General features: G+C 46.7%; 1 protein-coding gene across 1 annotated transcript; it reads left to right on the top strand.

Moving 5' to 3' along the window:
- The first annotated feature begins 5,178 nt into the window (after positions 1–5,178).
- Positions 5,179–103,196, top strand: LOC137417532 (uncharacterized). The gene is made up of 18 exons (XM_078786020.1): positions 5,179–5,271; positions 6,568–6,941; positions 11,548–11,652; positions 12,535–12,612; positions 20,627–20,707; positions 72,916–73,026; positions 73,244–73,412; positions 73,917–74,002; positions 76,257–76,358; positions 76,542–76,616; positions 77,931–78,095; positions 78,209–78,327; positions 90,416–90,478; positions 95,275–95,376; positions 97,973–98,108; positions 99,175–99,292; positions 101,553–101,633; positions 102,513–103,196. The coding sequence occupies exons 2-18, from the start codon at positions 6,597–6,599 to the stop codon at positions 102,527–102,529; spliced, it is 1,953 nt and encodes a 650-aa protein (XP_078642146.1). The 5' UTR covers positions 5,179–5,271; positions 6,568–6,596; the 3' UTR covers positions 102,530–103,196.
- Positions 103,197–124,539: the final 21,343 nt, after the last annotated feature.

Raw genomic sequence — 124,539 nt, 5'->3', positions numbered from 1 at the left:
CTCTCCTCCCCTCTCTCTCTCCTCCCTTCTATCTCTCTCTCCTCCCCTCTCTCTCTCTCTCCTCCCCTCTGTCTCTCTCCTCCCCTCTCTCTCTCTTCTCCCCTCTCTCTCTCTCTCCTCACCTCTCTCTCTCTCCTCCCCTCTGTCTCTCTCCTCCCCCCTCTCTCTCTATCCTCCCCTCTGTCTCTCTCCTCCCCTCTCTCTCTCTCCTCCCCCTCTGTCTCTCTCCTCCTCCCCTCTGTCTCTCTCCTCCCCCCCCTCTCTCTCTCTCCTCCCCTCTGTCTCTCTCCTCCCCTCTCTCTCTCCTCCCCTCTCTCTCTCCTCCCCTCTCTCTCTCTCCTCCCCTCTCTCTCTCTCCTCGCCTCTCTCTCTCTCCTCCCCTCTGTCTCTCTCCTCCTCCCCTCTGTCTCTCTCCTCCCCCCCTCTCTCTCTCTCTCTCTCCTCCCCTCTGTCTCTCTCCTCCCCTCTCTCTCTCTCCTCCCCTCTCTCTCCTCACCTCTCTCTCTCTCCTCCCCTCTGTCTCTCTCCTCCCCTCTGTCTCTCTCCTCCCCCCTCTCTCTCTATCCTCCCCTCTGTCTCTCTCCTCCCCTCTCTCTCTCTCCTCCCCTCTGTCTCTCTCCTCCTCCCCTCTGTCTCTCTCCTCCTCCCCTCTGTCTCTCTCCTCCCCCCTCTCTCTCTCTCTCTCCTCCCCTCTGTCTCTCTCCTCCCCTCTCTCTCTCCTCCCCTCTCTCTCTCCCCTCTCTCTCTATCCTCCCCTCTCTCTCTATCCTCCCCCTCTGTCTCTCTCCTCCCCTCTCTCTCTCTCCTCCCCTCTGTCTCTCTCCTCCTCCCCTCTGTCTCTCTCCTCCCCCCTCTCTCTCTCTCTCCTCCCCCTCTGTCTCTCTCCTCCCCTCTCTCTCTCCTCCCTCTCTCTCTCCCCTCTCTCTCTCTCCTCCCCTCTCTCTCTCTCCTCCCCTCTGTCTCTCTCCTCCCCTCTCTCTCTCCTCCCCTCTCTCTCTCCTCCCCTCTCTCTCTCTCCTCCCCTCTCTCTCCTCACCTCTCTCTCTCTCCTCCCCTCTGTCTCTCTCCTCCCCTCTCTCTCCTCCTCCCCTCTGTCTCTCTCCTCCCCTCTGTCTCTCTCCTCCCCCTCTCTCTCTCCTCCCCTCTCTCTCTCCCCTCTCTCTCTCTCCTCCCCTCTCTCTGTCTCTCCTCGCCTCTCTCTCTCCTCCTCCCCCTCTGTCTCTCTCCTCCCCCCTCTCTCTCTCTCTCCTCCCCCTCTGTCTCTCTCCTCCCCTCTCTCTCTCTCCTCGCCTCTCTCTCTCTCCTCCCCTCTGTCTCTCTCCTCCCCCCCCTCTCTCTCTCTCTCCTCCCCTCTGTCTCTCTCCTCCCCTCTCTCTCCTCCCCTCTCTCTCTCCCCTCTCTCTCTCTCCTCCCCTCTCTCTCTCTCCTCGCCTCTCTCTCTCTCCTCCCCCTCTGTCTCTCTCCTCCTCCCTGTCTCTCTCCTCCTCCCCTCTGTCTCTCTCCTCCCCCCTCTCTCTCTCTCTCTCCTCCCCTCTGTCTCTCTCCTCCCCTCTCTCTCTCCTCCCCTCTCTCTCTCCTCCCCTCTGTCTCTCTCCCCCTCTCTCTCTCTCCTCCCCTCTCTCTCTCTCCTCGCCTCTCTCTCTCTCCTCCCCTTCTGTTTCTCTCCTCCCCCCCTCTCTCTCTATCCTCCCCTCTGTCTCTCTCCTCCCCTCTCTCTCTCTCCTCCCCTCTGTCTCTCTCCTCCTCCCCCTCTGTCTCTCTCCTCCCTCCCCTCTGTCTCTCTCCTCCTCCCCTCTGTCTCTCTCCTCCCCTCTGTCTCTCTCCTCCCCTCTCTCTCTCCTCCCCTCTCTCTCTCCTCCCCTCTCTCTCCCCCCTCTCCCTCCCCCCTCTCTGTCTCTCTCCTCCCTCTCTCTCTCTCTTCTCCCCTCTGTCTCTCTCCTCCTCCCCTCTGTCTCTCTCCTCCTCCCCTCTGTCTCTCTCCTCCTCCCCTCTGTCTCTCTCCTCCCCTCTCTCTCCTCCCCTCTCTCTCTCTCCTCCCCTCTGTCTCTCTCCCCCCCCCTCTCTCTCTCTCTCTCTCTCGCCCCCCCTCTGTCTCTCTCCTCCCCTCTCTCTCTCTCTCCACCCCTCTGTCTCTCTCCTCCCCTCTCTCTCTCTCCTCCCCTCTCTCTCTCTCCTCCCCTCTCTCTCTCTCCTCCCCTCTGTCTCTCTCCTCCCCTCTGTCTCTCTCCTCCCCTCTGTCTCTCTCATCCCCTCTGTCTCTCTCCTCCCCTCTGTCTCTCTCCTCCCCTCTCTCTCTCTCCTCCCCTCTCTCTCTCCTCCCCTCTCTCTCTCCTCCACTCTCTCTCCTCCCCTCTGTCTCTCTCCTCCCCTCTCTCTCTCTCTTCTCCCCTCTGTCTCTCTCCTCCTCCCCTCTGTCTCTCTCCTCCTCCCCTCTGTCTCTCTCCTCCTCCCCTCTGTCTCTCTCCTCCTCCCCTCTGTCTCTCTCTCTCCTCCCCTCTCTCTCTCTCCTCCCCTCTCTCTCTCTCTCTCTCCTCCCCTCTCTCTCTCTCTCCTCCCCTCTCTCTCTCTCCTCCCCTCTCTCTCTCTCTCCTCCCCTCTGTCTCTCCTCCTCCCCCTCTCTCTCTCTCTCCACCCCTCTGTCTCTCTCCTCCCCTCTCTCTCTCTCTCCCCTCTGTCTCTCTCCTCCCCTCTGTCTCTCTCCTCCCCTCTGTCTCTCTCCTCCCCTCTGTCTCTCTCCTCCCCTCTGTCTCTCTCCTCCCCTCTGTCTCTCTCCTCCCCCCCTCTCTCTCTCCTCCCCTCTCTCTCTCTCTCTCTCTCTCTCTCTCTTGCACACATGCACACACACACGGTGGTGCACGTGATACTTGGAGAGAGATACTGTATTTCGCGTCAAGAAAGGCTTTTCTCGGGACTTTCTGATTAGTTTGCTCAGCCAACGTTTCTCATAAACCACTATTTTCCTTCGCCACCAAAGGTGGATGGAGGTTATGTTTTCACCCCTGTCTCTGTCCGTTTGTGAACAAAATATCTCAAAAAGTTGTGGACGGATTCGTACGAAATTTGGCAGAGATGTAGCGTTTGTGACACCAACAAAATGATTAGATTTTGGTGAAGATCCGGATTCGGATCCGGCTACTGGAATGTTTAAAGTGATTTTTCACCAGTGGGAGATCGGACCAAATACGATACATAACAGGATATCTGTGGACGGATTTGGACCAAACTTGGTGGACAGGTTGGGTGTCTGATGAGGATGATTTGATTCGATTTTGGTGAAGATCTGAATATGAATGTGAATATGAGTTATTTAATTTCTTAAGTGATTCTTCACTATTGGGATATTGGGCAAAAAACGATACAAAGCAGGATATCTCAAATAATTATGGATAAATTTGGACGAAACTTGTTGGACAGGTTGTGTGTGTGACTAGGAAGAATCGATTAAATTTTGGTGAAGATCCGGATCCGACTAGTATAATTTTTTAAAGTGATTCTTCACCATTGAGTGATATGGCCAACCAGGTGGAGGTATGAGTGGACCAACCGAGTGAGTCAATGAGTCAACCAGTGGAGGTGGATGTGTGAGTGAGTGCGTCAGTGGCTGTGGATTCTGGGAGTGGAGGTGGTTTTGTTGTTATGGTCTGTGTTCTCACTGGCTGGTGGGGATGGGGGTATGTTCGCATCCAGGTGTAGCTGCTGCATGTGGAGGCGTATGTGCCCTTGCTGGCCCATCTTGGCTGACCTGAGTTAGGGTAGGGTTAGTTGTTAGGGTTACTCTACTGAGTGCCGTTGTCGTGAGTTTTATGTAGTGAAGCTGTTTCAACATTTGGCTATGTCCTTCCGTCATAATGAAGAAGAAGAACCTTTCTACCCCACCGTGTTTAATTGTATGGAGTTCATAAGGGTAATTATACAGGGTTATAATGGGTAATTATAGAGGGTTATAATGGGTTGTAAAATGTAATTATAATGGGTTCTAACGGGTAATTCTAATGGGTTCTAAAGGTAAGCTAAATACCCCCAGTACGATAATGCATTGTTCAATGTTCAGTTTTATTTTATTCCCGACTGATTCTCGAAGATCTCGAAGACTGATCTGGATTCTCGAAGGGATTAACTTATAAAATGGGTCGTGATGTCTGTCCGTCCGTCCGTTAACTTTTTGCTATTTGTTCTGCTCCTCCCTTATCACCTGGCTGATTGTTCTGAAACTTGACATATGAATACAAGACAGTGTCCCGCACAATCGCTCTATTTCGGATCAGGGGGCCTCCACGTGGTTCAGGGAGGTTCCCCCAAATCAGCAGAGGTCTGAACCACAACCTCAAGATGACCGTCAGGCATCTGCCCACTCGGGCCTATTTTTACCTTCGCAAAAGCGGAAGGTTATGTTTTGATCGCTGTGTATTTATTTGTATGTCTGTGTGTGTGTGTGTATGTTATTCGCATAACTCAAAAAGTATTCAACCGAATTGCATGAAATTTGGTGGGATGATTGGTTATTATACGGGACACATTTGATTAGATTTTGGGAGCAATCGGGTCAAAGGTCAAGGTCAAGGTCACGAAAAGGTCAAAATCGTATTTTTGTTGTTCTGTTCCCTACACTCCCATGCCAAGTACAGAACAGTAGCTGCGGCGAAGGTATGCGCTCTACCGAGTGCCCGTTCTAGTTTTTCATGTAATGCTGTCATGTTGCCTGATTTACAAGCAGATGGAAGATGACCAATGGGAAATTATGGGGTGAAAAACGGCAGAGAGAGAGAAAGAGAGAGCAAGGGTGTGTTCAGTTCCCAAGCAGTTAGCTAGCCTGCCGTTCCTTATCAATGGTTTCGAATTGACTGCTTAAGCTGCTTGGCGAGCGCTGCACAAGAAACTTGGTGATGAACTTTTTGGGACTCGTGAGTTGATGCCGTCTGGTCCAGTTGCCGAATCAGAGTCGGTTATTGCTTCCCTACTTGACGCTCAGCATTTAAAAGGACAGAACACGAACACACCTTCACGACTTGGTAATATCGGATTATTAGCGCCGTCTTTGATGGCCCAAATTGCCTCGTCCTGCATTGAAGTTCCTCGAGACGGCTGAAGAGGGCGGAGCGTGGGCGTGGCCTGCGGGTGGGCGGGGCAGCGTCCGCGGTTGCCAAGCGCCGGGCGAAGTTATCACGAGAGGAACGCGTCTCGAAAGGCTCAGAACTGCATGTGTGTGCCCTCCCGTTCGGTCTTTCGCAGTAAAAGGCTCTCCAGTGGCCTGGTCTTCTCAACAGATAACAGGTCGGTCTTCTGATTGCTTCGGTCGCTCGACACGACGTACACTGCTGTGTCATGATGTACCAAACGCGAGTACTGTACACTGTTTTATTTTTAAGATACCATCCGATCGTACAGTACTGTTAATTCCTCTTATTAGTCATCATTTATCCATTGTCTTGATTACCCATCATCATGATCTTCATCATTTATGTCACCGTCATTATCATTAATCGGTGACATCAAATCATTTCCATTCATCACCACTCTGATTTTTCATTATTTTTTTCCTTATTCTGAATCATTGTTATTGTATTGTCTATTATAATTATAATCACCCTCTCCACTCCAAAAAACATCCACACAAACGTCCCTTTGAAACCCCTTTCTGCACCCCCAACTGAAACCTCCTTAAACGCCCTCTGAAACCACCCTATCCATTCCCTGTGAAACTCCTCTCTTCACCCCTATCCACCTCCTCAGAAAGAACCCTCTCCACCACCTCCTAAATCCACTTCTCCACTTCCTCCAAATCCTCCTCTTCACCTCTTCCAAATTCCACCTCTCCACCTCCAAAATCCTCCTCTCGATCCCCTCCAAAACTCCCATATCCTGTATCCGTCTCTTTCAAAACCACCCTCCCCATCCCCTGTGAAGTTCCCTCTCCATCTTCCCCCAAATCCCCCTATTCACTCTCATCCACCTCCTCCTAAACCCACCTCACCACCTCCTCCGAATCGTCCTCTCCACCTCTTGTGAATCCCCGCTCTCGACCTCCTCGAAATCCCACCTCTCTGCCTCCTCCAAATCCATCCTCTCTGCCTCCTCCAAATCCCTCCTCTCCATGTCCTCTGAATTGCCACTCTCCACTCCACTCTGAAACCACCATCACCTCCTCTGAATCTCCCCTCAACCTCCTCCAAAACTCCCCTCTCCACTTCCTCCAAAACTCCCCTCTCCACGATCCACCTCTGAATCCCCATCTGCACACCCTCCATATCCCCTCTCTCCACACCCTCTGAAACCACCATCTCGACCCCATCTGAAACCTCTTCTCTACCTTTTCTGAAATCCCTTTTCCACACCCTGTGAAACCTCCTTTTTCATCCCCTCTGAAACCTCCCTCTCCACCCCACTCAGAATCCTCCCTCCACCTCCTCTGAAACACTCTCTTCCATCCCCTCCGAATCCCCTTCATCCCCTCCAAAACCCTTCTGTCCACTCTCTCCGAACCCCCTTTTGCATGCACTCCAAATACCCTCCCAACCCACTTCAAAGCCTCCTCTATCCACTCTAAAGCCTCATCTGCACCTCCTCCAGTGCCCCCCTACAAAGCACCTGCTTCTGCAATGCCTCCGTCCATAAGCCTTGGCCAGTTAGCCGAGCTGGCCATCGGTTCTCCCGAGCCAGGTGTGGTGAATTTCGGGGCCCTGCGCTCTCTCCTGTTGGCTCTCATCGAGCACTCGGGCGCGGGGGCCGTAGTCGCAGAGGCTCCAGAACCGAGGACCTTGAATGTCCCAGACGTTGTGAAGCTCGAAGAGAGGGTCATCTCACTTGAGAGGTACTTCTCGGAGCTGGCGAGCAGTGCCGACTTGCTCCTGTGCGGACAAAGAGAACGACAACCGGTGCAACACATGTGGCAGATGATCCAGATGCAGAAGTGCGTGGAGGCGAACTCAAGCGGGGTGACGAAGGTGAGGCTTTCCTTCTCCAGAGAGGAAGAAGTAGATAATGACAGTGAGCCTCTCGCCATTATTAAGCTGCTTGGACAGAAAACTGATCTTTAACTATAAATGTCGATCCGTCTGTCTGTCTGTTGCCTAAATGCTCCTGCACCTTTGCACGGATTTGGACCAAATTTGTCACAGAGGTAAAAAGTTGTACCCGCCAGGTTTTAGCCTGGACAGCGGCTCCTTAAACCCCCCCCCCCCCCCTCTGGAAAAATGTTGGGATAAACCTCTTCATTGTTGCAGTTGGTTTAAATATCGCCACCTTTGGTGACTTAGTGGAACTACAAAAGTTCTGCCTCTTCCAATTTAGTAAATGTTTGAATTGTTGGTCATGAACTTGCAGGTATTTTTGATTCTACGTACACACAATGTTTGGGGAATTCTTAACAAATCTCAAGTCTCTCATCTTTTATTAATCTTACTACCATCACTTATCTGGAAGGTAATTAATTAATTAATTAATTAATCCTTAAACACAGGATTCTAAATTGGGTTTGGATTTGCATTGTTGGAGGCAACAATGCAAATGGTTCTTCTGTCATCGAGCTGGCAAGATGGGAGCAACAATTCACATTTATTGCCACATCTGATGCAACTTAATGCTCTAATGACTGCAAGGTGCTCCATTTAAAACTGTCTGTTCAATATAGGTAGCTTTTTTATCCCTTTTGGGTCCGTAATAAAAATTTGTATTGGTGTCAAAACCAATTGCAAATTAATATTAGGATCAATATGCATTTAAAATAATACAGTGGCCTCCAAAGTTTTCACATTTTGATGCCATCTGAACTTATTACCCTCGCCAGAAGAGAGGGTATTGCATTTGATTGGTTCGTTACTTGGCAAAAAATTTTTTTTTAACAAGTATGTTAATAACTCTGGTTTGTTTGTGTGTGTGATTGTGTGTTTGTCTGTCCGCGCACTTATCTTGCCTACAGGTCACAATTTTAAACCGATCTTCACGAAACTTCACCAAATGGTAGAGTTCGTGGTCCGACAAAATCCTATATATTTTTGAGGTCAAAAGGTCAAAAAGTTAACATAGGCCAAGGTCAACCACCTTAAAGTTTCTAAAATCCTCACTTTTCATCCGATTGATGTGAAATTTGAATATCATTTACATATCGGCTAAGTGAATTCAACCACCAACTATTTTTGAGATCAACCTAGGCCAAAAGGTCAACATAGGCCAAAAGGTCAACCACTTTCTTCAAATTCCTAAAATCCTCAATTTTCATCCGATTGACTTGAAATTGGAATAGGATTTACATATCAGTTAACTGAATTCAACCACAAACTATTTTTGAGATCAACATAGGCCAAAAGGTCAACATAGGCCAAAGGTCAACCACTTTTTTTCAAATTTCTAAAATCCTCAATTCTTATCCGATTGACTTGAGATTGGAATAGGATTTACATATCAGTTAACTGAATTCAACCACCAACTATTTTAGAGATCAACATAGGCCAAAAGGTCAACATAGGCCAAAGGTCAACCACTTTTTTTCAAATTTCTAAAATCCTCAATTTTTATCCGATTGACTTGAAATTGGAATAGGATTTACATATGTTAACTGAATTCAACCACCAACTATTTTTGAGATCAACATAGACCAAAAGGTCAACATAGGCTAAAAGGTCAAAATAGGCTGAATTTCTAAAATTGTCAATTTTCATCTGATTAACTTAAAATTTGAAGACTATTTGCATATCGGGTCACAGAATTCATCCACCAATTATTTGTGAGATCAAAAGGATGCTCTACCGAATTCCATTCTACTTTCTTCTCTTTTGCCAAGTGTCGCTCTGAGTGATTTTTCATTTGTCTGCTTGTCTGTCTGTTTGTTTGTCTGCACAGAATAAATATGATTTTCTCTGCAACCATTGGTCCGAAATTGACATTGACAATGACATTGACAATTGACGTTGACAGGAAATTTTCACCACAGGTTTGTGGTGCAACTCCACCTGTATAATTTTTTTAATGACAATTATGACGTCATAGTTCACGTGGTATGGGCAACATATTGGAAAAACTGCACCTCTATATCTCCGAAAGCGCTGCATAGAAAAAATTGAGACATGGCTCATTGTAAAGAACTCTCCATGGGAAATAAAATATGTTAATCATGATGTCATATTTCTATTATATGTCATATTTCTATGATGTCAGATGTCATATCTCTATTATGACGTCATAATTCGACAAGTGCAAAACTTCATCCGATCAAGATGAAATTTCTTGAGCGTCATCTAGGGATAAATTGGTGGAGAAAAAAAAAAGAATGACAACGTCATCGGTCACATTGTTCGGCCGTCATCTTGGAAAAACTGAAAAAATCTGCACGTCTATATCTCCGAAAGCGCTGCATAGAGAAAAATTGAGACATGGTTCATTGTAAAGAACTCTCCATGGGAAATAACATCTGTCAATGATGATGTCATTGGTGCCTTCATTATGACGTCATAATTCGACAAGTACAAAACTTCATCCGATCCAGATGAAATTTCTTGAGCATTATCTAGGGGCAAATTGGTGGAGAAAAAAATAATAATGATGAAGCCATCAGTCACGTGTTTCGGCCGCCATATTTGTTCACAAAATCCTTTAAAACCACTGAAAACACATCCTGGTGAGAGTCTGCAATCTCGAATTGCTCTTTCTAGTTTAATGATGCTTTCAAACTTAGTATACAGTTTTTATTATTTTATTTATTTATTTATTAGTTGCGATCAGAAGTGAAGTGTGTGGAATCCTGGAGGGTTGTGACATGCTCCTGATGAGGTGAGGGAAAGCTCGTGACGTCACAAAGCCAATTGACTAAAGTGAAACCTTGCATTTCGGCTGCAGGTCGCCACGGGTCTATCAGTCTGCGTGCCACTCCTTGCCAGTGGAATGGAAGCGAAAGGTTGCGGTTTTTAAAAATTGATAATACTCTCCGTCCAGTGTGGGTTTTTGACGATTTGACGAAAATGGGTTTGTGGGTTTACAGAAACAAAACCGACCAAACTCGTGAAATGCGGGTCATTTGCCATCCATGGTGTGTGATTGTATGCATCATGCATGTATCAAGACCCAATCGCGTCTCTCACTTTTAATTAGCAGGACCAACCATTCAGCTGTCACCAAATCAATATCCCTGATCAATTTTTTTTATTGGCCTGGCTTCATTCTACTGGTTGTAATTTTGACAGAATTTCTTGGTCACAGCTTGAATTCCTCATTAAAACAAGTACAAAAAGTTTTAATTAAAACAAAAGCCGCGTCGATGTTACACAATGCCTAGATGCAGCTGTGCCTATAACGTCGATGTTATAGGCACAGGACATTCCTATTGATTCGATTACTTGATGTTATTTTTGTGCAAAGTGAAAATATATCTCGGCAATTTCCCGTGTGTGGCGACGAATTTTTAATATATCTCGGCATTTTCCTGTCTGTTATTTCAGGCGGTGTATGACTGACCATGCCGCGATTTAAAAAAAATATATCTCGGCAATTTCCCGTGTGTGGCGACACGTGAACGAAGCTATGCTCCTCTCTCCGCATTTATTGTGACGACGTATAAATTAAATAATTCATCGTGACGATTGTCATTAAATGGACGAATTTTTAATATATCTAGGCAAATTCCCGTATGTGGCGACACGTGAACGAAGCTATGCTCCTCTCTCCGCATTTATTGTGACGACGTATAAATTAAATATTTCATCGTGACGATTGTCATCAAATGGACGAATTTTTAATATATCTTGGCATTTTCCCGTCTGTTATTTCAGGTGGTGTATGACTGACCATGCCGCGATTTAAAAAAAAAAAATCTCAATGGACTTGAAGTTACAGGCCTTTGAGAATTCATTTCGTTCTATAAAGGGCAACTTTCATCGGATTTTCTTCACGTTTTTTTTCAACCGAGTCTAAAACTATGTTAGCGACTATGAAAAATGAAATGATATATCGAATTTGATTTGAAAGAAAACTGTGTGAGAGAGCAAGACACCACGGGCCTACAAAACAGGCCTCAAAGCTATGCGAGTTAATAAAATGGTGGATATTTGTTTATATGAAGCCTCTCCCACAATGGGTGGAGCTATGGTTCCCAGAATGGGTGGAGCTTTGAGGTTTTGTCTTCTCTGCAAGAACAACAACAACAAGAAGAAGAAGAACAAGAAGAAGAACAACAACAACAGCAGAGGGCACTCTACGAGCAGCGTCTGCGACGCGGCTAAAAACAAAAAACGAGTAAAGCTTTCTTTTCAGCCCTCCTCTGAAATTTAAGAAAATAAACAAAGTTCTACATTTAGATGAATACAAAGCTTCTTAATAATGATTGTTACATAATTTACCATACAGTAAACCATTTAAAGGGACACGTTGTGAATGACGATTGGTGTTTTGAAGATCATGCAGGAGGACATGATCATGACATGATCGTTTTGAAGATCTCATCGATGAAACGGACGACAACTCATTTATGCCGACATAGTTGTGACATAGTAATCCTACACGGTAATCCTACCATCCATGCTCAATGTACTAGGACAAAAACCTTCCTGTTCTTTTCCTCAGACAATGTCTTTGTTGCAAGACATGATGCATGAAATAAACTGCCTCAAGTTATCACAAGATGTAGCAGTTCAGGATATCGAGAGGATTAAAGCAGGCATGGATGCGGTAAGATATTTTTCCGATTTTTTTTTTTCCGATAAGTGTTCCTGATATTTGTCACAAAAGTCTTGCACACTTTTAATAAAATGTTTTTAAAATTTAGCAATCGCCATTCTCAATATGTTTTTAAAGTACCGTAATAGTCAAAGCTTCATTGATATCCTGGGTTAACCATGCTGATGGGGTCATTCATTTTTAGCTCACCTGGAGTGAAGTTCAGGGGAGCTCATGTGATGGTGTGTCGTCCGTCCGTCAGTCCATCCGTAAACACTTGAAACTTCTTCTCTGAAACCGCTGATGGGATTGCGACAAAATTTGGCACAAATGAGAGTTGCTGTGTTGTGACTAAAGTTTGTTCACGGCATTAAAAAAAAATCGGCGTCTAAGGGGGTCAAAGTGGCTCCAGGTTTCACCCTCCAAAATAGGTATTTGCTTTCTTCTCAGAATCTACACACACAATTTTGATGAAGCATCACCACAACCTTCATCATCTGTGATGTACCAATGTTTCTTCAAGGCATTGGAAAAATTGGGGTCTGAGGAGGTACTCGGGGGGGGGTAGACAGAGGGGTTTTGGCCCCCAAAATAGGTATTTTTTTGTTTGTTTATTTAAAGTCTTATGATTATGTTAGTATGATTCCACATGCTGCCCTGTCTTCTAGCAACTATTGAAATAGGTTTAAAATACCTTTATTCAGTTCAGTATACTGTTTATTCTACCAGGTGCGCACCAGGGGTATTGCCCCTATGTTTTATTGTCATCTCCAGAGGGCCATGGAACCATAATAGCTTAAAAAAGACTACTGTATCATGTTTGGGATTATCAGGTATTTTCTATTTTCTGAATAATCGCTTTGTTCTATTTTTTTCTTCTTCTCCAAAAAACAGAAGATGCAAGAAGTATGGAAACATTTGGAGGAGATAAATAACATGAATGAAAAGATTACGGGGCACGACGAGGTCTTGGTTAGTTTATTCTTTATATTACCTTCGTCAGGTCTGTTTGTTCGTCCACACAGAACATGATTATGTCTATTAGTTACATACTATTGAAATGATAATGGTAATAATACATAATTATAATGATAATTACGATAGTTCATAATGATAATGATACATAATGTGAATGAGAATACGAATGAAAATGAAAAAAATAATGATAATGATAATTACAATGGTACATTATGATAATGATAATGGCACATAATGATAATGGTAATAATAATGATAATGAAATTTACAATGGTACATAACGCAAATAATAATAATAATGAAAATATTTAAAATGACAATACCAATTACAACGATAATGTTCATAATGTTAACGATGATATGATAATGAAAATAATAATTATAATGATACATAATGATAATGATACAGAATGATAATGATAATTACAATGGCACATAATGATAATTGTAATAATAATGATAATTGTTACAGATTCGTCACTTCCGTTGTGGTGGTTCTCATCCACTGCAAACATTTTTGGTTCCATGTACTATTATTGTTATCGTTTAAGTGAAATTGGAGATAGCTGTTTTCAAAAGGTAAAAAAGTTAGTGTTTTAAAAGAAACCGGAAACCGGATCGGGAACCGGACGACGAAAAGAAGAGGAAGAGAAAGAAGAGGAGGAAAAAGAGGCAGAGCGAGTGAGGTCGGAGAAGGAGCCGAGCTGCGTTGAGGTTTTGAGCAAACGCTGGCGAACGAGGGTCATGACTAAACTTTGGGGTTTCCTGGGAAAGGGATTCCTGCGACAGAGTTGTTATCGCTGTGACAGATAAACCTGCGTGACAGGTTTTGCGGTTGATTCCGAAGATAATCATTGGAATGCCGTTACATCTCGAGAATGGACCGTTGGCCATTTTACCTCGCGCCTGATTTTACATCGCTCCAGGTTTTTCACCTCGCTTCAACCATTTCACCGCATCCAGACGTAATCTGGTGTGTGTGTGTAACATGGATTTTGAGTGGGAATTTGCGGTTCGTCGATTGGGAGCCGTTGAACGTCCATACCCAAAGGTGTGTTTTCCCAGTCGCCTCTTGAAGACACTTTTGCCTATCTTTGGCAGTGTGACTGTCAACCGAGCGGGATTCTGGTCTCGATACAACATCGTTCTGACGATCACTAGAGCGTGGATCGACTTTGGTTTGAAGCTGGGACAGAGACATTGGGAATGTTATTTTCACTCACTTGGAGCACAGTGAGTTATATTGTACGAAACTGATGGTACCATCATAGGAATGATATATTGGTTGTACAATTGATTAATATTGTTATTGTGCTGTTATTCTTGTGTGATCTTAATACAATACTTGTTTGTTGGTAACAATTGGTGTGGTTTCACCTTTGATCTTTGACACACAGAATAACACATCTTTCTGCCGTGACTCCTCTCGGGGCTCGGCGGTACATCGTGACCGGGGTTTGGGAGGAGCACGTAACAGAAATTGGGGGCCCGTCCGGGATAGAATTCCCTAACATTCCCAAAATTCCCAAATTTGGAATTTTCTAACATTCCCAAATTTTTTCAAAAATTGGATTTTTTTTTTGTGTGTGAAGGTTAACAGGTGCTAACTGATAGTCACCATGGTGTTTGACGCAGAAAAGTTTGCGGCATCCCCTAATGAGGCACAGTTCCAGGCGTTAAAAAGATCGGAACTCATGATATTGGCCAAATATTTTAAGTTGGAGGTCCGAGTTAGTATGAAGAAAGCAGAGATTCAGACATTGGTGGTGGAATCTCTAGTGGGACAAGGAACATGGGAAGAGGTAGCCTTGGATTGGTTACCCGAGGAAAAAGGAAATGTGGAGCTATGGAAAATGGAGATGCAACTGCAGAGCCAGGAAAGGTTAAAAGAGTTGGAATGGAAAGCCGAGGAAAGAAGAGCAAAGGAAAGAGCAGCACAGGAACGAGAACTCGAGGAAAGAAGAGCAGAGGAAAGAGTAGAGGAAAGGAGAGCTGAACAGGAACTCGAGGAGAGAAGAGCAGAGGAAAGGAGAGCTGAAGAAGAAAGAAGAGCAGAGGAAAGAGCAGAGGAAAGGAGAGCTGAAAAGGAACACGAGGAGAGAAGAGCAGAGGAAAGAGCAGAGGAAAGGAGAGCCGAAAGGGAGTATCAGAAGGAACTTAAACTCAAGGAGCTGGAATTACTGGGAGAATGGAGAGAAGTAGTATCCATGCCGGCTAGTTCGACAACTATTGAGAACTCTTGGGATGTTGGTAGGCATGTGAGGCTGGTTCCACCCTTCAATGAAAAGGAGGTAGCCAAGTTATTTTACATTTTGAAAAAGTGGCTCAAATGCTAAAATGGCCTGTGGGGTCCTGGACTATGTTAGTGCAAAGTGTTCTGGTGGGTAAAGCTCAAGATATCTATTCGGCTTTACCGATTGACCAATGTGCAGATTATGAGATAGTGAAGAAAGCCATTCTCAAAGCCTATGAATTGGTTCCTGAAGCTTACCAGCAAAAATTCTGGAATGCCAGGAAGAGGGAGAGTGAGACCCATGTGGAGTTTGCCAGAATGAAGGAAACCATTTTTGATAGCTGGTGTGACTCGAAGGAGATTGGGAAAGACTTCAACCTGTTACGACAATTGATTTTGGTGGAGGAATTCAAACAGTGTCCACGTGGACATTAAAGTACATCTGGATGAAAAGAAAGTACCAGAGTTGTATGAGGCAGCAACCGTAGCAGATGACTATGCCTTGACGCACAGGATTGGGTTCCACAAACCTAACGTCCCGTGTAGAGTTAGCCAGGGGAGTTATGGTAAATCAGGTTCGGAGAACAGATTTTCATGGAGGCGGCCTAGAGAGGACTATGGGGACAAATCTGATACCGTGACTTTTAGGGGTCAGAAGACAACAGTTCCAAGACAGACTTATCTTCCGGGGGGCCCGAGGCAGACCACGAGTTTTTCCTACGGGCCTACTTGCGCTCTTTGCAAGAAACCTGGGCATTTGATGTCCCAATGTTACACCCTGAAAAGGAAAAATCAGGAGCGGAGTCAAACTAGTGCAACTCCGAATGCATTGGCCAATGCGAGAAATCGTCCTTGGAGGACAGTGCCTTGTGAAGGTTCCCATGCCAAAGTTACGGCATCACAGAACGACCTTGCCCAAAAGGGTTACAAACCTTTTATTTCAGAGGGGTTTGTGTCACTGGATGGAGACTTAACGAACCAGAGACCTGTTAGGGTATTGAGGGACACAGGAGCACATCAATCTTTGATGCTTGAGGGCATTTTGCCATTGTCAGAGAAGACGGCAACTGGTGTTAGTGTTCTTCTACAGGGGGTTGGTGGCTATGTTAAAGCTCCTCTTCATGTCATCCATTTAGAGTCTGAGTTGGTGTCAGGACCGGTCACTGTAGGTTTACAAGCCACTCTTCCTGTAGAGGGAATCTTTTATTATCGGGAATGATTTGACCGGTGGTCGAGTTTCTGGTAATCCGATGTTGGTTGAAAAGCCCAGTATGGAAAATAACACCGCACAGTTAGAGCAGGACATTCCGGGTATCTTACCATCCTGTGTAGTGACTCGTGCTATGGGTAGGAAGCGCTCTGAAGAGAAGGAGAAGGAAGGTGATGTGGATTTGGGTTCCTTAGCGATATTGGAGGAAAAGTCTGGAAGAGATAATAGGAAAGGGAGTGACATCAAGGAACCGAAGGAAAAGGTGGCATCTGGAACAAAAGAGGAAATGCAGTGTCCGTCGGAGACATCTGGGAACGAGGCTGAACAAATGGTGCTGGTCCGAAAGAGACTTGTTGAAGAACAACATGGAGATTCGGAGATCCGGAGTTTCATTGGTAAAGCTGTTACAGAGGAAGAGGCTATGAAGTTACCTGTTGGTTACTTCATGAAAGGGGAAATACTCATGAGAAAATGGAGACCACGGGAGGTGCCAGCAAACGATGAGTGGAAAGTTCATTACCAAATTGTGGTGCCACTGCCGTACCGGAAGGAGATATTGAGTTTGGCACATGAAACACCTTTGGATGGGCATCTTGGAGTGAACAAGACGTGTGACAGAATATTGGTACATTTTTTCTGGCCAGGTTTGCGACGTGTTGTGGCGGAGTTCTGTATATCTTGCCATTCTTGCCAGCTGGTGGGAAAACCTAATCAGAAAGTCCCATCCGCACCTTTAAAACCAATTCCAGCTTTTGAAGAGCCATTCAGCCGAGTCATTATTGACTGTGTCGGCCCTTTACCTAAAACTAAGGCTGGACATCAGTATTTGCTGACCATCACGTGCTCTTCCACAAGGTTCCCAGAGGCAGTGCCTCTTAGAAAAATTACTGCGGCAGTTATTGCGAAGACCTTGATTAAATTTTTCACTTTGGTTGGCCTACCTAAGGTCATCCAGTCTGATCAGGGTTCCAATTTCATGTCAACACTTTTTCAGCAAGTGGTACACCTGTTGGGAGTGGAGCAAGTAAGATCAAGTACTTACCATCCCGAGAGCCAAGGGGCCTTGGAAAGGTTTCACCAGACATTGAAGAATATGATCAGAACGTATTGTTTTGAATGTGACAAGGATTGGGATGAAGGAATACCCTTATTGTTGTTTGCTACGAGGGAATCTGTTCAGGAGTCATTGGGATTCAGTCCTTTTGAACTTGTGTTTGGACACGCAGTGCGAGGACCGTTGAAAATGGTGAAAGAACAGTCGCTACAGGAGGAGTCACAGTCAACAGTGGTAGTGTATGTGTCAACGGTTAGGCACAGATTGGCAAAGGCTTGTGAAGTTGCGAGAAGAAACTTGAAAGTGACACAGGATAAAATGAAAGTGAGACATGACAAGAAATCTCAGATAAGAAATTTCAGTCCTGAGGACCGAGTGTTAGTGTTGCTTCCTCTTCCAGGTCAGCCACTACAGGCTAGATATTTTGGTCCCTAGGCAATCGAAAGGAGGGTTAATGAAACAGATTACGTGGTGACAACTCCCGACCGACGGCAAAAGTGGCAGCTGTGTCATGTCAACCGACGGAAGAAATATTATGAGAGGAAGCGTGTGGAGAAAATGGTTCCTGTCTCACCTGTCTCACCTGTAGTCGGGGTGCAAGAGAATCCAGAGGTTGAGGCCAGTGTGAAGTTTGATAACTTTGATGACCAGGCTTGTCCCAGATTGACGAACACGGAAGTGTTGAGTCATTTAGATGAGAAATTAGATCATTTGACGAGGGAACAACAAGGACAACTATCCAGCCTAATTTTTGAGTTTGCACATTTGTTCACAGATGTACCTGGTCGTACTGACTTGGTATGTCATGATATTGAGGTGGGGGAAGCCACTCCTGTGAAGCAACACCCCTATCGGATGAACCCTGTGAAGATGGAGTTCGGAAGGAGGTTCAGTATATGTTGGAGAATGACATCATCGAACCAAGCAGCAGTAAATGGAGCTCACCATGTATGTTGGTTCCAAAACCCGATGGCAGTTTTCGCTGTTGTACGGATTTAAAACGGGTTAATGCAGTGACCAAGACCGACTCATATCCCATCCCGAGGATTGATGACTGTATTGATAGAATAGGCCCAGCTAAATTTGTAACTAAATTTGTCTTGCTGAAAGGGTATTGGCAGATTCCTCTTACTGATAGAGCCAAGGAAATCTCGGCTTTAGTCACACCAAATGGGTTGTATCAGTACAAGGTTCTTCCCTTTGGATTGAAACACGGGCCTGCTACATTTCAACGGCTGATTAATAAGCTTATTGCAGACCTTGAGGGGGTGGAGGCTTATCTGGATGATGTCATCATCCACACTATGACCATGGAAGATCATATTCAACAAATCCATGCATTTTTCAAGAAACTGACCGAGGCAGGGTTGACTATCAACTTATCTAAGAGTGAGTTTGTAAAGGCACAGGTGGTGTTCCTAGGCCATGTAGTAGGTCAGGGTCAGGTGCAACCGGTGACAGCCAATATAGAAGCCATTGATCGCTTCCAAGTTCAAAAAGGGAAGGAGGAGCTTATGAGATTCTTGGGTATGGCTGGTTGGTACAGGCGGTTTTGCAGGAATTTTTTCTGAAGTGGTAGCCCCTTTAACGAATTTGCTGAGGAAAGAGACCAAGTTTGTTTGGGATGACAAATGTCAGGCTGCCTTTGCCCACGTCAAAGGAATATTAATGAGCTCTCCTGTCCTAGCAGCCCCGGATTTTCAAGCACCTTTCAAGTTGGCCATTGATGCAAGTGATGTGGGGGCTGGGGCATTTCTATTACACGAAGATGAGGATGGAGTGGATCACCCGGTGTGCTACTATTCCAAAAAGTTTAACAAACACCAGGCAAATTATGCCACCGTGGAAAAAAGAGACCCTTGCTCTCCTGCTAGCACTTCAGCATTATGAGGTGTATCTGGGAACTACTACCTTTCCTATAAAAGTCTTCACTGATCACAACCCCTTAACCTTCATTCAAAAAATGAAAAATAAAAATCAGAGATTGATGAGATGGAGTTTGGCTTTGCAGGAGTTCAACTTGGAAATTGAGCATGTAAAGGGCAGGGACAATGTCTTTGCTGATGCTTTATCCAGAGTGAACTAACTTTGTTTGGAAGTTTTGTTGTTTTATTTTGGGGAATATTAATTATTGTTGCTCAGTCTCACGTGAATTGATCATTTGGGAGTGAGTTTTACTTTTGTTTGTTAAAAGAGTTTTTGCATGCAAAGAAAGTTTTCACTATGTTCCAACTTTCTTTCTTGAGGTGGGGAAGTGTTACGGATTCGTCACTTCCGTTGTTGTGGTTCTCATCCACTGTAAATATTTTTGGTTCCATGTACTATTATTGTTATTGTTTAAGTGAAATTGGAGATAGCTGTTTTCAAAAGGTAAAAAAAGTTAGTGTTTTAAAAGAAACCGGAAACCGGATCGGGAACCCGACGACGAAAAGAAGAGGAAGAGAAAGAAGAGGGAGGAAAAAGAGGTGGAGCAAGTGAGGTCGGAGAAGGAGCCGAGCTGCGTTGAGGTTTTGAGCAAACGCTGGCGAACGAGGGTCACGAGTGAACTTTGGGGTTTCCTGGGAAAGGGATTCCTGCGACAGAGTTGTTATCGCCGTGACAGATAAACCTGCGTGACAGGTTTTGCGGTTGATTCTGAAGAGAATCATTGGAATGCCATTACGTCTCGAGAACGGACCGTTGGCCATTTTACCTCGCGCCTGATTTCGCATCGCTCCAATTTTTCCCCTCGCTTCAACCATTTCACCGCATCCAGACGTAACCTGGTGTGTGTGTGTAACGTGGATTTTGAGTGGGAATTTGCGGTTTGTCGATTGGGAGCCGTTGAACGTCCATACCCGAAGGTGTGTTTTCCCAGTCGCCTCTTGAGGACACTTTTGCCTATCTTTGGCAGTGTGACTGTCAACCCAGCGGGATTCTGGTCTCGATACAACATCGTTCTGACGATCACTGGAGCATGGATCGACTTTGGTTTGAAGCTGGGACAGAGACATTGGGAATGTTATTTTCACTCACTTGGAGCACAGTGAGTTATATTGTACGAAACTGATGGTACCATCATCGGAATGATATATTGGTTGTACAATTGATTAATATTGTTGTTGTGTTGTTATTATTGTGTGATCTTAATACAATACTTGTTTGTTGGTAACTATTGGTGTGGTTTCACCATTGATCTTTGACACACAGAATAACACATCTTTCTGCCGTGACTCCTCTCGGGGCTCGGAGGTACACCGTGACCGGGGTTTGGGGAGGAGCACGTAACATAATGATACATAATGACAATGAAATTTACAATGGTACCTAATGCAAATGATAATAATAATGACAATATTGAAAATGATAGTGATAATAACAATGACAATGTTGATAATGATAACGATGATGATAATGATAATAATAATGATGATAATGATGATGGTACAAGGTACATGGTAATAATTGTTCGTGATTACGTCGATTAATTGCATATTCATGCGATGTGAGTTCAATTTCTTTCTTCAAAAAGCAAAAGATGCAAGAGATATGGAAGCATTTGGAAGAGATCAATACCATCCAAGAAAATATTACAGGGCAGGACGCAATCTCGGTCAGTATAGTATTTTTTATTTTTGGTCTGTTTTTTGGTTTAATGGCTGCTTATTTATGTGGATTGTCACTTGAAACAACAAAAATTGCAACTGATTATGAAACAAGGACCTGATACCCTCGGTTCCCCGCCTTTTGGGTGATATGCTGAACAGATCTGTGTAATATGAAAGCTAAATCTTAAACGCTTTTTGAAATATCGCGTGCACAAGACAAGTTACCAAGATGGTTGCCATTGCAATATAATTCAGCCAATCACAGCCGTGATCTAATCGGGTTGAGATAATATCATGAGGAATAGATATCAGCAAAATGAAAGCTCTATGTTCAACGGTTTTTTAAATATCGTGTACACAAAAGTGCATTGACGTGCAATTGACGTGCAAAGTGCAAAAGGATGATAGGTCATGGACAGATGATCGATCAGTCAGACGGAGCTCATGTTTATGCCCCTTCCCCGTCTCCGACCTTGTTGGAGGGGCAGGGACAAAAAATAAGACGAAAAAAAGTCAAATGACTAATAACGTAACTATACCATTAGGTATGTTATTGAGATTGTTTATGAAATGGTAGATACAATGGAAATATGGGATACTAGTCTTTGTGAAGACTCATGTCAGTCTGCGAAGGTGAACAAAATAATTGATTTTATCAAATAAAAAATGATCTTCATCACTGTAGGAAATCAGGTGCGGCTGACATTTCAAATGCTAGGTCTTCATCAGGGCAAAATTATGAAATGTATGTTGAGGGAAGATTATAAATTAAGAAACTGGATCAAATGGTAAGTTAAAGAAATTTTAATTATTTTTTATTTAAATTATAAATTAATTAATTATTTAAATTCAAATTAAAAATTTCGATGAAGCTAACACCGAGGGCCTTTCACCCACTCACCGCAGGCAGGTTGGTGGTCTTTCTGTCTTCTACCGACTTCTTTCCGGCCTTGCTCCCCCAGCTCTCTCTGTGCTCTGTCCCCCAAATATTCCTGCAGGTCACACAAGATCTGCCAGAAACCCTCTTATGGTTAAACTTCCAAAATCTAGGCTCTCTGCTCACCTTCACTCTTTCATTCCCCTTTTCTCACACCTCTGGAACAAACTCCCCCACTCCCTTCAATCCCACTCCTCCCTCCAGGTCTTTAAAACAGCTGTTCACCACGATCATCTTCCCCCATCCAAAACCGTGATCTTTTCTACCCTCGCTAATTCACCCCAGATACACTTTTTCGAAATTCCAACTTCTTTCCTGGAAGTCCTTGCAGTGGCCATATGTTTTATACCTCTCCCACCTCCCCCCAAGCCCTCTCCCTCCCACAGTTCTCTCGATCTTCCTGCTCTCAAATGTTGTGTTTGTGTCCTTCCCCCTCTCCCCATCTTGTCAACTGCTCCCCTTATTTTGTGTTTTATGTGTCGGTTGTATCGGTTTGACTTTTTGTGTGATTAATGTTAGCCGTTTCATGAGCCTCGATCTTGTATCCAAAAACAAACAAACAAAAAAAAACAGGGGTTAATTGTGGATGGAGGGCAGATTGACAGTCTTTGGCAAGGGTCAATGATTGAAGGGAACCTCTGAAACGTGAGGGGTGAAAGAGCAAAAAACCCCCCCCAAAAAAACATTTAAATACAGTAATACCTGCATTAAGCCTCGTGTTGGCCTGGTGTTCGCTTAACGGTTAGGGTGCTGGCTTGGGATTCTAGGGTCCTAAGTTCAAATCCCGGGTCAGTTGTTGAATTTACTCCAGGTGGGGTTGACTCAGCCTGTCATCCTTCTGAGGTCGGCAAAATGAGTACCAGCTTACCTTGATGAATGAGCCATTTGAGTATCCTGCGTAGGAGTGACGACCCGGCCAGCATTGTGCCCAATAGTCAAGTAACTGCTTTGGCAGCTATGTGTACATCATCAATACCTGTATTCAATATATATATATATATATATATATATATATATATTGTTGCGGATATGAGGATTATGTTTTTTTGATTGTGTTGTATTGTATTGTAAATTGTTGTGAAATATGCATTAGTCTGAGCCCTCCTTGCTCCAGTGTGTATAAAGGTCAAAGGGCGTTCCGGTAGTTAATTCCATAAAGCATACATTGAAGGACACTATAATATCCCTGTTCAGTAGTTTATTTCCTTATTATGTGTATCAGGGTAAGGCCTTGTCTTCCATTAAAATGACACTCCATTGCACCAAGTGAAATAGATAGATCCCCTTTCATTTCCATTCCCAAAAACCGCAATTGCCAACTGTTCCCTCCGCGACTCCATTCGCCACGAGGTAGGCTCGGAGAAGAAGGGCATGTCTCCACCTCGTCATAGAGGGGAGGAGTGAGCCAGCCCCGAACAACCAACCAAGCACGAGGGGTTTGGTTTGAGAGGGCAGAGGAAGAGCGATCGAGGAGGTTCGCGAAGTTTGAGGGGCGGGGCCTATATAACCCGCCGCGGGACGCTCCCCAAGGAGATGAGTTCTGAGTTCTGAAAAGAGACGAGCTTCAGAGAGAAGTGCGCAAGGAGGGAAGAGAAGCGAGAAGGAAGCCTTTAACACAAGTGTGCGAGAGAAGCGCGGGGAAGCCTTGAGAGAAGTGCACGACGTCACCCTGCTCGCTCCCAGCCTGACGAGGCCCGGTTTGCTGTGCGCCCTGCAAAGCCTTCCAGCTTGTGGTCCGAGCTGAACCTTCCTCCCGGTCCAGCCAATCGTTCCTGCCTCCATTCCCCATTCGTGTGAGTCCGTCTCTGTTTGTTCTGTCAAGGGTATAAGTTAAGCCTGTTTAGATAAGCTAGTAATTTTCACTGTGTCTCTAATATCTTCTGTATATTCTTTTCTTATCTTTCCTTCTCCTTGGTTATTTTGAGCCTGTACATAGTAAATAAATTTAGTAGTATTTTCAACCTTTTTTTGGTTGTCTGCTTCTTCTTCACATCCGTGTCGCTTTTGTCTTTTCCCTATTGAATATCTGTGGCGCGATCTGGCCAACGTTCGGGGATCGGGTGAATCGGGGAAACTGTACGACCGCGGGGCCTCCGCTCGGCAAACATAACATCTTATCCGCGGGCCGTAACAATTGGTGTCAGGAGTGGGATCGGACCCGAAGCGCGCTTCACGCGCTCAAAATTACAAGATACTGAAATTTGTTTTGTTTTACAAAACCCGAATTTTGAAATCGCGCCATGGCTGGTCAAGACGACGGGATGTCGGTGGGAGAGATAGATGGGGTAGAATCGACCCAGGACCCGGGGGAAATGTATGTGGAGGAAAGAGAGGAGGAGAACATTGGCAATGTGGTTGAGGGGGTATCAGGTGCACAAAATGTCGCTCTCGCGCACGAGGTTACGGGCGCGCAAAATGGCGCCTCGCACATGGCTACGGCGACCGCGCCCGCGACCGTAGCAGCGCCGCCGATGGATTGGGGGCTATTTATGGAACAAATAAAGGCCTTTATGGTTAAGTCGGGTGAAGAAATGGAAGACAGAAGGAGGGCTGATAGTGAGAAAATGGAAAGCAGAATGATGGGGGCAATGAGGGACGAAGCGAGGGGTACCAGCGAACAGTTGGGAAGCAAATTTGAGGGGTTAGACAATAAAATTGAGGGGTTAGACAATGGGATAAAAGAGGTGAAAAATGGGTTAACGGGGGTGGAAAATAGAATGGCTGCCCAGGAGAATCAGATAGAGGGGGTGAAAAATGGGTTAGAGGGGTTAGAAAACAAGATGGAAAACAAATTGCGGGAAATAGGGGAGCAATCCGCCCGAGAAATTAAACAAATGGGAGAGCAGATAGAGGAGGTGAAAATCGGGGTAGAAACCAAATTGGATGCTCAGAGGGATGAATTGGGACAGATGAGGGTGGCATCTACAAAAGAGAGGGAGGAGATGAAGGAGGAGATACGACGAGGTGTAAGTGAGGAGGTCTCGGGGGTACGCGAGGAGGTAAAGCGAGGTGAAAAGCGTATAGAGAAAGAGGTGAGGAATAATACGGCTAGGTTACAAGGGGGCATAGAGGGTCTGACGAAGGGAGTAGAACAGCTGACAATGGGACAAAAGGAACTAGTGGACCAAGTGGAAAAGAACACTGCAATAATCGGGGGGTTAAAAGCGACACAAAAAGACATTAAAAATGAATTAATAGCGACAAAGAAGGAATGTCAGATGGTACATGAGGGGTTGACGAAGAAGTTGGAAGAGGTGACAGAAGTAATGGAGACGAAGGACCGAGAGGTGAGGACGCACATAGAAACGGTTAAAGTGGCGTTAGAGGAAGAAATAGAGGGGGCGCACCGGGAGATGAAAGAGGTAAAGGAAAAATTAGAGGAGGTGGAAGAAGGGGTGAGTGAAATTAAGAAGAGACGGAGGGAAACTAAGAGGGAAATAAAGGAAGAGGTGATGGAATATGTACAAGGTCTGTGTTCAAATCATGATTATGTGCTCACTAACCAAATAAAGAGTTTGCAGGTGGCAGAGGAGGTGCGACGACGAGGTACCGAGGTGAGTGACGATATACGCGGAAATGTATATGGTGTGAGGGGAGATTTAGTCGGCTTGGGGGGTGGTGTAGACCCGGGTGTTCAGGAGAGGCCGTTGGTGAAGTGTGCGACAGGTACGGTGTGCGAAAGAGGAGGTGTGCGAGAATGTCCGACTCTGGGGTGTGTGAGGAAAAAGTGCGCGCCGAGGAGTGAGTGTGCCGTCGAGAGTGAGTTGGTTGTTGCGCGTGTGCGAGGGGGCACATGGAAGCGCGGAGTGGGGAGTGTTACAGAGGATGTAACGAGAGAGTGTACACCTGTGGTGAGTGTTACAGAGGGTGTAACAGGAGAGTGTGCGCAAGAGTGTGCACGAGAAAGGTGTGTAACGGACAGGTGCATGAGGAAAGAGTGCGGTGTCAAAAGTAAGGGAGAATGCACACCTGTGGTGAGTGTTACAGAGGGTGTAACGGGAGAGTGTGCGCAAGAGTGTGCGCGAGAAAGGTGTGTAATGGACGGGTGCATGAGGAAAGAGTGCGCTGTCAAAGGTAAGGGTGAGTGCGCGACCGAGTGTGGAGGTGAAAGTAGCAAGAGTGACACGGAGCGTGAGTTGGTTGTGGCAGGTGAGAGAGGATGTACACCTGGAATGGAGGGATGCACACCTGGAATGGTAGAGCGCGTATGGGAATGCACGCTGGAATTAGTAGTGAGGCACGTGGTTGGGTGTGCAAGTGAGAGCACACCTGTGGTTGTCACAAAGGAGGTGACCGAGGAGGGGGCGTGAAGAGGTGTGTTGGTGAGGTGTGCGAACGACGAGTGTGTGCAAAGGTGTGCGGTGGTCAGGTGTGTGACCAAGTCTGTGAGAGAAAGAACGAGTGCAATAGCGAAGGACGCGGGGTGTACGGGCGGCGTTGGAGCACCGAGCTCGGTGAGGGTGAAAGGGGTAGCGTATGCGTGTGAGCATGCAGGTGAAGCATCGACGGTAACCGGGTTAGCGGTTAGAACGACATTTAGCCGAATCGGGCCCTCGGTGCGCGCCGAGCAGCTTCGCGTGCCGCGAGGACCAGCGGGGATCCGAACCACGGCGGTTTCGAAAGAACCGCCGTACGCGATCCACGCCGGGCCGCGCTTAGAACGGCCGCGTCCGTGCTCCACTAGGCGGAGCGGGCAGCCCGATAGGAAGGGTCGTCATGGCGACCCCTTTTTGTTGAGGCGTTCCGGCAGGTCGAGATCGGGCCATTGGACGGCTCTGTGCCGAGATGGTGCGTGGGATCTTGGCCCGGGTAAGCCCCCGTCCCTGCACTGAATGCGGGACGTATCCAGCCGCCGGCACCAAGCAACCCGCATTCATTGCTCGGCTTTACGAAACCGGGCTGTAGAAGTGAATTGGCGCACCGAGAGGCTCTAGTGAGTAGACGTGATGATGAGAATAGTGTTTTGGCCCCGAAATTAGAAAAACAAAATTTGATGATTGGCAAAGGATTGGCAGAGTGATGATTGGTAATGAATGGTACAGTGATTGGCAGATGATTGGCAAATTTTTGATTTGTTGGATTTGGTGTGCACAATTGATAGTGGGAGATGCCCGATGTGGTGGGATGGCAACTCTGTCATCCCTCACAGCAGGGGCAAAGGAGCACTAGACTTATGGGGTTTATGGCAGTGAAAACTAGCCCGGGAGGGTTTGGATAATGTGTAGGGACCCAGAGAAGATGACATTAGGTAACGGTAAGATTAGGTAGTGACAATGATACCTGTAGTGGGGACGCAGGTAGATTAGAGTGGATGATAATGACGTGGTATGTGCTTAGTTTAAAGGGAAGACAGGGAGCACTAAGTTAGCAGGGCACCAGGTAGATTAGATGATGCCGTGTGTATGGTGAACAGGTGTGATTGCACAGGTGTGCAACTGAACAGGGGTGTGGAGCAGTGTATGAGTGAGAGAAGGTGATTGTGTATTGTGCTGACCAAATGGTCCAGGAAGGAAGGAGGGTGCAGGTGGCACCAGGTGTGATTGCACAGGTGTGCAACGACAGGTGTATGGAGAATGGTAGTGTGGAATACATGGAGTGTGGAATATATGGAGTATTGGAATGGATGGTCGTGGAGTGAGTATGGTGGAAACTATGGAGTGGAGTGGATGGTGCGAAGGTGTGAATGGGGGAAGGATGGACCCCCATCACGAATACCCGGGGCAGGTAGTGCAAGTGTTAGGTAGAGGGTATAGGTAAATTGTGGTTGGATATTGGCATCTGTGGTGCGAGGTGAAAGAATGGTGTTTGGATAGGTGCATTAGTGTTGTGGAAATGGCTGGGCGTGTAGCCTGTTAGTGTGTGTAGTTGGTTTGGGCACTCCACCACTGTGAGGATGTCGGCCAGGTGAGGCCGCAGGTGGGCTCTGGGAGCCGGTAGAGTTGTTGTGAATGGGGCCCGAGGATCCGGAGGACGGACCCGGGTAGCCCAGTGCCAGAGGGCACCGAGTGGGGTGACAGAGCCAGGAGGGGCCTTCCCCAGTTAGATAGGTTAGGTGAGGAGCTGGGTAAGCTCGGGTGGCAACTGCAGTGGTGGAGGTGTGCAGGTGGGTAGAACCTGCTGGGAGAGCTACACGTCTCAGCCCAGAAATTGTGCAAGGGCACCGGGAGATGAATCGGGGGAGTGAGACCCCAAATTGAGAAGCACCACAATTTGGTCAATGGGAATTGGTTTTTAGAACCCATAGTGTAAGTTGGCCAATGGATTGGCAGGGAAAGACCCCGGGTAGTGTAAAGTGTGTTAATGTCATTTAGAAGGTAGTTAGGATGGAAGTCTCCTCGCACCATCTGCATCCACTCACCTGGGATGACGTACCTCCACACCATGCCAGGTTGTTTTATTGTTTTTGATGCAAATGTTTGGATTGTGAGATGCATCATGACGTGGGTGTGACATTGTGCTTTGTGTTCCATCTCTTCCTCCTTATGAGGATTGATGATGAATTTGGTAATGGCAAATTTTGAAGTAGAGGGATTGTGGAGACGAATTTGGTATAGGGGAAATATGCGGAAGACGTGACAGTAGCGACGAATTTGTAAATGTGTAGATTTTGTAAATATGGGGTAAGGGGAAGGGTAGGGTAGGTGACAGGGGGGGTGCCGTACGGTAGGGACGAGCTTTCTCACTTCGCTCTCCGTACGCACTTCGCCTTGCATTGCCTTTTTTTTTTTTTTTTTTTTTTTTTTTGTTGTATACAAGATCGAGGCTCGTGAAAGAGCGAACATTAATCACACAGAAAGACAAACAGACACACAAAACAAATAACATCGGGAGCGGTAGACAAGATGGGGAGAGAGGGGGAAGGACACAAACACAACATTTGAGAGCAGGGACCGAGAGACATGGAGACATCGAGAGAACTGTGGGAGGGAGAGGGCTTTGGGGGGGAGGCATGGGAAGGGGGGGGGGGGGGGTGGGAGAGGTATAAAACATATGGACACTGCCAAGACTTCCAGGAAAGAAGTTGGAATTTCAAACAAGGTGGATCTGGGGTGAATTAGTGGGGGTGGAAAAGATCAAGGTTTTGGATGGGGTAAGATAAGAGATGGTGGTGAACAGCTGTTTTGAAGACCTGGAGGGAGGAGTGTGATTGAAGTGAGTGTGGGAGTTTGTTCCAGAGGCGGGAGAAAAGAGGAATGAAAGAGTGAAGGTGAGCAGAGAGCCGAGATTTCGGCAGTTTAACCATCAGAGGGTGGCAGGCAGTTTGGCAGCTGGCAGGGTGGCCTTGTTTGATGTGTACCCTTGTGACCTTACCCCTCGCTCATCTGTCTTATCCCCCTTTTGTCTCCCACATGAGGACCTGTGCGCCACTGGGCGCAGAGGGGAGCGTGCGTGAGTCTGCCATTGTGCGCCCGGAACTCCCAGAACCAGCTGTCTGCATCGATGCACCACATTATGGACCACATGTCTGTGGCCGAGCACCACTGATGGACCCCATGGGTTGGGGCATGGCCCCTCTGCTGGAACCGGCCATGAAGGCCCGAAATCTTGCTGGCGGACCTTGATCACAGGGCACCGATGCCCCACAGGTGAACCACACTAGTCGGCCCTGTGGGCCATAAATAAAAAATAAAAAAATGGACACGTTGGGTGCATTTTATTTTGATACAAATAGGCCGCCAGCAAAGAAGATGACAACATCTGGAAGAAAATAATAATAGCCAGCAGAGGGAGCCAAAGAGCAAGAGACCACCTGCAGGGTTAGGGGTTGTTGATATATTTTTATTCATGAACAATGATGACTGTGCACCGATTGGTGCTTGAGGGTGTGTTGGTGCGTTTTGGGTGCTTTCATGGTGCATTGATGCAGAGCAGACTGTCTCCCCCCCAGAAAGAACAATCACAGGTCCTGGGTTAGTTTTGTAAATAAAGTAACGTCAGTGTAAATAATGCTCCCCACCGTCAGTGTATAGTTTGAAGACCATTCTGCAATTCGGTTAGCTGTGGGCGTGAGTCTGTTAGGCAGGGTGCAATGGAGCAGCGGGACATATTTATTTATGTTTTAAAACTGTCGCACTCAGGGTCAGGTTAAAAGTAGAGGGAACTACACCTACGTGTCACACTAAATTAAAGTTATAGGCCCGGGCCGTACCTAAGAGGAGGAGGGTGCAGTGTTGCGGATATGAGGATTATGTTTTTTTGATTGTGTTGTATTGTATTGTAAATTGTTGTGAAATATGCATTAGTCTGAGCCCTCCTTGCTCCAGTGTGTATAAAGGTCAAAGGGCGTTCCGGTAGTTAATTCCATAGAGCATACATTGAAGGACACTATAATATCCCTGTTCAGTAGTTTATTTCCTTATTATGTGTATCAGGGTAAGGCCTTGTCTTCCATTAAAATGACACTCCATTGCACCAAGTGAAATAGATAGATCCCCTTTCATTCCCATTCCCAAAAACCGCAATTGCCCACTGTTCCCTCCGCGACTCCATTCGCCACGAGGTAGGCTCGGAGAAGAAGGGCATGTCTCCACCTCGTCATAGAGGGGAGGAGTGAGCCAGCCCCGAACAACCAACCAAGCACGAGGGGTTTGGTTTGAGAGGGCGGAGGAAGAGCGATCGAGGAGGTTCGCGAAGGTTGAGGGGCGGGGCCTATATAACCCGCCGCGGGACGCTCCCCAAGGAGATGAGTTCTGAGTTCTGAAAAGAGATGAGCTTCAGAGAGAAGTGCGCAAGGAGGGAAGAGAAGCGAGAAGGAAGCCTTTAACACAAGTGCGCGAGAGAAGCGCGGGGAAGCCTTGAGAGAAGTGCACGACGTCACCCTGCTCGCTCCCAGCCTGACGAGGCCCGGTTTGCTGTGCGCCCTGCAAAGCCTTCCAGCTTGTGGTCCGAGCTGAACCTTCCTCCCGGTCCAGCCAATCGTTCCTGCCTCCATTCCCCATTCGTGTGAGTCCGTCTCTGTTTGTTCTGTCAAGGGTATAAGTTAAGCCTGTTTAGATAAGCTAGTAATTTTCACTGTGTCTCTAATATCTTCTGTATATTATTTTCTTATCTTTCCTTCTCCTTGGTTATTTTGAGCCTGTACATAGTAAATAAATTTAGTAGTATTTTCAACCTCTTTTTGGTTGTCTGCTTCTTCTTCACATCCGTGTCGCTTTTGTCTTTTCCCTATTGAATATCTGTGGCGCGATCTGGCCAACGTTCGGGGATCGGGTGAATCGGGGAAACTGTACGACCGCGGGGCCTCTGCTCGGCAAACATAACATCTTATCCGCGGGCCGTAACAATATATATATAGTAGCTTGGCTCGGCTCGCTGCGCTCGCCTCACCAAGCGTCGTTACTGAAGAACGGACTTATTTTAGCTGAGGATAATGACTATACCTGAGTTGCTGTGTTGTCATGATTTACACCAATCATAATACAAACAATTATTTTGCACAAATGTATTTGTTGTGTTTGTGATATTACATTTTTATAGGCAATTTAGGTTGAAGATTTAGGTTGAATGTTTTTTTTTCAAGAAAGAACCCCTCAGCACACACATAGGGGAGGGGTAGGTGCAGACTGGAAGTTTGGGACGATTACACCTCACCACCACGTAATTCAAAACACCTCACCACCACGTAATTCAAAACATCTCACCACCAAGAAATTTAGAACACCTCTCAGCCATAAAACACGTAATAAAAACACCTCACAGCCATAAAACACGTAATAAAAACACCTCACAGCCATAAAACACGTAATAAAAACACCTCACCACCACGTAGTTAAAAACACCTCACAGCCATAATACACGTAATAAAAACACCTCACCACCACGAAATTAAAAACACCTCACAGCCTCACCACCATGTGATTTAAAAACACCTCACCACCACGTCTTTAAAAAATACCTCAACACCACATAATTCAAAATACCTCACCACCACGTGATTCAAAACCACCACAACGTTATTAAAAACACTTCACAACCACGGAAACAAAAGTTTGAGGGAGTCGTTAAGTGACAACACAGACACTGCCCAGATGTGTAGATATTGTTGCGGATATGGGACTTGGCCTCAATATCCGCTTGTAAATACTCCCCTATTTCCCCAATACTCCCCAACTATCCCCAATCCCCCATTCCCTAGTCCCATTGCCTGTAAATAACGCTCTGTAGAACCGACCTTCCCCTTTTTCCCCCATTAAATGTCGTGCCCAGGTCCACCGCATCTCACGTAGACAACTTTCGGACATCTTGCTAGTTATTCTTAGTCTATGTCAGTTAAGGACTCGTTTCCATTAATTCTGACTCTTCGTTGCACCAGAATGTGATTATATGGCACCAGTAGTGAGTTTAGGACCTTCCCATACCTCCTCCCATCTTCTTCCCCAAACAACAACTACAACAACAACTACAACTACAACAACTACAACAACGGCGCGGCGCGGGGGAGTGTGCGTCCTCACACCGGCTCGGTTAGCCGCCATTGACCATGCGCTCCGACGGGGTTACCACGAAGGGGCTCCTTGTCAGCCCCTCGTCAAGGGCGGAGCCGGTAACCCCCCCGCACGCACCCAATGAGAAGCAACGGGCCGATTCCATCTGGGGCGGAGCTAACGAGCCGAGGGCGTGTCACTCCCCGCCGGATATACGCGGCCACTTACCGGACGTGACGTCAGATGCGCCCCCGACTGAAGAAGACAAGTCGCGACCTTCCAGCGCTGAGAGACCTCCTGCATCTTTTGGGCCGCGCTATCCTGTCCCTGAGCACAAGGTGCACCTTGTGCTGGCCATCGAAGACCCGCTTTCCTTGCCATCAATCCCCGTGTGAGTCAGTTTTTGTCCTGTTTATCTGTCGTCTGTCGGGGCTATTATAAGACCGTGTTTAAGTGCCTATCTTCCTATGCTGTCCCTCTTGTAGTTGTAATCTGACCTTCCGCCCTAATATAACCTCCTCCGGAGGTCTTGAGAACTGAACCCTTGGTGTCGTGTCATTTTAACCCAGCCGTTGTGTCCTTTTCCTCAATTGATTTAGCGTAGCGCGACTCGGCAACGTTCGAGTATAATCGGGTAACTTGTGCGGACACGGCGGCCATTCCGCTCGGCCCACCCTAACATCAAAGTCGTGTCTGTAACAATTGGTGTCAGGAGTGTCGGATTCGAACCTGGGACTAAATTTATTAGGCCCAAATTTTGGAACACCAATTGTGCCACTAGGGTAACAATTGGTGTTGGGGAGGTAGAATTCGATCTGGAGCGCGTTTCCCGCTCGAAATTATAACGGCGAAATTTGAATTTGTTTTACGAAAATAAAAACCCGAATTTTGAAAGTCGCGCTATGGCGGATCAAGACAGCTGGGTTCCGGTAGAGGAGAGTGAGGCAGGGTCGGTCCAGGACCAAATTGAGGGACGTGAGGAGAGCGAAGCAGCGAGGGTAGCAGACGCGCGAAATAGCGCCTCGCACATGGCCACGGCGCCCACGCCCGCGACCGTAGTAGCGCCGCTGGTAAATTTGGACCTTTTTTTCATACAAATGAAGGCCCTTATGGCCCAGAATAGCGAGCAAATGAGGGAGGAAATGAGGGCTCAGAGTGAGCGATTGGGAAACCAAATGGGGGTAATGGGGAACCGGATGGATGCTCAGGGTGAGCGATTGGAGGGCAAAATAGGGGTAATGGGAAACGAAATGGGGGTAATGAGGGACGAAGCGAGGGGTACCGGTGAGGGGTTAGACAATAATTTTAAGGGTTTAGACAAGAAATTTGGGAAGTTAGACGACAAATTTGAGGGGTTAGACAACGGGATAAAAGAGGTGAAAAATGGGTTAATGGGGGTAGAAAATAGAATGGCTGCCCAGGAGAATCAGATAGAGGGAGTGAAAAATGGGTTAGAGGGGTTAGAAAACAGGATGGAAGGCAAATTGAGGGACATGAGGGACCAAGCGGAAAGGGAAGTTAACCAAATGGGGCAGCAGATAGAGGGGGTCAGAATGGGGGTAGAAACCAAACTGGATGCTCACAGGGAGGAAATGGAGCAGATGAGGGTGGCATCTGGGCAGGAGATGCAAGTGATGGGAGAGGAGATCAGAAGAGGAGTGAGTGAGGAGGTCGGAGGAGTGCGCGAGGAGGTGAGGCACTGTAAGGAGCGCATGGAGAAGGAGGTGAGAAAGGGGACTGTAAAATTGCAAGGGGGTATAGAGGAGTTGACGCTGGGAGTAGAACAACTGACAGTGGGACAAAAGGAGTTGGGGGATCAGGTAAAGAAGAACACAGCGGTAATAGAGGGTTTAAAATCGACACAGAAGGAGATGAAAAAGGACGTAGGGGTAATTAAAAAAGAGTGTCAGACGGTACATGAGGACCTGACGAGGAAAATGGACAAGGTGGTAGAGGTGATGGAGGTTAAAGAGCGGGAGGTGCGGGAGCACATAGAAAAAAATAAAGTGGAGTTAGAGGAAGAACTTAAAGGGGCGCACGAAGAGATGAAGGAGGTGAAGCAAAAATTAGAAGAAGTGGAAGAAGGGGTGAGCGAAATTAAGAAGCGACGGAGAGAGGATAAGAAAGAGATAAAGGAGGAAGTAAAAGAATTGGTCCAAAGTCTGTGTTCGGATCGTGATGATGTGCTCATTAACCGGATGAGGGATTCGCAGGTGATGGAGGAGAAGCGAAGAGAAAGAGGACCCGGTGTAAGTGGTGACCAATATGGTCGTGCGTATGATGCGCCAGGTGATTTAATAAGCTTGGAGGTCGAGATAGACCCGGATGTTCGTGAGAGGCCACGAGTGAGGTGTATGGCTGGTCCGGAGGGTATGGAACGAGAGGTGCGAGGTGTGGGTGAGCAAGGTAGTGGTGGTATGGAATGGGTAGCGGGTTGCGGAGGTGTGACCCATGCATCGACACCAACAGGGGTAGTTGTTGGAGGGACCGGGGAGGCACGAGAGCCCCTTGGGGGTAATGTAATGTGGGGGCCCGGCCGGTTCGGCCCCGCGCTGACCCCGCAAGGGGCGACGCACGGGGTCCGGCAGGCGGGCAACGACTCGCATACGAGATGGTCCCACAAGGTCCCACTCGCGCCGTATGACGGCAAGAGTGATCTACGCGCGTACCTGGCGCAGTTCGACTGTGTGTGTAAGGGCAACGGTTGGGGTGAGGACGAAGGTGGAGTACACCTGGTGGCCGCATTGCGCGGCGCGGCGGCGGAGGTGCTGACGGCATTACCAGCGGGTGCTCTCACCCTGCCAGCCCTCCGCGACGCCCTAATTAATCGATTCGGCATAGAACAGCAGAGCGAGCTTGTTAAAGCTCAGCTCGCGCTGCGAAAGCGCAAGCCCCAGGAAGCCATCGGGGAACTTGCCCACGACATTCGCCGCGCAGTGGGGATCGCACATGCTAGCATGGCAGCGGATTCCCGGGAAAGCCTGGCGCTGGACCATTTTATCCAGGCCCTCCCGGACATTGAGCTCCGGCAACAGCTCGCCATGTGGCGCCCGCAGACTCTGAGCCAGGCGGCTGACGCTGCGGCCCGTTGGGAAGCAGCGAGGCCCCTGGCCCGGGGGGGGGGGGGCGAGCGTCTCGCAATGGCGGTCCGCCAGGTGGGACCCCCGATGGAGGGCGGACCCCTTAGGGGGCCTGCCCACGACGTGGGTCCTGACCTGGCGGGCATGGTCCGGAGGCTGGTGGACCAGCGCCTGGCAGGACCTGGACCATGGCAGGCGGCCCCGGAGGTGGCCCGCGGTGGACCACGAGCGGGTAATCCAATTCGGACCTACGGGGGGGGAAATTTGGAATTCCGGAGGCAAGCACCTTATCAGGTGAGGTGCTATACCTGCAACCGTCTGGGTCACCTGGCGCGGCACTGTCGAGCCGCGCGCCGGGATGATCCCCGGCGGTTGAGGTCCTCAACTCCGACCAGGGGGGAGCGGGTTAGCCGACCCCAGACACCCCCCCGCCAGACCCCGGGAAACTAGAAGGTGTCGGGCACGTAGGGCGGTGTTCGGCAGCAGAGGATGGAGGAGAGCCCTCATTGACGCGACAGGTCATTTATTGTGGCCAAATTGGAACCGGTAGCCTGACAATTAGATGCAAAATTGCCGGCGTGGGGGTAGACGCCGTAGTGGACACAGGAGCTAGCGCCACTATCATCAGCCCTGTGGTCCTTGATTCGAGCGCAGGTGGCTGGGATAAGATCCAGCGCCTGCAAAATTATAGTTTGCAGCTTGCTACCGGGGTAACGGCCCCGATCATAGGGCGTGGTTCTGTGACCCTCAAGTTAGGGTCGGTAAGGAGGGAGATAGATGTTTGGGTGGCGGAGGTGTGCGACCCATGTTTAATAGGGTTGGACCTGTTGACTGCCAGCGGCTGTAAAATCGACTTGTGCCGGGGGATCCTGCAGGTGGGAGTAGAAGAGCTGCCGTTAGGGGGAGTGAGCACGGCCGAGAGAGCGGAGCTGGAGGCTTCCGAGGCCGTGACCATCCCCCCAAGGGCCGAGGCGATAGTGCCGGCCCGGTGGGCCGCTCGCCCAACATGGCAGGAGTCCTGCGGCCTGGTCGAACCGGTGGCAGCGCAGTCCATACCGGGTTTAATCGTGGGCCGCACCCTTGTAAAAACGGACGGACCGGTAGTGGCCGTCCGAGTAATAAATATGAGTACAGAACCACGCACTATAGTAAGGGGCACGAGGGTAGCTGGCTGCACCCCAGTTGAGGAAGTCGCGACAGTGAGGGGCGAGAACGTCCAGCCGAGCCGACCCCGGGGGGAGCCTTCAATAACAAGTAGGAATTGGCCCGATCCCATTTGCGAGATGGTAAATCGTAGTAGCGTAGAGTTGGGAGGTACCCAGAGGGAGGCCTTACACAAACTGGTTGGGTCCCATTTGGACCTCTTCTCCCTGTCCACCGAGGATATTGGACGTACGGGCCTGGTGAAACATCAGATCCACACCGGTGAGGCCCGGCCTATTCGTCAGGCCGCCCGACGGCTCCCTTGGAGCAAGAGGGCGGAAGCTGACGAGCAGGTTGAAAAAATGCTCGACGCAGGTGTGATCGAGCCCTCGGGAAGTCCTTGGATGTCACCTGTTGTGCTGGTCAAAAAGAAGGATGGGACCACGCGGTTCTGCGTGGACTATCGCCAGCTAAACAACGTGACACTCAAGGACTCATATCCCCTGCCAAGGATTGATGACACCCTCGATGCCGTTGCGGGCTCAAATTGGTTTTCAACTTTGGACCTCAAGAGTGGGTATTGGCAGGTGGAAATGGATAGGGCAGGGAAGGAGAAAACGGCATTTTCCACAGGTAAGGGACTGTATCAGTTTACTGTGATGCCGTTTGGGTTGTGTAACGCCCCCGCCACCTTTGAAAGATTGATGGAGCATGTACTAGGCGGCATGCCATGGCAGTCATGCCTGGTGTACCTGGATGACGTCCTGGTACATGCCCAAACGTTCCCCCAGGCAGTAGCTAATTTGGACCAGGTGTTCGGGTGCCTCAGACAGGCAGGGTTGAAGCTGAACCCGAGTAAGTGCACTTTGTTTGCAAGAGAGGTGGCCTATCTAGGTCACGTGATCGGCCGCGAGGGGGTAAAAACGGACCCAGACAAAATTAAAGCGGTAGAGGAGTGGCCCGCACCACGTACCATCAAAGAGGTGCGGGGATTTTTGGGACACTGCTCCTACTACCGGCGCTTTGTGGCGAAATTTGCGGAGTTGGCCCGTCCCCTCCACCGGCTTACGGAGAAGGGGACGCGATTTAATTGGACACGGGAGTGCCACGAGGCCTTCCAAAAATTGAAGGGGTGTCTAACATCCGCACCCCTTCTAGCGTACCCCACTAGCAACGGGGCATTTACCCTGGACACGGATGCGAGCCAGGAAGGATTGGGCGCAGTTTTGTCTCAGACACAGGAGGGCGTGGAGAGAGTGATTGGTTATTATAGTCGGGCCTTAAGTAGGCCCGAGCGAAATTATTGCGTCACTCGCAAAGAGTTATTGGCCATGCTGGCTGCCATGAACCATTTTCACCCGTACCTGTACGGGCGGAAATTTTTGGTTAGAACTGACCATTCCTCCTTGCAATGGCTCCTTCGGTTCAAGGAACCGGAGGGCCAAATTGCAAGGTGGTTGGAAAAGTTGCAGCAGTACGATTTTGATGAGGCCCATAGGGCCGGGAAGGCCCATGGTAATGCGGACGCACTCTCTCGGCGTCCTTGTCTGGGGGAAAACTGCAAATTTTGTGCGAGACACGAGGAGAGGGAACAATTGGGCGATTCGGACCCGACCCTCGTTGTCCGGGCAACCCGGGTGAGAGGGCCAATTTTGCCACTAACCGCGGACGAAGAATTTGGAGAGTTGGCTTGGAGCACGGCCCAGCAGGAGGATCCTGTTCTGGGGCCGGTGTTCCAATGGGTCAAATTGGGGCAAAGACCAAAGGGGGAAGAGGTCACCCCGCTCGGGGCACAAACAAAGGCAAATTGGGCTCAGTGGCAGACCCTGGAATTGAAAGGCAACATCTTGTATCGCAAGTGGGTGGAGGTTCCCTCTGATAGAACTTCCTGGCTGGTGATAGTCCCTGACAAATTCAAGAACGTCATATTGCAACAGGTGCATGGTACCCGCTCCGGCGGCCATTTGGGCAGGACAAAGACAATATCTCGGGTCCGCCGGAGGTTCTATTGGGTGAATATGGGGCGCGACATACAGGACTGGTGTCGGAGATGCGACGCCTGTTCTGCCAAAAAGGGACCAGCACGGAGGATGAGGGCCCCCCTTCAATTACATCAGGTGGGGGCCCCCCTTGAGCGGGTGGCTATGGATATTCTAGGACCGCTGCCCCGCACCCGCCAAGGTAATAAGTATATCCTCGTTGTAATGGACTATTTCACCAAGTGGCCGGAGGCCTACGCCCTCCCCAACCAAGAAGCAGGGGTGGTAGCGCAGGCCTTCGTGGAAGGATTTGTGTGCCGGCATGGGATTCCACAGGACTTGCACACCGACCAGGGACGAAATTTTGAGAGCAAATTGCTAAAAGATGTGTGCAGTCTCCTGTCAATTCGGAAAACCAGAACAACGCCTTTAAGACCTCAATCTGACGGGATGGTGGAAAGATTTAACTGAACTCTAATCCAACAACTGGCACTGTTCACCGCCACCCGTCAGGATGACTGGGACGAACATCTCCCTTATTTGCTTATGGCCTACCGAACCAGCCAGCACGGGGCCACCGCATGCAGTCCAGCGTTGCTTATGTATGGGCGGGAGTTACGGGCTCCCGCCGACTTGCTATGCGGTCCCGTGCCAGACACAGTGGTTAACCCGCCGAGGGAGGGGTACGCACGTCACCTAGAGGAAGGCATGGAGCTAGTCCATGCCTTCGCCCGCCGCCAACTCCATCTGGCGGGGGAAAAGATGAAGCGCAGGTACGACGACCGGAGCCAGGGGAGTCAATACGCTCCGGGGATGAAGATTTGGTTCTTTAATCCCCGGAGGCGGAAGGGAAGGTGCCCAAAGCTCACCTCCCCCTGGCAAGGCCCAGGAGTCGTCCTGTCGCAAATCTGTGACGTGGTCATTAAGATCAAAATGGGGCCACGAGCCCTCCCTCGAATCGTCCACGCCGACCGGATAAGACCTTACACCGGCGAGCAGGCGCCCCCGTGGATTGCCTCGGCTTTAGATGCCGAGGCGGGACCCAGTACCTCTGAATAAGGGGGGCTTATTAGTGCCAGAGGACTGGGGGATTGAGGAGCGATAGGCCCAGTGGGTAAGGGTGGCATCCCTGCCACCCTTCCCATGGGGGGAAAAGGAGCAATAGCTTATGGGGTGTATGGCAGTGAAAACTAGCCCGGGTGGGTTAGGTTATATTGTAGGGATCTAGCGAAGATGACATTAGGTGACGTTAAGTTTAGTTAGTGACTGATACCTGTAGTGGGGACGCAGGTAGATTAGTATGGATGATAATGATGTGGGAGCGCAATAGTTTAAAGGGACGACTGGGAAGCGCAAGTTTCAGAAGGGAGTAGTTAGCTGAGATGATGCCGTGTGTGTGAGAATTGAACAGGTGTGATTGCACAGGTGTGCAACTGGACAGGTGTGTGGAGCAGTGTATGAGTAGTGAGTGTTGTGGATCAGCGCGAATGCGCTTGGGGAGAGAAGGGTGCAGGTGGCACCAGGTGTGAGAGCACAGGTGTGCAAGTACAGGTGTGTGGAGAGAGTTGGAGTAAGTGGTACGGAGTGGTGTGCATGGTGCGAAGGTGTGAATGGGGGAAGAGTGGACCCCCATCACGGATACCCGGGGCGGGTAGTGTAAGTGTTAGGTAGAGGGTATAGGTAAATTGTGGTTGGATATTGGCATTTGTGGTGCGGTTGCAGAATGGTATTGTGAATGGGTGCATTAGTGTCGTGGAAATGGCTGGGCGTGTAGCCTGTTAGTGTGTGTAGTTGGTTGGGCACTCCACCACTGTGAGGATGTCGGCCAGGTGAGGCCGCAGGTGGGCTCTGGGAGCCGGTAGAGTTGTGGATGGGGCCCGAGGATCCGGAGGACGGACCCGGGTAGCCCAGTGCCAGAGAGGGCACCGAGTGGGGAGAGCGCCAGAGGGCCTTCCCCAGGTAGTTAGGTTAGGGTAAGGAGCAGGTAAGCTCGGAGGCAACTGCAGTGGTGGAGGTGTGCAGGTGGGTAGACCCGCTGGGAGAGGTACACGCCACAGCCCAGAAATTGTGCGAGGGCACCGGGAGATGAATCGGGGGAGTGAGACCCCAAATTGAAAAGCACCACAGGTTGGCCAATGGGAATTGGTTTTTAGAACCCATAGTGTAAGAGGGCCAATGGTTTGGCCGGAGAAAGACCCCGGGTAATGTAAAGTTGTTAAAGTCATTTAGGAAATAGTTAGGATTGATGAACCTGTCGCACCATACGCAGCCACTTACCTGTGGTGATGATGATGACTCCACACCTGTGTTTTCTTTGTTCTGTGTTGCAGGAAGTAAGGATTGCTGTTGGATTTGTGAGACGCATCACGACGTGGATGAGACATTGGGGTGATTCCATCTCTCCCTCCCTAGGAGGGACTGATGATGAATTGGTTATAGCAAATTATGATGTTGAGTTGGAGATGGCAAATTTTGATGAGAGTTGAAAATAGCAAATTTGATTGGTTAGGAGGGAGAGAAGACGAATTTGGTTTATGGGAGGAACGGGGAAGACAGTAGGGATGTTTGTTGATTTGTAAAGTAGATGTTTATGGGTAGTGTTGTGTTTTGTGGATACAGTAAGGGGTAAGGGAGGGGCCATGTAGGTTACCTGGGGGGGGGGGGGGGCGTACGGTAGGAACGTACCTGTCTCACCTGGTTCCCATGTGCCCCCAGTGTGCATCATCTTATATTGCGTGCACTTTTGCGCCCTTACCACCTTACTCACTTGTCTGCTTCTTTTGTCTCCCACCTCCGAGGATCTGGCTTTGGGGCAGAGAGAGAGGAGAGAGAGGTGCTGGCTCCGCAGTTGTGGGCCTGCACTTTCGCTGCTTGCTGCTTGGATCGATACACCATATGGACCGCAATGTTTGTGGCCACCCACAATGGACCGCAGTTCTTTTGCGGCCAAGCACCACCCGTGGAAGGACCTATGGGTCAACGTGGCACCTATGCCAAACAGGTGAACCACTCTTAGTTGGCCCCTGACGGCCACAATACAGAAATGGACGCGGTTGGCGCCTTTCTTGATTTTTTAAAGAAGCCAGAAGGGCAAGTGCACCACACGAAGAGCAAGAGACACCTGCAGGGTTAGGGGTTGTTGAAGTTATTTTTATTCATTGAACAATGGTGACTGCACCGGATGGTGCTGACTGTGTGATGGGGTGGTGCTTTTGGTGCTGGGAAGGGGTGCTCTGCATGTTATTAAAGGCCGTAAGGCCACAGAGCACTCGTGGGTTGGTGTATCGATGCTGGCATGCGTGCTCTCTCTATGCATAACATCTGCATGTGTTCCTCCAAAAACAGGTCCTGGATCGTAGTGTAAATATCAGCGTAGTCTTGTGTAAATAATGCTCCCTACCGGCTGTATGTTTAGTTTGCGAATTCTTTCCGGATTCGGTTATCCTGTGGGTGTGTTTCTGTGAGGAGAAGGGTGCAACGTCGCAGGGGGACATATTTACTCATTTGTGAATATCTGTAAAACTGTCGCACTCAGGGTAGAGTTAATAGTAGAGGGAACTACATCTGAGTGCCACACTAAAATAGGTAAAAATTTATCGGGTCGGGACGCCCCGAGGGTAGAGAAGGGTGCAATGTTGCAGATATGGGACTTGGCCTCAATATCCGCTTGTAAATACTCCCCTATTTCCCCAATACTCCCCAACTATCCCCAATCCCCCATCCCCTCGTCCCATTGCCTGTAAATAACGCTCTGTAGAACCGACCTTCCCCTTTTTCCCCCATTAAATGTCGTGCCCAGGTCCACCGCATCTCACGTAGACAACTTTCGGACATCTTGCTAGTTATTCTTAGTCTATGTCAGTTAAGGACTCGTTTCCATTAATTCTGACTCTTCGTTGCACCAGAATGTGATTATATGGCACCAGTAGTGAGTTTAGGACCTTCCCATACCTCCTCCCATCTTCTTCCCCAAACAACAACTACAACAACAACTACAACAACAACTACAACTACAACAACTACAACAACGGCGCGGCGCGGGGGAGTGTGCGTCCTCACACCGGCTCGTTTAGCCGCCATTGACCATGCGCTCCGACGGGGTTACCACGAAGGGGCTCCTTGTCAGCCCCTCGTCAAGGGCGGAGCCGGTAACCCCCCCGCACGCACCCAATGAGAAGCAACGGGCCGATTCCATCTGGGGCGGAGCTAACGAGCCGAGGGCGTGTCACTCCCCGCCGGATATACGCGGCCACTTACCGGACGTGACGTCAGATGCGCCCCCGACTGAAGAAGACAAGTCGCGACCTTCCAGTGCTGAGAGACCTCCTGCATCTTTTGGGCCGCGCTATCCTGTCCCTGAGCACAAGGTGCACCTTGTGCTGGCCATCGAAGACCCGCTTTCCTTGCCATCAATCCCCGTGTGAGTCAGTTTTTGTCCTGTTTATCTGTCGTCTGTCGGGGCTATTATAAGACCGTGTTTAAGTGCCTATCTTCCTATGCTGTCCCTCTTGTAGTTGTAATCTGACCTTCCGCCCTAATATAACCTCCTCCGGAGGTCTTGAGAACTGAACCCTTGGTGTCGTGTCATTTTAACCCAGCCGTTGTGTCCTTTTCCTCAATTGATTTAGCGTAGCGCGACTCGGCAACGTTCGAGTATAATCGGGTAACTTGTGCGGACACGGCGGCCATTCCGCTCGGCCCACCCTAACATCAAAGTCGTGTCTGTAACAATATATAGATAAATGACTGTACCTGAGTTGCCGTTTTGTCATGGCTTAAACCAATCATAATTCAAACAATTATTTTGCACAAATGTATTTGTAATATACGTAATATTACTTTTTATAAACAATTGAAGTTGAAAAAAAAAATTCCCCAAAAAATTCCAAAAACAATATAATAATAATAATTGGAAAATTTTCCCAAAAAAATTCCCCCCCAAAAAAAAAAAATTGGAAATTTTTTCAAAACAAATACCCTTAGGACATACCGACGGGAGAGATATGTGCATACCAGAAGTTTGGTACGATTTCACAAAAGTTTGAGAAAGTAGTCCAGTGACAACACAGGACAGACGCTGCACAGATATATATATATAGATGACTGTACCCAAGTTGCCGTTTTGTCATGGTTTAAACCAATCATAATGAAAACAATTATTTTGCACAAATGTATTTGTAATATACGTGATATTACTTTTTATAAACAAGTGAAGTTGAAAAAAAAATATTTCCCCAAAAAATTCAAAAAAAAAAAAAAAAAAAAATTGGAATATATATATATATCAGTCACTATGCGACCTTCATATCATCAGTGGAGAACCGCCAGCAAGGTGTCCCATACAGCTGCTGCTGCACCTTGCTGGGAGCGATAAGCACCGCCTGCCACACGGTAACGTTATCTCTGGTATCCACTCATCATATGGAGTCGACCTGACAACATGACGTCATCGCCATGCATGTCCGCATTGCCTGCAAAGCTCCAGAGGAACCATCTAGCAGTGCGTCATTACGGATTGCAGGCAATGCGGACATGCATGGCGATGACGTCATGTTGTCCGCTCATTAGGTTGGAGAACCAGATTACAGATACCATTATATATATATATATATATTGTTGCGGATATGGGATTTGCATCCATCCATATCCGCTTGTAAATATTCCCCTATTTCCTCAATACTTCCCAACTATCCCCAATCCCCCATTCCCTAGTCCCATTTTCTGTAAACAACACTCTGTAGACCCGACCTCCCCCTATTTCCCCCATTAAATGTCGTGCCCAGGTTCACCGCATCTCATGTAAGACAACTATAGGACATCTTGCTAGTTATTCTTAGTCTATGTCAGTTAACGACTCGTTTCCATTAATTCTGACCCTTCGTTGCACCAGAATGTGATTGTATGGCACTGTTAGGAAGTTTAGGACCTCCCAATACCTCCCCGCAGCTCTTCCTCACGGTTCAGCAACAACAACAACAACAACAGCACGGCGGCGGCGTGCACAGGGAGTGCGCGTCCTCACTCCGGCTTGGTTGGTAGGGGGTGTTGGGAGGGCATGAGGCCTTCCCAGCGAGCCGCCATCGAACATGTGCTCGACGGGGTTACCAAATAGGGGCTCCCTGTCAGCTCCTCGTCAAGGGCGGAGCCCAGTAACCCCCGCACCCAATGGGAGCGGCGGACCGGTCCCATCTGGGGCGGAGCCAACCAGCCGAGGGCGTGTCACTCCCTGCTGAGCATGCGCAGGAAGAGGGAGGTGACGTCAGATGCGCGCTGAGCTTGAAGCAAGAGAGACGTCCCTTCCGAGCGCAGTGAGACCTCCCTGCATCTCTTGGACCGTGCTTGATCCTGTCCCCGAGCCAAGGTGCACCTTGTGCTATCGACTACCTGTCCCTTCCTGCCATCAATCCCTGTGTAAGTCAGCCTTGTCCCGTTTGTCTGTGGTCTGTCTGGGATAAAATAAGATTGTATTTAAGTGCCTATCTCTTCTGTGCCTTTACCTCACTACCTTGTAATCTACCCCTTTTCTCCCCCACTGTAATTATACCCTCCTCCGGAGGTCTTGAGAACTGTACCCCTGGCGTCGTTTCATTTATCCCAGTCGTTGTGTCCTTTCCAATCATTGATTTAGCGTAGCGCGATTTGGCCAACGTTCGGGGGAATCGGGTGAGTTGGGGAAGAATCGGGGGAATTGGGGAAGAATCGGGGGAACTGTTAGGTCGCGGCAATACCACCGCTCGGTAAATAACATCTAATCCGCGATCCGTAACAATTGGTGTCGAGGAGTGAGATACGAGGCCCGAAGCGCGCTTAACGCGCTCAAAATTACAAGCAGTTGGAAATTGTTTTGTTTTACAAAAAAAACCCGAATTTTGAAAGTCGCGCTATGGCAGATCAAGACGGCTGGGTTCCGGTAGAGGAGAGTGAGGCAGGGTCGATCCAGGACCAAATTGAGGGACAAGAGGAGAGCGAAGCAGTGAGGGCGGCAGGTTCGCAAAATGGCGTCCTCGCGCACGAGGTTTCGGGCGCACAAGATGGCGTCCTCGCGCACGTGGGTGTAGCGGCACCAAATTTTGCCGCGCCCCTGACCGTAGCAGTACCAAATTGCGCTGCGCCCGTGGTCGCGGCAGCCGAGCCAGAGATGCCAGAGTACATGCGAGTCTTTATGATTCAAATGATGGCAAAAATGGATGCTCAGGGGGAGCGATTGGAGGGCCAAATGAGGGCTGATAGTGAGCAAATGAGGGCTGATAGTGAGCGATTGGGGGGCAGAATGGGGGGCAAAATGGGAGAAATGGGGGAACGGTTAGAACAAAGGATGGGAAACCAGATCGGGGGTTTAAGGAATGACATGGGGGCCCAGATCGGAGGGTTAGGGAGTAGAATAGAGGGATTAGACAATAGATTCGGGGAAATACAGGAGGGGTTAACGGGGGTAGAAAACAGAATGGCCGCTCAAGAGAATCAAATGGAAGGGATGAAAGAGGGGTTAGAGGGGTTAGAAAACAGTATGGAAGGCAAATTGAGGGACATGAGGGACCAAGCGGAAAGGGAAGTTAAAAAAATGGGGCAGCAGATAGAGGGGGTCAGAATGGGGGTAGAAACTAAATTGGATGCTCACAGGGAGGAAATGGAGCAGATGAGGGTGGCATCTGGGCAGGAGATGCAAGTGATGGGAGAGGAGATCAGAAGAGGTGTGAGTGAGGAGGTCGGAGGAGTGCGCGAGGAGGTGAGGCACTGTAAGGAGTGCATGGAGAAGGAGGTGAGAAAGGGGACTGTAAAATTGCAAGGTGGTATAGAGGAGTTGACGCTGGGAGTAGAACAACTGACAGTGGGACAAAAGGAGTTGGGGGACCAGGTAAAGAAGAACACAGCGGTAATAGAGGGTTTAAAATCGACACAGAAGGAGATGAAAAAGGACGTAGGGGTAATTAAAAAAGAGTGTCAGACGGTACATGAGGACCTGACGAGGAAAATGAACAAGGTGGTAGAGGTGATGGAGGTTAAAGAGCGGGAGGTGCGGGAGCACATAGAAAAAAATAAGGTGGAGTTAGAGGAAGAACTTAAGGGGGCGCACGAGGAGATGAAGGAGGTGAAGCAGAAATTAGAAGAAGTGGAAGAAGGGGTGAGCGAAATTAAGAAGCGACGGAGAGAGGATAAGAAAGAGATAAAGGAGGAAGTAAAAGAATTGGTCCAAAGTCTGTGTTCGGATCGTGATGATGTGCTCATTAACCGGATGAGGGATTCGCAGGTGATGGAGGAGAAGCGAAGAGAAAGAGGACCCGGTGTAAGTGGTGACCAATATGGTCGTGCGTATGATGCGCCAGGTGATTTAATAAGCTTGGGGGTCGAGATGGACCCGGATGTTCGTGAGAGGCCAAGAGTGAGGTGTATGGCTGGTCCGGAGGGTATGGAACGAGGGTGCGAGCGAGAGGGTCCGGTGATGGGAGAGGTGCGAGGTGTGAGTGAGCAAGGTTGTGGTGGTATGGAATGGGTAGCGGGTTGCGGAAGTGTGACCCATGCATCGACACCAACAGGGGTAGTTTTTAGAGGGACAGGGGAGGCACGGGAGCCCCTTGGGGGTAATGTACTGTGGGGGCCCGGCCGGTTCGTCCCCGCGCTGACCCCGCAAAGGGCGACGCACGGGGTCCGGCAGGCGGGCAACGACTCGCATACGAGGTGGTCCCACAAGGTCCCACTCGCGCCGTATGACGGCAAGAGTGATCTACGCGCGTACCTGGCGCAGTTTGACTGTGTGTGTAAGGGCAACGGTTGGGGTGAGGACGAAGGTGGAGTACACCTGGTGGCCGCATTGTGCGGCGCGGCGGCGGAGGTGCTGACGGCATTACCACCGGGTGCTCTCACCCTGCCAGCCCTCCGCGACGCCCTAATTAATTGATTCGGCATTGAACAGCAGAGCGAGCTTGTTAAAGCTCAGCTCGCGCTGCGAAAACGCAAGCCCCAGGAAGCCATCGGGGAACTTGCCCACGACATTCGCCGCGCAGTGGGGATCGCACATGCAAGCATGGCAGGGGATTCCCGGGAAAGCCTGGCGCTGGACCATTTTATCCAGGCCCTCCCGGATATTGAGCTCCGGCAACAGCTCGCCATGTGGCGCCCGCAGACTCTGAGCCAGGCGGCTGATGCTGCGGCCCGTTGGGAAGCAGCGAGGCCCCTGGCCCGGGGGAGCGAGCGTCACGCAATGGTGGTCCGCCAGGTGGGACCCCCGATGGAGGGCGGACCCCTTAGGGGGCCCGCCCCCGACGTGGGTCCTGACCTGGCGGGCATGGTCCGGAGGCTGGTGGACCAGCGCCTGGCGGGACCTGGACCATGGCAGGCGGCCCCGGAGGTGGCCCGCGGTGGACCACGAGCGGGTAATCCAATTCGGACCTTCAGGGGGGGAAATTTGGAATTCCGGAGACAAGCACCTTATCAGGTGAGGTGCTATACTTGCAACCGTCTGGGTCACCTGGCGCGGCACTGTCGAGCCACGCGCCGGGATGATCCCCGGCGGTTGAGGTCCTCAACTCCGCCCAGGGGGGAGCGGGTTAGCCGACCCCAGACACCCCCCCGCCAGACCCCGGGAAACTAGAAGGTGTCGGGCACGTAGGGCGGTGTTCGGCAGAAGAGGATGGAGGAGAGCCCTCATTGACGCGACAGGTCATTTATTGTGGCCAGATTGGAACCGGTAGCCTGACAATCAGATGCAAAATTGCCGGCGTGGGGGTAGACGCCGTAGTGGACACAGGAGCTAGCGCCACGATCATCAGCCCTGTGGTCCTTGATTCGAGCGCAGGTGGCTGGGATAAAATCCAGCGCCTGCAAAATTATAGTTTGCAACTTGCTACCGTGGTAACGGCCCCGATCATAGGGCGTGGTTCTGTGACCCTCAAGTTAGGGTCGGTAAGGAGGGAGATAGATGTTTGGGTGGCGGAGGTGTGCGACCCATGTTTAATAGGGTTGGATTTGTTGACTGCCAGCGGTTGTAAAATCGACTTGTGCCGGGGGATCCTGCAGGTGGGAGTAGAAGAGCTGCCGTTAGGGGGAGTGAGCACGGCCGAGAGAGCGGAGCTGGAGGCTTCCGAGGCCGTGACCATTCCCCCAAGGGCCGAGGCGATAGTGCCGGCCTGGTGGGCAGCTCGCCCAACATGGCAGGAGTCCTGCGGCCTGGTCGAACCGGTGGCAGCGCAGTCCATACCGGGTTTAATCGTGGGCCGCACCCTTGTAAAAACGGACGGACCGGTAGTGGCCGTCCGAGGAATAAATATAAGTACAGAACGACGCACTATAGTAAGGGGCACGAGGGTAGCTGGCTGCACCCCAGTTGAGGAAGTCGCGACAGTGAGGGGCGAGAACGTCCAGCCGAGCCGGCCCCGGGGGGAGCCTTCAATAAGAAGTAGGAATTGGCCCGATCCCATTTGCGAGATGGTAAATCGTAGTAGCGTAGAGTTGGAAGGTACCCAGAGGGAGGCCTTACACAAACTGGTTGGGTCCCATTTGGACCTCTTCTCCCTGTCCACCGAGGATATTGGACGTACGGGCCTGGTGAAACATCAGATCCACACCGGTGAGGCCCGGCCTATTCGTCAGGCCGCCCGACGGCTCCCTTGGAGCAAGAGGGCGGAAGCTGACGAGCAGGTTGAAAAAATGCTCGACGCAGGCGTGATCGAGCCCTCGGGAAGTCCTTGGATGTCACCTGTTGTGCTGGTCAAAAAGAAGGATGGGACCACGCGGTTCTGCGTGGACTATCGCCAGCTAAACAACGTGACACTCAAGGACTCATATCCCCTGCTAAGGATTGATGACACCCTCGATGCCGTTGCGGGCTCAAATTGGTTCTCAACTTTGGACCTCAAGAGTGGGTATTGGCAGGTGGAGATTGATAGGGCAGGGAAGGAGAAAACGGCATTTTCCACAGGTAAGGGACTGTATCAGTTTACTGTGATGCCGTTTGGTTTGTGTAACGCCCCCGCCACCTTTGAAAGATTGATGGAACATGTACTAGGCGGCATGCCATGGCAATCATGCCTGGTGTACCTGGATGACGTCCTAGTACATGCCTAAACGTTCCCCCAGGCAGTAGCTAATTTGGACCAGGTGTTCGGGTGCCTCAGACAGGCAGGGTTGAAGCTGAACCCGAGTAAGTGCACTTTGTTTGCAAGAGAGGTGGCCTATCTAGGTCACGTGATCGGCCGCGAGGGGGTAAAAACGGACCCAGACAAAATTAAAGCGGTAGAGGAGTGGCCCGCACCACATACCATCAAGGAGGTGCGGGGATTTTTGGGACTCTGCTCCTACTACCGGCGCTTTGTGGCGAAATTTGCGGAGTTGGCCCGTCCCCTCCACCGGCTTACGGAGAAGGGGACGCGATTTAATTGGACACGGGAGTGCCACGAGGCCTTCCAAAAATTGAAGGGGTGTCTAACATCCGCACCCCTTCTAGCTTACCCCACTAGCAACGGGGCATTTACCCTGGACACGGATGCGAGCCAGGAAGGATTGGGCGCAGTTTTGTCTCAGACACAGGAGGGCGTGGAGAGAGTGATTGGTTACTATAGTCGGGCCTTAAGTAGGCCTGAGCGAAATTATTGTGTCACTCGCAAAGAGTTATTGGCTATGCTGGCTGCCATGAACCATTTCCACCCGTACCTGTACGGGCGGAAATTTTTGGTTAGAACTGACCATTCCTCCTTGCAATGGCTCCTTCGGTTCAAGGAACCGGAGGGCCAAATTGCAAGGTGGTTGGAAAAGTTGCAGCAGTACGATTTTGATGTGGCCCATAGGGCCGGGAAGGCCCATGGTAATGCGGACGCACTCTCTCGGCGTCCTTGTCTGGGGGAAAACTGTAAATTTTGTGCGAGACACGAGGAGAGGGAGCAATTGGGCGATTCCGCCCCGATTCTCGTCGTCCGGGCAACCCGGGTGAGAGGGCCAATTTTGCCACTAACCGCAGATGAGGAATTCGGAACTTTGGCTTGGAGCGTGGCCCAGCGGGAGGACCCCGTACTGGGGCCGGTGCACGAATGGGTGAGATTGGGGCAAAGACCTAATGGGGAAGAGGTCACCCCCCTCGGGGCACAGACCAAGGCATATTGGGCTCAGTGGAAAACCCTGGAATTGAAGGATAACATCTTGTATCGCAAGTGGGTGGAGGTTCCCTCTGATAAAACTTCCTGGCTGGTGGTAGTCCCAAATAAATTTAAGACCGATATATTGCAACAGGTGCATGGTACCCGCCCCGGCGGCCATTTGGGCAGGACAAAGACGACATCGCAGGTACGCCGGAGGTTTTATTGGGTGAATATGGGGCGCGACATACAGGACTGGTGTCGGAGATGCGACGCCTGTACTGCCAAAAAGGGACCAGCACGGAGGATGAGGGCCCCCCTTCAATTACACCAGGTGGGGGCCCCCCTAGAGCGGGTGGCCATGGATATCCTAGGCCCACTACCCCGCACCCGCCTAGGTAATAAGTACATCCTCGTTGTGATGGACTACTTCACCAAGTGGCCGGAGGCCTACGCCCTCCCCAACCAAGAAGCAGGGGTGGTAGCGCAGGCCTTCGTGGAAGGATTTGTGTGCCGGCATGGGATTCCACAGGAGTTACACACCGACCAGGGACGAAATTTTGAGAGCAAATTGCTAAAAGATGTGTGCAGTCTCCTGTCAATTCGGAAAACAAGAACAACGCCTTTAAGACCTCAACTTTTAAGCCTGACGGGATGGTGGAAAGATTCAACCGAACTTTAATCCAACAACTGGCACTGTTCACCGCCACCCGTCAGGATGACTGGGACGAACATCTCCCTTATTTGCTCATGGCCTACCGAACCAGCCAGCACGGGGCCACCGCATGCAGTCCAGCGTTGCTTATGTATGGGCGGGAGTTACGGGCTCCCGCCGACTTGCTATGCGGTCCAGTGCCAGACACAGTGGTTAACCCGCCGAGGGAGGGGTACGCACGTCACCTAGAGGAAGGCATGGAGCTAGTCCATGCCTTCGCCCGCCGCCAACTCCATCTGGCGGGGGAAAAGATGAAGCGCAGGTACGACCACCGGAGCCAGGGGAGTCAGTACACTCCGGGGATGAAGATTTGGTTCTTCAATCCCCGGAGGAGGAAGGGTAGGTGCCCAAAACTCACCTCTCCCTGGCAAGGCCCGGGGGTCGTCCTGTCGCAAGTCTGTGACGTGGTAGTAAAAATCAAAATGGGGCCACGAGCCCTCCCTCGGATCGTCCACGCCGACCGGATAAGGCCTTAGACCAGCGAGCAGGCGCCCCCGTGGATTGCCTCGGCTTTAGATGCCGAGGCGGGACCCAGTACCTCTGAATAAGGGGAGCTTATTAGTGCCAGAGGACTGGGGGATTGATGAGCGATGGGCCCGGTGGGTAAGGGTGGCATCCCTGCCACCCTTCCCATGAGGGGGGGCAGATGCGCTATAGATTATGGGGTTTATGGCAGTGAAAACTAGCCCGGGTGGGTTAGGATATTGTGTGTAGGGATCTAGCGAAGATGACATTAGGTAACGTTAAGGTTAGTTAGTGACAAGGATACCTGTAGAGGGGACGCAGGTAGATTAGAGTGGATGATAATGACGAGGGAGCGCAATAGTTTAAAGGGACGACTGGGAAGCGCAAGTTTCAGAGGGGAGTAGTTAGATGAGATGATGCTGTGTGAGAACTGGACAGGTGTGTGGAGCAGTGTATGAGTAGTGAGTGTTGTGGATCAGCGCAAATGCGCTTGGGGGAGAGAAGGGTGCAGGCGGCACCAAGTATGAGAGCACAGGTGTGCAAGTACAGGTGTGTGGAATACATGGAGTATTGGAATGAGTGGTGTGGAGAGAGTTGGAGTAAGTGGTACGGAGTGGTGTGCATGGTGCGAAGGTGTGGATGGGGGAAGAGTGGACCCCTTTTCACGAGTACCCGGGGAGGGTAGTTTAAAGAATAGTTAGAAGGTATAGGTAAATTGTGGTTGGATATTGACATTTGTGGTGCGGATGCAGAATGGTATTGTGGATGGGTGCATTGGTGTGGTGAAATTGGCTGGTCGTGTGGCCTGTTAGTATGAGTGTGAATGGTTGGGCACTCCGCCACTGTTAGATGTCGGCCAGGTGAGGCCGCAGGTGGGCTCTGGGAGCCGTTAGTGTCAGTGGGTGCCTGAGGATCCCGGGTGTGGATCGGGCAGGCCGTGCCAGAGAGGGCACTGAGGGGGTGAGAGTGCGAGAGGGCCTTCCCCAGTTAGTTAGGTTAGGGTGAGGAGCAGGTGAGCTTGGTAGGCAACAACAGTGGTGGAGGTGTGCAGGTGGGCGGACCAGCTGGGAGCATCACACGACCCAGCCACCGAAATTGTGCGGGGGCACCGAGTGATGAATCGGGGGAGTGAGACCCCAACTTGAGAAGCACCACAGTTTGGTCAATGGGAATTGGTTTTTAGAACCCATAGTGTAAGTTGGCCAATGGATTGGCAGGGAAAGACCCCGGGTAATGTAAAGTTGTTAAAGTCATTTAGGAAATAGTTAGGATTGATGAACCTGTCGCACCATACGCAGCCACTTACCTGAGGTGATGATGATGACTCCACACCTGTGTTCCTTTGTTCTGTGTTGCAGGAAAGGAGAATTGCTGTGTGGATTTGTGAGACGCATCACGACATGGATAAGACATTGGGGTGATTCCATCTCTCCCTCCTTAGGAGGGACTGATGATGAATTGGTGATGGCAGATTTTGATGTTGAGTTGGAGATGGCAGATTTTGATGAGAGTTGGAAATGGCAAATTTGATTGGTTAGGAGGGAGAGAAGCCGAATTTGGTTTATGGGAGGAACGGGGAAGACAGTAGGGACGTTGTTGATGTGTAAAGTAGATGTTTATGGGTAGTGTTGTGTTTTGTGGATACAGTAAGGGGTAAGGGAGGGGCAATGTAGGTTACCTGGTGGGGGGGGGGGGGGGGGCATACGGTAGGAACGTACCTGTCTCACCTGGTTCCCATGTGCCCCCAGTGTGCATTACCTTGAATTACGTGCACTTTTGCGCCCTTACCACCTTACTCACTTGTCTTCTTTTGTCTCCCACCTCCGAGGATCTGGCTTTGGGGCAGAGAGAGAGGAGAGAGAGGTGCTGGCTCCGCAGTTGTGGGCCTGTACTTCCGCTGCTTGCTGCCTGGATTGATACACCATATGGACCGCAATTTGTGGCCGCCCACAATGGACCGCAGTTCTTTTGCGGTCAAGCACCACCCGTGGATGGACCTCTGGGTCAACGTGGCACCTATGCCATACAGGTGAACCACTTTTAGTTGGCCCCCTGACGGCCACAATTTAGAAATGGACGCGGTTGGTGCCTTTCTTTATTTCTAAAGAAGCCAGAAGGCCAAGTGCACTCCATGAAGGCAAGACCAGCGGCAGAACATCGGCCGGCTGCGACACCACCGGTGACCATGGACACTTGATTGTGCATTTATTATTGAACACTTTATTGGTGCACCGGATGGTGCTGACTGTGCATAATGGGGTGGTGCTTTTGGTGCTTGGACGGGGTGCTCTGCACATTATTAAAGGCCGTAGGGCCACAGGGCACTCGTGGGTTGGTGTATCGATGCTGGCATGCGTGCTCTCTCTCTCTATGCATAACATCTGCATGTGTTCCTCAAAGAACAGGTCCTGGATCGTAGTGTAAATATCAGTGTAGTCTTGTGTAAATGATGCTCCCTACCGGCTGTATGTTTAGTTTGAGGATGCTTTCCGCGATTCGGTTATCCTGTGGGTGTGTTTCTGTTAGGAGAAGGGTGCAACGTCGCAGGGGGACATATTTACTCATTTGTGAACATCTGTAAAACTGTCGCACTCAGGGTTGAGTTAATAGTAGAGGGAACTACATCTGAGTGCCACACTAAAGTAGGTAAAAAGTTATCGGGTCGGGACGCCCCGAGGTAGAGAAGGGTGCAATGTTGCGGATATGGGATTTGCATCCATCCATATCCGCTTGTAAATATTCCCCTATTTCCTCAATACTTCCCAACTATCCCCAATCCCCCATTCCCTAGTCCCATTTTCTGTAAACAACACTCTGTAGACCCGACCTCCCCCTATTTCCCCCATTAAATGTCGTGCCCAGGTTCACCGCATCTCATGTAAGACAACTATAGGACATCTTGCTAGTTATTCTTAGTCTATGTCAGTTAAGGACTCGTTTCCATTAATTCTGACCCTTCGTTGCACCAGAATGTGATTGTATGGCACCGTTAGGAAGTTTAGGACCTCCCAATACCTCCCCGCAGCTCTTCCTCACGGTTCAGCAACAACAACAACAACAACAGCACGGCGGCGGCGTGCACAGGGAGTGCGCGTCCTCACTCCGGCTTGGTTGGTAGGGGGTGTTGGGAGGGCATGAGGCCTTCCCAGCGAGCCGCCATCGAACATGTGCTCGACGGGGTTACCAAATAGGGGCTCCCTGTCAGCTCCTCGTCAAGGGCGGAGCCCGGTAACCCCCGCACCCAATGGGAGCGGCGGACCGGTCCCATCTGGGGCGGAGCCAACCAGCCGAGGGCGTGTCACTCTCCGCTGAGCATGCGCAGGAAGAGGGAGGTGACGTCAGATGCGCGCTGAGCTTGAAGCAAGAGAGACGTCCCTTCCGAGCGCAGTGAGACCTCCCTGCATCTCTTGGACCGTGCTTGATCCTGTCCCCGAGCCAAGGTGCACCTTGTGCTATCGACTACCTGTCCCTTCCTGCCATCAATCCCTGTGTAAGTCAGCCTTGTCCCGTTTGTCTGTGGTCTGTCTGGGATAAAATAAGATTGTATTTAAGTGCCTATCTCTTCTGTGCCTTTACCTCACTACCTTGTAATCTACCCCTTTTCTCCCCCACTGTAATTATACCCTCCTCCGGAGGTCTTGAGAACTGTACCCCTGGCGTCGTTTCATTTATCCCAGTCGTTGTGTCCTTTCCAATCATTGATTTAGCGTAGCGCGATTTGGCCAACGTTCGGGGGAATCGGGTGAAGAATCGGGGGAACTGTTAGGTCGCGGCAATACCACCGCTCGGTAAATAACATCTAATCCGCGATCCCTAACAATATATATATATATATATATGTATATATATATATATATATATATATATATATATATATATATATAAATAAATAAATAGTTGCGGATCTCAGATTACGGCGCTCCCCTTACCGAAGGGGGGTTAATCCCCTCGTCTATTAAGCTGGCCGTCCGAGTCCTTAGAAATATCGCGCTCCTTTGCGGGGTTGAGATTGACCAGGGTGACTGGTCAATGGGTTCCCAGATACCTTCGCCAACCTCGCCGCAAAGCAGGGCGCTACTTCTGCCCGAGCCACGGACAAGATGGAAATTTGCCGAGCGGTTTAGCAATCCGAAGCTCGAGCCGTTAGCAGAAAGACTAACCCGATTCTGAGCGGTTCTAATCGTGTCACCGATACTCAATGGGGAAAAGGCAAAGACGATCGGACGAGAGGAAACCAAAGGGGTAAGGAAAGAACAAATATGATTTATTGACTACACTAAAAGAGGAAACGAAAGGCAAGAATATACAAAAGAAGGAAATAAAAGGACACAGGGCAACGTTATACAGTCTTATATTATCACACGCCCAGGACAATAAAAACACACTTACACGAATGGGGTGGTGGTGGTGGGAAGGAAGAGAAGGGTCCAAGCAGATGGTTCCAGGCTCCGGGTCCGCCGCGAAGAATGGCAGGCAGCTTCGCGTGTCGTTGGCGCGCGACCGGACCTTATAATTATGCGGGGGACTGGGATGCCGCGTACATAATCTTTGTGCCAACTCTCTCTCTCCCAACGTTCGTCTCAGAGGGTACCCTCGCGCAGGTCGCTCCAACAAAGTGACAATCAATCGAGCGCTCCCCGTGCAGTTCGTTCTCAATCAGCATCCCCCGGCGCAGTCCGTCATCAATGGCCTCCCCTCGCGCATCTCTTGAGAGGGCCTGGCGCTTGCGCTTTTACAACCTGCTTAGAAATCAAGCCGCGCTTGAGCCACGCCTATTAACAAGCTCACCTCAGCCCGGGTTGGCTGGTGGGGGCTTACTGGCCACGCCCTGGTGGTGAGTTGACGTGGCCACACCTCGTTCTTGCCGCCCCGCCCCCTTCTTCTCCAAGCCTGACCTCGTTTTCAATGGCGGCTGAGCCAGGCAGCGAACGCTACTGGCAAGCCCAGGAACACAATTTGGAGGAAGGCTACGCCGCAATATGAATTGACAAGGGGGGCCTACTCTTATTTAATTAATACAACGCAGATTCAACTTTTGGGATCAGATCCTTACCTGAAACACATACTAATGAAATAACTAAAGAAGAAGCCTATGGTGTCCTACGTGTTGCAATATGACCTAACTAGGGTGCAACCATTGACCTTTCCACCAAAAATGGGAGTATTTACAGGGGATTATTTATAAGTATTTATAAGGGAATATTACAAATATTTACAAAGTGGAGGGTTCTAAAAACCACAACACTGCACCCTCATTACCACTAGGGCCGTCCCGGACCGACAGAACTTTAACTTAGTGTGACACTCAGGTGTGGTAACCCTCTACTATTAACTTCACTCTGAGTGCGACATTTTTAAAACAACTAAGTATGCCCCGCCTGCTGCGTTGCATTCTATCTAACAGACTCACGCCCACAGAATAACCAAATCACGGAATTGTCTTCAAAACTACACATTGACGGTGGGGAGCATTATTTACAAAGACACTAGTTGGTATTTACACGCGAGCCCAGGACCTGTCTTTTGGGAAACAAACGAAGATGTTTTGAAAAGAGGAAAGGCATGCACTGCACTGCACCGATACCACCAGCACCAATAAGCACCAATATGCAAAAAAGCACCAAAGCACCAATATGCACAAAAAGCACCAAAAGCACCATCCGATGCACAGTCGTACATTTCAAGAATAATGATGCCTTGCGATGTCTTCTCTGCTGGGCCGATGGTTCTGGATGACTTCTTTGCTTGCGGCCTATTTAATCATAAACAAAAGGGCACAAAACGCATCCACTTTTTAATTATGGCCAGCAGGGGCCAACTAAGGGTGGTCCACCTGCATGGCTTAGGTGCCACCTTTACCGTGGTCCACAAGCAAGATCTTTCTGGCCACAATGGCCGGTCCCCAGCAGAGGTGCCAGGCCCCAAAACGTGGGGTCCATGAATGTGGTGCTCGGCCACAGACCTGTGGTCCATATGGTGATGCTCAGCCACAACAACGTGCGGTCCATAGGTGTGGTACTGGTCCAGTCAGGCAGTAGCGAGGGTGCGGGCACACAACTGCGGACACCTGCGCACTCCCTCCGGGCCCAAAAGGAACAAATCCGTGAGTGGGGGAAGGAGGACAAGCAAGCAGCGGGGCAAGATCGCAAGGGTACACATCAACACAAGGTAATGCAGAGGTGAGGTGCGCAGGAGAGCGAGCCGAGTAAGCTCATCCCTACCGTATGTCCCCCCCCCCCCCCTGTCACCTAATCTACACTTGCCCTTACCCCGTATTTACACAATTTACAAATCCGTCGCTAACGTCCTGTCTTCCCCATATCTCCCCTAATTCCAAATTCGACGACAATCCCTCTACCAAATTTGCCATCAATCAATTTATCATCAATGCCTCCTAAGGAGGAAGAGATGGAATAACAAGCACAATGTCACCCCCACGTCATGATGCGTATTACATACCAAATGTCTGCAAACAACGGTGGTGTGGAGTCCTATCACCTTGGTGAGTGGATGCGGATGGTGTGAAGAGACTTACAATCCTAACTACCTTCTAAATGACTTTAACACTTTTACTCTACCCGGGGTCTTTCCCTGCCAAACCATTGGCCATTTTACACTATGTGGTTCTAAAAACTGAACTCCCATTGACCAAACTGTGGTGCTCACCAATTTGGGGTCTCACTCCCCCAATTCTTCACCCTGTGCCCTCACACAATTTCAAGGCTGGGTCATGTGGCGCTCCCAGCAGGTCCGCTCACCTGCACACCTCCGCCACTGCAGTTGTCTCCCGAGCTTACCTGCTCCTTACCCTAACCTACCTGGGGAAGGCCCTCTGGCGCTCTCACCCCCTACCGCCCTCTCTGGCGTCGGGCTACCCGGGTCCGTCCTCCGGATCCTCAGGCCCCATTGAACAACTACTAACTGGCTCCCAGAGCCTACCTGCGGCCTCACCTGGCCGACAGACTAACAGTGGTGGAGTGCCCATTCAATCACACACACTAACAGGCCACATGCCCAGCCAATTTACTCTACTAATGCACCCAACACCCCCCTGTCACTCCCTTTTCCGGTCTAATGCATCGACTTCCGTTTCCGGTCTTGCTGGCGAGGGTTCGTTTATTCTCAGCTCTCCATGCTATCCATCGAAATCGAAGTTAAGTAATTGTTCCCATTTGTATTTTCGTTATAACTATTTATTTTATGGTGTATATATTGTCTCCCGACGAAGATTTTCGGTGCAAATCTTTCATACCTGTATTGAAAATCGTGTTAATTCGGGTCGTGTTTTGAGGCCTTGTAGTTGTACAGTGAACACTGTACAACCTTGAGGCTTTGTTTTTCTCTCAGGGGTCCGTGTTTTTGTGATCCAATAACTTTCGTTCTCTGTTTTCCCAATCTTTTCACCCCATAGCCCTCTTCCTTGTGTAAATCACAACTCAAAAAAATCCAAAAAAAAAACATTTCCTTCTCTGTTCTCATTCGTTTATTCATTCTTATTCGTTCGTTCGTTCGTTCTTCGACCACGTGTTTCTCCCCCATTTCCCCAGATAGATTGTCAAATTTCAACTCGTTATTTTATCGTCCATGCGTTATTGTTTTGATTATAGTTACTTTTGGTTTGAATTTCCTGTAACTTGTAATTATTTAATCGTGTTCTGCTCCTCGTGTGCGGCCTTGTAGTTGTACCCCCGTCGGTGTTTGTTATCTTAATCGTGTTTTGCTTGGCTCTTAGTTTTTTTCCCTTCTACCCCGAACATAATACTCTGTCTAACGTTCTAAATCCCCACCTCCCACCCCCCCACCCCCAAAAACCAAAAAAAAAAAAAAAAACAAAAACATTTATTTTCCTTTCTCCACGTGTACTGTTGACTCATCCTGTATTTTCTGTCCAGGTGTGCTGTTCGCCCCACCCCCATCATTAACTCCTTGCCATCCACCGTTTGCCCTTCACGTGACTCGTGGTGGTCCCTCTCGGCTCTCCCCCGTTGGTATTTTTGTGCACATAAGATTGTTCACGGTTCTGTTTAAATATTATTTAAATATGTATAACCTTTCCCCTTCAGTGTTTTACTCAGTGGTATTTTACAACACGCTGTTTTTCTTCCTATTTAAAAGGCTTTTCTCAATTTCCTCTCCAACTCATTCCACCTCAAAAAAAAGAAATTCAATATCTTATACGTCTCCCTCACTACATGGTCTAAATTCACATTCATTCCATCCCTCCTCCATCATTCTGAACCGGATTGCTAACTTGAAAATCACAACAAACCCAATTTGTTTTCAATGTTCGTCTTTCATTAATCATCCACTTTCTAAACTCCCCTCTTGCCCCTCCCATCCAAATCCCTCCCCTTGCACCTACACTCCTAAACTCCCCCCTTGCCCCGCCACTCTTAAACTCCCCCCCTACCCCTCCACTCCTGAACTCCCCCCTTGCCCTTCCACTCCTGAACTCCCCCCTTGCCCTTCCCCTCCTAAACTCCCCCCTCACTCCTCCCCTTCAAAACTCCCCCCCAACCCCTCCCATTCAAATCTCCCCCCATACCATTCCTCTCCAATTCTCCTTCCTCCCCCCTCCTCCTCAAAGCTGCCTCCTCCCCACTTCGTCTCCCTTCTATCTCATACCTCCACCCCCCCCAACCTTCTTCTTTCCTCTGCCCCCCCTCAAACAACCCCTCTCTGTGCCTCATCCCTTCACCTTCAAACCTTTCATCCTCCTCATCCTTCCCTTTCTTGGAACTCTTCTGCAATCGCTGACACACTAACAACTGCTCTCCCTACCTCCCCCTCTCATCCTTCATCTTACCCTACTCCTCCCCTCCCCTGTCCTGTACCCGATGCTCCCCCTCTCTCTTCATTAACGGTATGGACCTCAAACATCCGGGGCCTTCGCTCAAACCTGACTGATCTCTCCATACAGGTTGCTTCTGACAATCCAGACTGGATCTGCTTAACAGAGACTTTCCTCCTTCAAGATGTCTCTGATTCCTTAATATCTCTTCCTGGTTACTCCCTCCTCCGGTATGATAGACCTGAGCCTCGGCCTGGTGGTGGGGTGGCTATCTTTATCAAAAACTCTCTTCCTCACTCTCCTTGCACTGCCCTCTCTCCTCCTCACCCCCAGGAGTACCTCTGGCTACGGCTTCCTCTCCGCTCCCACCTTTTGTTCATATGTGTTCTGTACCGTCCCCCAAACAGTGATGACTCCATCTACATTTCACTGTCTGACAACATGGACCAACTTCTATCCACTCATCCCAACTCTCTCTTCCTCATATGTGGTGACTTCAATTGTCATCATGCCACCTGGTTGGGTGTGGGTTCCTCTCTCACCAGTCATGGCACCTCAGCAAAGGACTTCTGTGACTCACTGGGATTGACACAATCTGTCAATTTCCCGACCCGGATCTCAGCCAATGGAGTATCTTCTCTTCTAGACTTGGTTATGACTAACTTCCCTGCTAATGTCTGCTGCTCTTCTTCTGCTCCAATCGGTTCTTCTGATCATGTGCTTGTCAAAGTGGACATCTCTCTGGCCATTCTCAGAGAGCCTCCTCAGCGTCGACGAGTCTGGCATTTCACTCAGGCCGACTGGGACGGTCTTCAAGCAGCCATCAATCGTCTGGATTGGTCTCCCATCTCCACTGCCTCTGACATCAATTCTTCCTGGGAATTCTTCCAAAGCAAACTGATCTCTCTCATGCACAGATTTATCCCATCTCGCCTTCAGTTGTCTTACCCTTCCTCCCGTCCATGGTACACTGAATCTTGTGGTGAGGCAGTTGCCCTGAAACAACTTGCCTTTGCCTCTTGGAAGGCTAATCCAACTGAAGGAAATCTCAGTTCCTTCCACCAAGCTCGGAACAAGTGTGTGTCTACCCTCAGGAGTGCCAGGAAGCACTATCTCTCCTCACTCAAGAATGAACTCTCAAACCTGTCTCCTTCCTCCAAATCCTGGTGGCGTCTGGTCAAATCCGTTTCTGGTGTTTGTTCCCCCTCCATCCCCTCCCTTACCTCAAATGGCCACACAGTTGACATCGCACGTGACAAAGCCGAATGCCTCAACTCTGTGTTTGCCTCAAAATCCTTAGTCCCAAACCCATCTCTCTCTGTTCCCACCTTTCCCAGTCGAACCAAACTGCTCCTGGACTCTGTGACCTTCTCTCCTGACAAGGTGGAGGAGTTTTTGTCAAACCTCGACTCTGATTCTGCAACTGGACCAGATGGCATCAGCCCACGGGTCCTAAAATCCTGCTCTGCCGCTCTATCTCACCCTCTCTCTGTTCTTTTCACCCTATCCTTTGCTCAAGGTCATCTGCCAGCATCCTGGAAATCAGCAAACATTACCGCTTTACACAAAAAAGGTGCAAAAACAGATCCTTGCAACTACAGACCAATCAGCCTGCTCCCAATTATCAGCAAAGTCATGGAATCCATCATTGCTTCGGATATGAAATCTTTCCTCTTCTCCAATGGCTTGATCTCTGATCATCAATTTGGTTTCAGACCAGGTCACTCTACTCTGGACATGCTGCTTCTGCTGTCTCAACAATGGATGGAGGTCCTCAATGCCAAACAGGAAATCAGAGCTGTCTCCCTTGACATATCACGTGCCTTCGATACGGTCTGGCACCCAGCTCTGCTCACCAAACTCTCCTCCTATGGTATCCATGGAAATCTCCGTGCATGGCTTGCGGACTTCCTCTCTGGTCGTAGTCAACGTGTGGCCCTGAATGGATTTCTCTCATCTCCCCTTCCCATTCAGGCTGGAGTTCCCCAAGGCAGTGTGCTGGGCCCTGTGCTTTTTCTGGTCTTTATCAATGATCTCTCCGACTCTCTGGAAAATCCTCTGTATCTCTTTGCTGATGACTCCACTCTCTGCCGCTCCATTCCTCTTCCCTCAGATCGGCAGTCTGCAGCCTCCTCACTCTCTGAAGACCTGGACAAAATCACAGACTGGTCAAACATGTGGAACATGTCTTTCAATCCTGACAAATCTCACACTCTTACTATGTCTCTCCGAAAAGATCGACTGGACAACCCTCCCATCTACTTTCTCAACAATCCTCTCCAAGAAGTTCTGTCGCTCAAGCTTTTGGGTCTCACCATCTGCCATGATCTTTCTTGGGAAAACCACATTTCCAAGCTGGCCTCCAAAGCCAGTCGCCGACTGGGCATCCTCCGTCGTGCGAAGTCCTTCCTAGGCACACCTGAGCTCCTCACCACATACAAGGCTTTCATCCGCAGCTCAATGGAATACTGTTCTCCCCTATGGGCTGGTGCTCCTGCTTCACACCTGGCTCGGCTTCACGCTGTTGAATCCAAAGCTTTCAGAATCATTGGAATCTCCCGCGATGAAGCTATCTCTGAGGGCCTTTCACTCACTCACCGCAGGCAGGTAGGTGGTCTTTCTGTCTTCTACCGACTCCTCTCCGGCCTTGCTCCCCCAGCTCTCTCTGTGTTCTGTCCCCCAAATATTCCTACAGGTCGCACAAGATCTGCCAGCCACCCTCTGATGGTTAAACTGCCGAAATCTCGGCTCTCTGCTCACCTTCACTCTTTCATTCCTCTTTTCTCCCGCCTCTGGAACAAACTCCCACACTCACTTCAATCACACTCCTCCCTCCAGGTCTTCAAAACAGCTGTTCACCACCATCTCTTATCTTCCCCCATCCAAAACCTTGATCTTTTCTACCCCCACTAATTCACCCCAGATCCACCTTGTTTGAAATTCCAACTTCTTTCCTGGAAGTCTTGGCAGTGTCCATATGTTTTATACCTCTCCCACCCCCCCCCCCCTTTCCCATGCCTCTCCCCCAAAGCCCTCTCCCTCCCACAGTTCTCTCGATGTCTCCATGTCTCTCGGTCCCTGCTCTCAAATGTTGTGTTTGTGTCCTTCCCCCTCTCTCCCCATCTTGTCTACCGCTCCCGATGTTATTTGTTTTGTGTGTCTGTTTGTCTTTCTGTGTGATTAATGTTCGCTCTTTCACGAGCCTCGATCTTGTATACAAAAAAAACAAACAAACAAACAAACAAAAAAAAAACAAACAAAAAAACACAACACTCCTGTGCAACTACTCGCACCACAGATGCCAATATCCAACCACAATTTACCTACTCCCTCTACCTACTTTTAAACTACCCTCCCCGGGTATTCGTGAAGGGGTCCATCCTTCCCCATCCACTCCTTTCGCACCAACCACTCCACTCCACGTATTCCACACTACCACTCCACACCATCCATTCCGTACTCCATTCATTCCATGCCATCTATTCCATACTCCATTTATTCCATGCTCCATTCACTCCAGACCATCTATTCCATACAACCATTCTTCATTCACCTGTACTTTCACTTGCACACCTTGTGCCCACACACCTGGTGGCACTTGCACACCTGGTGGCACCTGCACACCTGGTGGCACTTGCACCCTCCTTCCCTCCAGGACCATTCACTCAATACAATACACTCAACTCAATGCACAATCACACCTTTCACAATACTCTGCTCAATCACTTCCTACACACACACTACATCATCTGATCTACCTGGTTTTCCCTCTAACTTAGTGCTTCCCGTCTTTCCTTATACTATTGCACATCCCACGTCGTTATCATCCAAACTAATCTACCTAGATCCCCTACTACAGGTATGATGTCGCTACTTAAATCTACAGTTACCTATGGCCATTTCTAGATCCTAACACTAACCTAACCCTCCCAGGCTAGTTTTCACCGCCATACCCCATAAAACTATAGCTCCTTTGCCCCCAATTTGTGAGGTGAATGGTAAAGCTACCATTCGCCATCACTAACACTACTAACATCAATCGTCCACTACTCTGAGCCTCTCGGTACGTCATGACATTTTCAAAGCTCGGCTTCGCAAAGCCGAGCAATGAATATGGGTGGTTTGTCACCTGTGGTTGGGTCCGTCCAGCATCCGATTCAGGGAAGGAGGTTTCGTCGGGCCAAGGCTCCAAGCACCATCCCTACGCAAGGCCTTGCGCTTCCAAGCGCGATGGCCCAGCCTTGCCCGGGTGGAGCGCCGCCACAAGGGGGCGCCGCTCCGACCCCTCCTCCTTCCTCTCGAACCGGGCCGCCCGCTTTGCCTGGCAAAGCGCAGACTCGACCGTGCAGGGCGGGGCCCGGCCCGAATCGTGCACGACGCTCCGAAGAGGAGCGACGCGACACCGATCCCCGCTGGCTCCCGCAGCACACACCACTCGACACGGACCGGGAGCTCGCGTCAGCTAAACGTCGGTCTGAACGCTGTCCCAGTTAACGTCGATGCTCCCCTCGCACGCTCACACCACGCGTTCCTTTTTACATTCTCTTTCGCACACCAAGTCATCCTCACGCACTCCGCACATTCCGTCACCGCACTCTCTCCCCATGCACACTCTTGCGCACACTCTCCCGGTACGTACTCCGTACCACTCACGGGTGTGTACTCCCACATACACCCACTCAGCACACACCTACCCAGGGGTGTGCAATCTGTTGCACACCCAATAACGCGCTCCACAACCAACTCAGGTGTGCATCCCCGCACACTCTCTCCATCCATCTCACTCTCCTGGTCACACTCACTCCTACTTCCACACCCTGTATCGCATTCATCACTCATACACTCCGACGTGCGTTCGCTCTCGCACTCGGGTAACACACTCGCGCCTCGACGCCATTCGCACATGCGCGCCATTTTCTCTCACACCACTCACAAGGGACCTTCCATCAATGCCCGGGTGCCTTCGCAATTCCAAGCGCGTGAAAATTCTTTTCGTGGCAAACATTCTCCCGAAAAATCTATTAGTCCCATACACAGCCCGACTCACCTTCGGGGTTCTGCTTCCTCGCTCCAACACCACCTGCAAATCTTTATAAGGATTAAGCACGGCATCATGATGCGAGCACGGACTTTGCACATATTCCATCTCTTCACCCCGCGAGTGCTTTTCTACGTCTGCGGTCTCCTGAATTCCAATTTCCACAATTATTAATTCTTTAATTTCTTTTTCCTCGACGACCGCTGGCTCTAATAAAATTTCCTTTTCTACCTCGGCGGTCGCCGGCTTCCCCATACCCCGGGTCGCGATCTCTATACCCATCCACACGACTTCGCTTTGCTCTGCCTCGCTCAACCCGCGCTCCTCGAGTCGCGTTACCTCGTCGTGCACCCGTGTGCCTCTTCCGACTGACCTGCGGTTAACCTCCCTCTCACACTCCCTTGCTTCATACCGGGCTTTGTCCCTCGCTAGCCCCTCATTAATTTCTCGGGCTTGGCCATTTATGCCCTCCAATTTGCTTCCTAGCCCCCCAAATTTGGCTTCTAGGCCCCCAATTTTGCTTTCTAATCGCTCCCCCATTCTATCTTCCAAATTACTCAACCCGTCTCTCAATCCCCCAATTTGGTTTCCCATCTCATTTTTCAATTGCTCACTGGTACCCATTGCTTCGTCTTTCTGCATTTCTATAGATGCTCATAGTTGTTCTAGGAGCACATACAGGTCCCAACCCACTGGCACCGCGGGCTCGGCTCTCGCCGCCATGTGCGAGGTGCCGCCATCTTGTGCTGCCGCTACCACGTGTGAGGCGCCGCCATTTCGCGTGCCTGCAACCCTCGCCACCGCACCTTCTTTGCTTTCCTCCTGCATTACTCCCACCTCTTCCCTGGGGTCCTGGGTCGACTCCAACTCCTCATTTACCTCCTCATTCTCCCCTACCGGCATCCGATCGCCTTGACTATCCATGGCACGACTCAATTTGGATGTTATACAAAATTTCGGCCGCTCGTAATTTTGACCAAATTATTTCCGATGGATTAAAATTTGGTTCGGGCTTCAAATCCCACTCCCCGACACCAATTGTTGCGGATCTCAGATTACGGCGCTCCCCTTACCGAGGGGGGGTTAATCCCCTCGTCTATTAAGCTGGCCGTCTGAGTCCTTAGAAATATCGCGCTCCTTTGCAGGGTTGAGATTGACCAGGGTGACTGGTCAATGGGTTCCCAGATACCTTCGCCAACCTCGCCACAAAGCAGGGCACTACTTCTGCCTGAGCCACGGACAAGATGGAATTTTGCTGAGCGGTTTAGCAATCCGAAGCTCGAGCCGTTAGCAGAAAGACTAACCCGATTCTGAGCGGTTCTAATCGTGTCACCGATACTCAATGGGGAAAAGGCAAAGACGATCGGACGAGAGGAAACCAAAGGGGGAAGGAAAGAACAAATATGATTTATTGACTACACTAAAAGAGGAAACGAAAGGCAAGAATATACAAAAGAAGGAAATAAAAGGACTTATACAGTCTTATATTATCACACGCCCGGGACAATACAAACACACTTACACGAATGGGGTGGTGGTGGTGGGAAGGAAGAGAAGGGTCCAAGCAGATGGTTCCAGGCTCCGGGTCTGCCGCGAAGAATGGCAGGCAGCTTCGCGTGTCGTTGGCGCGCGACCGGACCTTATAATTATGCGGGGGCCTGGGATGCCGCGTACATAATCTTTGTGCCAACTCTCTCTCTCCCATCGTTCGTCTCAGAGGGTACCCTCACGCAGGTCGCTCCAACAACATGACAATCAATCGAGCGCTCCCCGCGCAGTTCGTTCTCAATCAGCATCCCCCGGCGCAGTCCGTCATCAATGGCCTCCCCTCGCGCATCTCGTGAGAGGGCCTGGTGCTTGCGCTTTTATAACCCGCTTAGATATCAAGCCGCGCTTCATCGAGCCACGCCTATTAACGAGCTCACCTCAGCCCGGGTTGGCTGGTGGGGGCTTACTGGCCACGCCCTGGTGGTGAGTTGACATGGCCACACCTCGTTCTTGCCGCCCCGCCCCCTTCTTCTCCAAGCCTGACCTCGTTTTCAATGGCGGCTGAGCCAGGCAGCGAACGCTACTGGCAAGCCCAGGAACACAATTTGGAGGAAGGCTACGCTGCAATATGAATTGACAAGGGGGCCTACTCTTATTTAATTAATACAATGCAAGGGAGGGGGAGGGGGTAGGGTGGAGGGGGAAGGGAGGGGAGGGGAGGACGGAGGGGGAAGGGGGAGGGAAGAGGAGGGCCAGTCAACAATGACGTTGCAGTTCTCATGGTCAGAGCAGCACAACAATCGCGACATCGTCCTGCATCTTCGCAACAGCACGAAGCGGATTTTTGGAGACTCACCGATCCTGTGACAACCTCCAGTACCGGCGTTGCCAGGCGGGGGAAGGGAGACCCGTACATTCCCAACCCGTACATTCGCCCTCTCGACTCAAGCTCACTCGGACAAAAGCCTCGCACAAATTACACCGTGAAGGCCCAATGGCCATTTCTATGCCACAAATCAAGTACGTGAGCGAGTCGGGCGCACTGAATTGAAAATATATAGAACGCTCATACTCAGTGAAAAGTGAAGCCGCCATGTCACCATCTTGGTTAGCACGACTCGACCAATTCGCTTCACGGATCTCGTTTGTTTTGAACGTGTGAATTACGTGCGAACGCGTAACTGTGAGTTTATGGCGGCAAGGAACATCACGTGATCGCTCTGAGCGAATCAGCATGCTGCTCTGCCACCTGCTCAGATTCCGTGTATAATATCCCTCCCTGAAATGCGCTGAGGTAAATATGAATAAAAACTATGGATCTCGTAAAGATGAAAGAAAAAAAAACCTATGTGGTGTGAATGGCAATGTTCCTCGCTGAAATGTGAAAAAACGCAATTGCTTTTCGCTCTGAAATACGTGCAAACACGTAACTGAGTTTATGGCGGCAAGGAACATCACGTGATCGCTCTGAGCGAATCAGCACGCTGCTCTGCCACCACCTCAGATTCCGTGCATAATATTCTTCGCTGAAATGCGCTGAGGTAAAAATATGGTAAAAAAATATTATGAAATATTTTTTTTTAGGTCGGCCATGTTCTTCCCAGGCTCAATGGCCATGTCTATGCCAAATATCAAGCACGTGAGCCTCTCCGTTTAGGAGTCTATCGGTAACATTACACACACACACACACACACAAACTGTGTTTTATATATATATATATTATATATATATATATATATATATTTTATATATATATATATATATATATATATATATATATATATATATATATATATATATATATATATATATATATATATATATATATATATCTATCTATAATTCCAGTAATCTCTGTTTGTACGTTTGTACATTTGTACGTTTGTACGTTTGTTTGTCTGTGACCGCTGTTTCTCGACAACCACGGGTCCGATATACTTTTAACTTGCCAGGTATATTGCTGGGGACCCGAGGATGTGCCTTTTCAAGGTTTCATATTAATCGGACAAGTACTTACCGAGCTATGTCCAAAAAACGATTCAACCAATCAGCGAGCAGCGAGTTATCGCGTGTGCCGAACGTGCCGAACACACGCTGCCTCGGACGGCACATTTGAGAGCGTATTCATTTATTTCACGTTTGCAAACTATGTTGGCGCTATGTTGGCGTTAAACTATGTTTTAAAACTAATAAAAACGAATTTGCGATTCATTCGCTTTCCTGCGCGTTTGTGCACGCGATGGCGATTTCTTTACCAAACTCCGGAAGCCGTTCGCTTTGGACCAAACCATTTCATGTAAATAGAGGGGGGGGATATAATTTTAGATATAGATATAGTACGGGCAATGCCCTAGTATAAATAAATGCAGTAGTACTCAACGCTCAGGGTACGTTTCTGGAGAAGAGAGTGCGGTCTGAAAATGCGCTAAAAGTGGTCATTATACTATTGTTGAAATAATTCATGACAGGATTATTTCTTATGCATGAGCAGGATATGAGAGTGTCAATGGGGTATCAGTAGTAGCGCTTGTAATAATACAAATGGTAAACATATTATTTAATAAATACTATAATACAGATGGTAAACAACAGTTCGGGGAATTTGAGGGCTTCCTGATCGTCAGTGCTCGCAGCATCGCCACTGATACGGATACTGTGCAAGTTACTGGGACACTTAAACCTGTCAAACCAAGCTTTAACTGGTTCTGCATCCTCTCCAGCAAACTGCTCCTGTTAACAAGTTGACTAATAACTTGTAATAACTAGTTAACTAGTCTATTTAACTTTGTTTTAATTAATGAAGTGGTGGACTGGGCAGAAGCTTTTATCTTATCTGCATTGATGAAAATTGTTTTAATGATCGACATAGCCAAGCCTAGAGTCCCTGTATAAAGAGAGTTGCGCCATGCGCTGACCCGAGATTTCTGGTCACGTGATTTCGTGGCGCCATTTTGTGTCTAACTTCACTGTGCGTGAACGTCAGCTTGGTACGGGAATGTTGTTTATTGCCAAACAAAATGACTGGTTGTTCTGCTTTTGGTTATTCAAACCAATCTGGGAAATATAAGATGTATAGATTTCCCAAGTGATAAAGTCAGAAGACAAATTTGGGAAGCGAAAGTCAGACGAAAGAGCTGGAAAGCGATCGACTCCTCGAGACTCTGCCAGGTAGGCCCACGCCGCTTGATGATCGATGTTCAAAAGCAATTCTATCTGCTCGGTTTTTTTTTGGTTGTCTGTCCGTTGAAAACCCTTTTAAAGGGAAGTGATTTGTGTTTGTTTATAATCTTCAAGGAGCTGACCAAAAATGCATTTCCGTGGGAAGAACCCTGCTCAATTTTTTTCGGGTAGTCCTAGCGGACCGCATATTGTCATTGATTGATGAAATGTCCCGGTACAGTGACATTGCCTGGTCTGCGGTTGGGTAGTCTGCGGGCAATGTCACTGTACTTTTTCAGAGGGAATTAATTTTGATTTTATAGGGGTGGGAAACCCATGGTCCGTTTTGTTTTCAGTTGTCTGTCCGTCCATTCAAAACTTATTCCGAGGCAAGTTATTTTTTTGGTTTAAAATCTTTAGCCTAATCGGCAATCATAAAAGCAATTTTAGGGGGGGACCTGCTCAATTTTTTTGCGGGTTGTGCAGCCATCCATACGTCCAAAATTTGACAAGTTATTGTTTGCTTTGTACAGTGCTCATGCGTCTTGTGAGGGGATGCTCACTTGTGAGGAGTGAACGGAGTAGTGATGAGTCTCACTTGTGAGGAGTGAACGGAGTAGTGATGAGTCTCACTTGTGAGGAGTGAACGGAGTAGTGATGAGTTTCACTTGTGAGGAGTGAACGTAGTGGGATGAAGTGTTGGTCTGGTCAGAGTGTTGTATTACGGGCAGAGTTTTCTTACGGTCTGAATGTATGAATCATGTTCTGTACTGAATGTATGAACCAAGTTTTGTACTGAATGTTTACTGTGTTGGCCTCATCGTGTTCCTGGTGAAATTAAACAAGTTAGGGTGAATACGACGTCTTATCTGTGCTTTTCCATATCTGTTCGACTCGACGAACCGTGCACACTGCAGGTATTTTTAAAAGTTTTTTCTCTGTTTAATTACGGCTTGGCGCAGTCGAAAATTAAGTTTTAATTAAGTCGCCAGCTATGAAACATATTAATCGATCAGGCAATATCCATCAGAGCTCTGGGCAAGGGTGTAGTAATAAATGAACGTTTCAATCTTACTAGATGCCGATGACGTTTTCCTTATGTCAGAGACAGAAGCTGACTTGCAGCTTGTTAAATCATTACAATGGAAATTGAATATAAATGTCGATAAAACTAAAGTTGTACACTATAGAAATATGGCAATACCACGTACAGAATTTGTTTTAAGTGTGTTAGACTATATGTCGGCTGGAAGTCCTACACCGGAATTGCTCTCGGCACCCTTTTAAAAATATTGGATATGCCCACACTCCTTTCTAAAAGTTATTAAAATTCAGAGAACGACAGCATTGGTTTGTCTTACTTATAATGCTAGCTCTTATATGCAGTGTTGGCTTGTAATATGCATTGCCATACCACTTTTAATATCACCACACAGCTCTTTTTCACGGCAATAGCTGAGTTTTTGACAAAACAAATATCACCTGTATGTAATAATAAGACTAAATATGTGTAGTAAATTTTTTTTTAGCAGGTTTAGAATATATCACCCCATATCGCGAATGTACATGTATATCTAATCCGACACACTTAGACACAAAATGGCGTCCAAATTTGAGTTGACACAACTCTCTATATACAGGGACTCTAGCCAAGCCTATTGCACGATCCACCTCCACCTGATTGGCTCAGAGCATGGGCATGCAAGCAATGACAGCAGGTGCATTTATTCAGTGAGTGCTGCGAGTTATGGATTTTTTTCATTTTTTTTTTTTTCATAAGAAATCTCCAGGATAAAGAGCATTCTATAACAAATCAGAATTATATGTGGCAGCGCCAAGCGATATATTACTGCATATATTTATATACCTGTATGATGGTATTTACAACCCCCGCTCTTTACGGTTATAAGGCTAATCCCCGCTCTTGCAGGGAAAATGGCCTTAAAATGCCTGTTGTGTGTTGTTGTTGTATGATAGTATTTACAAGGTGTTAGAGATAGACAGAATTTGGGATATCTTTGAATGCTTCGCTGAAATGTTAGTCTCAATAAAAAATGTCCTTGTTAATATATATATTTTTTTTTTGTACACAGAATCCAGGCTCGTGCAAGAGCATTGTACTCGATTAACATTGAACATGTTAAGATGCACAGACACATAAAACATACAATGAAGGGAGCGGGAAACAAGAGGGGAAGAGAGAGGGAAGAACACAAGCACAACAACAGTAGAGAACAGGGACTTCGGTAGATCTGTGGAAATGGGGGGCGGGAGGGGCTGGGGTAGGAGGGAGGGGTACATGGTATAAAGCAAATGAACACTACCAGGAATTTCAGGAAAGAAGTTGAGGATTGAAAGAGGCAGATCTGGGGTGAATTAACGGGGGTAGAAAAGATCAAGGTCTTGGATGCGGAAAGGTAAGAGATGGTGGTGAACAGCTGTTTTCAACACATGGAGGGAGGAGAGGGATTGAAGGGAGTGTGGGAGATTGTTCCAGAGGCGAGAGAAAAGAGGAATGAATGAGTGAAGGTGAGCATAGAGTCTTGATTTTGGCAGTTTAACCATAAGAGGGTTGCTGGCAGATCTTGTGCATCCTGCAGGAATATTTGGGGGACACAGCACAGACAGAGCTGGGGGAGCAAGGCCGGAGAGGAGTTTGTAGAAGACAGAAAGACCACCAACCTGCCTGCGTTGAGAGAGTGAAAGTCCCTCAGAATCGGCTTAATCGTGGGAGATTCCAATGATTCTGAAAGCTTTGGTTTCAACCGCGTGAAGCCGAGCTAGGTGTGATGTATTTATATACTTGTATGATATAGATGGTAAACATATTATAACATACATAGATGGTATTCATAAACATTTGATCTGAAATGAAAATTTTCAGACTTTGAATTGAATCCGTGAATCTGTGACTTGTTCTGTATACAGAAAGCGCTCGGGGAGAAGGTGGACGCGCTTCTACATTTTGACACAAAGGACCTCATGACATGGCAGACATTTCAGGAGTTCTTTATGCCTGGTGGAAAGGATCCTCCAGAAGTATTTCATTTCTATTGTTTCAGAAGGGGATTTGGGGATGCCTCACCTTCTTTGGTGAAATTTTTGATCAGTAACCTAAAATAGTCTGATATATATTTTTAATTCATCCAACTTTGATTTTCAACAATAATTAATTCTCTCCAAAATAACTTTTCTGTATAGGGTCAAATTTTGTGTCTGTGACGAGAACGCTTGCAAAGTACTTGGTGATCCACAGGTGGAGCTGCTGTGTGAGCATTACAAAGATGTCGTGAAGATCCTACAAGACGTAGCCTCGTTACCTGAACGTCACGTCAATCTAAGTAATCGCGTGGACAGCATTGAAAGTATCGCGCAGTCCTCATCACTGAATCTGAGCAAACTTCAGCTTCAGATGGAACAATTCGGTAAAACCTCTTCTTATTTGAGCTTTTGTGATCACGTGACCACTTAAAAAAAAAACATTGTTTGAGGTTTATATGTAAATCACATGCAGGACAGACATATAAAATAGTTGACGTCGGTGTACCTTTGCATTAATTAAAAGGACAATAGTGGACCATGGACAAATTAATACAACGTTTGGGATTTGTACCTGCGTTCCAAGCATCATGAGGCATTGGTTCAGATGGGAACACCAAACAGGCCAACGCGAATTAGACTGGTTCGTTAATTTTTGTTTCGCAGGTATATTGTAAGTATCAGCAGGTATTATGAAATTTGTAGTCGAAAGTCAAAATGTGCTTTCACTATAAATTTCACAGTAAATTGGTATAAGAGTCTTGTGAACAAATTATTTCCACTTATGTATTAAGTGACGTTTGTAGATTTGATCGGCTTAATGGTGTGTTATTAATAACATGATAAATATTGATAAATATAACTCATAATATCACGACTGTTTCTTGCAGAAGATACTGACTGGAAAGAGGGATTGCTTGAAGAAATGGAAAAGTTGAAAGAGAGCATGAACAGGCTGCATGCGAACACGGTTCAGGTGGGAGGGGGAATGGGCCGAGTGGGAGCGTGTTTGTGGGGGTATGATGGCATCCTGAGAGGATGCTGGGCTAAGACCCTGGAGGTGGTGGATTCACTGTGGCTGAAGGCACCAGTGTATATGCATCAGGAAAAAGAGCTCATTTCAGGATAATTACATTGCCGTCATTGTATTGCCAATAAAAAACCCAACTGGCTAAGTAATGACCTGCAGGGAGGGATTAAACTTCCTGCCTTGCCTAATCTGGCCTGCTTGTGATGCCAGGCCACTCTTTGTGATTGACTCGTTGTGCCTTCATGGGAACTTGGGATGGGCACTAATATGCTACTTATGAAATGAAGTTTTGCCTAAAATACCCCAAACGATTTTTTTTGTTATTTTTTTTTTCACTCGCTTTTAAATTTCTTTTTTTTCAATGAACAATTGGGTTTTTACCTTGGCAATATAGTTATGTAGTTGTTTTATTATTAATAGCAAATGATGAAGCAGAGGAGATAGGAACGAAGTAGTAGATGTGATAAAGGATAAACATATTAAAGTACACTAGCAGGCACTTGCGGAAATTTTGCGTAATGCAAAATGTGACTTAATGTCCTCAACTCCCCCCACCCAACGACAAGTCCTCAACCCAGCTCCTTCCCGCCACAAGTCCTCAACCCAGCTCCTTCCCGCCACAAGTTCTCAACCCAGCGCCTTCCCACCCCAAGTGCTCAACTCAGCCCCTTCCCACCACAAGTTATCAAACCCACCCCCTTCCCACCACAAGTTTGCAGGTATAGAAAAGGCACGGCACGGTAGAACTAGCAAAACCAAGAAAACAACCAGCGTGCGTCACGTTCACTGAACGCCTTTCGTAAATTCAGCCTGAGATGACGATGCTATGTCAAGAGCAAAGGCCTTCACAAGACAATCGAGACTCATGAAAGAGTTAAATGACAGATGGTGTGATGCCAACACATTAGCAATAGAGACAGAGAAGAGGCACATGGGGACACAGACAGACAGCCAAGGGATGATGATAGAAAGAGGCTGCACAATGGAGAAATTGGGGTAAAAATAATATAATACAAGTACAGATACATTCAAAGTACACCGCCCCCATGCCAAATAATTAAATATCCTCCAGTGCGGCATTAATTAGGAGCCTCTGGCGCCCGGCAATACGTCTGTGCAGCTCATAGAGACTGTATTTGGAGGGAGAGGTGCACAATAATTGATTGATTAAATGCATTATTAAAATCAATAAAAGATTGTCATAAAATATTTTCTTAATCAACTGGCTAATAGCATAACTAAAACACTTGTGCTTCATCCGAAAATGTAACTTTTAGAAATGTAATTAAATAAGTCATTAATAAAAAAAAAAAAAAAAATTTATTAATCAATAAATAAAATTAATCGATTAATTGATTAATCAATAAATCAAAAATACCCTTTACAGCCAAATAACTTGGTCATTGTCATGTCCAAATATCAGCTTCCTCGCTTAAAAGGTGCCTGAGATAATCCCCAGAAGAGAAAGGAAATGTATAAGTACTTAATTAATCGATAATAATTAAGTAAATCATCAATTAATTGATTGATCAAAAAACCAAAAATAGCGTTTTTGAAAAAGTACTTGCTCACTATTGTGCCCAAATTTCAGCTTCCGAGCTCAAAGGATGGCTGAGATATTGGCCGGACAAACAAGAAAACAAGAAAGCAAACAAATAACCACAGTGAAAACTGAGTACTCCCTTTCAGCATACGTCATTGCCGAGCCACCTTCGGTGCCCGGAAATGACGTTATGCAGCGCCTGGAGATGGCATCGGAAAGGAGCGGTGTCCAATATATATTATTTATATGATATGAAGTGAGTCAATGGATTGTGACGGTTTTTAAAAGCGTTATTGTGGAGAACTGGGTTGAATAAAAAGCAAAACGCTTTCAGTTGAAAAACAGCAGTACAATGCAATTTATTAATCTCACTTATTTAAATATACAGTCACGTGAAAAAGTAAGTACACCCCATGTAAAGTTTTGACCTTTTCAACATATTTCAACATACAGCTATTTGATCTTCATATATATAGTAAGTAAGTTATGAATGGGAAAGATCAGTAGGAATTGAAAAATAAAGTTTTGTTGGTACAGCATTCATTAACTTGTTAGAATGTCTCGTCCTTGATGAATCTAACATTTTGATAAAGGACGAGACATTATGTATAATCTTGTTAGGATGGTTAACTTAATGGTGTTTGTATCTTCGTACAGGACAGCTTTTCATTGACACGTCTGCAGAAGTCTCTGGCAGAGCAAGATAAGGCCTCAAAACAGCTGCATGAAGAATTGAAAACACAAAAAGAACGTTTTCATGTGTGTACCTTGAATTGACAATCTCATTGTCATGATTGAATCATTGATAGGAGCCCCACGTGATTCTTGTGTTTTATTTATTTATTTCTCTTGCAGCAAATAATTGTATGCGCTGATATTCGTATTACAATTTTGTGCTTATCGTTGTTAGTTGGCGTTTCTTGACACTATGTTTTCTCACAGAAAGTGTTCGAGCAACTGGAAGGGATCGAGATCAAGAAAGCGGATAAGGAACAGGTTGAGCAAGACATCGATGAGGTAATACTTCACCTTCTATTCACCTGTAAAGGATGTGGGGAAGAATGAGGGCTCGGAGAGAACACTTATGGTGAACAAGATGGATACAGAAACAAACTCTCAGGAAGGAAAAACTTGAAACAACGAAGTAGGTGGGCTCGAGAAGGGTTAACCGGAGCAGAAAACATAATGGTTTTGGATGGGGGATGATCTGAGATGACAGTGAGCAGCTGTCTTGCTGTCTTGAAGATCTGGAGGGAAGAATGAATATGAAGAGAATGTGCTAGTTGGTTCCACAGGTGGGAACAAGAGGAACAAAAAGTGGAGGTCAGCAGTATGAATCTGGATTTTGGGAGTTTCACTGGAAGGGTGTTGATGGTGGACCACATGTGCCCTGCAGAAACCTGGAACGGGTGGGGGTGGCAGAGCATGGAAAGAGCAGAGGGTACATGACTATAAATGAAACAGTAGAACACAGAAAGACCACTGACCTGTCTACGATGGCAAAGTTATAGTCCCATAGATCTTGCTCCATCGCAGGAGATTACAATGATTTTGAAGGACCTGATTTCCACGTCATTAAGCTGAGGAAGATGTGAAGCAGGGCAGCCTAGACGGGGGAGCAGTATTTCGTCAAGCTGTGGATGAAGGTCTTTTAGATGGATGACAGTTCAGGTATCTCTCGGACTTTGCATAATGGAGGATGTCCTGTCGGTGACAGGCTTTTGGAAGTCAACTTAGAAATGCGATTTGCCCAAGAAAGATCATGGCTGATAGTGAGGCCCAAAGGTTTGAGTGACTGAACTTCAAGAGAATTGTTAAGAAGTTTGATGTGAAGTTTTGCCAGATGGTCCCTCTGGAGAGTGAGAGTGTGAGATTTGTCAGGATTGAAAACTTTGATTAAAATGGTCATATATATTCGGAAAACATCTGGGAACAGCTGTTTTGACCTCTCATTTTTTTCAGCTTGAAGCCAAATCTGATCTTTCATTCTTTAAGAAAGTTTTGATCAGTATGAGTCACAGTCCAGAGAAGCTTTTCTAAACGGAAAGCAATAATCAAAATTTATTCAGAACACAAGGCCCTTATTTCGGGAGAGTTGATAAATTGTTTCCTTCATCAAATCGACGATTCATTAAACGTGACGCGTTAACAGGGGCACTGGCTGTCAGGCCTCAATAATGTTTTTGTTGGTCATATCATGAAAATGGAAGCTTGGTTAATGACTGAATGTAGTCTTAAGTTTTGATTTGCTTCAGTGAATGTTGTCTTGAGATTCTCAATGGTCTCCTGGCTTTGGTTTTCAAGCTCTTTAGTCCACATCTCTTTTGGCAGAAAGCAGATAAAGAGGAACTCTACAGGAAGCTGAGTACATCGCGTTTTGATACCACGACCAACGAGCTGAACAGGATGATCCACGAGCTGCTGGGAAAGCTGGAAGCGCACGAGCATAACTGGCAGGATCTTCAGGAACAACTCACAGCTGAAGTGGACAAAAAGGTGCGTCTGGTATAGTCTCATTTTATTTTGAGTTGGTGTCCTATAGACAGACGCCCTTTTGAAGAGGTCAGCTTCTGATATTCTCCTTTGTTTCTTATCATGTGTTGAATTAGCTGGACCGCATGGAACTGGAACCCCTAAAGAAGCGCATGGAAGAACGATGGAAGAACATGAAGAAACAGTTGCAGAGAATGCCTCAGATTGAAGCGAATGATGCAGCTGGCTTTAGAGAGTGGGTGCTGATTTTGTTGTAACTGCTTTGGAGCATTGTTTTCCCATTGCTGGCACGCTGTGGACCTTGGCAACCATTGCCAGTAAATGTAACCATGTTGATGGGAAGTCTGTGCCATCCAAAACCATTCAAAACCTTGCTCTTTTAATTTCCAGAAACCATTATTCTTGATATTTGTATTTTGCTGTTCAACACCCCAAATTGCCTTTGGCTTTATGGATGAGCTGGCAGAACATGTACTCGTGAACTGGCCCTGAGGAACATCTCTTGCTTGTAGGTCAACTGTTGTATTTCGTATTAGGAGGTATGGTTTTTTATTTTACATCTGGTCTGATCTCCTGGTATAAGTTCTCCATTCATTTCAACTCATGGATTGTTATAGCGGTTGTAGACCAGCATATTTGCCTTTGAGCTTTTTATTTTATTTTTGTACACTTGGTTGAGGCTTGTATAAGAGCGAATAACAACAATAACAACACAACAACAACAGGCATTTTAAGGCCATTTTCCCTGCTGGAGCGTGGGTTAGCCTTGCGGTCCCCATGACAATCTTCTCCATTTTGCCCTATTTTCTGCATCTCCCCTTGTTAACCCCCTTGCCCGCATTTCTTCTTCCACCACCTTTAGCCAAGTCTTTCTCGGTCTTCCCCGTCCTCAACTTTCTTCGACATTCATTTCCATCATTCTTCTCAAACAGTCACTTTCATCCTTCCTCAACACATGACCAAACCATCTCAACCTGTTCCTCTTCACAGCATCCATCACAGGCTCTATTCCCATCGTCTTTCGCAATTCATCATTTGTCTTCCTCTCTCTCAACGATACTCCACACATCCACCGAACCATTCACATTTCCACCCTTTCTATATGTATATATACAGTATATATATATATATATATATATATATATATATATATATATATATATATATATATATATATATATATATATATATATATATATATATATATGTGTGTGTGTGTGTGTGTGTGTATATGTGTGTATATATATGAGCGAACGCATAGAATGAAGGAACTGCGCTCCAACGCGAGTCGAAAGAATTGACGCGACCAAAGACGGAATTCGGCCGAGTTGCTTTATTGAAACAAAACAGCTCAGGTATTCTGACAAGCCCGTTTTTCGGGCAACAATATATATACACATTTATGTCGGGAAGTTTGCCCGGCAAAAGCTATACCGGGCATGCCCGGGTATCAAGGGCGAGCCTTGGAAAGGCGAGTCTGGACCTGCCCGGGCGTGTTTGGCTGCGGCCTGGCAAGTCGAGGCTGGGCGTGCCCGGGCGCTCTGGGCGAGCACTGGAAAGGCGATAGCGGGCATGCCCGGACGCTCTGGGCGAGCCCTGGAAAGGCGATAGCGGGCATGCCCGGACGCTCTGGGCGTGCCCTGGAAAGGCGATAGCGGGCATGCCCGGACGCTCTGGGCGAGCCCTGGAAAGGCGATAGCGGGCATGCCCGGACGCTCTGGGCGAGCCCTGGAAAGGCGAGAGCGGGCATGCCCGGGAAAGACGAGACCGGGCGTGCCCGGGAGGTTCGGGCGTGCCCGGGAACAGTGAGTCCGGGCATGCCCGGGAGAGGCGCGTCTGGCCGTGTTCTGGCCGGTGCAAGGCGATTATGTACATCCAGCGGTAACCGCTACACACGCCCCTCCAGAATCGACCTGCACCGGCAGGGTCAATTTAAGGGGGGTCCGGATGACCCGGCCGAAGCGACCCCTGGAGGGTCGTGGGGAGGGGTCTGACGTGGTGGTGGGTGGTCGAGCGGGGGGAACTGTGGACGGGGGGCGGCCTCGCCGCGGAGGAAGGGCCAACCGTGGTGGTCGGTCGACGTCCATGTGCGCCGGTTTGAGGCGGTCCACAGAAATCCGGTCCGGCCGGCCGCCGAAGTCGACGATGAAAGACTTGTCACCCCGTCGCAGGACCCGGAAGGGCCCGTCGTACGGCGGCCGGAGTGGCCCCCGGTGCGCGTCATGACGCACAAAGACGTACTCCGCTGTGCGAAGCGCCGGGGGGACGTAGGACTGGGGGCCACCGTGGCGGGACGTCGGCACGGGGGCAAATCGTCGGGCGGCCTCCTGGAGGTCCGAGCGCTGGCGAGCGGCGGACCAGGGACTGGTAGCGTCAGGCACGAATTCGCCCGGGACGCGGAGTGGCTGGCCGTAGACGAGCTCGGCGGCGGACGCCTGGAGGTCTTCCTTGGGGGCCGTGCGAAGGCCCAAAAGGACCCACGGCAGCCGGTCGGCCCAACCGTCGTCCTGAAGGCCGGCCATGAGTGCGGCCTTCATGGAGCGGTGAAACCGCTCGCACAACCCATTGGCTTGGGGGTGGTAGGCCGTGGTGCGGTGCAGCGTGACCCCCAACGAACGGGCGACCGCGCCCCAAAGCTCAGACGTGAACTGTGGGCCGCGGTCGGATGAGATGTCCGCTGGTGCGCCGAAGCGCGCGACCCAGGTGGCGATGAACGCCTGCGCCACGTCGGCGGTGGTGGTGGAGGTGAGGGGCATGGCCTCCGGCCACCTGGTGGTCCTGTCCACCATGGTGAGCAGGTGGGTGAACCCCCGCGAGGGGGGCAGGGGACCCACCAGGTCCACGTGGAAGTGGTCGAAACGCCGTTCAGGCACGGCGAAAGGTGCCAGCGGGGCCTGGGTGTGGCGGTGGACCTTGGCTCGCTGGCAGGCCGTACAGGCGTTGGCCCAGTCGCGGATGTTTCGTCGAAGGCCGTGCCAGACGAAACGCGCCGACACCAGCTTCTGAGAAGCTTTCCGGCCCGGGTGAGAAAGGCCGTGGATGGAGGCGAAGATGCGGCGCTGCCAGGAAACGGGCACGATGGGGCGAGGCTGGCCCTGGGAGACGTCGCAGAGCAGGACGGTGCCCGCGAAGGGGATGTCGGCCAGGCGGAGGCCCGTGTCCGCCACGCGGAGTGCCTGCACCGAGGCGTAGGTGGTCTGGTCGGCCGCCATGAGCGTGAAGTCCACGCCGAGGTGGACCACGTTCGCGCTGGCCCGCGAAAGGCAGTCGGCCACGGCGTTGTCTTTGCCGGCGACGTGCTGGATGTCCGTGGTGAACTCCGACACGGCGGAGAGGTGGCGCTGCTGGCGGGCCGACCACGGCTCCGTGACCTTAGCCATTGCGTAGACCAACGGCTTGTGGTCGACGAAAGCCGTGAACGGGCGGCCCTCCAGGAGGTGTCGGAAATGGCGAACGGCCAGGAATAGCCCGAGCAGCTCGCGGTCGAACGTGCTGTAGTTTAACTCGTTCGGCCGGAGTTGCCGGCTGAAAAAAGCGAGTGGCTGCCAAACCCCGTCCACCCATTGCTCATGGACGGCGCCCACCGCGTAGTTGGAGGCGTCCGTAGTGAGGGCGATGGGCGCGTTGAGCACCGGGTGAGCCAGCAGCGTTGCGTCGGCGAGGGCCCGTTTGGCACTGGCGAAGGCCGCGTCCATGGCCGCGGACCAAACAATGTCATGCTTGGCCGGCTTGCCCCGGAGGGCCTCGTAAAGGGGCCGCATGAGCTGAGCAGCGCGGGGCACGAATCGGTGATAAAAATTCACCATGCCGAGGAACTCTTGGAGGGCCTTGATGGAACGGGGACGCGGGAACGTGGTGATGGCCTCGACCTTGGTCGGCAGCGGCACGGCCCCGGTCTTGGTGATGCGGTGGCCCAAAAAGTCAACGGTCGTCGCGCCGAAGTGGCATTTGACCAGGTTGACAATTAAGCCGTGCTCGCTGAGGCGACCGAACAGTGTTCGGAGGTGGAGGAGGTGCTCGGCGCGGGACGTGCTGGCGACGAGGATGTCGTCCAGATAGACGAAAAGAAACGGCAGGTCGCGCAGCACGCCGTCCATCAAGCGCTGGAACGCCTGGGCCACGTTCTTGAGGCCAAACGGCATCCGCAAAAATTCGAACAGGCCGAACGGCGTGATGACGGCCGTCTTCGGGACGTCGGCCGCCCGGACAGGTACCTGGTGGTAGCCCCGTATCAGGTCAATTTTCGAAAAGATGACCCGTCCCGCCAAACGGGCGGAAAAGTCCTGAATATGCGGGATCGGGTACCTGTCGGGGGTGGTAGCGTCATTGAGACGGCGGTAGTCGCCACACGGGCGCCATCCACCCCCCGGCTTTGGCACGATGTGCAGTGGCGAGGCCCACGCGCTATCGGAGCGCCGCACGATGCCGAGGTGCTCCAACGCGTCGAATTCGGCCTTTGCCACGGCGAGCTTGGGTGGGTCGAGGCGGCGGGCCCTGGCGTAGACCGGCGGGCCCGTAGTGGGTATGTGGTGCTCGATCCCGTGCCGCACCGCGACGGCCGAAAACGTCGGCCGCGTGAGGGCCGGGAATTCCACGAGCAGGCGAGCGAACTCGTTCGTTGCCGGGAGGGCGCACGCCAGTTCGGTCGGCGCGGAGCTGCTCATTGTGCACGCCAGGGGAGTTGAAGGTCTCGGCGTGGACAAGGCGACGTCGTTTGACATCGACCAGCAGCCCGTGCGCGCAGAGGAAGTCGGCGCCCAGCAAAGCCACGGGGACGCTGGCGGTAACAAAAGTCCATTGAAAGCGCTGGCTGCCGAAGCAGAGGGTGACGACGCGTGGGCCGAAAGTGCGTATGGCCGAGCCATTAGCAGCGACCAAAGAGGGGCCGCAAACTGCGTCCAGCCTGTCCTGCTCGGAGGCAGGTATGACGCTCAGTTGGGCGCCGGTGTCGCACAGGAAACGCCGTCCAGACGCTTTGTCCCGAATAAACAGCAAGTTGCCCAAGTGGCCGGCGCTCATGGCTGGGAATGAACGCCGGCCCGGCCGTTTCCCGACCTGCCGAAAGTGCACGGGGGCCGGCACGTCCGAGCCTTGTGTCCGAACCTGGCGTGGTAATAACACCACGCCCGGTCAGGTGGAGGCCCCGGCCGTCGTGTCGGAAGCGGGCGGTGCGGCGTGGCGGCCGCCAGTTTCACCGGCAGTTCGGCCTCCAACCGCGCAGGGCGCTCGGGCGTCGTGGGCGTCGCCTCGGACGGCGGCGGGCTCCAGGTAACCACGCCGATGTGCTGGCCCGCCGAGGAGATCTTATCGGCTTCCCTGGCGAGGGCGCGGGAATCCGTGATCAACGTGCCAGCCAGGGCGAGGCGTACCGGGTTAGGCAGCTGACGGAGGAACAGCTCCCGGAACAGGAATGCCGGAGAGTGCTCGCCGAGCAACGAGAGCATATAGTCCATGCGCTTGGACGGGCGCATGTCGCCGAGCTCGGGCAGGTCAAGCAGGCGCCGTGCGCGTGCTGCCGGTGAGAGGGCGAAAGCGCCGAGGAGGAGCGTCTTCAGCGCGTCGTATTTGTCAGCAGCCGGCGGGTGCTGGAGGAGGCTCAAGGCGCGGGCCGCGGTGGTGGAACCGAGCGCCGCCACAACATGGTGGAAGCGGGTGTCGTCCGCGGTGATGCCTCGCAGGGCGAACTGGGAGTCCGCCTGGGCGAACCAAACAGCCGCGTGAGTCTCCCAGAAGGTAGGCAGTTTAAGCGTCACTGCCGTATCCATGTCGGTAGGTCACCAATGAAGGAACTGCGCTCCAACGCGAGTCGAAAGAATTGACGCGACCAAAGACGGAATTCGTCCGAGTTGCTTTATTGAAACAAAACAGCTCAGGTATTCTGACAAGCCCGTTTTTCGGGCAACAATATATATACACATTTATGTCGGGAAGTTTGCCCGGCAAAAGCTATACCGGGCATGCCCGGGTATCAAGGGCGAGCCTTGGAAAGGCGAGTCTGGACCTGCCCGGGCGTGTTTGGCTGCGGCCTGGCAAGTCGAGGCTGGGCGTGCCCGGGCGCTCTGGGCGAGCACTGGAAAGGCGATAGCGGGCATGCCCGGACGCTCTGGGCGAGCCCTGGAAAGGCGATAGCGGGCATGCCCGGACGCTCTGGGCGAGCCCTGGAAAGGCGATAGCGGGCATGCCCGGACGCTCTGGGCGAGCCCTGGAAAGGCGAGAGCGGGCATGCCCGGGAAAGACGAGACCGGGCGTGCCCGGGAGGTTCGGGCGTGCCCGGGAACAGTGAGTCCGGGCATGCCCGGGAGAGGCGCGTCTGGCCGTGTTCTGGCAAGGCGATTATGTACATCCAGCGGTAACCGCTACAAGAACATATAATAAAGGGAGCAGGAGACAAGAGGGGGAGAGAGAGGGAAACACAACAATATTGGGGAACACGGACATCAGGAGATCTGTGGAAGAGAGAGAGGGCTGGGGTGAGGTACATGGGATAAAGAAGATGGACACTACAAGGACTTTCAGGAAAGAAAACAGGGAATTTGAAGGAGGTGGATTAACGGGGGTAGAAAAGACCAAGGTTTTGGAGGGGGTAAACATATGAGATGGTGGTGAGTGAACAGCTGTTTTGAAGACCTTGAGGGCAGAGTGCGATTGAAGAAAGTGTGGGAGTTTGTTCCAGAGACGGGAATAAAGATGAATGAAAGAGTGATGGTGAGCAGTGTGTCTTGATTTTGGCAGTTTCACCAGAAGATGGTTGGCAGATATTGGGCATGCTGGAGGAATACTTGGGGGGGGGGGGGGGGGGTGCAGAGTACAGACAGAGCAGGAGGTGCAAGACCAGAGAGGAGTCAGTAGAAAATAGAAAGACCACCAACCTGTCTGCAATGAGAGAGTGAAAGGCCCCCAGAATCGGCTTCATCGCGGGAGTTCCAATGAATCTGAATCCTTGGTTTCTACAGCGTGAAGCCGAGCTACAGTCACATGAAAAAGTAAGTACACCCCATGTAAATTTTTGACTTTTTCAACATATTTCAACATACAGCTATTTGATCTTCACTTCAACAATATTGATAGATAAAGGTGATATAAAATAACAAATATCATGAAACATTTACATTTTGTAGTCCATTGTATAATTTAAATAAACATAAATGCAAATTTTGCATTTGGAAAAAGTAAGTTCACCCTTGGCTCTAATAGGTGGTATTGCCCCCTTTGGCAGAAACAACCTCAAGTAGGTGTTTCTTATAACTGTCTACCAGTCTCTGACATCGACTGGGAGAAATTTTACCCACTCCTCCATGCAGAATTCTTTCAGCTGTGCGATGTTTGAGGGGTTTCTTGCATGCACAGCTCGTTTCAAATCCCTCCACAACATCTCGATGGGATTTAGATCCGGGCTTTGACTTGGCCATTCCAGAACCCTCCATTTCTTTCTTTTCAGCCATTCCTTGGTGGATTTACTGGTATGTTTAGGGTCATTGTCATGTGGCTAGGTCCACCTTTGGTTGAGCTTCAACTTTCCAACAGATGGCCTCACATTATCCTCAAGCGTCCTCTGGTACAATGAAGAATTCATAGTGGATTCTATGTTGGTGAGCTGCCCAGGCCCTGAAGCAGCAAAGCTGCCCCAAACCATAATATTTCCACCACCATGCTTTACAGTTGGTATCAGGTTCTTGTGGTGAAATACTGTCTTTGGTTTTCCCCAAACATGTCTTCTGGTACTGTGGCCAAATAGCTCTGCCTTTGACTCATCTGTCCAGAGCACGTTGTTCCAGAAGTGCTGGTCTATGCCTAGGTGTTCATTGGCAAACTTTAGTCTTGCCCTGATGTTCTTTCTGGACAGCAAAGGTTTCCTCCTGGCACACCTCCCATGTAGATCAAATTTGTGTAGCCTCTTTCTAATGGTAGACTCGTGAACTTTGAGATCATCAGTGGCAAGAGCTACCTGTAGGTCCCGTGATGACATTCTGGGGTTCTTAGAGACTTCTTTCAGCATCTTGCTGTCTGCTCTCAGGCTGAACTTGCTGGGGCGGCCTGGCCTGAACAAGTTGGCAGTTGTTTGGAATCTTCTCCACTTGCAGATGATCTTCCGGACAGTCGAATGATTGATTTCAAATTGTTTGGAGATCTTTTTAAATCCCTTCCCAGACGCGTAGGCATCTATAACCTTCTTTCTGAAGGCCTCAGAGAGCTGTTTTGATCTAGGCATGGTGACGCCGCACACTTCAACAACAAAGAGCAAACCAAACTAAATGTCTGAGGTTTAAATATGACAGGTTCCTCCAAGATCCTCTCTAACAATGTTCTAATCATTTGCACCTGAGCTGGTGCACCTGATTCTAATTTTAGGTATTTGAAGTAGTGATAAATGTGGGGGTGTCCTTACTTTTTCCACATGCGAAATTTGCATTTATGTTTATTTAAATTATATAATGGACTACAAAATGTAAATGTTTCCTGATATTTGTTATATTATATCACCTTTATCTATCAATATTGTTGAAATGAAGATCAAATAGCTGTATGTTGAAATATGTTGAAAAAGTCAAAACTCTACTTGGGGTGTACTAACTTTTTCATGTGACTGTAGGTGTGAGGCAGGAGCACCAGCCGAGAGGAGAGAGCAGTACTCCATCAAGCTATGGATGAAGGCTTTGTAAGTGGTGAGCAGCTCAGTAGTGCCAAGGAAGGACTTCTCATGATGGAGAATGCCCAGTGATGGACTGGCTTTGGAGGTCAGCTTAGAAACGTGGTTTTCCCAGGAAAGATCATGGCAGATGGTGAAACCCAAAAGCTTGAGTGACAGAAATTATTGGAGAGGATTTTTGAGAAAGTAGATGGGAGGGCTGTCTGGTTTGGATTCGATTCTTCTTCGAGAGCTGTCTGGTTTGGATTCAAATCTTGATCTGTCTATCTGTTAGACTGGTACTTCTTTGGTACAGTGTTGCATCAATGAGTGTACCATCGCTTCGGATGGATGTTGATCTGGGGATTTGTCTGCCAGCATGTTAAAGATCATGTTAGGTGGATGCCAGCATGCCAACATGTTAGGTGGATGTTAAAGATCTCATGGAGTCTTTCGAGTTTCGATGAAGATTTTGCCAGTTATCGCTGGCTCCCTGAACGAATTACAAATTCCTGCTCTTACTAGTGCTGGGAAGGCAAATGCAAATCAGCCAGTGTAATCCTTGCCATGACACTGATGCAGCAGCACTGAAGCTATCCGTGGGCTCCACGCGACAGGAGAGTATTCAAAAGTAATATAGTACAAAAGGTTTTTTAAAATATTCCCTTTGCGTTTTGCTTTTGTAGAATTTAACTTTGTTTCATTTTCTGAGATTACGCCAGTTTCGTTTGAGATTCCCAGCACACTTCATAATATATCCGTCTTTTGCAGGTGTTGCTCCTGAAGATCTGTAATTGTACAATGGTAATGAATGTAGAACACCACGTGCTGTAAGGCTTCTAATTCTTCAATACAGTTTTAAAAGAGTACTGATCATGCATTAATGGTGGGACATCCGGTTGGGCCTCTAAGTGCTACAAAATGTAACATAGTTTGTCATTGTGGCCACCTGAAAATTATTTGCACAAACTGATGGAAACAACTGATCCCTCCTCACTCGATGGTGCACTAATTTTCCAGAATGCCTCGTAGCGAAACACTGATTTGATGGTGGCTGGCAAGATGGCCGAGAGGTACGCACACTCGCCTCTGAACCGTCTAGCCTGGGTTTGAATTCCGACCCAGCTATAAACTGTTATCACAATGTTCACAGGCAGGGGGATTCATCAATGTGTGTGCCATCCCTTGGAGGGATGTTAAACTTGGCGGTGTCCTTCGCGAAGAGTAAGTGAGCTCTCGCCGGCACCATGTCGAAATTCCAAATTCCTGCCCTAACCTACAGAGGGCATTGCATCAGTGGCACAGCTGTGCCCTCAGCCAATGATGCTGCCCTGCAGCCTCGTGCTGCATACGAATGAAGAAGACCGATGTGATTTCAATGGCTACTGGGTACGTCACAGGCGATTCCCTTGGGAATAGATCTTGAGTTACTCGCTGTGATATCCGGGCGAGTGAGGTTATTCTTGGGCGAATGCCATGTGATATCCACTCGATGGCAAGCAAACATAAGGAGACTCTGGGGAGACGTTCCAGCGACGTTAAGACGAATCACCCAGGATTTGCACAGATGGATTGTATCAGTGCGTGGACAGTTAAAACATTCTTGAAAACTCCCTCACTCCCTTCAATCCCACTCCTCCCTCCAGGTCTTTAAAACAGCTGTTCACCACCATCTCTTATCTTCCCCCATCCAAAACCTTGATCTTTTCTACCCCCGCTAATTCACCCCAGATCCACCTTGTTTGAAATTCCAACTTCTTTCCTGGAAGTCCTGGCAGTGTCCATATGTTTTATACCTCTCCCACCGCCCCCTTCCCATGCCCCCCCCCCCAAAGCCCTCGCCCTCTCTCAGATCTCTCGATGTCTCCATGTCTCTCGGTCCCTGCTCTCAAATGTTGTGTTTGTGTCCTTCCCCCTCTCTCCCCATCTTGTCTACCGCTCCCGATGTTATATGTTTTATGTGTCGGTTTGTCTTTCTGTGTGATTAATGTTCGCTCTTTCACGAGCCTCGATCTTGTATCCAAAAAAAAAAAAAACAAACAAAAAAAAAAAACCGCAATTTCTGGTTATTTTCTCTTACAAGAACTGACTTTTCCTTGGCAGAGTCTCTTACTAATACCAGACGGATTTACCGTACTTACCATGCGTTTTGCCAGGTTTATCCACAATCTAAAGTAAAACAGCCATCTTATTCTCATGATACAACTAAGTGTGGGTGATACTCGTATATTTACAGGATGTGGTCTAATGATCTGTTGAATCTTACAAGCAATATCAGTTCCTGGTTCTATTAGTTTCTGCTTCTAACAATCGCTATTTATGTTTTTAACAAACGTGCATTTGATGGTTTAATGAAAAGGTTGCAATATTTCTGGTGTTCCATACATACAGTGCCTTCAGAAAGTATTCACACCCCTGTGACTTTTTTCACATTTTGTTGTGTTTTTTCCTGAATTTAAAATGGATTAAATTGAGATTTTTTTGTCACTGATCTACACATAATACCCCATAATGTAAAAGTGGAATTTTGTTTTAAGAAATTTTTACAAAATAATTAAAAATGAAAAGCCGAAATGTCTTAAGTCGATAGGTATTCAACCCCTTTGCTATGACATTCCAAATTGAGCTCAGGTGCATCCAATTTCCTTTGATCATCCTTGATATGTCTCTACAACTTCATTGGAGTCCACCTGTGGCAAATTCAATTGATTGGACATGATTTAGAAAGAAACACACCTTTCTATATAAGGTCCCACAGTTGACAGCATGTCAGAGCAGAAACTCTACCATGAAGTCCAATAAACTGTCCATATAACTCCAGGATAGAATTGTGAGGAGGCATAGATCTGGGGAAGGGTATAAAACAATTTCTAGAGCGTTGAAAGTTCCCAAGAGCATAGTGAGCTCCATCACTAGGAAATGGAAACAATATGGAACTACCCAGACTCTTCGTCGAGCTAGCTGTCTGAGCAAACTGGGCAACGGGGCAAGAAGGGCCTTGATCAGGCAGGTGACCAAGAACCCAATGACCACTCTGACAAAGCTACAGAGTTCCTTGGCTGATGAACCTGCCAGAAGGACCAGAGTATCTGTAGAACTTCACAAATCTAGGCTTTATAGAACCTGCCTCAGAGTGCAAAAGACCTCATACTGCAGCGAAGATTTACATTTCAGCAGGACAATGATCCCAAGCACACAGCCAAATCAACACTGGAACGGCTTCAGAACAAGAATGTGAAAGTCTTGAATATTACTGTTCACCGATGCTCCACATCCAACCTGACAGAACTTGAGAATGGGAGAAACTCTCCAAAGCCAGATGTGCAAAGCTGATACATACATATCCAAGAAGATTCGAAGCTGTATTCGCTGCCAAAGGCACTTCTATGACGTATTGACTCAGGGGGTTGAATACTTATGTAAATTCGATATTTCTGTATCTAATTTTTAATTGTTTTGTAAAAATTGCAAAAGAAAAAATCCACTTTGACATTATGGGGTATTATGTGTCGATCAGTGACAAAAAATATCAGTTTAATCAATTTCAAATTCAGGCTGTAACAGAACAAAATGTGAAAAAAAGTCTAGTTGTGTGAATACTTTCTGAAGGCACTGCGTGTGTGTCATTTTATGAGAATGCAATATTGCTTTAGTTTTTTATTATTGTTGTATAATTCTGCGCAATGTAATCACGCAGGCAGCTCCTCACCCGACTGCATTGCATCGCCTGCAACCGGCCTGTGCAAGTTCAACGTGCTCCGTAAGTTTGCCTTCAACTTTCCGCAAGCCTGTTCTTTCACTTTTCATGATCAAGATGCATTCTCTCAAAGCCATCTTCTTCCATTCCATTCATTGTGCCTCACCCTTCACTTTCCTTGGATGAACAAGAGAATTGCGTGCTGTCTGTGTCGAAAGGTGTTTGCCACCGCTCATCAGCTTCACGCCGACGGTGCTTTTTATTATTATTAACACAACAGGGGAAGGAAGGGCTGAGGCCAAAATCAAGAGGGGTCTCCTGAGTGAAAAAGCAAAACAAGACCGAAAGTCTAACATCGGCGTAGCCGGCCTTGTTCGATGCTTTAGTTGAGGAGGATTGTATAACCTGGGTGGAGATACCAGTTAGCAAATAATGTAAGTATTGAATTTTATTCAATAAGTTCCACATTCCTGTGCCACCTTCAGTCGAAAGTCAGGCTCGATGGTTCGCGAAGGACTTGGCAAAATATGTACCCAGTCTGAATGTTTCTATATCCAGTCAATGGCAAAACTGCAAATGCGGAATCGGCGAATGTCACAGATAGAAACCCTTACGTCATTTCCTCATTCTGCATTAAGTTCAATATCTCTATATTTTCATTCCAAACAGCATCATTCATCATTCCATTCACAAATTAATACTATAGTATTAAGATTTATTTATTTTTTCCCCTTTTTAAGGCCATTTTCCCTGCTAGAGCAGGGGTTAGCCTTGCGGGCCCGATGACAATCATCATGGTTCCCATTTTGAGGCAATGTTTTAATGCCTCTGCGGACAAAGTCGCCGTAGACATTATGTTTTCGGGTTGTCCGTCCGTCTGTCCGTCCGTCCGTATATCCGTCCTGGCTAAACCTCGTTTTTCTCAGCAACCATATGTCCGATTGAGACGAAACTTTCAGGGTAGGAGTGACACCCATGCAGAATGTTTTTATGATAATTATGACATCATAGGTCACGTGGTATGGCAGCCATATTGGATGAAAAGCAAGTAATTAAAAAATCATTTCATGGAAACCGCTGAATGGAAAAATTTGAAACTTGGCACATTGTCAAGTACTCCCAATGGGGAACAAAAGCATGCTAATGATGACATCATAGGTGAAGTGGTATACCAGCCAAAAAGGTTTTAATGAAATTCTTTATCCTAAAAATCTGAAATTGCATGCACATGATCTATGACCCATTTGTATTGAAATATTAAATTGATGACATAATAGGTCACATTGTTTGGCAGCCATTTTGGATTGAAGGAAAATATTAAATAATTATATGTCTGAAACCGTTCACCCTATTGATGCGAAATTTTACAAATATCATCTAACAGCACTGTTGCATATAGTTGGAAAATGATGATGTCATATGTCACGTGGTTTGGCAGCCATCTTGGACAGAAAAACGAACCTTATCCGATCAACACGAAACTTTACAAACGTGATCCACTACCCTATATGCAGAGTGATGGCATCTCCCCATTGTGGGACTATGCGGAGGCATATTGGCGACACAGTCGCTTTGTTCTAGTTTTTTATTATGGCTGGACGCCCTTCCTGACACCAACCCTTTAGTCGCCTCTTACGACACGCAGGGATACGATGTACCTATTCTAAACCGGGGCACACATCAGCAAATAGTACGTGTTAATCTATCAAAATATAATATTAAAACACAACTGTATTGAGATATTATCAAACCAGCGAACCTTCGTCATCTGTTCACTTCTGGATTCGGGAGCAAGGTCCGTGTCGTTTGCATTTCAAAATCATAATTGTATTGTAGAATTTCTGAAACCTCATATTTACCTTAAGACACCCGCTGGGACCCCAAAACATTCCACAGAAGGTTATTATATTTCCTTTTCGTAAAATATGCAACTGTTATGGTTTCTCAATGCTGTCCCCCTGTCATGTGACCAGATCAGCTCTGATTAGTGGATGTTTGTGAGGGCCATACATACATATATACATACACCGGCTGAACAGATAAGCGCTGTTCCAGACGGCATTGCTCTATGGGCTACCCCGTAAAAATCAAGATGGGAAAATGTAATAATTCAATGACATCTAGACAATTGATTTGTGACTTGAATTGTTGCAAGTTGATAGAAGTCAGAATCATACTGCTTTTGTTCTGTTCTTCCAAATAAAGGTAGTGCAGTTCATAAGGGGGGGGGGGGGGGGGGAGGGTAATGAAGGAAGGGTGATGAAGAAAGGGTGACAATTCAAAACTAGACTGATATTGCAAACACCGCAAAGAGGAGGAGGGACAGAAACAGAGTTTGACAGACCACTGACTGGAGTAGTAGTGAAAGAAGAGGCACTGGGGGGACTGCTCAATGGTGGGCCAAAGGTTGGAAATGGCGAGACAAAATATGATAATTAATCAGTCGGACAGTCTTGGCTTGGATGCGATCCAAAATACTGCTGCCTTGGATATGACTTGGGATTTGTCGAGAGAGTTGTTAGTTTGTTAGCGGGGTTGTTAGTAGCTGTGTGGAGGTCATTGATAAAAATAAGAAAGAGGAAGATTGAGATGACAGAACCTTGATAAACACCAGGATTAACGTGGTGGGGGTCAGAGATTGCATAATCAATGCAGATAGAGATATATTGCCCAACGCGGAAGCTGCAAAACCAGGAGATGAGCTGAGGTTAAATACCATGCATTGGGACATTTGCTCAGAGATTTTTGTGACAGAATATGTCAAAGGCGTTGCTGAGGTCCAGTGAAACAACTCTATTTTCTCTGAAGTGCTCAAGAGCTGAAGACCATTCATTGGCAACCTAGGACAGGAACTCACCAGTGGACCTGGCTTTGCAGATGCCATACTGGTTGGCATTGAGGAGAAAGTAGGATGATTTAAGGTGGATTAAAAGTTGTTTATAGATGAGAGAATCCATGATGTTGGCGATATTGGAGGTCAAGGCGATTGGACGGTAATTGGAGGAATCATACTTGTTGCCATTCTTTTGGACAGGGCAGACATAGGCGTGCTTCTCGGAGGTTGGATAAATACTGGTACCGTAGTGGAGGTCGAAAAGCTTGGAGAAATTTGGAGCAAGTTTTGGAGTGCAGTGTTTGAGGACAACAGCAGGAATGCCATCTGGACCATTGACTTTATTGGTGATGAGGGAGAGCAGGGCTTGGTGGACATTGCAAGTGGAAAATTTGACAGGCATGAGGATATTGGATTTATGAAAAGCAGGAGGGGTTCTATTGGAATCATTCAGAGTTGAGTTGGCTGTGAAATGAGAGGCAGAGGTGTTGGCTTTGGATTTAGGAGAGCTGGAGACTGAGCCATCAGGGTTTTGGAGAGGAGGACAAGATGATTCACAGAAGTTGGTGTAGATGTGCTTCGCCAAAGATCAGAAAGCACAACTGCTGTTGTGGAGAGAGAGAGAGAGGAGAATTTGTCAGAGTTCTACTGTATAAAGATGGGTTTTGGCAGTGGTGATGATCTACTTGCAGTTGTTGCAGGCAGCCACATAATCACTTTGGTGATGCGAAGGTGAAATTTTCTGGGCTTTGTGGAGGTGCTTTTCACTAAGACAGAAGAAGCGCAATGATGGGAGAACTACAGTATGTACGGGATGAGGCTTTTCCACATTTGAATGAGGAGGGTATGTGATGGGAATACTGAGAAGGATGATTTCATTGGTTTGGCCTGCTTCAGTAGAAGGATCAGAGGAGGAACAGGAGTAATGTTAGGGGTAGTTGCAAAAGATTGGCAAAAGTCGTCACAGTTTGCGAAGTCATCATGTCACAGGTTGCAGGAAGTATACTGAGAATGCTGATACAGCTCGAAGGGATGGTAGATGATATTGAGGCAGTAATCAGAGGATCCCATGGGTGCAGCAACAAGGATATTAGTGTAAAGATGAAGTTTGGAAGTGAGAAAAAAAATCCAGACTGTTTGAGATGTTTGGAGGAGCAGTCAGGAATACGGGTGAGTTCAGAGATAAGTTGGCAGAGGTCATTGAGGATAGTAAAGGCTTCAACTTCAGTCACACACGAGTCAGTGCAAGTAGTGGAAAGCCTGGAAGAGTTGTGGATATTGAAATCCCCAAGAATGATGATTTGAGAAGTTGCAGAAGATTGGTTGATTTTTCTCATTACAGGTTGTGAGGCGGTCAAGGAGCTGCGTCTGATTGCCAGAGTTGGGAGGGTGGTGGAGGCCACAGATGGATTTATTGAGACTGACAAGGGAGACGTTGAACCAGAGAAGTTGAAAATCATAGTTGAAAGCTTGCCTCTGCTATTTGTCATCGAACAAAGCGCAGTCAGCGATCTTGTTGACAATTCAAGTGTTTTTGCGATGTATTAGTGATGTGGCATGTAAGGGCGCCATACATCTAAATTACTTGTATCCCACGGTGTCCTTCGCGAATAGCAGGCAAGCTATCCTACATGGGGCAATTCTTCAGTGGCACAGCCATGCTCCCATAAATGATGCAACCAGCAGTCACAGGCTACTTACTATTATTTATTGAGAAATGGCAGAATTTTGATTGCCCCTGTCAATTCGCCCACCATATGCTCGAAACATGCCCAATACCTACCTTTCCCTTACTCAAATCTCCTCCCAACCTCACCCTGCCTTCTCTTTGCTATCCTCTCTCCTTACATCCGTGCTCTCAATTCTATTATTCTCAATCTCTGTGCCCCCCACCCCTCCAATTCTCAACCCAACCTGCACCCAACCTTCCTGGCCATGTGCACATAATAAATAGGCCCTAACTGTACATGACCTATTTTGAGTTGTATGAAGCTTCCAATGTATTTTGTGCTTTTCTTTCACCCAGACCTCTGATCACAGTTCCGAATGCACGTGGTTTCCCCGCAACGCGTACCGCTCGTCCTCATACAGTGTATGACATTGAGCACATACGCCAACACGCTCGTAGGTGAGAACACGTTCACCCATCAAAGATCCACCGCTGTGATCATTTGGAGACTGAAGTCGTTGTCACTTTAAACGGATATTTTAGAGCCATGTTGTTTTTGCAAAACAACCCAGCTTTGCCTTCCACTGTGTCTGTGTTTGTTTATGGCGTGTACAGATCAATGTTCTGGTCTTCAACCACAATATGAACACATTTGAACAAACCAGAAAACCAACTCAAGCCTCAAAACATGTGTTGATAAATTATTGTGCGCAGTATAGAAGGAGGGATAACTCTGTACGTCAACCTTTCATTATTCTGCATTGGATTGAGATGTTGCAACACGGATAATCCAAACATTGGAGGAAAAATCTGAATTTTTAAAAATGCATCTTCGGAGGAGGGAGATTCATTGAGTTAATTCTTGAGATTAAAGTTAAATGGGGATAATATTGTTGAAACATTGCAATAAGAGTGAACGGATAGAAAGCCAAGATTGGAACGGCTTGAAGTTCATCTAATATATATATCCAGTGCCTTCAGAAAGTACGAGTATTTACACCGCTTAACTTTTTCACATTTTGTTGTGTTACAGTGGATCACCTCCTCTTTCCTTTATAAGGGGTTCAAGTCAATGCTCTTACATGTTCCACAGATGCTCGAATGGTTGTCCAGTGGGTTACAGGGTTAAATTGAGATTTTCTGTCACTGATCTACACAACATACCCCATAATGAAGTGCATTTGGAAGCGATTACAGCTTTGAGTCTTCTTGGGTGTGTCTGGATCAGCTTTGCACATCTCGATGTGGGGAGTTTCTCGCATTCTTCCTTGCATATCTGCTCAATCCTTCTCAAGTTGGACGAGGAGTGTTGGAGAACAGCAATCTTCAAGTCTTTCCATAGATTCTCAATGGAATACAAGTCTGGGCTTTGGCTGGGCCACTGAAGGACTTTCATGTTATTGTTCTGATGCCATTCCAGTGTTGCTTTGGCTGTATGCTTGGGGTCATTGTCCTGTTGGATTGTAAATCTTCACTACAGTCCAAGGTCTTTTGCACTCTGAAGCAGGTTCTCCTCAAGGATTGGCTTGTATTTGGTTCCATTTATTGTTCCCTCTATCCTTGCAAGTCTCCCAGTCCCTGCCACTGAAAAGCATCCCCATAGTATGATTCTGCAACCACTATGCTTCACGGTAGGGATGATGCTAGATGGGTGATGAGCTGCGCTTGGTTTCCACTAGACATCGCGCTTTGCATTCAAGCGGCAAAGAGTTCAATTTTCATCTCATCAGACACAGCATCTTTTGCCTCATGCTCTCAGTCTTTTACGTGCCATTTTGTAAACTCCAGGCAATCTGTCCTGTGCCTTTTTTCTTCCGTCTGGCCACTCTCCCATAACGTCTTGATTTGTGAAGTGGTACAGAGACTTATCCTTCCGGCAGGTTCTCCCATCTCAGCCAAGGAACTCTGTAGTTCCGTCAGAGTGGTAATTTTGTTATTGGTCACCTCCCTGACCAAGGTCCTTCTTGCCCGGTTGCTCAGTTTGGTCAGACAGCCAGCTCTAGGAAGAGTCTGGCTGGTTCCATATTCCTTCCATTTTGTAATGATGGAGCTCATTGTGCTCTTGGGAACTTTCAACAATCTAGAAATTATTTTATACCCTTCCTAGAAATTACATCAGATCTATGCCTTCAGATCTATGCCTCCTCACAATTCTAATTCTGAGCTCTACGGACAGTTCCTTGGACTTCATGGTAGAGTTTGTGCTCTGACATGCACTGTCAACTGTGGGACCATTTATACAATGGTGTGGTTCTTTCTAAATCATGACCAATCAATTGAATCAGCCACAGGTGTAGGTACTCCATTGAAGTTGTTGAGATATCTCAGATGATCAGAGGAAATTAGATGCACCTGAGCTCAATTTGGAGTTTCATAGTAAAGGGGTTGAATACTAATTGACTCAAGACATTTAAGCCTTTAATTTTAAATTAATTTGTTAAAATTTCTCAAAGGAAATTCCACTTTGACATTATGGGATATTATGTGTAGATCAGTGACAAAAGAAAATCTCAATTTAATCCATTTTAAATTGAGGCCGTAACAACAAAATGTGAAAAACGTCAAGGGATGTGAATACTTTCTGAAGGCACTGTGAAGGAGAGTTTGTACCTATTTGTCCATTTCCATATGCTTGAAAAACTAAAAAAAACTACTGAACCAAATCCAACCAAATTTTGCATGTTGCCTAAGGGTACCCCAAGTATGGTTTATATTGGGGTAGCATGTCTGAGGGAGGGGAATCAGGATAGGGGGAAGACTCAATTATCTCTATGTAAATGTATATCATATAGCACCACCTATTGTTATTACAAATCCTCTTCTTCTTATGTAAAGAAAGTTAAAACAACTTGATAATACGTGTTATGGTGATGTTGAAATCTGAGTTAAATTATTTTAAAATTGTCAATTTCACTCATTTTAAGCAAAGGTTCAAACCAAAGAATCCAACATTGAGCTTCGTAGAGAAGTGGAAGTGATTCTAGCAAGCATCATATATAAGTAGCCAATTCAATATATGACTAATCAATGCTTTTCTCTTTTTATTCCTTGGTAGCGATCGTGATTTGGGAGATTATGCATATTGGGCCTCCATGAAAATGGGTGGAACGGCTCGCCGCTGTATAAGAACAGCCGCCCCCTCAGCCTGGGGGAAAGTTCCGAACCAGCAAGCATCGCACATCCAATACAAGGTCACGACTTGCTGTGATGCCTGTTATTGACTCATCACTTACATCAAGGAAGGTTCAGGGGTGAAATGCTGGATGTTACAGTGGGGTAAACTGTCAAAGTTATGTAGATGAATGTAAGTAGATAGTTACTGTTGAGGTACTTAGAAAATCTAAACAACAAAGTGTAGACGTTTTACACAGTGGATAAGATGGAAAAGGGTAATATGGAATTTTGGGGAATATGGATCTTCATAGAGTGTGTTTTAATTGCTAATATATTTTAAATCTAGTGAATAATGGGGAAAATCGTGTGGATTATAATAACAATCTGTTCACTTACAAGGACCTTCGATGCTGGAAGCTATAGTTGTTAGTCCGTGCTCTATCCTTTTTAATGTTGAGCATCCAGCAAGTCTGGTGTTGTCTTAGCGGTTAGGGTGCAGGCTTGGGATCCTAGGATCCTGGGTTCGAATCCCGGTTGATCGCTGAATTAACGCCAGGGGGGTTGACTCAGCCTGTCATCTTTCCGAGGTCGGCAAATTGAGTGCCAGCTCACTGGCAATTCCCTGTGTGTCGCAAGAGGCGACTAACAGGGTTGGCGGCAGGAAGAGCATCCGGCCATAAAACATTGCTTCAAAATGGGGACCACGGTGCCCAAAAAAGGCCAACCCCTGCTCTGTGGGGGAAAAATGACCTCTAAAGTTGGTTCATCAAGCAAGGAAGCAGCGCATACCATTTTAAAGTCTTTGGTATGATTCGGCTAGAGTTCGATCCACTGATCTCCCATACTCGGAGCGGACGCTCTAGCAGCCACCGAGGCTGGTAAATTAAGACATTGATAGACACGGTCCATCTAGGCCAGGGTGCTTAAGAATTAGAAAAGCCCTTCAGAAATCCATATTCCCCTGTTTTTTCCAATTATAGTAGAAAAGCAAAGGACCAGAAGTAGCAGGGATAAATGAAGAAGGTCATTGTGAATGAAAAACAATCTTTCGCATTTTCAGTGGCAATTCCTCATGAAATGTATATTCCTCGTCATTGACTGCATATTGAAATACATCGGCGTATGCTCTGCTAATGTTTTCAGCCATTTACTTGTTGCAATAACAATGAGGTGGACATCCTGGGTGTGGATGGACATATCTACAAAGGCAGGCTGGACACCGTGACACCGGACAGGAGCCAAGACGTGTCTAAGAGTTCAAGTACGTGCTTTGTAGCAAAAGTGTGTCCTCACAAGACTTTGGACAATTGGTCAGTGTGACTGATGCGTCATTTTACCACAATGCATAAATGATTTTGCTGGGATCATAAGCCTTTGAACCAGTTACAACCTGATGAGGCTCGATCCTTGGTTCATTGATTTGAGGTGTTTTTTTGTTTCGTATTGCTTGACAAAAGCATTTTTTCCCTTCTAAAATAAGTCAAGACTGCACTGAAGTATTTGAAAGAGAGTGGCAGACAGGAAATTGGCGAGGAGATAAGCAAGTATAGAAAAGTTTACGAGTGTATGTTTAAGATACCATGAGATGACACAGGCAGCAGTGTTGAAGTGCGAGAGGGAAGAGGATGAAACATCTGACAGAAGGAGCCACTTCCAACAAAAACAAACACAACAGGCATTTTAAGGCCATTTTCCCTGCTAGAGCAGGGGTTAGCCTTGCGGGCCCAATGACAATCTTCTCTTATTTTGTCCTATTTTCTGCATCTCCCCTTGTTAACCCCTTGACCGCATTTCTTCTTCCACCACCTTTAGCCAAGTCTTTCTCGGTCTTCCCCGTCCTCTACTTCCTTCTACATTCATTTCCATCACTCTTCTCAACCAGTCACTTTCATCCTTCCTCAACACATGACCAAACCATCTCAACCTGTTCCTCTTCACAGCATCAATCACAGGCTCTATTCCCATCATCTTTCGCAATTCATCATTTGTCTTCCTCTCTCTTAACGATACTCCGCACATCCACCGAACCATTCGCATTTCCACCCTTTCCAGCCTTCGTTGCTGCTCTACGTTCATTACCCATGTCTCGCTTCCATAAATCATAACGCTTCTCACACATGCAGCATACACCTTTCCCTTCAGCTTCAACGGCACTCCCCTTCTCGTCAGCACGTCACTCAGTTCCCGAAACATCTTCCTTGCACTTCTCACTCCAGCAACCGTTGCCGAATGTGATCCACCTTCTCCATTCAGCATGTCTCCGAGGTAGCAAAATGTTTTCACACCTTCCAGCTTCATGCCGTCTCCAAGACCCAACTCAACATTTCCTCCATCTCCATCTCCCTCTGTGCACACCTTACATTTGAATGTAGCTGCCACACTGGTTAATGACCCTCTCAGACCACCACATTTTTGATGAACCCACTCAGCGCACATTGTACATTGAATGGCGTTCACTCCGACAGTCCGACATCCTTCCTGCTCACAGCACACGGCCACTTCCCAGTTCTTTCCACCTCACCACATGCTTTACCATTTGTCATCACCTTCGTTTTTCTGATATTCACCTTCAGACCTTTTGTCTCCATACATTCCTTCCACTTGTTCATCTTATCCTTCAGTCCATCCATACTTTCTGCAGTCAACACCAGATCATCTGCATACAACTCCCACGGTAAACCCTCCTTTACATTAGGAGTCACTTCCCAGACAAAATAAATGTTTCAGGAAATAATGTGGGTGAGGATCAAGTGGACCTTTGGGGAGTTACTGGAAAAATCATATGCAGACAGTGGGGGCGGGAGGGGGAGATTGGTGGACAGGGGATGGACAGAGAAAAAAAGCCAGGAGGGTATAGAGTCACATGAGAAGAGATGCTTTCCCTATTGTGCTGCACATTGGGATGAAGGGGAAATGAGTCCTATGCCCTTCCCCATATTGGTCCCCAACTGCATGCACAGCTGACACTTCAGCCTTATGGGGAATATTAATGTCCTTGTCAGATGATGCCCATGGCAGATCTATAAGGGCAGGTGTGAGGGGGTAAGTAAGGAGTTTTCGTCATTATAAGGTGGTGAAATGGGAAGGGGGGGGGGGGGGGTGGGTAACTACAGTTTAGAAAGGGGTAACTACAGTTTACAACACTACAGAAAGGGGGTAACTACAGTTTACAACCTTGCTTGTGGGTTTTCTAGACTACTTTACTCTGCGGCCCAGTACAGGTACACTTATGAACAACATTCGCTTTAGCGTGCTTAAAGTTGTGCAAAAACTGGTTATGGCCTGTGATCCCTGCCCACCCCCCACCCTACCACACACACACACACACACACACACACACACACACACACACACACACACACACACACACACACACACACACACACACACACACACACACACACACACACACACACACTGCGGGACCACCTCACCCATCCTTATCATGTTACAATCCAGTTTGCGAGACATATTAAATTGAGGTGCTCTGCTCTCCTAATGGTCTGCGTTGTGGACTGCAGGTGAATCTTTGTTCATGCCTCCAACACACTTACCTCGATTATACGATGCAGACTTAGATGAATATCCATCACAAAGAGAAGGTGAGCAGGAGGATACTGCACGCTCTTGGCAAACTCCCACCAATGTGCACAGACCTCAAAACAGTAAGATTTCTTTATTCTTCTTACCAAATCACCAAATACCCAATATCCATCTGTACTTGAAACATTTTACACACTGCTTGCTTCCTTCCATGTTTAATGCTCTCTTCCTCCTAGATGACGTGTTTATGTTGCTTTAGTCACCTGCGAGGTTTGCGAGGGTGTAAATCTCTATGGTTCTATGGTTTCTGTTACTTGCTCAGGGGTATTCAGGCTCAGGTCATGGGCACAAAATAATTACCCTCACACGAGTATTATTAATTAAATAATTAGTGTCCCCCCCAAAGAATGAGTCCGGAACTGGAAAAAAGAAATTGGCTTTACAGTTATTGAAATAATTTGGGGGTTTAAAATAAATAAATAAATAAATAAAAGCCGAAGAGCACTCTCCGCCCAAACACCAACACCAGTGATCGTCTGTGGCCCCTGATAATTTGGTTTATCATGATGGTGCAATATATTTTAATCTACAAAGTTTGATGAAAGTCTCAAGTAATGTTTTGAACTCGTACTTGGCAGGATCTTCATCCGACACGCCAGGCTTGAATTATTCTTTGAAAATGAAACTGATGAGCATATGTGATCTCTCTCACAAATATATCACTCATCGTCTTTTAAATGGTTGCAACTTACACACATCTAGTCATGGACTTTCAGTCACCTGTTAAAAACTATTGGAGGATAAACAGCCTAAAAATGTGGGGGGAGGGGGAAGGGAACACTCGAGAAAAGCAAAGTTGATCTTCAAAAAGTTTGAATCGGAGAGAGAAGTGATTTGATAGATTATTGTAATCGTCCACTTTGTGTACCCTTTTCCAGGCATCCATACAGCTTAAAGCAGTCTGGATCGTGGGGACCTCTATCCGTACAGTCTGGTGTCCTCACATCTGAGACTCAAGGGACCAAAAGCCAGAAGTAGGATCTAAACAAGAGCTCGAGTTTGAAAGTTGAAGCTGAACAAAGATTCATTTTAAACCATCACACCGATTCCCTGGGGCCATTTCCAGTGAATGAATCAGGATATGATGGAGCTACATGAACAGGGAAAGTTTGGGTTCATTTGGAAGAGAACTACAAATCTGTCATAAAACCATATAAGTGTCTTCAACAATGAGAAGTTCAGTGTTTTACAGAATTGTCAAATAGTTTCTTCTTTAGTCCAGAGAGGTTTGCAGGCGTGGGTCATCATAGGAGCATTATATACATCCTCGGCTTGTCAGGAAAGTTGTTGCATGCACAAGTAACCCGTTTTCTAAAGATGATTCAGGATTTTCACAGGTTGTTTAGTATTTACTTGTGTGTGTGTGTGTTTGTGGATATCCCCTCAAATGTTTTCCTACTCCTTGTGCTTCTACAGCTACTTGTGTTGTAATGAGCACATTATCTTAGACACTTGGAAAGAGAAGACCAAAGACAAAGAAACATGAATTGCTTGAGATTAACAGCTTGCACTGCTATTTTTTTTTGACGTTGCCGTCAAATAAAATCGACACCGGGTCGCCATTTTGTTTGCTTTTTCCTGTTATCATCTATCCTTGTTAAAATGTTAAAAGGTGCCACAATCCAAGTGTTCGTCAAGGTCCAGGTGTTCAGACGTTTTTGGCTTGGTCAGCAGCATCGTTGGTGGGAGCTTGGTGACTGGGTTGATCCCAAAAGGCAGAGCAGAGCTGGTGGAACAGAGCCGATGGAACGGAGTTGGCAGTACTGAGCGCTGGGTGAACAAGCAATGCATGCGCGGTGCAGGGCACATTAATTAGACAGGAGGCCAGGCCAACTAACTCCTCACACACTAATAAATCTCTTTTCTCCACATGTTCTTTCTCTTTTATATCCATCTGCTTTGGAAAAACAACGCAGAACCAGGAAAGGCTGTCCTTTTCACCGTCCTTTTCAGGGCGACCTCAATGACGCGCACCTCTTTCCAGTTTTCCTCTTTCCACCACACCCGCTCCTCTTCAGTACACATCTTGACGCCATCAGTATTTTTCCTTTTTACCCTTCCCCCAGCGAATGAGAAACGCGGGCTCGTCAGCCCCACTCAGTAAGACCCAGAGGCTGTTGACACCTCGTTCTGGTCTAAATCTATCTCCCTCTCCATCCTTCCATGTGTGAATCTGATGGGGCCCTTGTGATGTTAGATAAGTACGTTGTATAGGCTAGGTAGATCGGTGTAACTCTGCCCTTTGTTTCTTTGCTTTTGAATTAATGTATTTGCCCTGTTATACGAACCTTATTGTAAATAAAACCCGTTGTCTCTAAAGGTACCACATACCTTTCTTCACTGATTTTATTTTAAAATAAACCCCTTTTTTATTAATTGTTCATTCAGATCTGCTCATCTTGTATTTTATTTCATTGGTCGAGCACAGACCGCATGTATTGTTAGCCAGGGAGGTTTTCTACCCAAATGAATTGGTTCACATGTCTAGTCAGCGCTGCCCTGTCTGTTGCACATGGCAGTAGTTAAATGGGGCCGTGCTGAAGGTGCAATCCTTGCCCAGCAGGGCTACGTCACTCCAGGTAAACGGTGTGAGCCGGAGGACCCTGGGGGGCATAGTCCTCTGATTGACGTTCATGGTTGGTTTCAACCCAGCAGGATACGGAGCCGGCTTGCAGGATTGTAGGTTGGGAGGAACCTGAGGAGTATCCCCTCATGGCAAACCCCAAACCCTGGGTCCGCAACCATACAGTATATTTCACCTTGTTTTGTGTTTAAATGATGCAGTGAGTTAAAACAATAGCTACAAATTGGAGAGCGATTTGAGCATTTTCACATCCAATCAACTACTGTCATTCAAACAATCATTAAATATGTTGAACAGATAACTTGGGAACATTAGCACATTAATATAGCAAGCAGTGTAATCGGGTGTCAGGGAACTTCCAAGAAGAGGAGATCCCTTGCTACAGACAATCCAGGCAGGAATTTTGAATTTAGCCAGGGTGCCGGTGATGACTCAACTCAACTTTTGATAACTCAACTGCTCAACTGCACTGTGGGACCTTAATGTCCACCAGTTAATGCTGGCAGATGGTCCATCCAGTTTGATGCCCATTTTAAGGATTGCACACACTAATGCTTTGCCCTGCCTTGGAAACACCAGGATGACAGTTTATAACTGTGCCAAGATTCCAACCCAGGCTAGTCAGCTTAGAGGCTAGCATACCCTAAAGCTATCCTGCCAGTAAATGGACAAGTGTATTCTCCTAGCCCATGGATCTGAAGATGTATTCTGTCATCCTGGTGTTTGCAGCGTATTCTCCCAGCCCATGGATCATCTAAGGCTGGGGTGGGGAACCTCCGGCCTCCAGGCCGTATACGGCCCGCGAGACCGTTTGATCCGGCCCGCGAGGCAATTCATCTATCTATAAAAAAAAAATTTTTTTTTTTTTTTTTTAGTGTACAAGATCGAGGCTCGTGAAAGAGCGAACATTAATCACACAGAAAGACAAACCGACACATAAAACATATAACATCGGGAGCAGTAGACAAGATGGGGAGAGAGGGGGAAGGACACAAACACAACATTTGAGAGCAGGGACCGAGAGACATGGAGACATCGAGAGATCTGTGAGAGGGAAAGGGCTTTGGGGGGGGGGGGGGGGGGGGGTGGGGCATGGTAAGGGGGGCATGGGAAGGGGGGTGGGAGAGGTATAAAACATATGGACACTGCCAGGACTTCCAGGAAAGAAGTTGGAATTTCAAACAAGGTGGATCTGGGGTGAATTAGTGGGGGTAGAAAAGATCAAGGTTTTGGATGGGGGAAGATAAGAGATGGTGGTGAACAGCTGTTTTAAAGACCTGGAGGGAGGAGTGGGATTGAAGGGAGTGAGGGAGTTTGTTCCAGAGGCGGGGGAAAAGAGGAATGAAAGAGTGAAGGTGAGCAGACAGCCGAGATTTCGGCAGTTTAACCATCAGAGGGTTGCTGGCAGATCTTGTGCGACCTGTAGGAATATTTGGGGGACAGAGCACAGAGAGAGCTGGGGGTGCAAGGCCAGAGAGGAGTCGGAAGAAGACAGAAAGACCACCTACCTGCCTGCGGTGAGTGAGTGAAAGGCCCTCAGAGATAGCTTCATCGCGGGAGATTCCAATAATTCTGAAAGCTTTGGTTTCAACAGCGTGAAGCCGAGCTAGGTGTGAGGCAGGAGCACCGGCCCATAGGGGAGAACAGTATTCCATTGAGCTGCGGATGAAAGCCTTGTATGTGGTGAGGAGCTCAGGTGTGCTGAGGAATGACTTCGCACGACGGAGGATGCCCAGTCGGCGACTGGCTTTGGAGGCCAGCTTGGAAATGTGGTTTTCCCAAGAAAGATCATGGCAGATAGTGAGACCCAAAAGCTTGAGCGACAGAACTTCTTGGAGAGGATTGTTGAGAAAGTAGATGGGAGGGTTGTCCAGTCGATATTTTCGGAGAGACATAGTAAGAGTGTGAGATTTGTCCTCCCTTTGCTCGAGTTCGACAAACTGTATGTACGTGCTGAGGATTTTCCCATTCTGAGGAGACATGCACTGAAGTTTGCATCACTGTTTGGGACGACCTACAGCTGTGAGCAGTTCTTTTCAAAACTGACTCTTGCAAAGACTCGGTTTCGCTCAAGACTGACTGACCCAAACCTGCAAAACCAGCTGCGAGTAGCATCATCATCACTACCACCTGACAACAAACGCCTCGCCAAAGAGAAACAGTTCCAGCCATCGCATTAGGTGAGTCCAATATATGTATTCAATAATTTAGCATGGCCCTCGAAGGATGTTCTAAAAATCGAAATGGCCCTCGACAGGAAAAAGGTTCCCCACCCCTGATCTAAGGCCTACACTAAATGGTCTAGAACGGATTTGTTGTGAAGTTCTAAATTGTACTCGTATAGGCCAGACTGCTTAGCTTGCTTCTCGTTTTTTTTGTCCATTCAAAGAACATCTGGGTTGCATGTCTTGAAACGGCTGAATATACATTCCAAAGATTTCCACCCAGATGGTACTAACAAGTTGCTACCACATCAATTGGACAAGTCTGCACATGGTTCCGGGGAATACCTTGGGAAATAGGTGACATTTCATCAACTATCCTCTATTTGTTTGATTATCTAAGAATAAAAAGTCCACTTTATCCTTGAATGACCCACATGAGTGCAGCCTAAACAGAGTCCTCTATATGGTATATTGTTACGGTCTGTGACCTTTTTCTTCTTCCTTCCCCCCCCCCCACCCCCCTGTGAGTTAGACCAAGTGGTTTGGTCCATGTGTATAAAGCCTATGATTGCCTGTGGGGCAGGGGAGGGGCCAGGAAGGTGATTCAGAGGAGAGAGTGGCCATTTTGGAGAAGGGCTCATGGCGGAGTGCCTTTTCGGGTGTTGTAGAGTTTCCAGCTGCAATCTCTCCACCTGAAGGGTATGCCGGTCAACCCCCTGCAGCCGCCTCTCTACCTGAAAGGTTCACAGCCACGGAATCTCACTCAAAATACATTTGATGTCATCTAAATGAGTCCTTTTATGGTGAATTCAAATATGGCATTGATTTTTTGTTATATTCACTCTGAAACATAAAAAAATGAAAGAAAACCGAACCACTTGGGAATGCCCCTAAAAATTCTGCCCCATACCTCAAACCCGATGACATAATCCATGTGACGTCACCTCAAGAACGCAGCTCGCTTGCAAGCACGCTCCACGTGCATTTGCTTGATACAAATCAAACACTTGTTTTAACTCCAATTTACATTCTGTTTCCACTTTTAGTGAGAAGTAGGGGTCTGTGCAACCATTCATAAACTTCATTTGGTGCAAATCGGATAATTTTTAGTCGAGTTACCTCAGACCGTGAATTGGTAATTATATAATTCACACATAGTTGAATACGTGCAGGCTGCTCCACAGAGCAACCTTGCGGGCTTATTTTAACTCCAATTTACATTCTGTTTCCACTTTTAGTGAGAAGTAGGGGTCTGTGCAACCATTCATGAACTTTATTTGGTGCAAATCGGACCGTGAGTTGGTAATTATATAATTCACACATAGTTTAATGCGTGCAGGCTGCTCCACGGAGCGACCTTGCGGGCTTATCAACGAGGTGAGGCGTGACCCACATGTGTCTCAGCATACCTCAGATCAAGTTTGAAAACCAGCATCAACCGTGCATAAATTTGCATATTCGATCATTTTTGACAAAGTTATGGCACTTTGAACTTTGGTAGGGGACATGTATTGCAGTGCAATACTCAGAATGCTTGTTAGTACGAGTAGTACGTGAGCGTGAACCAATTATACGGTCATGATTGATGATGATATCTACATTGTATCCAGTCAACACTTACCCTCATTCTTTTCCGTTTGTCAGCTGCTGTTCTTCCACTTCTTTTTTTCTCTGTCGGGCTTAATTCTGTATTTAATTACCGGAACGGCATCAGGCTTGAGCCGTCTCAACTTTCTGATGTTAAATTCTGAGTACAGGCCACTGTCGTAGTCACTATCACTGAAGTGTGCGCTACATATGACGCTGGAATCACTTGGTCCTTGCCAGTTTGACCTCGTCAATCTTACTTTTCCCGTCCAGATTTTCCGCAGATTTGCATCCTTAGGAAAAAGGTGAAGACTATAACTGCATCTTTTGTTGTGTTGTTGCAACCTGTAACAAGGCACCTTGCAGGCATTTTCGCTGTTTATTAACCGATGAACTTTGGAATAACTCGACGATCGCAAATCAAAAGTAGAGTACGTACAAATTACACTGAACGGATCGCGGGCCGAAGCATAGCGAATCGAGATGGCATGGACTTTGTTCTGGAGGTGACGTCATACGTCATGTGATCTGGTAGCAGAGAAATTCGGGGGTTTTTTTTCGGGCGGGGCTTAGCAGGTTGCAAGAGCGCTAAAAAGGAAAGGCAAAAAAATTATATAAAAAAAAATTAGCTATTACTTATTACAAGAAATCGATTTCTATTTTTTAAAAACTGATACTCATACAAATAAGTCAAAAATGTTCTGTATTTCTGTGCACCTTGAAGGGTGACTTTGATCGAACTCTTGCTGTCGTGCCTCTACTGCCTTGGGGCCTACTCGTGGACTTGCCTACTCCTACCCTCATGCTGGGCCTGCACTGGGGCCGACCACTGGGCCTGCCCTGGGGCCTACTCGTGGACTTGCCTACTCCTACCCTCTCATGCGGAGCCTGCACTGGGGCCTACCACTGGTCTTGCCCTGGGGCCTACTGCTGGGTCTGCCTTGGGGCCTACTCGTGGACTTGCCTACTCCTACCCTCTCGTGCTGGGCCTGCACTGGGGCCTACTGCTGGGCCTGCCTTGGTGGCCTACTCTTGGACTTGCCTACTCTTGGACCTGCCTACTCTTGGACCTGCCTACTCTTGGACCTGCCTACTCTTGGACCTGCCTACTCTTGGACCTGCCTACTCTTGGTCTGGCCTACTCTGGTTTTTCCCTCTCTTCTCCCTTCTTTGTTTTATGTGTAGGAAGAGATTTTTCGTGTGATAATCCATAAATAAAGACAGTGTGATTAAAGGCTTGGCTTGGTGTGCTTCAGGCCATAACAATATCAATAAAATGCATACAGACTTTAATATTTCAGAAACGTTATTTAAAGAGCAAAAAGAGAGGAGATGTTGAGTGTTACTAAAACATAACAGATGGTGATAACATGATGGTGATTTCATGTCATTAGTTACCTGTTGCCCATACGGCAGTGCAGAACGACGAGAAAGTATCGTCTTCGAAATAGAAAGTATGTATACATTTTATTGAGACACCCTATGTAAAGCAATCCACTAATTGCCTCTACTCAGCGAATCAGATTTTAGCTCACCTGGAACGTAGTTCCGGGGAGCCTATGCGATGGAGGGTCGTCCGTCCGTCAGTCCGTAAACACTTGAAAACTTCTTCTCTGAAACCGCTGATGGGATTGTGGCCAAACTTGGCACAAATTATATTTGGTATGTTGCAACTGAAGTGTGTTCACGGCGTTAAAAAAAATTGGAGTCGAAAGGAGAAACATGGGGGAGGGGGTAGCCCCCTAAAATAGGTATTCGCTTTCTTCTCAGGAACTACACATACAATTCCGATGAAACTTGTCTTTGATTGTCTTTGATTGATTCTCAAAGATTAGGTACCAAAGTTTGTTCACGGCATTAAAAAAAATTCGGGCCTATTGGGATCTACAGTGGGGTTCCTTCCCCACTAAATAGGTATTTGCTATTTTCTCTGAAACTGCTCACACACAATTTCAATGAAACTTGACCACAACTTTCATCACTCGTGATGTATCAAAGTTTGTTCACGGCATAAAGAAATCAAGGTTTAAGGGGATGTGTGGGGCGTCCCCCCCCCCCCACCCCCAAAATAGGTATTTGCTCTCCTCCAAAATTACACACATAGTTTTGATGAAACTTGATCACAACTTTCATCACCTGTGATGCACCAATATTTGTTCAAGGCATTAGAAAAATTGGGGTCTAAGGAGGTATACGTGGAGGTAGGGGGTTGGGGTTAGCCCCCCCAAAATAGTTGTTTGTTTAAAGTTGTTTTTTTTTGTTGTTGTTTGTTTGTTTAAAGTCTTATGATTAAGTTAGTAAGATTGCACATGCTGCCCTGTCTTCCAGCAACCATTGAAATTGGTTTAAAATACCGTGATAGTTTAAAATACCTTTGGTCAGTGTAGTGCACTGGTTTTTTTTCTACCAGGTGAGCGCCAGGGGTATTGGCTATTGCTCCTATTTTTAAGTTATGTTGTGCTGGAAATACATTATTTTGCAATCTCAGCCATTAACGGTACGTTCGCAGGTCTACAAGAGCTCCGCTCTATATAATATCGTAAGGGGTTGTGGTAAGAGGTGTCGAGTTCATCTTTTAATATCGCATTAAATGTGTGTTTCCCAATCGACTGATAACCGCATTTTTAAAGCCAATTCACCCACGCTTAATGGAGGTCCCACACCAAGAAGGACCAATGAAAGTGGACAGAGGAGGTGAAAATATAGATTTTGTGTCACAGGTTGTGACCATAATCCAGCATTCTTGTTAAACCATGCGATCAATGCAGAAATCCAACTTCATTATTGTGAGATGTTCCTTGGTGGCATTTGTGTTTGCAATGAATCGCCAGCCCCACACAGCAAATGTCATGGGTACCCGGTCTGTGCTACTGTCCCAGAAACACCATTGGCAAGAACTAAACTGCTCATGGTTCTCCTGGTAACTTCAGCAACCACGTTTCCAACTCATTGTTGACCGTATCACAAGGACAATATTTGTACCTTCAAAGTCAAGTGTTCATTTGTACATTTGTTTGTACAGTGACAACATTTGTACTTCATGGTTCATCACATCATATACACTGCACTGTGCATGGATTGAGGACCTTTCCTGCAGCCATGCGGTGCTTATCGTTGCATTGATTCTCAAAGATTAGGAACATTTTCTCTTGGTGCAGTGAGTAGTGATCAAGGAGTTCTTGCTTAATGATGATGCATAGATAAAGGTGTATGAATATTGAAGAGTGAAAGAAAGTGGTAAAGTTGGTTCATGGAAACACGAGCATGGAAACATGGTTCAGGAACATCGAGATTCATTCATAGTTTGGAAAAAAGATTTCAAGATACAGTTTAACATAAGGAAATGTAACGCATTTGACATAAGGAAATGTTAAATAAAACGAAATGTTTAACAAAAGGAAATGTTTAACCGAAGGAAATGGATAACAAATGGAAATGTTTAACAAAAGGAAATGTTTAACAAAAGGAAATGTTTAACAAAAGGAAATGTTTATCAAAAGGAAATGTTTAACAAAAGGAAATGTTTAACAAAAGGAAATGTTTAACAAATGGAAATGTTTAACAAAAGGAAATGTTTAACAAAAGGAAATGTTTAACAAAAGGAAATGTTTAACCGAAGGAAATGTTTAACAAAAGGAAATGTTTAACAAAAGGAAATGGTTAACAAAAGGAAATGTTTAACAAAAGGAAATGGTTAACAAAAGGAAATGTTTAACAAAAGGAAATGGTTAACAAAAGGAAATGTTTAACAAAAGGAAATGGTTAACAAAAGGAAATGTTTAACCGAAGGAAATGTTTAACAAAAGGAAATGTTTAACAAAAGGAAATGTTTAACAAAAGGAAATGTTTAACAAAAGGAAATGTTTAACAAAAGGAAATGTTTAACACAAGGAAATGTTTAACAAAAGGAAATGTTTAACACAAGGAAATCTTTAACAAAAGGAAATGTTTAACAAAAGGAAATGTTTAACAAAAGGAAATGTTTAACAAAAGGAAATATTTAACACAAGGAAATGTTTAACAAAAGGAAATATTTAACACAAGGAAATGTTTAACAAAAGGAAATGTTTAACACAAGGAAATGTTTAACAAAAGGAAATGTTTAACAAAAGGAAATGTTTAACAAAAGGAAATGTTTAACAAAAGGAAATGTTTAACAAAAGGAAATGTTTAACAAAAGGAAATGTTTAACAAAAGGAAATGTTTAACAAAAGGAAATGTTTAACAAAAGAAAATGTTTAACAAAAGGAAATGTTTAACAAAAGGAAATGTTTAACAAAAGGAAATGTTTAACAAAAGGAAATGTTTAACAAAAGGAAATGTTTAACAAAAGGAAATGTTTAACAAAAGGAAATGTTTAACAAAAGGAAATGTTTAACAAAAGGAAATGTTTAACAAAAGGAAATGTTTAACAAAAGGAAATGTTTAACACAAGGAAATGTTTAACAAAAGGAAATGTTTAACAAAAGAAAATGTTTAACAAAAGGAAATGTTTAACAAAAGGAAATGTTTAACAAAAGGAAATGTTTAACAAAAGGAAATGTTTAACAAAAGGAAATGTTTAACAAAAGGAAATGTTTAACAAAAGGAAATGTTTAACAAAAGGAAATGTTTAACAAAAGGAAATGTTTAACAAAAGGAAATGTTTAACAAAAGGAAATGTTTAACAAAAGGAAATGTTTAACAAAAGGAAATGTTTAACAAAAGGAAATGTTTAACAAAAGGAAATGTTTAACACAAGGAAATGTTTAACAAAAGGAAATGTTTAACAAAAGGAAATGTTTAACAAAAGGAAATGTTTAACAAAAGGAAATGTTTAACAAAAGGAAATGTTTAACAAAAGTAAAGGTTTAACAAAAGGAAATGTTTAACAAAAGGAAATGTTTAACAAAAGGAAATGTTTAACAAAAGGAAATGTTTAACAAAAGGAAATGTATAACAAAAGGAAATGTTTAACAAAAGGAAATGTTTAACAAACGGAAATGTTTAACAAAAGGAAATGTTTAACAAAAGGAAATGTTTAACACAAGGAAATCTCTAACAAAAGGAAATCTCTAACAAAAGGAAATGTTTAACAAAAGGAAATATTTAACACAAGGAAATGTTTAACAAAAGGAAATGTTTAACAAAAGGAAATGTTTAACACAAGGAAATGTTTAAAAACCACTGCAGGAAACCACTTTTGCACTTGCATTAGTGTGGAAAAAACACTTTTTGCACTTGTGATAGTGTTGAAAAACCACTTTTCGCACTTGTGTTAGTGTTGAAAAACCACTTTTCGCACTTGTGTTGGTGCAGGAAACCACTTTGGCACTTGTATTAGTGTGGAAAAACCACTTTTCGCACTTGTGTTGGTGCAGGAAACCACTTTTGCACTTGTATTAGTGTGGAAAAAACACTTTTTGCACTTGTGATAGTGTTGAAAAACCACTTTTTGCACTTGTGTTAGTGTTGAAAAACCACTTTTCTCACTTGTGTTGGTGCAGGAAACCACTTTTGCACTTGTATTAGTGTGGAAAAAACACTTTTTGCACTTGTGATAGTGTTGAAAAACCACTTTTCGCACTTGTGTTAGTGAATGAAACCACTTTTCGCACTTGTGTTAGTGTTGAAAACCCACTTTTCGCACTTTTGTTAGTGTTGAAAACCCACTTTTCGCACTTGTGTTAGTGTTGAAAATCCACTTTTTCCACTTGTGTTGGTGCAGGAAACCACTTTTGCACTTGTATTAGTGTTGAAAAAACACTTTTCGCACTTGTGTTAGTGTTGAAAAACCACTTTTCGCACTTGTGTTGGTGCAGGAAACCACTTTTGCACTTGTATTAGTGTGGAAAAACCACTTTTTGCACTTGTGTTAGTGTTGAAAAACCACTTTTCGCACTTGTGTTATTGTTGAAAAACCACTTTTCGCACTTGTGTTGGTGCAGGAAACCACTTTTGCACATGTATTAGTGTGGAAAAACCACTTTTTGCACTTGTGATAGTGTTGAAAAACCACTTTTCGCACTTGTGTTAGTGTTGAAAAACCACTTTTTGCACTTGTGTTGGTGCAGGAAATCCCCTTTTGCACTTGTATTAGTGTGGAAAAAACACTTTTTGCACTTGTGATAGTGTTGAAAAAACACTTTTTGCACTTGTGTTAGTGTTGAAAAACCACTTTTCGCACTTGTGTTGGTGCAGGAAACCACTTTTGCACTTGTATTAGTGTGGAAAAAGCACTTTTCGCACTTGTGTTAGTGTTGAAAACCCACTTTTCGCACTTGTGTTAGTGTTGAAAAACCACTTTTCGCACTTGTGTTGGTGCAGGAAACCACTTTTGCACTTGTATTAGTGTGGAAAATACACTTTTTGCACTTGTGATAGTGTTGAAAAACCACTTTTCCCACTTGTGTTAGTGTTGAAAAACCACTTTTCGCACTTGTGTTGGTGCAGGAAACCACTTTTGCACTTGTATTAGTGTGGAAAAAACACTTTTTGCACTTGTGATAGTGTTGAAAAACCACTTTTTGCACTTGTGTTAGTGTTGAAAAACCACTTTTCGCACTTGTGTTGGTGCAGGAAACCACTTTTGCACTTGTATTAGTGTGGCAAAACCACTTTTTGCACTTGTGTTAGTGTTGAAAAACCACTTTTCGCACTTGTGTTAGTGTTGAAAAACCACTTTTCGCACTTCTGTTGGTGCAGGAAACCACTTTTGCACTTGTATTAGTGTGGAAAAAAACACTTTTTGCACTTGTGATAGTGTTGAAAAACCACTTTCCGCACTTGTGTTAGTGTTGAAAATACACTTTTCGCACCTGTGTTGGTGCAGGAAACCACTTTTGCACTTGTATTAGTGTGGAAAAAACACTTTTTGCACTTGTGATAGTGTTGAAAAACCACTTTTTGCACTTGTGTTAGTGTTGAAAAACCACTTTTCGCACTTGTGTTGGTGCAGGAAACCACTTTTGCACTTGTATTAGTGTTGAAAAACCACTTTTCGCACTTGTGTTAGTGTTGAAAAACCACTTTTCGAACTTGTGTTAGTGTTGTAAAACCACTTTTCGCACTTGTGTTGGTGCAGGAAACCACTTTTGCACTTGTATTCGTGTGGAAAAACCACTTTTCGCACTTGTGATAGTGTTGAAAAACCACGTTTCGCACTTGTGTTAGTGTTGAAAAACCACTTTTCGCACTTGTGTTGGTGCAGGAAACCACTTTTGCACTTGTATTAGTGTGGAAAAAACACTTTTTGCACTTGTGATAGTGTTGAAAAACCACTTTTCGAACTTGTGTTAGTGTTGAAAAACCACTTTTCGCATTTGTGTTGGTGCAGGAAACCACTTTTGCACTTGTATTAGTGTGGAAAAAACACTTTTCGCACTTGTGTTAGTGTTGAAAAACCACTTTTCGCACTTATGTTAGTGTTGAAAAACCACTTTTCGCACTTGTGTTGGTGCAGGAAACCACTTTTGCACTTGTATTAGTGTGGAAAAACCACTTTTCGCACTTGTGATAGTGTTGAAAAACCACTTTTCGCACTTGTGTTAGTGTTGAAAAACCACTTTTTGCACTTGTGTTGGTGCAGGAAACCACTTTTGCACTTGTATTAGTGTGGAAAAAACACTTTTTGCACTTGTGATAGTGTTGAAAAACCACTTTTCGAACTTGTGTTAGTGTTCAAAAAACACTTTTTGCACTTGTGTTAGTGTTGAAAAACCACTTTTCGCACTTGTGTTGGTGCAGGAAACCACTTTTGCACTTGTATTAGTGTGGAAAAACCACTTTTCACACTTGTGTTAGTGTTGAAAAACCACTTTTCGCACTTGTGTTAGTGTTGAAAAACCACTTTTCGCACTTGTGTTGGTGCAGAAAACCACTTTTGCACTTGTATTAGTGTGGAAAACCACTTTTCGCACTTGTGATAGTGTTGAAAAACCACTTTTCGCACTTGTGTTACTGTTGAAAAACCACTTTTCGCACTTGTGTTAGTGTTGAAAAACCACTTTTCGCACTTGTGTTGGTGCAGGAAACCACTTTTGCACTTGTATTAGTGTGGAAAAAACACTTTTAGCACTTGTGATAGTGTTGAAAAAACACTTTTTGCACTTGTGTTAGTGTTGAAAAACCACTTTTCGCACTTGTGTTGGTGCAGGAAACCACTTTTGCACTTGTATTAGTGTGGAAAAACCACTTTTCGCACTTGTGTTAGTGTTGAAAAACCACTTTTAACACTTGTGTTAGTGTTGAAAAACCACTTTTCTCACTTGTGTTGGTGCAGGAAACCACTTTTGCACTTGTATTAGTGTGGAAAATACACTTTTTGCACTTGTGATAGTGTTGAAAAACCACTTTTCGCACTTGTGTTAGTGTTGAAAAACCACTTTTCGCACTTGTGTTGGTGCAGGAAACCACTTTTGCACTTGTATGAGTTTGGAAAAAACACTTTTTGCACTTGTGATAGTGTTGAAAAAACACTTTTTGCACTTGTGTTAGTGTTGAAAAACCACTTTTCGCACTTGTGTTGGTGCAGGAAACCACTTTTGCACTTGTATTAGTGTGGAAAACCACTTTTTGCACTTGTGTTAGTGTTGAAAAACCACTTTTCGCACTTGTGTTAGTGTTGAAAAACCACTTTTCGCACTTGTGTTGGTGCAGGAAACCACTTTTGCACTTGTATTAGTGTGGCAAAACCACTTTTAGCACTTGTGTTAGTGTTGAAAAACCACTTTTCTCACTTGTGTTGGTGCAGGAAACCACTTTTGCACTTGTATTAGTGTGGAAAAACCACTTTTCGCACTTGTGTTAGTGTTGAAAATACACTTTTCGCACCTGTGTTGGTGCAGGAAACCACTTTTGCACTTGTATTAGTGTGGAAAAACCACTTTTCGCACTTGTGATAGTGTTGAAAAACCACGTTTCGCACTTGTGTTAGTGTTGAAAAACCACTTTTCGCACTTGTGTTGGTGCAGGAAACCACTTTTGCACTTGTATTAGTGTGGAAAAAACCCTTTTTGCACTTGTGATAGTGTTGAAAAACCACTTTTCGAACTTGTGTTAGTGTTGAAAAACCACTTTTCGCATTTGTGTTGGTGCAGGAAACCACTTTTGCACTTGTATTAGTGTGGAAAAACACTTTTTGCACTTGTGATAGTGTTGAATAACCACTTTTCGAACTTGTGTTCGTGTTGAAAAACCACTTTTCGCACTTGTGTTAGTGTTGAAAAACCACTTTTCGCACTTGTGTTGGTGCAGAAAACCACTTTTGCACTTGTATTAGTGTGGAAAACCACTTTTCGCACTTGTGATAGCGTTGAAAAACCACTTTTCGCACTTGTGTTACTGTTGAAAAACCACTTTTCGCACTTGTGTTAGTGTTGAAAAACCACTTTTCGCACTTGTGTTGGTGCAGGAAACCACTTTTGCACATGTATTAGTGTGGAAAAAACACTTTTAGCACTTGTGATAGTGTTGAAAAAACACTTTTTGCACTTGTGTTAGTGTTGAAAAACCACTTTTCGCACTTGTGTTGGTGCAGGAAACCACTTTTGCACTTGTATTAGTGTGGAAAAACCACTTTTCGCACTTGTGTTAGTGTTGAAAAACCACTTTTAGCACTTGTGTTAGTGTTGAAAAACCACTTTTCTCACTTGTGTTGGTGCAGGAAACCACTTTTGCACTTGTATTAGTGTGGAAATACACTTTTTGCACTTGTGATAGTGTTGAAAAACCACTTTTCGCACTTGTGTTAGTGTCGAAAAACCACTTTTCGCACTTGTGTTAGTGTTGAAAAACCACTTTTCGCACTTGTGATAGTGTTGAAAAACCACTTTTCCCACTTGTGTTAGTGTTGAAAAACCACTTTTCCCACTTGTGTTAGTGTTGAAAAACCACTTTTCGCACTTGTGTTGGTGCAGGAAACCACTTTTGCACTTGTATTAGTGTGGAAAAAACACTTTTTGCACTTGTGATAGTGTTGAAAAACGACTTTTTGCACTTGTGTTAGTGTTGAAAAACCACTTTTCTCACTTGTGTTGGTGCAGGAAACCACTTTTGCACTTGTATTAGTGTGGAAAATACACTTTTTGCACTTGTGATAGTGTTGAAAAACCACTTTTCGCACTTGTGTTAGTGTTGAAAAACCACTTTTCGCACTTGTGTTGGTGCAGGAAACCACTTTTGCACTTGTATTAGTTTGGAAAAAACACTTTTTGCACTTGTGATAGTGTTGAAAAAACACTTTTTGCACTTGTGTTAGTGTTGAAAAACCACTTTTCGCACTTGTGTTGGTGCAGGAAACCACTTTTGCACTTGTATTAGTGTGGAAAACCACTTTTTGCACTTGTGTTAGTGTTGAAAAACCACTTTTCGCACTTGTGTTAGTGTTGAAAAACCACTTTTCGCACTTGTGTTGGTGCAGGAAACCACTTTTGCACTTGTATTAGTGTGGCAAAACCACTTTTAGCACTTGTGTTAGTGTTGAAAAACCACTTTTCTCACTTGTGTTGGTGCAGGAAACCACTTTTGCACTTGTATTAGTGTGGAAAAACCACTTTTCACACTTGTGTTAGTGTTGAAAAACCACTTTTCGCACTTGTGTTATTGTTGAAAAACCACTTTTCGCACTTGTGTTGGTGCAGGAAACCACTTTTGCACATGTATTAGTGTGGAAAAACCACTTTTTGCACTTGTGATAGTGTTGAAAAACCACTTTTCGCACTTGTGTTAGTGTTGAAAAACCACTTTTCGCACTTGTGTTGGTGCAGGAAATCCCCTTTTGCACTTGTATTAGTGTGGAAAAAACACTTTTTGCACTTGTGATAGTGTTGAAAAACCACTTTTCGCACTTGTTAGTGTTGAAAAATCACTTTTCGCACTTGTGTTGGTGCAGGAAACCACTTTTGCACTTGTATTAGCGTGGAAAAAACACTTTTTGCACTTGTGATAGTGTTGAAAAACCACTTTTGGCACTTGTGTTGAAAAACCACTTTTCGCACTTGTGTTAGTGTTGAAAAACCACTTTTCGCACTTGTGTTGGTGCAGGAAACCACTTTTGCACTTGTATTAGTGTGGAAAAACACTTTTTGCACTTGTGATAGTGTTGAAAAAACACTTTTTGCACTTGTGTTAGTGTTGAAAAACCACTTTTCGCACTTGTGTTGGTGCAGGAAACCACTTTTGCACTTGTATTAGTGTGGAAAAAGCACTTTTCGCACTTGTGTTAGTGTTGAAAACCCACTTTTCGCACTTGTGTTAGTGTTGAAAAACCACTTTTCGCACTTGTGTTGGTGCAGGAAACCACTTTTGCACTTGTATTAGTGTGGAAAATACACTTTTTGCACTTGTGATAGTGTTGAAAAACCACTTTTCCCACTTGTGTTAGTGTTGAAAAACCACTTTTAGCACTTGTGTTGGTGCAGGAAACCACTTTTGCACTTGTATTAGTGTGGAAAAAACACTTTTTGCACTTGTGATAGTGTTGAAAAACCACTTTTTGCACTTGTGTTAGTTGAAAAACCACTTTTCGCACTTGTGTTGGTGCAGGAAACCACTTTTGCACTTGTATTAGTGTGGCAAAACCACTTTTTGCACTTGTGTTAGTGTTGAAAAACCACTTTTCGCACTTGTGTTAGTGTTGAAAAACCACTTTTCGCACTTCTGTTGGTGCAGGAAACCACTTTTGCACTTGTATTAGTGTGGAAAAAAACACTTTTTGCACTTGTGATAGTGTTGAAAAACCACTTTTCGCACTTGTGTTAGTGTTGAAAATACACTTTTCGCACCTGTGTTGGTGCAGGAAACCACTTTTGCACTTGTATTAGTGTGGAAAAAACACTTTTTGCACTTGTGATAGTGTTGAAAAACCACTTTTTGCACTTGTGGTTAGTGTTGAAAAACCACTTTTCGCACTTGTGTTGGTGCAGGAAACCACTTTTGCATTTGTATTAGTGTTGAAAAACCACTTTTCGCACTTGTGTTAGTGTTGAAAAACACTTTTCGAACTTGTGTTAGTGTTGTAAAACCACTTTTCGCACTTGTGTTGGTGCAGGAAACCACTTTTGCACTTGTATTAGTGTGGAAAAACCACTTTCGCACTTGTGATAGTGTTGAAAAACCACGTTTCGCACTTGTGTTAGTGTTGAAAAACCACTTTTTCGCACTTGTGTTGGTGCAGGAAACCACTTTTGCACTTGTATTAGTGTGGAAAAAACCCTTTTTGCACTTGTGATAGTGTTGAAAAACCACTTTTCGAACTTGTGTTAGTGTTGAAAAACCACTTTTTCGCATTTGTGTTGGTGCAGGAAACCACTTTTGCACTTGTATTAGTGTGGAAAAAACACTTTTTGCACTTGTGATAGTGTTGAATAACCACTTTTCGAACTTGTGTTAGTGTTCAAAAAACACTTTTTTGCACTTGTGTTAGTGTTGAAAAAACCACTTTTCGCACTTGTGTTGGTGCAGGAAACCACTTTTGCACTTGTATTAGTGTGGAAAAACCACTTTTCACACTTGTGTTAGTGTTGAAAAACCACTTTTCGCACTTGTGTTAGTGTTGAAAAACCACTTTTCGCACTTGTGTTGGTGCAGAAAACCACTTTTGCACTTGTATTAGTGTGGAAAACCACTTTTCGCACTTGTGATAGTGTTGAAAAACCACTTTTCGCACTTGTGTTACTGTTGAAAAACCACTTTTCGCACTTGTGTTAGTGTTGAAAAACCACTTTTCGCACTTGTGTTGACTTTTTGCACTTGTATTAGTGTGGAAAAACCACTTTTCGCACTTGTGTTGGTGCAGGAAACCACTTTTGCACTTGTACTAGTGTGGAAAAACCACTTTTCGCACTTGTGTTAGTGTTGAAAAACCACTTTTCACACTTGTGTTAGTGTTGAAAAACCACTTTTCGCACTTGTGTTAGTGTTGAAAAACCACTTTTCGCACTTGTGTTAGTGTTGAAAAAACATTTTTCGCACTTGTGTTGGTGCAGGAAACCACTTTTGCACTTGTATTAGTGTGGAAAATACACTTTTTGCACTTGTGATAGTGTTGAAAAACCACTTTTCGCACTTGTGTTGGTGCAGGAAACCACTTTTGCACTTGTATTAGTGTGGAAAAAACACTTTTAGCACTTGTGATAGTGTTGAAAAAACACTTTTTGCACTTGTGTTAGTGTTGAAAATGCCACTTTTCGCACTTGTGTTGGTGCAGGAAACCACTTTTGCACTTGTATTAGTGTGGAAAAACCACTTTTCGCACTTGTGTTAGTGTTGAAAAACCACTTTTAGCACTTGTGTTAGTGTTGAAAAACCACTTTCTCACTTGTGTTGGTGCAGGAAACCACTTTTGCACTTGTATTAGTGTGGAAAATACACTTTTTGCACTTGTGATAGTGTTGAAAAACCACTTTTCACACTTGTGTTAGTGTTGAAAAACCACTTTTTCGCACTTGTGTTGGTGCAGGAAACCACTTTTGCACTTGTATTAGTTTGGAAAAAACACTTTTTGCACTTGTGATAGTGTTGAAAAAACACTTTTTGCACTTGTGTTAGTGTTGAAAAACCACTTTTCGCACTTGTGTTGGTGCAGGAAACCACTTTTGCACTTGTATTAGTGTGGAAAACCACTTTTTGCACTTGTGTTAGTGTTGAAAAAACCACTTTTCGCACTTGTGTTAGTGTTGAAAAACCACTTTTTGCACTTGTGTTGGTGCAGGAAACCACTTTTGCACTTGTATTAGTGTGGCAAAAACCACTTTTTGCACTTGTGTTAGTGTTGAAAAACCACTTTTCGCACTTGTGTTAGTGTTGAAAAACCACTTTTCGCACTTGTGTTGGTGCAGGAAACCACTTTTGCAATTGTATTAGTGTGGAAAAAACACTTTTTGCACTTGTGATAGTGTTGAAAAACCACTTTTCGCACTTGTGTTACTGTTGAAAAACCACTTTTCGCACTTGTGTTGGTGCAGGAAACCACTTTTGCACTTGTATTAGTGTGGAAAAATCACTTTTCGCCCCTGTGTTAGTGTTGAAAAACCACTTTTCGCACTTGAGTTAGTGTTGAAAAACCACTTTTCGCACTTGTGTTGGTGCAGGAAACCACTTTTGCACTTGTATTAGTGTGGAAAACCACGTTTCGCACTTATGATAGTGTTGAAAAACCACTTTTCGCAGTTGTGTTAGTGTTGAAAAACCACTTTTCGCACTTGTGTTAGTGTTGAAAAACCACTTTTCGCACTTGTGTTGGTGCAGGAAACCACTTTTTGCACTCGTATTAGTGTGGAAAAAACACTTTTTGTACTTGTGATAGTGTTGAAAAACCACTTTTCAGCACTTGTGTTAGTGTTGAAAAACCACTTTTCGCACTTGTGTTGGTGCAGGAAACCACTTTTGCACTTGTATTAGTGTGGAAAAAACACTTTTTGCACTTGTGATAGTGTTGAAAAACCACTTTTTGCACTTGTGTTAGTGAAGGAAACCACTTTTCGCACTTGTGTTAGTGTTGATAACCCAATTTTCGCACTTGTGCTAGTGTTGAAAACCCACTTTTCGTACTTGTGTTAGTGTTGAAAATCCACTTTTCCCACTTGTGTTGTGCAGGAAACCACTTTTGCACTTGTATTAGTGTGGAAAAAACACTTTTTGCACTTGTGATAGTGTTGAAAAAATACTTTTTGCACTTGTGTTAGTGTTGAAAAACCACTTTTCGCACTTGTGTTTGTGCAGGAAACCACTTTTGCACTTGTATTAGTGTGGAAAAACCACTTTTCGCACTTGTGTTAGTGTTGAAAAACCACTTTTCGCACTTGTGTTAGTGTTGAAAAACCACTTTTCGCATTTGTGTTGGTGCAGGAAACCACTTTTGCACTTTTATTAGTGTGGAAAAAACACTTTTTGCACTTGTGTTAGTGTTGAAAAACCACTTTTCGCACTTGTGTTGGTGCAGGAAACCACCTTTGCACTTGTATTAGTGTGGAAAAACCACTTTTCGCACTTGTGTTAGTGTTGAAAAACCACTTTTCGCACTTGTGTTAGTGTTGAAAAACCACTTTTCGCACTTGTGTTAGTGTTGAAAACCCAATTTCGCACTTGTGTTAGTGTTGAAAACCCACTTTTCGTACTTGTGTTAGTGTTGAAAATCCACTTTTCCCACTTGTGTTAGTGTTGAAAAACCACTTTTCGCACTTGTGTTAGTGTTGAAAAAACCACTTTTCGCACTTGTGTTAGTGTTGAAAAACCACTTTTCGCACTTTGTGTTAGTGGTTGAAAAAACCACTTTTCGCACTTGTGTTAGTGTTGAAAAACCACTTTCGCACTTGTGTTGGTGCAGGAAACCACTTTGTGCACTTGTATTAGTGTGGAAAATCCACTTTTCCCACTTTGTGTTAGTGTTGAAAAACCACTTTTTGTTAGTGTTGAAAAAACCACTTTTCGCACTTGTGTTAGTGTTGAAAAACCACTTTTCGCACTTGTGTTAGTGTTGAAAAACCACTTTTCGCACTTGTGTTAGTGTTGAAAAACCACTTTTCGCACTTGTGTTGGTGCAGGAAACCACTTTTGCACTTGTATTAGTGTGGAAAATACACTTTTTGCACTTGTGATAGTGTTGAAAAAACACTTTTCGCACTTGTGTTAGTGTTGAAAAACCACTTTCGCACTTGTGTTAGTGTGGAAAAAACACTTTTTGCGCTTGTGATAGTGTTGAAAAACCACTTTTCGAACTTGTGTTAGTGTTGAAAAACCACTTTTCGCACTTGTGTTGGTGCAGGAAACCACTTTTGCACTTGTATTAGTGTGGAAAAACCAGTTTTCACACTTGTGTTAGTGTTGAAAAACCACTTTTCGCACTTGTGTTAGTGTTGAAAAACCACTTTTCGCACTTGTGTTGGTGCAGGAAACCACTTTTGCACTTGTATTAGTGTGGAAAAACCACTTTTCGCACTTGTGATAGTGTTGAAAAACCACTTTTCGCACTTGTGTTGAAAAACCACTTTGAAAAAACCACTTGAAAAACCACTTTTCGCACTTGTGTTAGTGTTGAAAAACCACTTATCGCACTTGTGTTGGTGCAGGAAACCACTTTTGCACTTGTGATAGTGTTGAAAAAACACTTTTTGCACTTGTGTTAGTGTTGAAAAACCACTTTTCGCACTTGTGTTGGTGCAGGAAACCACTTTTGCACTTGTATTATTGTGGAAAAAGCACTTTTCGCACTTGTGTTAGTGTTGAAAACCCACTTTTCGCACTTGTGTTAGTGTTGAAAAACCACTTTTCGCACTTGTGTTGGTGCAGGAAACCACTTTTGCACTTGTATTAGTGTGGAAAATACACTTTTTGCACTTGTGATAGTGTTGAAAAACCACTTTTCGCACTTGTGTTAGTGTTGAAAAACCACTTTTCGCACTTGTGTTCGTGCAGGAAACCACTTTTGCACTTGTATTAGTGTGGAAAAAACACTTTTTGCACTTGTGATAGTGTTGAAAAACTACTTTTTGCACTTGTGTTAGTGTTGAAAAACCACTTTTCGCACTTGTGTTGGTGCAGGAAACCACTTTTACACTTGTATTAGTGTGGCAAAACCACTTTTTGCACTTG

Source organism: Myxine glutinosa, chromosome 10 (genome assembly GCF_964187855.1).
Source record: "Myxine glutinosa chromosome 10, kmMyxGlut1.1, whole genome shotgun sequence".
Taxonomy (NCBI): Eukaryota; Metazoa; Chordata; class Myxini; order Myxiniformes; family Myxinidae; genus Myxine; species Myxine glutinosa.
Note: the sequence above shows the minus strand (reverse complement) of the source record. Positions and strands in the feature narration are given on the sequence as shown.

What these genes read in the sequence shown, in the direction of transcription:
- LOC137417532 (XM_078786020.1), top strand. Translation starts at nt 6,597, where the DNA reads ATGCCTCCGTCCATAAGCCTTGGCCAGTTAGCCGAGCTGGCCATCGGT. An exon ending in GCTTCAGATGGAACAATTCG is followed by an intron (nt 73,413 to 73,916) that starts GTAAAACCTCTT and finishes TGTTTCTTGCAG; the next exon opens with AAGATACTGACTGGAAAGAG. An exon ending in GTGCAAGTTCAACGTGCTCC is followed by an intron (nt 90,479 to 95,274) that starts GTAAGTTTGCCT and finishes TCTTTCACCCAG; the next exon opens with ACCTCTGATCACAGTTCCGA.